At 39.2% G+C, this 144,179-nt stretch overlaps 1 long non-coding RNA gene across 1 annotated transcript; it reads right to left on the bottom strand.

Moving 5' to 3' along the window:
* Positions 1-77,827: 77,827 nt before the first annotated feature.
* Positions 77,828-127,361, bottom strand: LOC133207036 (uncharacterized). The gene is made up of 2 exons (XR_009723928.1): positions 127,237-127,361; positions 77,828-78,263 (listed from the first exon to the last, which is right to left on the bottom strand). It is a non-coding gene; the product is annotated as an uncharacterized LOC133207036 (long non-coding RNA).
* Between the last annotated feature and the right edge of the window lie 16,818 nt (positions 127,362-144,179).

Here is a 144,179-nt window from a genome sequence, read left to right as displayed (position 1 = left end):
AGGGACACCTTCCACTAGAGGAGGTTGCTCCAAGCCCCTGTGTCCAACCTGGCCTTGAACACTGCCAGGGATGGGGCAGCCACAGCTTCTCTGGGCAGCCTGTGCTGTAACTTTTCCACAACTGTTTTCATGCTCATAAATCAGAGTTTTGCTGTACACCCAACCCTTCAATTCCCTTCTCTCCCATAGCAGATTTTTCATGTCAGTGCTGAGCTTACCTTGCAGACTTCCTCCCTTCGCTCATTTGTTAACCCTTATTAGAATGAATCTGTCCTAGCAGACCTGTGGCCAATGTATTCATGATTGCTTCAACCAATCTCAGGTCTGCTTTAATTACTGTGCTTCTGGTACTGTCTCTCTTCACGCTCTTTTATTCTGCTTTCCCACTTTGCTGATTTAAGCCTTTGAAAAGAGGCTTTGTAATTTTGCAACATCAGATAGAAGTCTGTTGATCAACTAATATTGTTTCAGCTCCTTGGTGAATTGCAGCTTCTCTCTTCAGCTATCAAGGAAAGCAAGAAAACTTCATATTTTTTATTACAACAAAAGTGTCTGACATTTCCCTTCACGGGAAGGAGTATCCATCACTTCTACCTATTTACAAAAGTTAGGCTTTTGTCATTTTGATAGGGAACAATAAGAAAGAGCAGATAGCAAGGATGTCTCTGAAGAAATTCATTCTCAAAATTAAAGTCTAAATGATGTGGAAGTATTTGTCTTACACTTTCACAGCCACTTGAATCCTTAAAAAAACCCAATAAACCCTCAAACAATCTCCCAACCTCCCCATGCCCTGTAAGATTGCTTTACCACGAATGCATAGGAAAATCAGAACGTTTTAAGTTTAATTTAAGGCTGTCATTATCTGTTCAGCTAAAAGCTAAAAATAGCCTTAAAAAGGTGGATGTTTGATGTTTAGATTTAATTTCATTTCAAGCTGAATCAAACAAGACTGGGTAGATTATTGGACAGACTGGCAGAACGGAAAAGGGTGGTGTAGATTCCATAAATAACTCAACTTCTACTGCCTCTCTTTGTGTGGTGTGAATTGTATATAAACTATTACAACGTGCTTGTGAGAGTTAATGATGCAGCCAGAATGATGTCTAGGCATCTAGATGCTACTTGAGGCAGTTTTATGGTTAAGAAGAGAGAAACTCTGGTTTGTTGTGTGCAGATTTTGGTTAAAATGAATAAATGTTCGCAGGAATGGCCCTTATGTGATGCATGTGGAAGATGCTAATAGCATTTTCAGTTTCTTGCAGAACTGGAGCTTCAGCAACTGTAATAACAGATGTGCTATAAATCATTTTCATTAGAGTATTGTATTTGCTTGATGATACTCTTGTCTATGACCTACTCTTAGTGTTTCTTATAGGAGCCTAAATTAAAAATATCAGTTCAGGAAAGATAAAAAAAAACCTGTTTAGCCTATTGAGCTGGGAATTTTATTGCTGTATCCATAATGTATTGTAATTTAAAAGAAAAGAGTATATTTGGGAGTAGTACAGGGAAGGCAGAAGTCTTGATTCATACTTATGATTCCACTGCTGTCATTGCTAATTATCAACCAGTGACACCCTGAGGCTGGTAGCTAGTCTAAACCTGTTCTTCAGTGTTAGGTAGGCTGATACTTGCATCAGGGACAGATAATCTTATATCTGGTTACTAAAGTTATTCAATATTTTTCACGTTCCTTCTTAAGCATTTGGTGTTGCTGCCTGTCAGCTTTAGAATACTGAGCTAGAGAAACCAAAAGCTTGAATCAGGTACAGCAAATAATGGCTAACATGTTTTTGCTTGATCAGTACTGCTCCCTGCTTTGTATTACTCTCTATATAGTTGCATCCATTTCATGTTCTTTGGAGCCTCTGAACAGAGGGGGAATTCATCTTATCCTCAATGGTTTGCCTTTTTTATAATTCTTTTAATTTAATTTGGGCATAAGTTTCTGATGAAATGTTTATCCCAATGGTACTGCTACAAGGTCTTTCTAGTTAGCACAGATTTTCACTCCAATTAATTTTACTCCTGTATCTAGTGCATTGTAGATGCGAGCAGCCACTCCGATTGTACTATTCCACTCTTGTCCATGCTGCATCCTCTTTAAAGACCAGCCTTTTCTCTGGGTTATATACTATTTCAGATTCTAGTACTGCAATATTTGTGCTGGTCTTTTTGGTATCTTCAAAAGACTTTCTGTAATCTTGCTCCCTCCTGCTCTAATGATATAATTTGACAGTTGTCTCAAAAGCTTTGGGTTTTTTCCACCAAGGAAGGCTAAATTTGCTCGCTCTTTGCATCTTGCATATGTATCTTGTAAACAGTATCTCCAGAGGGCTAATACCTGATCACAACTTGCTAAGCAAATAGGGGTGACTTTGGGTTTTGCCCATCTGACGTGCAGGTTTTGGATGTTAGTAAATGTCACAGTGAATGGTATTTTCTCTGCTATTCATTTGTTTTGGAAATGTCTGCAGATTGTGGTGTTTCTTTCCACAGTTTTTTGTTGTGAATAATGTTTTGTGTGTGGGTCCTTCAGTAATGGAATTTTTCTGGCAGTCACTCCCCTACAAGCCATCATTCAGGTGCCTGAAAGAGTTTCTATTGAAACATCTCTGGAAATCAGTATAATCCCAGTGGTATTTATAACAACTAATGTCTGTTAAATGGGATTGCAAAGAAGAGCCACTGTTCATAAAACTCTGCAGTCCAAAATCCATTTAGTACTTCCTTTTAAGAGCCCCAGCTGAGAAAACACTGAGTTTTGCTAAGCTTGACAAAGTAACTTCTCGCTCCCCAGCCAAATGCATCTAACTGGATGTGGCTTTGCAGTGTTGTTGGAAAGGGTATTTTGATATGCTTACCAGTTGCTAGTTTAAGTGCACATTTTCTTCAGAGTATGCAGAAATCTATAGTCTGCCCTACTGCCTGCCGGATTTGTATGACTGGTCTGTACTTTTTGACCTCTACAGGGAACGTAAGTTATGCACACTTAAAAAGAACCACGCTGCTGTATCCCATTCCCTTTGGGCTATCTGCTTAGCTGACAGGAGTTAAAATAGAAAATCACAAGGAAAGGCACAGCAAAGCTCTAGAAAACAACAGGAGAAGTATTGATTAGGAACAGCTTTTCCTGACTCTGCATCATTTCTGCACCAAACCCCAGGTTGGAGAGATCCTAGTGACTGCAAATGCTGACTGAACAAGAAAGGGAACAAACAGGTTGTGAGCAAATTGAAGGTAATAAAGAAATATAGGAACAGCAAGTGTCTGTCACTCAAGCCAAAGATGTCAGTCAGCTGATCTTACCCAAATTCTCAGTAGAGACAGCTTTTGTAAGAAACTTTGTGTAAAGATCTGTTGTGTTAAGCCAATATTCAGAATTTACGGATCCTTTGGATCATTGAATAAACCCTGTCTTTGAAGGAAAGCAGAATTCTTGTGTAGTTAAGATTATGGATCGCCATAGAAAGAAGTCTGAAAAATGGTGCATGTATTATCTTGCTGGCCTTACCGTGATTGACAAATGCAGTAAGACCATACTGCCTGGCAAGGGAGGAACAGGGACTTGTTGGCTAATGGGTGTGTTTGAGACAGACTGAAGGGGTTACAGTTAGATCTGTAGCATCCTTCCTGTTTTGATTATCTTCCACATGGTTGCTGGAGTGCTCACATTTCTTGCACTTTCATCCACATGATTTTTTCCTCCCTTTTCTTTATATAAAGCTTACCCATTGAACACAATGGCATGTGCTGCTTACAGGCTTTCTGTGATATGCTAAGTATTATTTCCAAGAACATATATTGGTCTCTTTATGCTTTTTCTGTTCAGTTGGACATGTTTGTTTTTTGTTGTTGGATTTTTTTTAAAGGCAGAATGATCTACATAACATTTAGTGGGGATAGACCTCATCACAGGTTTGTCACATCCACGGACAGTTAAAAATATATGAATGATGAGTTCCTGCCAGTATTCATAAAATTGTGGTTGTACTTAATTTTACTGGCTCTTGATCCACTGAGACTAATTTAATCCTTTTTGTTGTTTCTTCCATTTGGAACTGCAGTATTAATCAAATATTACAGTTGTCTCATCTGCACCTGTCTGTTCTGCTGCTTTCCCCATTGTGAGCACTCGGATGTACAATGATCTTACTTTTAACCAGAGAACAAAATCTTGTTTGCTTCACATTGCTTTTTCTTTTCTGAGTTTCTTCATTCAACACAGAAACAGAAATCTTTATTACTCATGGAAGATTTTATTGCTATGGCACCGTAGTCATGATCAAACCTATGTTTTTCTATTGATTAAAATGTCAAGGTTTTGAGAAAAACACGTACCGCTCCCATCTGAGATTGAAGGACAGCAATATCACAGGACAAAGAAGTTTGATTCGTGGGAAGGCTAAGTGCTTTGGACAGACCTCAGCAGGCTTCCCACCTCTGCAGAACGTAGAGAGAATAAAGCATTTCTAGTGCTGCCACTCTGGACCCTAAAACAGCTTTTGTTGAATTAGAATTTAGAGCCATATATGAGAATTCATTCACTCAGTAAATTAAATGCTTTTATGTGAGCCTGGGTATATTTAGAGCTTGGTAAGAAGGCTTGCACAGTAGTTTGAGTACTTTCCTTCTGCCCTCATCCTATTTCTATTGTCACTAGTATCTATAAATCTTAATTGGAATTACAGAGCTGACAAAATGGGCTAGTCTGTATGAGATGAGAAGTGACTCTCTGGTCCTGGGCCAGCAAAGGAATCAACGCTATTTAACCATTTCTAATTGCACAGGGCTGATACTTGAAGGTTTGAAACAAGACTGACACATCACAAAGTCAAATACAAGATGGGGGGGAGGTAATCAGGCAGGAGAAGCTCACTGTTCAGGGCTATGTATGCCTCATGTGGGGCTCTGAATACTAACCCATTAATAGACAAGGTGCTTTTTATTTCAATGTTTATTTCTTATGCCTGCATATTACTGAAGGAACTCATTTCAAGAGTTAACCCTCAGAGAAGGATCTATCTAAAATGAGGATCTCTCTGTTTAATCACAATTTAAACTAGATGCCAGGGAACTGCAGAGAACACTTGGTACCTAGTGAATCACTGTAATCTTATGGTGTAGAATGATGTTTTGTTTAAGTTTTTGTGGACAAGTTTGGTGACTGAGGTGCCATGGCCAAGACAAGTTGTAAAAGGAACGATTAGGACTTTGTGCAGGAATTAAACTGGTTTATTCTAATGTAGAAGGAAAAATTCTGACCAACCCGTATGTGGAATTCTGACCTATTTAATTGCAATTTCAGCTGTGCCTGTGTAAACACTTCCTCTCATCCCTGAGCATTCCCATTATACTGAGTGTATCCATGTGGCTGCCATAGGAGTGTGGGATATATTCATCCTTATCTGGTTCTGAAATTCCCCTCTTAATTTTTCATTGCATAAATCAGATTTCTCTACAGGTGTGTGTTGGGAGGTGGGGGGATAGCAGGGTCTTGTGAAGAATTATTCTGCCCTAATATATTTCTGTGTTAGATAACATTTTTGGAATGTTAAAAATGCCTCTTGGACTAATTCTCCTATCTGCTGAAGCTCAATTTAACTTTTCCAGCAGCTACCAGATCTGCTGTGCCTCCTGCTCTGAGGTGTTTGCATCTCAGTGAAATGAGGTTTGTTTCTTGTGTTACTCCCTTGTTTGATTTCTTTGTGGGATGCTCTGCTGGCTCCACTGACAGAAAGTGTCCTCCTCTTGCTCCTGGCTTTATCACGCACTGGGTATATTTAACCTCCCTCTTCTAATGTGGTCTAAGGGCTTTAGAAAACTGTTACCATCTTTCTGAGAAGAAAGGGCTGTAGGGACAGGCGTGCAAGACTGATGGCAAGAGAGAGGAGGCTTTTAGATGCTCTGTGTGTTGCCTGTCAAAGACACCATGAAGTTAGAGAAGAGTCTCCATAGACTTGACAGCTGAACTTTCAAATGAGCTGTAAAGTGCTTTTTAGATTTCCCATGCTTTGGCTTTTAAGATGGCAACTGCTCTTGAAGATGAGCGCTTTCTGCAGTGTAGTGACTTCTAGTGTTCACTCAGAACATTAAGGAAGGTATGAGGAAAATGCAGTTCTGGGGCTTTTATAAAACCTCTTTTATAAAGGGATATAATGACAAACTTAGATACTCACTATAAAAAAATTATACCCAGTTTACTTTTACCAGTAATCACCTGGGGTGATAATTTTATAAAGACATGGGATTAATTCCTCACCATTTCTTCTTGCAGGACATGTTTAAATGCATTAGTGGACAACTGTATGAAAAATGTAGTTTAAGAATGGTAGTGATGTTCCTAAAGCCATATGGTATTTATGAGGTCATGCTTGTTGAATTCTCATCTGGTGGCAGCTACAGGACATGTGTAGAAAATGAACTTGAATGGTATAGTCAGACAATTGACTCTGCTCTCATCCCAAATTCTTATTTGCCCAAAACAGTTTTGCTTGAAGACAGTGAAGATTTCCATTTGTGTTCCTCCTCCAAGTCTATGCTCTTATGGGAGCAAATTTCTCCTATTCTGTGAGGTTTTTGGATGAGGGAGGGGTGCCTGCTTGTTCTTTGTTTCCATGTTCAGGAATCTTAACTACTTGCTCAAAGCACCTTTCAACCCTTGGTGGTTCCTAAAGAATTTTAGGTACCATTTTGTAACATTTTCCTCTGATTTTACTTTCTGCTGCTTTACAAAAAATTAGTTGCCCTCCAGATGGCAAATCTACAAATGTAACCACTCCGTGCCTTCTCTGTCACTGTAGTCAGGATCTTTCACTTTGTTGTTTGTCTTACAATAATACACCTTATGCTTTATCTGGGCTTGATAGGCTTTCCTTTTTTGCCTTTTTATTGGGAAATGGATTTGTGCATAATCCACACACCAGTCCTGCAAAAGTGAGTACAGTTTATTGTGAAAATGCACAGATTATCCTGTTCAGCTACAAGAGAAAGAAGGATTTCTTTAACTGGAATCCTTTCTTTACACCCTCCATTTCTTTTCTTTTTTCATTCAGAAAGAAATCCAGAGTTCTGTTTGTCAGGAGCCTTTGCAATAATGGAAAACCATAATTTATTATATGATCCAGCAACCAGCTCCTTTCAGTAGTGATATGAATGCAAGCAAAGACCACCCTAACAGTGTAAGATTGCTATTATTTTTAACACCTTTTTATAATTTAAAAGGCCTTTATAATTTAAGGCCTTTATAATTTAAAATTTTTGGTCTCACTGGCTTGTACATAATCACTCTTTTGGTGTCCCTTTACCCACTTATAAACACAGCAAACCTAGTTATTTGTTTAGAATATGGGGAGTGTTTTACACAGCACATTACTGAAATATGAGGATTTTGGATATGAAGAAGGCTTAGAATTTCAATAGGGTTCGATTTTCATTAAATCTGTCCTAGATGAAATCTAATGTGATGAATGCTTTTATGATTTTGCATCCTAAACCAAGAGTTACTCATGCTGAAATCTGAAACTTTAAATCATCTGTCAAAGGTGACAGTATATATATAGATAGATAGATTTAGCCGGTAGTTTCACAAATATTAGAAGTGCTCCTAGAACAAGACCTATGAGTCTGAGAGTGGCAGTTGTATTACTCAGACTCAATGAGGTTAAGGAAGCTGAAGGAACTTTTTGACTCCTTCTTTTTGTAAGTGATTTTGTAAAAAGAACTTTTTCCTCTGCCATTGCTGTGCTTGATAGATCCTTATGGAAGTTAAAACATTCATCAAAACTGCCGCCAATCCTACGACCCGTAGAAGAAGGACTATCAGACCTTAATTGCAATAGCTGTGTAATTTCAGAACTTCCCTTCCCTTGTTCACCTACTCTCTGACCTTTAAGTCAGCTTCTAATTTCCTTCTGTAATTGACTCCTTCTAGTACAGGAAACTATGTCAGCAGATGCATTTTCTTAATGCAGTGGAAGATCCAAACGGGGCTGCTGAATGCATAGCAGATTTACTTGTAAGTATTATAAAGTCAGGTTTGTTTTTGAGGGGGAGAGGAAAAAAACCAACTTTTTTGAACAAGTTTCAGATGAACAGGGAATAAATTTTCCTAAATCTTGAGGTTGGGGGTGTTTTGGTTTTAGTACATAAACCTCAGTGAGAAATTAAACCACTGTGTTCAAATTTACGCTGAAGACAGCTATTTTGTTTCCCCCATTGAAAAGTTTTCTAGAACTTGCTCCTCCACAGCCACAGATTGACCATGGTGCTACAAAATGAAGAATGCATGTGTGTAGGGAAAAGCACAGACCTATCAGAACTATGTAGTCCTATGGCACCCTCTAAATGCAGTACTCCTTACTTTACCTCAGTTCTCTCTGTGTTAAAAAACAACCTCATGATAACTGACAGACAGCTCTTTGCACTGAGGAAAGGATCAACTGCTTTTCAGAGTTTAGAAGGCAGATATATACTTCATATCTCTATCCCCTTCTCAAGTTTTACCAGTTTGGTTCCATTCAGAGACTGTCAGAACAAGCATGGGCCTTCACTTTCATGTCATTAATATCTTCTGTATGTCATGATATTTTAACCAATTTGGGATGGGTGGGGATGTGCATCCATCTAGGAAGAAGTCTACTTACATCCTGTGTCTTGATTTCCCTTCCTTTCCAGAGGTTATTCAAAACATCAGCTAGTACTATCCTTGCTGAAATCAACTGTGGCTTGAAGAGCAGCTATCTCTGGAGATCAAGTATCAATCATCAGTTTCTTTCTCATCAACTCATCTTTCTCATCTCTTCAAGATACTCCCCGAACTGTTAAGGTAAGTGAAAAGTACAAGTTTACAGAATTTTCTGAAATTTCACAAGTCAGTGAACATTTCACACTCTTCTGTGCCAGGCAAGACAGAGTTACTGTTTCTTGGAGAGTGTTTTAAGGAACAACCATGTCCAAACAGGACTGAAAGAAGTGCCATCCACATGACTTATCAATACAGTAACCTGCAGAATGAAAACTTAGATGGTGCTATTACACCTACCAAAGAGTACAGGAAGTTGTTGCGGCTTAAAGAGAAAAAAAGCTGTGAGCAACTGCTGGGCTAAAGCTGTCACACACAAGAAACTTCCATGCACAATTTTCACTTTCCTTTGATCAAACCATTCTAACACTCCAGAAACACTGTGTAATAATTGAGTTTAGTAAAAGTTTGCTAGAAAACATTTACAACATCTTTTTTTTTGGTCAGAGGGGTGGTATATTTCTTTACCTAAAAGTGTTCATCTTTGATACCAACTTCATACAGGAAAGCATCAAGCATTCTGGGAGTATGGTCCATAGCTATGTCACTTAGCGCAAGTACAGAGTATTTTGAGACTGTACAGAATTTAAGACTTAAGAACTCACCTCCAGGGCTGAGACACTTGTTTAAGGAGTCTGCCTCTCTTCATGAAGGGAGGCTACAGGACATAGCATAGACCAGATATTTAGATTAAGAAGGTGAAGTTGTGCAACATGACTTTGCACGTAGGAGTCTTAATTAAGTCTGCGTGTTTTCCTAAGATCAAGAAGTCTCCTAGTGTATATGGCACCAAGTGTCATTGTTAAAGTAATTCATTGTTCAGATTCACAATCCATGAAAACTTCACAAAAATAATAAATAGCTGTTTCTAAAATTATAAGCTAGATATGGAAGATGCAGCTTAATAGACTTCATGCTGACTCTTTAGTTGCTTACAGCCCTTTCAAGTACTAAGACAATGCAGAGATCTCTTACAGTTGAAACTTACAGTGCTTAACTAAATGAAACTCTTAATTCCTTGAAAAGGCCAGAAGGTATCTTCCATCTTTTGGGAGATGCCAGACTGGCTTTAGGAAAAGAAGGCTCATAGCCTGAAAATATCATCATATGCAGGCTTAATTCCTTTTAATTTTTCAGAAAACACTGGATATGGAGAAGGAAGGAGATATTTCAGTATGGGAGATCATCTGCTTTTATTATATGTTATGGACCTACCTGCTTTTATTATATGTTATGGTAGTAACTCAGAGCAGAATCTTTCCAGGGCCAGTGACTCTTTGAAATCCTAAAATTACTTTAATTCCAGTCTCTTCTTGATCCTCCTCACTGACATTTTCCTCCTAAATACAGCTAAAAACAGGACATTGAAGGTACTTCTGGAATTCAAAAAGAGAAGATTAATACCCATTCCTTTCAATGACAATGACAGAGCTTTGTATGCCTGTCTTTAATGTGACGTATTTCAGATTTGCCCACTCTGAATTCACAATGATGAAAGGTGACCTAGGCCCAGTGCCAGAATGATTCAAGGCAGTTGACGTGCAAAGAGGTGTTCTCTCTCATCTATTTTTTTCTATCACAGGAAATAACTGTAGGTTTGTATAGGATATAGATAGGATAGCTTTGGCAGTTCAAGACCTCAAAATGCAGTTATCCTAGTCTCGCGCTGTCCTCCACATCAACTAGTTCTCAAACAAGTATCTTTGAAAGAACAGGTATACTGTTTTGTAAAATGGATAGGTTTAGCAACTAGAGGATAACCAGAAAAATAAAGTGATTGAAGGAGCGTGACCAGCAGGTCAAAGGAGGTGATCCTGCCCCTTTATTCTGCTCTCGTGAGACCTCACTTGGAGTATTGTGTGCAATTCTGGTGTCCTCAACATAAAAAGGACATGGAAGTGTTGGAACAAGTCCAGAGGAGGGCCACAAGGATGATCAGGGGACTGGAGCACCTCCCATATGAAGATAGGCTGAGAAAGTTGGGGCTGTTCAGCCTGGAGAAGAGAAGGCTGCATGGAGACCTCAGAGCAGCCTTCCAGTATCTGAAGGGGGCCTATAGGGATGCTGGGGAGGGACTCTTCATTAGGGACTGTAGTGATAGGACAAGGGGTAATGGGTTAAAACTTAAACAGGGGAAGTTTAGATTGGATGTAAGGAGGAAATTCTTTCCTGTTAGGGTGGTGAGGCACTGAAATAGGTTGCCCAAGGAGGTTGTGAATGCTCCATCCCTGGCAGTGTTCAAGGCCAGGTTGGACGAGGCTTTGGGTGAGATGGTTTAGAGCGAGGTGTCCCTGCTCGTGGCAGGGGGGTTAGAACTTGATGATGTTAAGGTCCTTTCCAACACTAACTATTCTATGATTCCATCTACTCAGCATATTTCCTTTTTCATAAATGCTGCTGTTTGTGTACATCTATACAGGCCACACTTAAAAAGCATAGTTAAATAGCAAGAGAAATTAGTAAATTCAAGTTTTCATGTCTACAATGTCTCTAAACCAGTGACAGGGTGAGGAAGAAAACCAGAGAAAACAGAAAGTAGTAATAAAATAATAGAAATTCAAATAGTAAACATGTTTTACAAGTTGTAAGAAAGCACTAGGACACACCAGAAGCTACTTCACTGAGCTGAAAATGTGTATTCACATGCAAAGCTGTGAGTCAAGTGAGATACAGCTGAAGGATCAGATTTGGTAAGAGCTCAGATGGAAAGGGAAGAAGTAATACATGACCAACGCAAATAGGATGTATGTTTTGTCTGATATAACAGTGCCTCTTTTTTGACTGAATGAGAGTTAGAAATGGTAATTGGATATGGCTTGAGACATGCTGGGTAAGCTGAGCAATGGGAAGTAGCAGAAGAGATTAGTTTCTCCAGGGAACACACAGTGTGCATCAGTCTAGCTGAACAGCCTTGTTCCTGTGCCCTTTGTTTATAGTGCAGCTGCTCCCAGCTGTCAAAGAAATTCCTGTATGATAATCTCTAGTCATATTACTATTATGACTTTACAATTATTGAGGAAAGTAGGAACTGACAACCTACTCCCTTTCTTAAGGTTCCTTAAGCAGAGAAAAGGTTTTGTATTCAGCCTAAAAAGTGTTTTTGCTGCTGCAAAAAAATCCAGTCCAGAATTAGTATGTTGCTACTTTAATAGCATTTTCTCTGCATGTAAAGTGAGTACTTGTCACATCACATTATCTGAAGATAAGCAGTGATCCAAAAGTACCAATAATGTTTACCTTTTATGTAGTTATATCCTGTAGCTTCATATACAGCTAAACATTGAATCTATCCCTTTTGTAGGAATGAAAAGCCATTGATGTGTGAGGATGGAGAGCAAATTGATCCAATACCCATGGAACCTGCAATGATTTTAACTATAACACTGTGTGTGTTACTGTTTTGTACTGCAGATAAAAAGGTTAAGGAAAAAGACTAAAACTCCAGTTTTAGTTAGATGCAAGTTGTCTTTTTAGCCAATTATTCAGTTCTCTCAGTCAGAGATCCTTCACAAGGATTCCTTTATTTCTTAAATCACCACTATAATTGACAGGGACTGACGGTTCTGATAGCAGACTGTTATAATTAAATTCCCATTCTACACAATCTAGAGAGCCCCTGCAGGAAACAGAGATACTTGGTAGGCAAAAGAGCAAAAGAGGTCCTTGGCCAAGGGAAAACAAGTAGACAACTTCTAGTTAAATAACTGTCACTTTTTTTTCTTTTACAAAGTGCTAAATTCATAAGAAAATTTCCTTAAACCCTTGAACCCTGTTCTCTTCTTTATTTCGTTAAGAATTTTAAAGAACTCCCTTGGGATTATAATGTTTGAACTCTTTTTATTTTAAAAGCTTTTGTTTAAATAAACTTTCCCCTTTTTCATTAAAATCACTTTGCTCTTGTTAATTAAAACCAACCTTTGGAGTGTAGTAGTGATTATGACCTGATCATCTGCTCTGCATACTGAACTGGGACACCCGCTCTAGTTCAGACTGCTATAAATGATGTGCTGCTTTAACTACCATTTCAATATGATCTTAAATCTCTTGAAATGGGGAGAACTAAACATGCTGATTTTCAAGCACAACTTGCTAAACATTGTGCAGTCATTTCCATGAAGTGTCTGAGTTAACATGCCCCAAAGAACTTGAATCAAATGTGGAACTGTTTGTAAGATCAGTAAGATGGCATTGAAGGAAAATATATTCTGTTTACTGATGCAATTGCCAAACAAATACATTAATTCCTCAGTCAAGAGGTTAAGTGTTTTCTAGCTAATATTATTTCTACCCAAAACCAAGCTGCATGATCCTTGTGAAATAAGAATACTTCTAGTCAGAAAACCCCATGTTTTATGTAACAGACAGCTCAGTTATCCAGCTATACTAGAAACTCCTCTTCGTAAACATGAAAACAAGATATCTTAAATACTGTAACTCAGGCTTCACACAAAACCTTGCTCCTGACTTTCATGAGTGTGTGCTTGAGGCACATGTGTCAGCAAGTTTTACAATGCATGAAGAAGGCGGAAAAAAACACCACAAATCCCACCCATGCTAAAAATGAAGCCCTTATTTGTACTGAACCAAATTACAGAATTGCCTTTTTTGTTTCAGCTGTATGTTCAGACACATCCTGCATATAATCAGACTCACCCTAACCCTAACTGAGGTCTAGGGATCCTTAGAAGTGCAAGAAAAAGTTTCCAAGTGGAAGGTTGATTTCAAACACTTAATATTGGAGCATGGAGAAAGACACTTGTCTTAAGGATAAGGCTACACAACCAGGCTATTTCTTATTTGGAGAGTATCCAAATAATGTAGATCATCAGCTGGTAGTGTAAGTCTAGTCAGTGGAGCCACTGCCAATTTAGATAAATTAATGATTCTGCATATAATTCCATATTTTTTTACCCACCTGCCTTTCTAGAGGGCCTGGAGCAATTGTCTGCTTTGGAAATTAGAAGTGCAGTGCAAGCCCTGTATCTCACTGCCAAACTGAGCAGCCTTGAGCACATGGCCTTGAGAAGTCTCCAAAATGGGATCATACTGTGCTTCTCACTCTCATTTAATGCAAATGGTATAGACAAAGCACTAGCTTTCCAAGGTAGCAAAGCTCAAAAAAACATAGCAAAATGAGCTGGGCTGTGGCCTGCAAGTGTTAACTTTAAACCATTGTATTCTAAGGTGAGGAAAAGACTTCTGTATTCTGCTCTGTATTCACTGAAAGGAGTTTTTAAGGAAGATAACAGCAGAAGGAAAACAAGTCATGGATGTGAAGGTCAGAAGTCAAAAGGAAAAGCAGTCTAAGGTGAAGTGGCTATTTCGTTTCCCTCCAAGCTCTGTTAAGCAACACCAAAACAAACCATTAAACCAAAAATCCTCAATGAAAACAGAACAACCCTCCAAACCTCAGCCTAAACCCCACCAAACAGAAAGAAAGAAAACCCCAAACCAACCGAACACCCCATGCCTTGTGACTACCTAGTCTATCACATAGTGACTGTGTTGCTCTGGTTTAGGAGTAAGGAGACAGGTGCTACTGTAGTGAAGTCAAGCCTTGCACTGTACTCACATTTACAGTAGATGCCAAATGCTGCACAAGGTCCTGAACAAAACCAGTTCTGATAGTTTCCATCCTATCAAGGTCACTAAAGAGTAGAAAGCCTGATTGACACTACAGCTGCTTAATGCACTCAAGTAACTTGCCCCTGCCATCCTCTTCCAGTTCATTACAGTTGAATTATACACCTCAAAAGCAGTGATGAGTTTAAGAGTCACGATTTCTAAATGATAGGAGCTGGCCTTATCGCTGTACCTCTTGCCATGAGCTTGGAGTAAGTGTCTTACTGGAATTCTTCTTACAGTTCAAACTACCTCTCAGGACTAACATTATGTGACCTGTTTAAAATGCCTACATTGTAATTTTCCATTCAAATTGCCCTCTACCTCCCTTTTTTTTTAATTAGCTGCATCTTCAGAAATAGCCATGTATGCAACTAAATAATTCATTATTTTTTTAGCGATAAAAATATCAATAAGAGAACTTAAAATACAGATAGGCACAGCAGTTGTAGTATACTTTGCACCTGGAAATCATAGCAATAGGACAAGGGCTGACACGTTTAAACTTAAACAGGGGAAGTTCAGGTTAGATATAAGGAGGAAGTTCTTTACTGTGAGGGTGGTGAGGCACTGGAATGGGTTGCCCAAAGAAGTGGTAAATGCTCCATCAGTGGCAGTGTTCAAGGCCAGATTGGACAGAGCCTTGGGTGACATGGTCTAGTGTGAGGTGTCCCTGCCCATGCAGGAGGCTGGAACTGAATGATCTTAAGATTCTTTCCAACCCAAACCATTCTGATTCTATGAGATGTGTTTGCAGATTCTTCACTGGGACTTACCAGAAAGTGTAAATATAGACTTATTTATCTCAGTATTAAAATCTAGATGTTTCTTTAAATGGTGATATTTTGCAAAGGCTTTAATTCCCCATATGGAGGCACTAAGCATCAGCCCATTTTGATCCTGGCAAAACTGGAAGAAAAGCTTATTTCAAATTTCTAATTAGAATTCTTTCTTGCTGCGTAAGGAGCCCTGATGGGATTCCTCAGGGTACTTGGATGGGTTTCTGAGTGAATTACAACTGGTCCAACTGCGTGAATATTTCATTTAAATGTTGTGAACTGAAAACAGCAATTAACAATAACCTGAATAATAAAAAGCACTACTTTACCTTCAGTCCTCTCTTCTCCCACAGCTGATTCAAATTAGATGCTTAGTCACTGTGGAAAAAAAGAAGCAACACACCAACCCAGAAGCAAAAAGCCAAGCAGGAGTCACTATATGGGAAGAGGAGACAACTCTAGTTATCACCCTTAAAGTCAGAAATGCTTTGCCTGGAGATGTGATATTGCTGCAGAACTGCCCTCGATGAAGTATGAATGTGCACCTGATCTGTCGTTTATTCAATATCCTACAGTAGCTTTGGTTTCTGCCCAATTTCACCTCGGGTAATTTCACTTTAGCTTCTCATCTTGTATTTAATATCATCATCACCATGGTGTTTTTTTACTAGAGAACCACACCGCCCATAGGATCACTGGACAATACTTGTAATCTGCTTTAAAAATCTGTAACAGATTGGCCTTGCCCCTAATTGTGGGCTTTTAGGTGAATTTCAAACCCTACAGATTAACGTCTTGGCAAGGGCAGATAGGAGTGATCCAGTTGTGTCTGGTTCCATTACTGGATTATAGGTGTCTCCTAGAGTATACAGTCACATGAGCTATTACTTGTGGTGAAAATACAAGAGTCTGGGAAGCCTTTCAGCAAAACTAAATGCTTGGAGTTGATAAGGACATGCAGCTTCTTCTGACTTGTTCTGGAAAGCCACTATTGACAACTGTGGTAGGTTCTGTATTCATTCTACCTTTAAAGACTCTCCTTGTAACTTCGTCAAAGTCTTAAAATTATAAAGTATGTGAGAATTGGTCTAAATCTGACCCAAGTTCTACTGTTTCAAAAGTATTCTTGGTAACTGACAGGACCTTGACAATTGGAAGAAAATAATTTTACTAATGATAACCTTTACCGCTAATTATTAGTGATCTGCAGTGTTAACCACAAGTTTAAATTGTCAGCTTGATTATCATAATTGTAACAGCACAGTCACTACATCAGGATGAATTATTACTAAGACTAATGTGTTCCTATTATAGAGTTTTCAATGTCTGTATTAATATCCACAGTTCAGAATAAAAGCCCTCCTTGTGTTCCCACATCAATCAGGAACAACTCAAATTAAGTTAGTAGAGCTATACTGGGAAAAACAAACCCAACAAAACCAGAGCCAGTGAAAAGGACAGGAAATAAACCCACAACTTAATTAGCCTTCTGCAGCAGCATGGTGATTTCATACGTAAAATGTAGTCATCACAAAGCATTTAATGAGGATAGATGTTACAAGGATCTGGGCTTGTTCTGGCAGCCGTGAACGGTTCTGGTGCTGTCTGTCCCTTGTCAGCCACAGTGGAATGTCTTTTGCTTTGTCTCATTAGTGTTGTACCATCTCATGGGCTTATTCTTCCACAGAAAAATAAGCTCCTCTTCTTAACTTCATTATTCCTCAAATGGATTTCATTTGGAAATACACCAAAATTGCATTTAATTATTTAATGATACCATTCTTCTAGATTTTTGGGCTTCCTTCTTAATAGCAAAATAGTGTAGGTTAGAGCAAATTGTAGTACTATATTTTAATACCTATATATAGCTGTAATTATAAACATAATTTAGTAAACAACATGATGCATATTTGTGTATGACTTATGAGATTTGCAGTTCATTCTATTTCTACAGCATAAACTTTACATTTAAAGGGTATTTATAAAGCATTTTTTCCTTTGTTTCTGAGCTTCTATCCTCACACTGTGAGCAGCTTTCTAAAATCTGTTGTGCCTGAACTTCTCATTCTAGTTTTGGTTCCAAAGAAATCCAAATCTGAAAGCAAACCTCAGTGGAAAACAATATGGTTTGGATTTAAAAACAAGTCCTCACAATGAGCCATATGATGGTTTTGGTGCAAGTCTGAGTTGATCTCAGTACTGCTGGGAGTAAATCACAAGTGTAGTCTTATGTGCTGGGAAAAAATATTGAATTTGGAAACTGTAATTCAGACCCAAATCTCACACAAGTTAGTTCTATGCACCAGTGGGTGAAACTACATTTCAAATCACCCTTCAGCTTTAACACTACATCAAACTTCCACCAACCTCGAAATCATTCAGGCTGGATTTGGGTTCTATATGTACAGACATCTTTAGAACATCCTTTAAAGAAGTGCTTAGCCATGGATCCAGTTTTAGTTCAGGTGGTTTGCATTCTAAAAGCATATCTGAGACTCAGTTTGGGTCAAGCCCTTTTTCTAGGGAAAAAGGGGAAATACAAGTGGGCAGGCAGGAGCTCAAGTTATAATTCTAGAGCCAATCACTACAAATTGGTTCTCTCTCTGTTCTGAAATACAAGAAATAAGCAAAATGTCTGGTTTTAAAGTCTGTTAAAAATGTGTAGGCACAAATTTGATGTTAAACTTAGTATTTGAGCTGTCTGTGATAATTGGTGGCTCAGTCTATTCAAGGGAAGATTTGATGACAAGTTATTGTCTCTGCAGGAACTGGTATCAGTCAAAATTCTGTTTTGACTGCATTTAGATTATGTGATTGGTAGGTAATGTGATTTTTTTTTGGGGGGGGGAGAAGTGAGGGGTGTTTATTTCAAACTTCCAAGAAGTACTGACTTTTTAACAGATATTTTAATAGGACTAAAAGAATCATTACTTTAAGGCTGATTCTGTTTAAATACAATTACCCCAGCCAAGATAATAAATTCTTGTAATAAGAAAACAGCCTTTCAAGGAGAGTTGTTGCTTTGCTGACAAAGGATTTTTATCTCCATGCCACAGTGGAGATCAACGAGATAACACCGGTCAGTGCTGGATTGAATGATGTCGTGTCTGGAGAAGAGAAGGCTCCAGGGAGACCATGTTGTGGCCTTTCAATATTTAAAGGGGGTTTATAAGACAGATGGGGATGGGTTTCTTAGTAGGGCTTGTTGTCACAGGACAAGGAGCAATGGTTTTAAATTAAACAAGTGTTCAGGCTAGATATAAGGAAGAATTTGCTTACAATGAGGGTGGCAAAACATTGGAACAGGTTGACTGGACGGGTGGTAGATGTCCCCATCCCTGGAAACATTCAGTATCAGGTTGGACGGGACTCTGAGCATCCTCATCTGGTTGAGGATGTCCCTGCTTATTGCAGGGAATTGGAACTAGATAACCTTTAAAAATCCCTCCATAATTCTATTACAGGTTGTCCTGAGACTGAGTCATCCCCATCCTCAGAGATACTCAAAACCCACAGACACAGGATCCTAGGCAATCTGTTCTAGCTGTCCCTGCTTAATCCACTAGTAGTTGAACTAGACCTCCAGAGGTTGCTTCCATCCTCCATGATTCTGTGATACCTGTCAAGAGGGACACATGCTGTGGATTACAAGGAAGGGAATAGGCAAGGCAAGAGGGCAGAGAGATGCTTACCTCCCATTCCTGGAGATTACTCTGCCATCAATACCAAACTGAAGTTTGCTAGCCTGTAGATGGGCTCATATGGAAAAAGTTATTTTTCGCCTAGGTGATGAAAAGCCTTGAACAAACATTCTCACACATTATGAAATGTTCTTTGAACTATACTATGCATTTTGGTTGTGCTGCGGAACTGTTTCACTGAGTTTGAATCCCCCACCGCTACATTATGGTTTTGTTCCCTGTAGTTTTATGACCTTAAAAACCATGCCAAAATAACAGTGTAAGACTAAAATTTTCTGGAGAGAACTGGTTGAAAGATTTGACAGCTTTGCCTTTCATATGGAAAATTTTTTCATCAGTCTTTATATTTAAGCTATTTCAAAGAAGTTTCATTTTGGAAATACAAGATAGATGAACATTCAAAGCATCCTATTTGACATTTTTGAGTAGAACATTTTGAGTTTAGTCCAAAGCAACATGCCTAAATTAAATTAATTTTTAAAGTTCCATAAAATCCATAAGAGGTCATACCGGGTTGACAAGTTTTGATTTTAATCTAAACTCAAAGAATTTAAGTTGCCCAACACCTCAGAACTTCCCTACATGAATTTCAGTTTACAGCAAACCTGCAACACCTTCTGTTTGAAAATGTAAGAAAACATATTCTTTAGAAGTCATAAAACTTCCTACTAAGAAAAGCCTGTAGTTCCTTCCCATTCCTTTGATTTACAAAAGCTGCATGTTTATGGCATTAGATAGCTGTTCCAAAAAACTATAATCACAAATATAAACTCATACAAATCATCATTTTAACAGTTTACTGTTATCAAATGTATCCTGAAAATGAGTATATAAAGGTACATGTTTTTTAAACCTGTACTTCTACAGTAAGCTTTTGTTTGCTTTCTACAAATAAAGAGAAAAAAGAGGAGGTAATTAAAGAAAAAGACAACACACATTCTTTATTTCTCCTCTTCCCTTATATAAGGAAATATATATAGAAAATAAGATATACTTCCTATGTAGTAAATTTACATAGGAAACTAGTTCAGTTAGAAGGTGTCAAATGCTATGTTCTTGAGGCTGTAATGTAAACATTATCAAAGTTTCTAGTGTACCATCAGCTAGATTCACACTGGGAGTCAACAAATTAAGTACCCCTTTAAACACATAAACCCACAATTTAGATCCTCATCACCCCTGCTCAGCTGCCACTCAGAGATAACTAAACTTGTGTGGCACTTTGTGTTTTTCACTAGACAGGCACAGTACAGCACTGCCAGGGCCCTGGTGGTGGTAAAGAGGCCTGGTGTCTAATGCTGGGGCATTCTCCACCCTTCTGAGCTTGAAGGATGACATTCCTGGTTCAAATACTCCAGCTGCCTTTGACCTCCCAGAAAATACATGCTGGCTGTGTTATTCTCCTTTTCTCTATTATCTCTGTCACCAACATACTCATGTACACAATTTGGAGAACTAGTCACCTTTCACTAAAGGGAACTTACTATTCATTATTCTCCAGCTATCAAAATCAGTGTGCTTCACTTTTGTCCCATTCTCAAGATAACTGTGATTCATACTCTCTTCCTAATCAGCCCTCCTCAAGGCACACAGCCCTGTACCAATATGCAAGATCAATCCTGCCCCTAGAGGCACATTGGACAGCACCTAAACTGGGGTGCCAATAAGGGCTCTTTTGCAACTGCACCCCACATCTCTTCTGTCCCATGGTCTTTGATTTACTGATTTTGCACACAGAACAGCATTTTACAGGATGGACACACTGGATGGAAAAAGGTGAATCTCCTGCTTCTCAGTCACGTCTACCTCAAAGCCCACTGAATTCAATCTTCCATCTGCAAAACACTCCTGGGCAGCCTAACAACTTATAGAAGGCTAAAAGCCAGAAAACAAAGTTGAGTCACAACCAGCATCAGTTTCTAGTCACATGCAATAAGCAGTGAATTAGGTGACAATGTCCAGATATTAGTGTCTAATATCAAGGGACAACCACTACCTGTTAGAATGCAAATCACTAAGCAAGCTTGGCAAAATTTTGTTTATCCCTATTTTCAAATATGGACATTATGACCTTCTATTTAATGTGTCACATCAGACATTGTAGCTGTATTGCATTTGAGAACTTTTATTATAAATTAACATTTTCAGTTTCCCCAAGTAGGGTTTCATAGTTAATATAGGAATCATTTTTACAGGTTAAATTGCACTTAAATGGATTTCATTGTTTAATAAAGTGAAACCTTTAAATTTCTACTTCCATAAAGACACTTAATTTTATGGATTCTTGCTTAAAACTGTAAGAACTGAAAAGAAAATAAAACATGTTTACGTGCTAGAGTGCCTTTCCCAAAACTACAGATTTTATAATGTTTTCAGAGAAGAGTAGTGAAGTCATATCCCAAGGGCATACAAACTGTTTTTCCGTGTTTTCTTGACTTTCAGAAGAGACAGAAAATAGCAGATCCCATTGCACAACACTTTCCTGCATTATTGTAATGTTTAGATTATGCGCATTCTGTATGAACATCTGTCATGTACCATACATGCTTCAACTCAACTGCTGTGTGAACAGTGAGTATTTCAATTGCAATAGCCTACAACCTGAAGTCATAGAATCATAGAATGGTTTGGGTTGGAAAAGACCTTAAGATCATCCAGTTCCAAACCCCTGCCATGGGTAGGGACACCTCACAATAAACCATCTCACCAAAGGCTCTGTCCAACTTGGCCTTGATCACTGCCAGGGATGGAGCATTCACAACCTCCCTGGGCAACCCATTCCAGTGCCTCACCACTCTTACAGTAATAAACTTCTTCCTTACATCAAATCTAAACTTCCCCTGTTTAGGTTTTAACCCATTACCCCTTGTCCTATCACTACAGTCCCTAATGAAAAGTCCATCCCCAGCATCCTTATAGGTCCCCTTCAGATACTGGAAGGCTGCTCTGAGGTCTCCACGCAGCCTTCTCCTCTTGAGGCTGAACAGCCCCAACTTTCTCAGCCTATCTTCATACGGGAGGTGCTCCAGTCCCCTGATCATCCTCGTGGCCTCCTCTGGACTTGTTCCAACAGTTCCATGTCCTTTTTATGTTGAGGACACCAGAACTGCACACAATACTCCAGGTGAGGTCTCACGAGAGCAGAGTAGAGGGGCAGGATCACCTCCTTCTACCTGCTGGTCATGCTCCTTTTGATGCAGCCCAGGATACAGTTGGCTTTCTGGGCTGCAACCACACACTGAAGCTGGCTCATGTTCATTTTCTCATCGACCAGCACCCCCAAGTCCTTCTCTGCAGGGCTGCTCTGAATCTCTTCTCTGCCCAGCCGGTAGCTGTGCCTGGGATTGCTCCGACCCAGCTGTAGGACCTTGCACTTGGCATGGTTGAACTTCATGAGGTTGGCATCAGCCCACCTCACAAACGTGTCAAGGTCCCTCTGGATGGCATTCCTTCCCTCCAGCGTATCAACCGAACCACACAGCTTGGTGTCATCGGCAAACTTGCTGAGGGAGCACTCAATCCCACTGTCCATGTCAGCGACGAAGATGTTAAACAAGACCGGTGCCAACACCGATCCCTGAGGGGCACCACTTGTTACTGGTCCACAGCTGGACATTGAGCCACTGACCACAACTCTTTGTGTGCGGCCATCCAGCCAGTTCTTTATCCACCGAGTGGTCCATCCATCAAATTGATGTCTCTCCAATTTAGAGACAAGGATGTCGTGTGGGACAGTGTCGAACGCTTTGCACAAGTCCAGGTAGATGACATCAACTGCTCTACCGTTGTCCATCAGTTCTGTAGCCCCATCATAGGAGGCCACCAGATTGGTCAGGCAGGATTTCCCCTTAATGAAGCCATGCTGGCTGTCACCAAGCACCTTGTTGATTTTCACATGCCTTAGCATGCCTTCCAGGAGAATCTGTTCCAAGATTTTGCCAGGCACAGAGGTAAGACTGACTGGTCTGTTAAGCTACTGCTTAACCCAGGGCACATATTTGTCAAATATGATGGACAGTGGCTTAGCAACTTCATTTCCCAGCTACTTCAGGATCCGTGGATGGATTTCATCAGGTCCCATGTACTTCTGCACCTTCTGGTTCTTAAGATGGTCTTGAACCAGATCCTCTCCTACAGGATCCATTAAAAACAAGTGCCAATCAACTCCCCAGTCCTAATCAAAAAGACCCAAACCTACTGAAACCACACTGACAGTCTGAAACAGAGTGACCTACCCCTCCGACTTTAATAAATTGCCTTCTTAGTATGCTGTTCTGCAGTTTTCACTTGGAAAAAAAAGAAAGATTGGAGTGTTCCCAAATAACATTTCAATTATAACAGAATTCTTAGTCTAGTGGTTTAGAGACTGTAGATTAAGAAAATGCATTTATTACAGAAGAACGGAGGATACAGTAATTAAGTGACACAACTGAATCATAGCTAGATGAAATCTCAAATCAGGTTGCATGCACACAACTGTATTCCCCCTCCCATGCACACAATACACACATCTGCTATAACTAAGCAAATCTGATCCATGCCACAGCAGCTCTTGGCAAGAGTACTTTCAGAGAGATTGTGTGGGAAACCAATATCCTAGCATACACTAATCACAGATGCATTTGTTTCCCACTTACAAGATGCATATTTTGTTGAGCGTGCCCATGAAGTCCATCAGCCATGATGCACTGATATAACTGGGAAAAGACTATGAACATCTGATTAGTAAAGCGGTCTCAGGAGTCCAGACCTCTGCTGTTTGGTCTTTTATTATCATTCATTTTATTTATTAAAGTAGTTGTCTCAGTGCTGACAAGAAACACGGCACCCTGTTTTGTTGAGCACTTTACTACAGAATAAGTGAGATGATTTTTGCATGAGGAAACTCCGCAGAGAACCAAGCTGAACTTCCAAAGCTTTACATTTAGTACATACTGGACCCTGCTATAGACAATAATTCAGAAATAAGCTTCTTTTTGTTCAGTTACATTCACTCAGCCTAAGTGTAATATTGAAGTATCTGCCAGTGTGTTATAGCCCCCAAAATCTCAAATGGAAATACAGCATGTATACTTAAGTCCCTTCCAAACACACCCTTTAGTTACAGCCTTGGGATTGTTACCACATTTCAAGTGAACTACTGCTCGTGGTCTATTTTATGTTTCCCAAATCAGAAGCAGAAGCATTAGGGTTTGTAGCCAACATGGCTCTCAGTTGCATACCACATTGCCAGTTTTCAACCAAGAAAACACTGAGCTAGCAATAGTTTACAGTACAAACTGGGTCTTGTTACTTAAAATTCGACCCGAGCGTCCCTTTTTAGGTACGCTTAGACAATAAGAAAACAAAGGAAAAGCACAAAAGACTAGGGTTGCAAATGGGTCAGTCTACTCGAGTTTCTTTTTCACTAATTCTGTCCCTATGTCCTCTGTTTTCATTCTTTTGGTTAGTGAACACACAGTAACGCAAATTGAGGGGCTTTCATCTTGCTGCAACTGTCTGGCAGGAATGCATGTTGTATCACACTTCTCTGCAATGTTTGTCATTTCCAGAACACATCTTCCTCACAGGTAGCATAGCAAAATAAGGCATCCCACCTTAAACTTAGTACTGAAATAGAGAGAATGTTCTCCATCTCCATATAGGAGACAAGTTAAAACTTAAGTAAAGATGTGTAAAGATCCCATTTCTTCTCCCAGCATACTCTAAACTTCAGGATATTCAGTGGAATCCCACCACCACTGTAGAAGTTCTTTCACTTGCCAGAACATACTGAAATGTGGATTGACAAACAATTACTCTTTTAAACAAGTCTTTCAAACAAACATACTATAGAGTAATACTCTTGTTGCATCTTGTGAAATCAAACTAGGGAGGCAGAGGCTTAGCCAGTGACTACATGACATTTTGGAGCAGGATTCTCTCTCCTGAGCAATACATCTATCACTGTCTGAAGTTAAACAAAGAAAATTTAATTTTGGTCTCTCACCAACCGTATGTATATTTTAGTTATTTGCTATTAAATCTAAGTGAGGCACTGGTGCCCATCTCTCTTTTTATAATGAACCTGATTTCAGGAGAAAGCTCACAGTTATGAAGTTGGATGGGATAGTTCCTGAGCTAGGAGGTTAGGTGCCTGGGTCTGGAAAGAACAGTTCAAAAAAACATGCTTAGAAAGTTTCCTGGTGAATTTTCGGCGTAATCCCATCAGTGTGCAGTCTTCCCATATGATAACCTGAAAAGTTACCCTGAGCTCTTAATAGGCTTGCATTAACAAATGAAGCTCCCATAGTCACTGTAAAATGACATACAAGTTACCAATTCTTATTGTTCAAGTTAGTTTTGTTGTTCTTATTTGACCTGAAAAACTGAACATAACATCTGATTGAGAATATTCTACGTAAATCCTCAGTAAGTGCAAGGCATAGCAGCCCCTCTGCAGTGAATGCTCATTTGTGCCAACTGAGATTACAGAGCTTTGTACTTCACTGCTAGCCACATTGTACCTCCCCACTTTCTATCATGAAGGCTGCACTGCTACAAATGTCAGTTAAGACCCCATGAGATATTAGATGTCTCAGTATGTTTAAAATCCAGTTTAATCTTAGAATGTAGATGGAGGATAAACCCAAAGCTTTGTTTGCTTCTTTTAAATTCACTAGGGGACGGCATAATTCTACCAACATTTGAACAGTGATAATCTATAGAAAGGACAGGGGGAAAAAACCATTTTGCTTTAATTCCTCTACTTTTGAGCACTGTGTTTAGAGAAGCTTAAAGAAAGAAATACACATCCAGATTTATTTGAATTTAAACCACACTGTATCTTTACCATCTCAAACCTGACAAAGCTGAGGGCATGTGAGGAACAGTGTTTCACAGAAAAACAGTGTCACACAGAACCCTCAGAGCTTCCGAAATTTACAAACATCCCTTAGGAATTCTAAATGGCTAAACCTTGTTTAGCCCATGGAGAAACAAACTCAACAATTTTGCTCTCATATATACTAGATATTTTTGCCTCCGCAAAGAGACAGAATTTAATCAGATCGCTTCTCCCTTCCCAAAGAGAAGATTTTTGTTGCCTCTTGGATATGCAGCTAATACATATTCTGTGTCCCCTTCCCCTCTTAAAAGCGATATTAATCCTTTGTCTCAAGGAAACTATTAAATCAAACTGTATTCTAACAAGCAAATAGAATAGCAGAAGCTTTACTTTCAAACTAATTTGCACTAACAAAGCCAAACATTCTTTTTTCTGGTTTCTTTAATTAAAAGTCTTAATCCCTCTGAATTTACTAGAAAAATGAAGAATACAGCAGTGGGACATGAGCATATTTATTTTATATGCACATGATTCAGAATGTCAATTTTACACACAGTGTCACTGTTAGTAGCATATGTTCTTGCTAATAGTAATTCCAGCCTTTTGCTGGAAACCAACATATTGGTTTGGGCTTTGATCTGGATCTGTAGTCCAATTTCATACCTGAAAACAGACTGTTGATACTTTAACCATTTTAACAAATCCATACATGGTAGTACTGAGCTGCACATAATCATCTGCTACTGGTAGGCTTCCATAATCATCTCCCTTAAAGAGAAGGTTTCCCAACATGAGCCAGAAGAGAAATTTTGTAAGTACCTTTCAACAGAGTAATGCTGTTTATCTGCATCATATTGTCTATTATAACATGATTAAAGTTATTTTAGATCCAGTATTTGAGAGGTTTTCTGAATGGTTTTTATCTCATTACTAAATATTTCAACCCTAGGTAGAGAGACATTCAGGTAATGGCCCTGAGTGAAAAAACTTTGTATTCTTCTGCAGGATTACATCCATTAGAGTCTGTTAATCTAGACCTGAACCTATAATTACAGTTCTGCAGAGTAGGGAGCAGATGCTTCTGCCCCAGCAAAATCCTGTTCAACCTTTAGAACATGCTAATGTACACCAATTTAGAGACAGATCAAAATGTGTTACATAGCATCACCAGACAATTAGTTCACAGCATGAAATAAGTGTAAGAGTGTTAAAAAAAGTGTTTGGAAGTGGTTTTGCCTATAAAAGAAGTACCTAAATTGGTCATCTCAAATGAAGAAAACAAAATATATTTGTAAATTTAAGAACATTTATACATAAAAAAACAGAATACCATGAGAATCAGAAGACATACTGTAAAAACCACTTCAATTCTGACTTGGCTTCTCCAGTCACTGCAGCTACCAGAGAGAAAACTCCACTTAACATGGACTTCTGCTGTAGGGCACATGACACTATCTGGTAGGCATTTTTAGGATTATGAGATAAAGCACACAGCAGCACCACCTCCAACAGCTTTTGGCAAGTTTAACATATTCCATTGTACAAGACATACAGGTGACCACCCTGCCTTCTTATTTATATGTGGAAGCTAGCGCTAGGACCAGGAAGGCCTCCTCCATCACTTTGCTAAGGGTAGTCAGTATTTACAAGGCATATATCCATTTCCAGAATTTGCTCATTAAGGCCATTTCATGCCTGAATTCAAAGATTAAGAGCTACTCCAAACTTATTAACTGATGAAACAATTGAATGGTACTCAAGAGCTTATATAGGTGTATGCTATTAAAAAATAAAGAACAGAGTTAAATGAAGAGTAGAGAAGATAGAAATTTGGCTCATTCAGCAACAAAGTGCTGAAAACATACCTATTAAAGCAGCTAAGTAATGCAAATGCCTACAAAGTAGAATATCAGACACCCTCATCATTGACTTTACTTTTCCTGGAAGTCCATTATGTCAGAAATCATCTTACCTTTGTCAAGTCAGAAGTTCCTGTTTAAATTAAACACTGCATAAGAAACATCACCAATATCTTTTCAATACAGAAGGCAAGGGAAACATATTGCTTCTTAGGGTGAGAGGTGAGGAGGAAAAGAGACTGTGTGTGGACTGTGTAGGAATCTATAAGAGGCTTAAACAGCATTATATATCTTCAGTAGTTCCAGTTACACTTCCTGTAAGAAAACTTACGGCACTTAGAAGCCCATCCAGTATCCAATATCGCTGTCAGAGACAATTTGTAGAAGATTTAATGATGCTGCTGTAGCAATCAAGGTCTAGTAAAAGCAGTTCTTTCTGGTTGTAAAGACCAAAACTTCCATAGGGTAAATGTAAACTTTACCAACAGTTCAAAGCAGGAGGAGATGACTGCCACTAACTTCCACCATGTGTTTTTAGAACAATTAACTCATAAACTCTCAGCTGAATGATTTTGGGAATATATTTATTAAGAAATCTCAACTTTCCTGTGTCACTTTGGCAAGAAGTTGGGAAATGTTGCCCAACTCACTTTTGCTGGTGGTATCTTGGACTTTCTGATCCCAGAAAGAAGCTGGGTTGGCATTCTGTAGGTGTAAGTGAAACAAAGTAATGGTTTCTGGCACAGCAGGCATGGGATGGAACCATGAATCTCAAAAACAAGTTAATTCAGGGTTTGTTTTGCAAAATCGAGCAAGAGGTGGAGCTCTTTACCCAAAATGGTTACTCAGGTTCAACTGATTCTGCAATAAAAACCTGAATTTCCCCAGAAAAGCCTGTTTTCCTAACTGGTTCATGATTACACCAAAGAAAAAGTTGTATAAACCCACAAACAAAGGCTGCTCAACCTGCTTGGCTTTTTGTTTGATATGGAAAAATATAAGCATGCCTCAATAGTTGTATGCAATCAATGAGCAGGATTTATATGGACTTTTGAACTACCAAAGTGAGGCAAGCAGCCAGCAAAATACAGCACTCTGAAGGTGGAAGGTGCTTTAATTTGCCAATTAATAGGAAAACTGAAAGGTGAGACCAATTTCAACTTCTCCAAACGTGTTTGCAACTATTTAAAGTAAAAAGGCAGGTGAAACAGAGATAGGTTATAAAAGTTACAGCTGTATTAAAGTCCCTCATCCAATTAAGCACATCGACTGGTGCTGCAGTTTTCGTCTTCAAAAGTTAGGGGGTTTAGTATAGAGAGATCAAGTGGAATGTTATTGGTGAAGCAAGTCTCTCCACCCCACCAATGAAACCCCTAAATACTGAAATGTTATGATCTCTCTGCAAAATTGGGGCATCTTGTCCAGATTTCTTCACCGTCATTTTGGCTTGCAAGGGACAAGCTTGCTCTCTCCCCTCTGACACTCCTCCTAGTCTCAGCTATTCAGGCTTATGAAAAGCAACCAGATTAAATGAACCTAAGCACATAAGAAGTGCAAAGAAAACACTGCACCCATTCCTCCTTAGTCATATAAAGCAGTACACACCAGGATTCATCATCCCAAATATTTGCCCTACATACTTTCTCCAGAATCCACTTAATATTGCACATCATCCAAAGCCACAGACAAATCCTTCAAAAACTTGTTCTGCTTGACCTCTTTGAATCAGCTCTTGTATTATCTACTGCCTCTTGCAGTATTATTTGTCCTAAGCTCTTGCACTGGCCACTTAATATTTTCTCCTTATGGTATTTTTGATAAAGATTTAATATCTCAGTCTTGAAAATTAATTAATAAAGCTGTGTCAAGTTCCATTCCTAATCTATTAAATCCTTCCTTCCAGGGAGTTTGGATACAGGCAGAAACTGTAGTCTGCCCTGAGCTTAACACTTACATATACTCCCTGACATAGATTCTATTTTTCACTTCCAGTTCAAAGATGTATTCAACTCTTCCAACATCAGTTTTAATTCGGATTGACAATAACAGTCTTTCCTGAGTTCTTTGACCTTTCCCTCCAGGAACTTACCTCAGTTACCCCCTAGGGAATACAAGGGACAGGCCATTACAGAGCTGGGACAAAGTGCTCTGTTAGAGTTCAGTGCCTGAATCAGCAGTATGCCAGCTTAACGAGCTGACACATATTATTGTGCCTTTCTGGAAACAAGTGGCCTTCTTGTCTCAGGAGACCAATGTGAAGTGACATATTGAGGCAATACTGGCATTTCCATCATCAGTGTTGCCAGGGTTTGAGCTTAAGGACAAGGGTACCACTGATCTAAACAGCATGCAGCATCGGTACATAAAACCATGAGAAAATTGCCAAGTCGCAGCAATGAGACATCACTTTGACTCTCTGCGAGCCGTGGGTCAAAGTGACTGAAGGAAGCTTTAAACATCACATTTGTTATATAAACCTTTGTATGGGGCTCTGTGTCTTCTCTCTTTACAGGGCTGGCAACAGGAATAAAACCTGGGAAACAGAGCAAGAAACAAGAAAGGAAAACCAATCATTTACCCAATTTTCACCCCTGTTCACCTTTATCCTACCCCCCTCCACCACTTACTTCTATACTTCTGGTCCAAGTAGAGCTGTGGTGACAGAGACATTACATATTTTTTATTAATAACCCTGCCCCCCACCAGAGTCTTTCATCATTTCAATCCAGTATCCGTGTCTGATACTTACTAACCTACACGAGGTTGAGCACTTGGTACAACATCCTGTGGTTATCCTGTAGAACACAAGCTGTTGCAGTATCAGAACTAACACATAAAAGGAGTTTACTTCACTGTGATAGCAATAGGAGGTATCAATAAACTGCAGATATTTAGATTAACTTCAGGTCCTTATGGGCAAGAGGCAGCCTTCTTGTGTTTACTTTTCAAAGTAAAATGCTTTACATACAAATAGATAAACCTCAGTTTGAGCCACTTTGTGCCAGTGTGCCTCCACTACTAGGACAGAACACAGGAGAAAGAGAAGGAAAACATATCAACACATGACCAACCCCCAAAGAGTTTTAAGGTTATTCCTTCTTTGTCTACCCCTGTTCTCCCACCTTACTTCACACAGAGAAATACTCAAGACCAGAACACAAGGGTTCTGCCAGACGGCTCACTGTGCAAAGCCAGATGTTTGGCACCATGACATAACAAAAAAACCCACCCCAACAAAAACATCCCTAGAGTCCAACAAACACTGTTAATTAAGATGACTGGAACAGAGAAGCTCTCTTGCTGCAAAGAGATAGACATTAGTACTAGCTTAAGTAATGTCTCTGTGGCCCCCAACAACCATAGTCCCCACTGTGCAACACTTAGACCCCATATAGTGTCTTCAGTCTCTTGCCTTCCTCATTTCTGGTCGTTTGGTGAGATATGAGAAATGGGAGAACTGAACAATTTTTGTTCATCAGCTCCCTCTTTGGCCATATCAGCTCTCAATAGATGCTGCCAGAAGACAAGAAGGGAATTAGAAAAGTGAGATGCAGCCAGTCTTAGGTAAATACAGGCAAGTAATGCTACATTTTAAGAGTCCAGCCTGAATGCAGCTCACAGCAAAAATGTATTTCACTGCAGTCTACTGCAGCTTGTTCTGACACCACAAACCCTTCTGAAAATGGCCACTCTACTACTGGTGTACTCCAATACTCCAAGGACCTGGTGCTGCCAGGTACATTGGCATGGCTTTTGTTTAGTACCTCATAGCAGATCAGTCTTTTGCTATTTGTTAAATAGAAGAATCATTTTGTGCTGTTTGGCTTTGTCCCTGCTGCCTGCTAGGTGGGGGGATCCCAGCACTTCTCTCAAAGCATTAGACAGCGATTCTGCAGTAAGTATTGTGTTTATGCCAATTTGTTAAGCATGGTTGTTACTGTACTGCAACTATACATAATACTTTCCAGAACAGGGAAAGAGAAGGCTCTGTTCTGTCTGGCATATATCAAGAAATTCAAGGTGTGCTAAACAGCATACCTATTGAAAGAAGGGAGCCAGAACCCTACTTGATTTCAGCTCAAATTTTCCTCATACCTGCAGCCATACAAAGCTGTGATTCAGCTGTGTCCCACTGTACAAAGAAAGGATGCACTGTCACAGAACAAGTGAGTATTCAATACCTGCACATCACCTGCGGTATCAGAAACAGCCTACCTCTGTTAACTTGGCACACTGCACAAACCAGTGTACTCTGCTCAGAAAGCAGAGCACAGCACTAACACAGCTGTGCTGGTACTGTAACTGCAGCAAGTAGCTCTGCTTGACCCCTCACTGTGTTATATCAATGCACTTAACATTCTTCAGCCACAGATCTTGATGCAAAATGGAAATAAGTAGGCATACGTGAGGCTAATATAGTTATACTGGTCCAGGACAACCATCACAGGAGGAAGTAAGAACAGCTAAAATATGCTGGTCACAAAGTGTTCCCATAAAATGCTTCATGGGAATTCACTGATTTGCAGAGAGGTTTTTTGGTGGGGAAGGCTGAGTTTTCATCTTGAAAGCATTTCAAAGTCATCTAAATACTTTGTTTTGACATTTTTAAAAAATGAAGAACTCTTTCCTTCATTTAAAGCGATTGCTTTAAAATTGAAACAGTTACATTTTAAATAAAACTTTTGGCTTCAGCTGATACTTTGCTTTAGATTTTTCATTCAGAAACTTCAAACAAATCTCCGTTTGGTACAGGATTATCAGATACAGTAATATCACAAATCGTTGGCTTTCTCATCTATAATATCCAACCCAGTTCTTCTTGTCAGTAGAGAAATCAGATGCAGAAACTTTGCTGAATTGCTGGGTTCATTTACTCATTTATAGTTCTTAGTCATCTGGATACACTTCCTCTTTCATTTGCATTTATGCATAGATACCTTCCAACTTGTTTGCTTCTACACGTAACCTGACCATTCATATGTGTCAGAAATTGTAGAAATGGGGACATAATTTTACTGGGCCTAATACAAATCTCTGTCTGCGATGCCTTCTAGATGCTTCATATTCCATGAAGCCTACCCTGGAAACACATGCTAAAACCAGGCTCTTTCCACTCAAAGAATTTCTGCATTAATCTTGCTGTGCCTTGGTTCCCTAGATAAGCAGAGGAGCACTATCTCATTTTTACAGATGGGGTTTATGGGAATAAATATCCCATTATTTAAAAAACTACTTTCATTCTGTAGTAATCAGAGGATGCTAAATGTACATAGCCTAAATCAAACCAGTGCACAAATACATTTAATTCCCCATCTCTTCCCTTCTTGGTTCTTTACAAAACTTTATTCTGGATTTATGGTGGCAACATTGACATACAAATCCATCACAATATGCTACTGGGGGCCCAAGTGCCTATAAGAAGTAGGAGTTTGAGCAGTAAATATCCTGGAAGTACAGTTTTGAGCAAAGCTCCCTCTCTCCCTCCTCCAAGCAGGTAATAACCGGCAGTGGCTACAGTGCAGACAGTCAAGTTTGTGGAGAATAGCAAAAAACAAAATAGCTTTTAGTCCCCACATTCCTTCATCACTTGCACATGACTTATGTTTTCAAGAAGTACCTTAAAAAACCCCAAACAGGCAGTAGATGGAAATTAAGCTCAGTGTTACCAGAGATCTGACTTCCAGAGTGCATCAATCAGTACTACTCTACATGGGCAGAGAACCTCACACCAACGTTTCAGCTGTGATTGGCCATCCTGAACTTTTAACAAGGTTTAAGGAAAGTTCATGCCCTCCTCTCATGAACAGACTTTTAGATTCTGCTTGTCAGACCATGAACTTCATAGGCTTGCCATCACTGGACTACAATTTCTCCCCCTTATTTGATCAGCGTGTAGGACAGGAGGATCTTAAAGCAGAACCTATAGCAGAATCACTGAGGTCACTCAGTGACCAAAGTTATATGCTACATCGCATACTTCTCATTCCATTGTAAGTCTTTTATGCCTATGTCTCACCTCAGCTTCAGATCACACACCATGAAGTGAATTTAGTTCTTTGATCATTTGCTGTACATGGGAAAAATCTTCCATTCTTAGCCTGATACCATCATCAAGAACTTTACCTAGACAGCATACCACAATTCTGTGAGGCTTTTATCTTTTGGTGTTTTTACCACAATAAGCTCAATCCTCGCACTAGAGCACAGAACCTGTCTTCTAATGGAGCACAACAATAGGAGATTGTGAAACAGTTCTGTCACTGACTGACTGAATATTCACAGGGGAATTAAAGGCAGTCATTAAGAACCTATGACAGGAAAAAGGTAGCATGAAGAGCTCACATAAGTTTGTCTGTTTTTTTTTTTTACATAGAATTTGAAATAGATCTTATTTCTTATTCCCAGTTAAGAATACTGCCATACTGCCAAAGAATATTGTCTTTTCCTGTAGGTACTTTCTACCCCTTCTGTGATTTTGTCATATATTTTTTTCTGTTAAGCCATGTCAGCTAATGTCAGTGCTTTGATAACAGGCTTAGGAGGGTGGGGGGAAAGGAGGTTAGAAGACATCTATGCACATATCAGTGACATATCTCTTCCTTAGTCCTGAAGGAACACCCAACAGCTTTATGCAAAGAATTTACTAAGATCTTGCATTGTTAAAGGTCCTATGACACATGAAAAGCTTGAACACTTGCAGTTTTTCACCCTGAGCTGTTGGAAGCACCGGATCTAACAATGCTGTGCAGCATCTTCACAGGAAGTTTTAATCCCAGTTTGCACCTAAACTTGTGTGATGCTGCTATACACTATTTAAATTGGATGTACTCTCTAACTGCTGTATTTTAGTGGCTACAGAAGCGATCTCTCTGGAGCTGTTGCAGGAGAAGTACTGTATTTATCATATTTAGCCAACTCTCCCAAATCATGACACTCGAGTGCCTCACTACCTTTGGTGCATTTTTCCCTTCATATTACTGCTTTGATTAGGGAGCTGTTACTGTGCAGATGTACAGATTGGGACCCAAGATACAGAAAATAATCAATTACCTGTAGCCACACAGACAGGGAGCTTGAATCAATATTTTTAGTTCCCAGCAAAGCACCTCAACAGTTCTTCAATGATTCCGTAACAGCCAAATAAGGATTTTATAATGATGTTGACAGCTAAAGCACTTGCATTCTGTTTTCAGCTGCAGGGAATCTCGAGATCTCTGCTGCATTTATTTGTATGAAACAAGCCAGCGTGTGTTCTGAAGAATTATTATTTCTTTCCAGAACTGTTCAGGGTGTCTAGGCTTTGCAAATAAAACTGAATTAACGGGTTGCTCTTGGGATTAACAAAAAGTAATAATATGGTAAGCTCACTCATATAAACTCATATTGATGGACAGATAAGTTTAGTGTACTGTATTCTTGTGCTGGGCTTGGTGTCCGAATTTCAGAGAAGAACAAGCAGCAGCAAACCTTCTACTTGAAGGCCCTAATTGAGGCTACTGATTGTAAGGAGGTAACAACCAGAGAGTAGGCAGCCTGAATTATTTCTCGGGGTCTGGATTTTAGATATCACTAAAGGTGGGACTGAAGGAAAGGAAAGTTTGGCAGAGAAATAACTTGTGTTGGTAATAACCACATTTCTGTGTTCCAGTTTTGCACTGACAACCTTTGAGAATGGCCTTGCATGACTGTACAATACAGTGGTTTGAATGCCTGGGTTTTTTTTGTTAGCAATGTTTAGGTTGTAGCCTGCACACACAGAGTATTTCCACATCAGGTGTCCAAGTTTTTATACAGTTATACACGGGTACCATCCCTACCATGTTTAGGGTAAGCTACACAGACTGAATTATTTGAGAACGAGGGTGCTGTGACACACATTTTCCAACAAAGGCAGGGGCCACAACTAGTCTCAGGACACAGCTGAGCCCATTCTCTGCAGTGCAGTGTAGTAGACTAGATTTGTTAGACCAGGAGAATTGTACTATCCCTTTGCCATGCTGACTGTAAGTCCCCCGTCTCTAACATTCCTCTGTTTCCATCACAGTGGAACAGAAATGAAGTTAATGTGTGGATCCTAAAAAGATTTACAGAACTTGTTTTAGACATAGTATGTCATCTCCAGGTGAAGGGAATAATGTGGAGAATACATCATCTGTTCTTCCCCAGACAAAAGATAGAGGCAAACTATGAAGATACAAAAGGAAGAGCAGACAGAGCAAACTGGAGCTTACAAGCAAAACAGACTGTATCTGAATCTCTTCATAATTCTGAAAGCAAGCATCTACTGCAGGCTTCTGGCACAAGCTGGATACCTGCTAGGAGTGGGCATGTTGAATTATTCATGCATTTGGTTATAAATAACGCACTGTCTGCATACATCTAATTTAAATAGACCCATAAAGCCCAGTGGATTAGTCACTGCATGCTGCCTAAAAGTAACAGATCATATAGCCACAGTCTCTTGGCTATTACCTGCCCTCAGCAAGGCTCTTCTATAGGCTAACATTTTAAAGATATTTTCTTTGATATTTCTGTTAATACAGTGATAATATTTTGTATGTAAGAGTTTAAGACATTCAAATAGGAATGCTGCACCATACCAGGGCACTCTCGGCTTGGAACTGCTACAGCATAATTTTCCTGTATGATCATCCTGTAATGACGCACTGTTCTCACTAACAAGGAGGCTGCATATCCCATACTGCAGACAATAGAAGAGTTGGTAACCCTACCAAGGATGCAAATTGTACTTCAGGACAATTGTTCTTAGGTATTATTTAAACAACAAAAATAAATCATGAACTCAAACCTGAAATACCACGATTCAATAAAAAACAGACTATATCCCTTCTTTCTCTGTACTTTAATTTTGTACATCAGTGTCTATATTCTGAATCTTCACTGTGACTAGCAGGTGTAATGGGATAGTACTAGCCCAACAACCCTCTATTCCTTGTCTCTGTAGGCTAGAATCAAGGGAAGTTAGTGTGGTTTCCATTTTGTGGTATCCCACAAGGAATCCAAGGAGAATTTGACTTCTGACGTAACAAAGACTTCATAGTGTGAATGCTAGTTTTACCCAAGTCCACATGCCCAGTTCTAACATGACAATGCTCAAATGCAGCACATTTTCACAGAACACCCAAAACGCAAGCCATTCCCACCCCTGCTTTTTAAAGTATGCAGCAAGTGCACATCTCCTCAGCTAGTGAGCCAGGTCTGGATAATCATAGATGTGACTCTTGGTTTCTAAACTACAAGTGCAGAAGGTCTGACCTGGTGTTCTGCCTATCAGACAGAAGAGGAAGATTCTGATGAAATCAGTGGTCTATTTTTACTGAAATCAAACACATTTAGACATGTATTTACTCCCTTCTGCAAGTAATTTTTTGTTCAACTGCCACAAAGAGAGAAAATTAGTATCTTGGGTTGCATTAGGAAAAGCATTGCCAGCAGGTTGAGGAAGGTAATTCCATCTCTGCTTGGCATGCATGAGGCCTCATTGAGACTGCTATCTCTAATTCTGGGTGCCCAACACAAGACATGGACTTCCTAGGATGAGTCCAACAAAAGGCCACCAAGATGTAAAGGGACTGGAGCATCTCTTACAAAGAAAGCCTGAGAGAGCTTGGACTCTTCTGCCTGAAGAAGAGAAACTTCAGGGGAGTAAAAGAAGGGAAGGGAAGGTGCATAAATTACCAATATGAGATGTTAAAAAGAAAGAGCCAGACTTGTGTCAGTGGTGCCACGTGAGAGTACAAGAGGCAATGGGCACAAATTGAAGCACAGGAAATTCCATGTGAACACAGAAGTCAGACACTGAAACTGATTGCCCATAGAGATTGTAATGTCTTGAATGGCTTGGATATACTCCTAACTTAACTTCACACTGTCCTGGGCAACCTGCTCCAACTGATTATGTGTGAGCGGGGGAGGCTACATTAGACAGTCTCAAGAGGTTTGTTCCAATCTCAACTATTCTGTGATACTATGGAAAGAGAGAATGGTTACTAAATACCCCACATGAGTAAAGCTGTCATCAGCTTTAGCCATCAAAGATATGCTAAATGTATGATTTAGCAGTTTAAAGGAAAACCTCAGATTTCAATTTAAAACAAGCCCAACAGCATCACAAACACAACAATTCCTTGTAAAGTTAACCTATAAAATGAAAGCTAAGGAAAGCCAATAGCCAGGTATTTTATTTCCTGTCCTGCGCAGCATCATTATTAATGCCTCTTGAGGGTTCCCAAGGCTGCTTCTGGGGACAGGCAGAAGCTTGTCTTGTCAGAAAGGCCCCAGATGGATTTATGGCTAAAAGAACAGGACCAGCCAACTCTCCTCCATCAATATCAGCTGAATAGGATTCTTGCCTCTGCAGATTGACTTTTAGCCATGATTTCAGCTATGTTAAAAGCCACATAACCTACCTCAAGAGGCCTGGAGACCTATTCCAAACAGAAAGTTAAGCATTAATCTTTGAAACAGCTTTTCCATTTCCCAAGAAGTAGCAATGCCCCTCCACGCTTTCACAGCAAATTAGAGACATGGAACAGTCAATGTACATACAACTATTGTGTTCATTAACACTGAATGCTATGCATTCACAGCAATCTGATACTTGGAGACATAGCGGCATCAAGAGCACCAGGGATCAATTTTTCCCTGAAGAAAAAGGATGAGGTAAACCTTATCAGCAGACAGTGGATTAATTTCTCATTGAACCACCATTAGCTATGTCTGTTCCTTTTGCTTCAGTCCTGAGAATTCTCATCTGGCCGTTATCTGACTTGTCACACAGCACACCACGGGCCAGTGTTTAGGAAACAGAGGGGAGAAAATCTTCTGTGGGCCTCCCCAAAGGCTAAGATCAAGCTTTAGAAGGCAACGCCAGCTAGAAAGTGGTATTATGCCACAGAATTCTACTAAAGACATTTCTATCCTCTAAAGAAACCCAAAAGGAACATCCCAACAGTAAAGTAATAGAGTTTTGGGGGGGTGGGGGGTGGGGGTGGGGGTGGAATAAAAGGTCAGTGCAGGCTTTAGGAATTAAAATATCCTTCAATAAGTGCAGGAATAGTCCTCCCAAACAGAATTATTAAAGCATCATAATGAGAAGCCATATAACTACCAATAACCAATATCAAAGGTGTGGCTGCAGAAGGGAGTACTGGGTCAGGGATGAATGGATGAATATTATCAAGCAAGCTGTTCCCATTCCAGCAATGTACGTAAGTACATTTAAATTTAAACAACAAATTAGGTGCTGTAGAACAGCACAATGTACCACAGCCAATGCAAAGGAAATTACTCAAATGGAAAATCATGTGGCAATGGAATAATTAGGCAGTACGGCCTTACCTCTGTGGTGGCAAGGGGTTGAAGGGAGAAAATCATGCCAGTTACTGCTTTCTTCATAGCTAAACATTTGTTTGATATCCATTGCTTATGGATATGTAGTGCTTCAAAGGTAAACCACTGGGAAGCCAAAGAAAAGCTCTCATAGTGACATGTTGTTGTTATCTCACTTCTCACCTTACTATTTTTCTTGATGGCTTTTGGAGGCAGAGTTCTTATCTTCCCCTTCCACATTCTCACAGACAAAACCTAAAACCAGTCAGGATGCTGACAGAAGTTGCAGTCTGCCGCTTGTGGCTTCCCAGCAATCCCAATATACAGATTTCCAGCTTTGATTTATTACTAAATTTTATTTCACATGTTTTCCAACTACCATCTGCTAATACAAATTTAAACACTTGCATATGCCCAGTCAATACGCTCTAATATAAAAAACTAATCACACTGAATTTAGAATCAAACACTGCAGGTGGGAGCTATAGATTCAATCCAGACACCATGATCAAAAATATTTCCAAAGATTTATACTGGTTCTGCAAAACTTTGAGGGCTCTCTAGGATAATGTGGCTGCCCAGCAGGATGTGTGCTTTTTTTGCAAGCAGACAGACATCACCACCCACTCCAACCCAGTGATTTCAGCATGACTTTTGTTCATGAAGGAAACATAGCACTGAATAAGGATATTAAGAGTTTATTCACACGTTGGATTGGAGTGCTAATAAGTTCACTCATTCAGATGTTCTAAACCATACTGTTACCTCTTCTTGATTAAATGGTGGAGTCTCTTACTCAATCTGGTAAAAAAACCTCAGAAGCATCAGGAGGGAAGGCCATGCACAGTTTGGAAGTTATTTCCAAGAAAGGCTATACCATACGCACTGCATATGTGCATCATCCAGCCTGCAGGAGAGCAGGTGGCACACTGAGAAAAGAGCTGACACAGAGATGGAGTAGGAAGGGAAAGAAAAACTTGCCTGAGGCAAGATCATCATACCACCCTCCCAAAAACATTGTCTAGTCTCCAAAACATTCCTCTCTCTATCCTAAGGGCAGCAGATGACACCATTATGGGAAATCTATTTTATAAGAGATGAAAGGCTCCTCCAGGGCTACTGTGTGGGGAATTTGGAAGAAATGTTTTTCTGCTGGACTCCTCCCACAGCCCTCATGGACTGCAGTATCTTTTATACATCACTGTTTTGTCATTGTTCTCACCATCATATTCAATATTACTACATATGCCTCTGAAATGTTTAGGTATAAATTGACACATGGCTTCCCAGATCAACAAGCTCCTCTGGATTGTATTTGTATAGATTAATGAAATTTCATAATCTCAACACTGTAAAACTGGCTTTATTTTAGTTTCTTTACTAAAAAATAACCCCAAAAACCAAAAACCCCAAATGAAAGAACACCACCACCACCACCCCCCTCCCAAAAAAAAAAAAAAATCAGGAAACTGGAAAACTGACAAGTTTCCCTAGCAAAAACCTACTCTGTTAATCCCATTGCTTTCTAGCATACACCATCTATGTTCTCATTTTGCCAGAGGATTTCAGCACTCTATGTGAACTCAGCCAGGTTCTAGGGTGCAAAATGCTCCCCTCACAAAATACTCTTCTGTTACCTTCAGTTCTTCATAACTGAAGTTCCTGCAAACCAGGAATTATCACCTTGATCAACAAGACATTCGTGGGTGACCATTAGACAGCAGAAGCCACCGTCTCCAAAAGCAGCAACAGATGTCCTACCTACCACTTCTACCGACCACAATACCACCTCACTTCACCCTCAACAAAACTCAACCAATCCCCCACCTCCAAAAGAAATCTTGCTAAGAGATACTGATCTTTCCCTCCCTTTCTTTTTGCCTCAAATTTTCTCCCATTAGTACAAATGGAGTTAGTTTATCCTATTCTTCACCCAGAGTGCAAACATTAATAACACAGAATAAGATTCTCACTTGCCTAAAGCAATTTTATTTTCTACTAGCTGCCCACTAAATAGCAGTTAGAAGCTATTCCAGCAAATGGAGTGCTCCATGGCCTAGGGGGATGACACACCACATTCTCCTTCACAGTCATTGCTTTAGTTCCCCTGCAGATTATCTAAATTATCCATAATACCGCCTTTGTCATTATAGCTATATGAACAGAGCAGGACTATACGAAGTTTCAACATTTCTACAATGCATCACCAACCCCCATCATCAGCTCAATATATTCATTAATATTTGAAAAATTCAGAAGCAGAAGCTGGATAAATTTGTTGATCCGTTATAATCTTATTATTGAAAAATATAAAAATTAAAAAGAAAGAAATCTCATGTTTCTACAAACAAATCAATATAGAATTGGGGATGTTTTTTGCTGTATGAGACCTCTTCAACAAAGCACTAAGCACAAAACCCAATCTCAAATGTTTTCAACTGTGACAACTCGTCTCTTCTTCACGTTAAAGCAAAAGTCAATTTTTTGTGATTAAAGTGTGTCTTTTCCTAGGACATTTCTATTTGATATAGATGGAACGTGAAGCCAGTACAAATTTATCTGAAGCATGAAACTCTGAGAGGTTGTTTTCTTCAATTTATAAAGCTACCTAGGTACACATCTGGAAGAAGCCTGCACAAGAGAGTTGAACTTCATCAGAGCTGTAAGGGGGACAAGCTGCTTGTACTTTAAACAAAGGCTACGAGTGAACTTACAAACTGATAGATGAGAAAAAGCCAAAGGAGTGCAGAAGACGCACACTTTGTAAGTCTTTCTTACCATGCAAAAGTAAAAGCTCTTTACCTTAGGTAAATGATAGGTCAGAGGATGAAAATCAAATCAGAAACTGAAAGCAATTTCCACTAGGTAGAATTAGTGGGAAACTACAAAAATAAAACCTCCTTAGATCTATGTATCAGACATAAATACCAGCACATACTCTATAGAGGGTAGTCTTGTCATTCTGATTATTTGAAGTATTTAAAGAAATCATAGAATGGTTAGAGTCAGAAGGGACCTTAAACATCATCTAATTCCAATGCCCCAATCAGCAAGAACAGAAAAAACGGTTGATATAACAAAAAGGTTTTTTTTACTAACTCCCTAGGCATGAGCTCTTAAGAAAACTAAGCAGCAGTGGAGTAATTGGGAAGGGCCAGGAATGAGGAAGCAATTGGCTAAAAGATGGAAGGCAGAGGAGATAGGGTATTGATAACGCGTCAGTTTTTGCAGTGAAGGGAATTAGTGGAATCTATTGGATTTGTGCTGTTCATTTTAGTAATACATAACCTTGAAAAATGTATGCCAGTGATAAAAAGTGCATACAGAGGAGTAGAGATGAGACTGGACTGAAGGACTGCACAAACCTGTCCAATAATACAGGTGGCAGGTGAAAACCAATAGAAATAAGCGTAAAGCAGTGCATACAAGGAAAATGGATTTCAGCTTTATACATGGAATGATGGTTCTGAGCTGGCCATTACTACAGCCAGAATTGGAGGCCTCAATAATTGGTTCCACAACGTAACAAGCCAGTGCTCAATAGCAGTGAAAAAACTAGAGAAACAATTGGAATTAAGAAAACACTAAAGAATAGGTCACTATGCTGCTGCTTAAACTGACAGGTCACTTTGCTGAACATATGTGTGTATATATATATGAACAGCATGTGCATTGCTGAACCCCTTGGCTTTGAAACCTAATAATCTATCATTATAAAAACAAAAGTATTCAGAAAGAAGGCAACAGGAATTGTCAAAAGCATGAAGTGGCTTCCATGAGTGACAACAGGTAGGCAAAACTTTCCAGTCTGTTGCAGGAATTTAGGCAGGATATGACGGGTGTGCAAAATCATGAGTGACATAGGAAGGATGGATAGGGATGGACAGTCTTTTCAAGAAGTCCAGTAAATGAAGCTGGAGGAAGCCATGTTCAAAATAACCTGGAAGGCACAGGGTAGCATAATCCTGAAATACCTTGTGAATGCAAGAATGTTTACAGGGGTTCAAGAAAAGATGGGACAAATGCTTTGAGGGATGAGATGTATTGGGTGTTAACAGACACACAAACCACAGCAGAACCAGGAAATCCCCTGAACAGAATAAAGCCAGAGGTTTGGAGAGGAGGCACATGTGTATCAAGCCTTGTACATGCTTACCCATTTTTACTCTTTCTTCGATCTTTATATATGTGCACTGCTCATTTTTTCTGTTTTAGTGATTAACTGCTTCACTTCAGAAAAGTGCTTTTAAACACCCTGACCCCAGCAAACACCCTATCTCCCCCAGGGAAAGCTGGAACCTAATTTACCTCATAGGCTTCACTATCTGTGCTTTCAAGCTAGACTTCCACTAAACAAAACCCTGTGTTATCATACTTCCAATTTCATATTTAGCCTTACTTAAAACATAACTCCCCATCCTCAAGACAAATCAAAGCTCTTTTTGTAAGTATTTTTATCTCTATATTATGAATATGCACTCTCAAGGGAACCATATTATAAATATGCACTCCCAAGGGAGCCACCCCCAAAACATCAGGAGTTCTGCTATCCGGAAGTTACCATTCCACTGAGGGAACTAGTTAAACTAGTATAAAATTAATGAAATGTGTAGTCTGGGCTAAGCTTCTTCTCCATGAATTATTTCATCCACCACAGTGAATTTATAATGCAGCCCTGCAGTTTAATAGTGAAGAGGAGAACAACTACAGAGTTTATAAAAAGGGCATTAGAGGAAGCAGAACAGTTGCCTAAGCTGAAATTTGGCTGCAAACACTACACATAAAAACCTGTGCTCTTGCGAGAACAGCAGTGATGCTCTTCTCTTGTTCAAGACATTGACACTGCTTGAGTAGCTCCGTCAGCTCTGTTGGATCACTTTTATATATATATATATATATAATAAATACATAAAGCACTTTAATATCCTAATAATGTAAATAGAGATAAAAAATCCTTTTAAAAACAAAACAAGCAAATAAAAAGAATCAACAAAACAAAAAGAATCAAACAAATCAAACCAAAATGCTCTTTTCCTATCACTTAAAAACTAATGATAGAAGTGCAAGAGGAGGGGAGAAAAGGAAAAAGAATGATTTCCAGGGACAAAAAGGATAATGTAACCTTTGAAAATTTGCTAAGGCTTAAGACTTGTCTACTCATTGCTTTCTACCTCCATTTAATTAGATTTTAATTTTCTTTTTACATCCTTTTCCTCTACAGATTCTGAGAAGTAATTATTTCAATATCAATTGATTTGAAGGAACAGTCCCAATTCAGAATTAAGCAGCTTATGGAAGTTTGTCTTCTTCTGGTTAAACATTCCTGCTATGCAGCTGGGTAAGCTGCTTCCAGTAATAAAATCCAGCTGAAATAATGGAATTGCACTGATGCTCCCAAACTTGGCCTGGCTAAGGGGAACTTCTCATATGGCTCTCATCAGTGTCAGAGATTTAGAGAAAGCCTCCCCAAATAATCAAGCAATGGCAGAGAAACAAAGTAAAAGCTCAATCCCTTCCCTCCAGTGTGCCTTTCATCAAAACAATATCCCATTTTCACATGTTTCATAAAGAGCATATAACAAACTGCTCATTTTCTGCTTGTGTTGTAATAGGCTATTAGGGTCACAAACAAATGTGATCTTTACATTCCATATACAATATGCCAATCGTCCATAAAGAGAACTTCAAATAGGCAGGTCTAAGTTCAGAAAACTTCACAAACCAGAACTAAATAATAATAATAATAATAATATATAATAATAATAAACACCACAAAGCAAATACCCACACACAAAACCATGGATATTTTTGAGGGGCTTATAAATTATTTGCAAGAGCCAAAGGGAGACAGAGAACTTGGAAATTCCAGAAACTTTTTTACTTACAGCAGACAAAGAACAGTAGGAAAAAAAGCATGAGAGTGTAAATCTTAAAAACATTTGATAATAAATGAAGTCCAAGTGTAAATGGCTGCTCAGAATAGGAAATGCACAGCATACCTCAGGATTTGTAATCATGGGCTTCACAAGATGTATCTTAGAATCAGTTCTATAATATATACATTAAATATGCACAGAAAGCTACTTTTAAATTAGAAGGCAGCATTGCACAAATGAAACTCAGAAGCAGTATTTCTACAGCCCTAGTGGGCACCCAGCTGGGATGCTTACCATGCTTCAGCAAGAATCTCTCTTCTCTGTATATCTTGTGCCCTTAAACTGCAGGAAGTAAGGAGATTCCAGTGGTGTCACACAAGCTCTGCACTTCTGATCATGCTTTTGGGGATTCAGATGGTCTCACTTTTGCTCTTTTCTGAAAACTAGGACTCTACAGTCCGACAGCCCACAGTGACATAAAAGTGTTATTCTTGAGACCCTTTTCAGGAGCAACTGCACACTTCCCCACATCCTGGATTTTCGGGCTTAGCTTCTCACCAATTAAAAATAATGACTTGGAGGATATTCCCAACGGGATTCCTAAAATAAATCATGCTTCACACATGGGCACCACACACAGTATAATCATATCTGTGTAAATAAACAGCCAAACACAACCACCTTTCCCTGTCTTTACTGTAGTCAGTCCTTTCATTCCTTTAGGTCCTCCCTTATTTTCCTGTGCAAGCCTCCTCATTCCTCTGAAACACCTATTACTGAAGTTCCCCTTCAGTGATGCTCTTAGTGACCTTTTCTCCCACTCCCAGCACAAGACAATCAATATTTTTGTTTGGCTGCAGCCCACCTACGTCCCAACTATCCCCCATAGGCTGCTGCTAACTCACTGGTCAAGGACAGCAAAGCAGAATCTGCATTTCAAGCTACCACTGCACAATCCAGAAGGAAGAAACGCCCAGACAGAACCCATGATACACTGCTGCTTATAAATCAAATCAACATTCACAGCCACAAGTGGAGCTTGAAGACCGATATATAGCCATAGAGTGTTTCAGCCTAATTTCTTAACCACCTGAGATATACAAACTGACCTTTAAACAGTTCCAAAAATAGGACAGGATAAATCTCATGTCTGTCACATTAAAAGCATTGTGCAAAGAAAACCATTTACAACACATAAGAGGTTATTTCCTTGATCTTTCAAAAATTTGAGCGCCTCACATATTCTTTGCTACTTCGTGCTTTCTTCTGAACTATATTTAGAACTGTGTAGTTCTAAGCACAAATATTGATTATTTAAACCCCATCCTTACTGTTGGCTGTACTAGACTTTGCTGGGACCACAGCAGACATGGGGGAAGGGTGCCAGGAAAGCCACAACCATAGTACATATGCTCTTCTAACTAGATTCCTCCTTAGCCGAATTTCTCATCAAAAGTCTGTGGAATCACAGACTTTTGCTGTTGATTTAGAAACAGCTTCTGCTCAGAAGACCTTGAACGACCGGGTCATCCCCACTGCTCACTGGGCACTTTATTCATTTTTAGATTATTCGGTATTGGGGAAGAAAGCGATGGCAAGATGAAACAGATGATCTTCTGGTAGAGAGCTCTGGTCTTGGAGTAGCACTTATGTCAATTTATATAGTTATTAAGAGATATAAGTAATTAAGATATATAGCTAAAGGACACCAGCATGTTAGCTGGGAATGGTTGCAGATATGGTTTTGTTTGCTTTTCTAACGGGCTGAACACAGGCTGTATTTGTTCATTGTGTACTTAACAAGAAACTTTTGCCCTCAGCCCTTTTTCTCTTTTATTTAAATCCACTCATTCTCTTATCACAGACTGCAATTTCTTCAGGCAGGGAACAGTACTTTGTTTTAGAGCTGGTCAGTGATTAGTGGAACAATAGATTTTATTAGAGCTTTTAGGTATTACAACAATACAAGCACAGGACAAGAGCATTCAAACTCCCACCAGAGGAGCCACACACAAGTCTTTTTTTCAGGGAAAAAATGCAGGCATTTTTAGCTAATGTCTAATCATTTCAAATACAGTGCAACCACCAGGTAGGTCCTATAGTAAGGGTAATCATAATGTGTGTATTGGATAATAGTCCAGTTGGTGAACATTTTATGACAGAGTTTTCTGACTGAAACTATACTTTTTCTGTGCAATTGCCAGTACAACAAGAGAGGCAACAGGCAGCTCGCAGTATAGAATCACTCTGAATTACCCATAACCTACATGCTCTAAATTGGATTGTTGCTGAGCCATCTTTGTTGGGCAAGAGAAAGTAATGAAAAAACAACTCACAATTTTAGGCTCCAGGCCTGGCTTCCAAAAGCTTCCTTCATCCACAGCTCAAAAACCAGGGAAAACCAAAAAAACCTGTAACAATATTCCACTTTCCTGCTCCAAACTGAAAAGCTGGTTTCACTGAGCACCACAGAAGCTCAGTGTAAAAGCTGTTTCTACTTCATGACCAAAGCCGATTAGGCAATAAGCTACATATGTGCCCATCACTGTGCTGAGGCATCACCTGTCCCTTTTGCTGCTCCTGGGACAGTCTGGTAACCCCTGCTTGCCCATGAAGTAAAAACCATTCTGCTTTCAATCTCTGTATAGTTGCCCACAGTGCAATACTGTTCAAGCAGGGTGAGCTGGGTTTAGGCTTCACAACAGCTCTGACTGGTTGCAGTCCCTGAGCTGAGACCTGTTGTACTTGTAGTCCAGTGTGTCACTGTGAGGTTCTCCTTTTCAGTGGTAAGTACACCACTATTGAGGCAACACAAAACACTGCTTGACACATACCTACAGATAACAGTTTTAGTCTATTTTCCCTCGTGCAATCAAGCTGAGGGACCTTCCTGCAATCACTTGGCTGATTTCAACCACATTTAAGAGAAGATTAGGTAGCACAAATGTAATTAGGCACCTAAAAATGTCATGAAACCATTAATGCTCTGCAAAGAATTGCTGCAAAGTGACCTTTTATTAAACACCAGGCAACCCACGTTGGAGAGACGCTTCATTAACACCTCTAGTAGTAGCTGCTCACAAACTTTTAGAGAGCAGACTTAATTTACCACAAGGTATTAATCTAGAGGAAGTATAGCTTCCTTAGTTCTGGGATACCATGATCTAGGGGTTTCCAAAAAACTTTTATTAAAGACTTCTGAGCTTCATAATCAGAATAAATATGTTTTTCTATATTTAACTAGTTAAGGCAACAGTTTCTTAGGTAAACAGTCAAAACCCCAAATAAATATAAGAAAGATATCTTGTGCTGGCTTTTGGAGCTGCCAGTTAAACAGAAACAATTGCTTTCATTATCTCTTCTTAGGATAAACAGGACAAATCTCAAATGAATAGTGATTCAGTTAACCCAGTGGGTTATCTGTTGGTTGTCTACTGCCAGATACCTCCTGGAGAGCTATGTAAACTCTTAAATTCTTTTCCTTTTTTACACCTGCGTGTAACAGTATTGGTTAAATATGTGACAGTGAAAAAGCCCAAGTGCACTCCTTTTGCTGGGGTTGTGATTGATAGTAGCCATTCTGGCATGGAAGCTGCTGAGTAATCCCCATTCCTGGATGTGGAAGAGATACCTCATTTTCCTAGTTCTCTCTTTTTGCTTGTTAATTCTGAATAAGTCAGGTAAAGCTGAGTTACATCTATTTATCAATATTTAATGCTGAATATCACTGCACTACCCCATTTACAGTGCTCTCGTGGTTTTGCTCTCTGATATACAAGAATGCAATTTCTCCACAAGATACATCAACTCACGACGACAGCAATGTGAAGTGGTATATACATAATGTTTGTAATCACTGTGCTGGCAAACAAAGGTTACACACTGGGTGTTTGAGGAAAGAACATGATAGACATTACAAACTGTTGTGGAAGAAACAGCAGTAGTTGAATGTAGGATTAAATACCAAGCTGTACAAGAGCTGGGAAATATCTGAGACATTCCACATGAAGTGACATACTTCTGTGTCTTGTTCCTAGCTTGAAACAAAACCCTTTTAGTTCAGTACAAGAATATGGTTCACCTTAAAAACTGGTTTGCGCATGTTTTCTTCAACCCTGCTTTGGGCGTTAACTGAAAGCAGGACAAAGACAGTCTATAACCGCACGGGTGATTATATATGAATAACCACAAAATGAACAACTTGACCCCGAGTGCCATTTTTTCTGACCTCATACGAGCAACAGTGCATTTAAACACTATTACAGAAGTTTTGTTGTAGTACTGGTCAGCTCCTGCAGATAAAGACTGAACATCAGTGCTAGAGAAGCAGCTAATAATGGTCCTAAGAGGTTCTGCCCTGCTCATCCTCTTCTGTCTCTGAGATTGATTTAAGAGGAGTAGGTCAATCTAACCCTTTCATTGTGAGGAAAAGTCATAAAACCATGAGTAATACAAAACTAATAACACAGTTGAGTGACAGGGCTGTTTGTTGGATAAAGCCCTGACAATCTTTGATGCATTGTCAGAAAGCAGTGCTGGAATACTCACTGAAGATGATGACATAAGCAAATTAGATTAGTTGTACCTCTACGAGCTCATAAACAGAAATTCAGCTTGAAGGTTATAAATCAGAAGATGTCAATAATTAAAAATAATAAACGGTTAGAAGAACCTTAAAAACATTAGACATCACTTATGGATTTGGTACCCCAAATTGAAGTTTTACTTAAAACCTACATTATTGAAAAATAATGGAAAAAGGCAGATATTTGGGATTCCTGTTTGATTTAATAAATAAATTAATAAAAGTAGTACTGTATATTTCTCACAGCACAGAAATAGGGGTTTGGAAGGTGGATGCCTTTAATAAAATGCTGAAATATAATGTTCCCAACTTAAGATTTTTGTCAATCACAAGGCTATAATGATGGGTGAAGCTCCCAGCCTCTCTAGCTCTAATGCAACCAACTCTCAGACTGTTGCTTGCCTTCTGGAAGAACCTTCCACCCAGGACTTGGTTGGAAGTGCAACCCACATCTTTATAACTCTGCACTTTGGATTTTGTTGACTGCTCATAAATTTAGTATCCTGGAAGTACAGGACTCCTCTGCCTCCAATTGGCTTGTATGCAGACTCTGGAAAGTTCTTGCAACACTTGCAGGCTTCAAGCGTTAGAGCACTCAAAGGGAATTTAGAAGCTGAGTCCCAGCGCACACAGTATATGCTCATTGTGATCTCAGCAGCCTACTAAGAATCCAGGGGTGTTTCCATGCTAGAAGCATTAGTCAATATGTTTTATTGGAAACATTTTATATCCAATAAAGATTTCCGTGAAATGCTGCTGAAGATTTGCCGATCAATTGTGTTCCTGAACTCTCCTGTCAGGCTGCTAAAATAAAAAGTGAAAGGAGAATGTTCTGCCTACCTCTTGATTCTCATGCTCCCACCATAAGTATGTTCAACAGCCTCATCTCTTGAGCACTTCTCTATAGTATGAAATATCCCATTCTGTGGATAAATTAGTTCAGATACAGAATAATTAAATGGTTTTCCCAAGCTGATAGCATTTCTTCAGAAAACTGAAAAAAGAAGTAAATAAAATTATCAGACACAGCTGGTCTGTTCTGCAATCAGAGATGAGAAAATCTTGGGGGAGAAAATTTGTCTGCCTCTTCAAAAATCAAACGGACTCAGAAAAGCTAGAATAAGATTGTAGTTGTATTTCATAACTAGCAATAAAGTCTAATGAACATAAAAATAATGAAGGGGAAAAGTGCTTTTATCTGATATGTTCCTAGATAGCCCCATCCAAATTTGCTGAAAGCAATGAATGATTCTTTTAGTGTACATCTATCATCTGTAGGATCTGAGTTATAGATGGTGACATCCTGAACACGGAATCTGTGCTACACTCATCGGAGATGATGCAACATAAGGAAATGGAGCTAGAAAGATACACTCTGAAACTCAGTGTGTTTTAACAATTACTTTCAGACCTAAAATGCTTGGATAAAACACTGAAATTGCATCTCAGAGCTCCCTCTGGTAGCCCTGAAGATTTACCAAAACTTATCAAAGGAAAACATTATTAGGTAGTACTGTGTTCTCTGAAATAGAGGTAGACTAAAAAATATACTTTCTGACCACTTGAAGTACCATTGTGAAATATACTGAATATACTGATTTCTCGAGATAGAACAGTAGCTGGTTGTCAAAACCAACAAGAAAATCATTTATTGGTAAGAAATAAATCAACATGCTGCTTACACTTCACAAATACCAGACTTGTACACATTTGTCTTTTTATCTAAACAATAATACTTCATTTTAGATTATCTTGTTAATTTTTCATGAGTGGCAAATAGTTTACTCTCTTGTAACCATTTTAAGATGCTCCCATTCCCTTCTTCACCCCTTTTACCTCATGTACTGCAATGAATTGGCATTTGTATAAATGCAGGAGGAGGACCCTCCATGGAGAAGGCAAGAAGTCACTTTGGGGAGGAGGAGAGCAGAGGGTGAGTGGGCAGGAAGGAAGAAGCAGGAGCTAACTGAATAGAACCTTTTTCTGATGGGGAAACTCATGTGTCTCTTCCCACGTTCCTGCTATGGGTTTCTGCCCCTTACCTCTGATGAATAGCAAGTCAACTGGTGTGAGGCTGGGGTTTAGGAGTGGAATATAGGAAAACAATTACATATATAGGGGTGTGTGTGCTATTTTCACATCCCTATCACTGGTTAATCACCTAAAGTAAAACGAAAGAAAAGCATTTCTAAATTAAAGAGAGTATGGGTCAAAGCATGAAGAAAAAATGCATTTTTTTCTTAAGTTGCTTCATTTCCAATGCTCAGAAATAAATGTTAATTCTGTAAGCTGCCAGGAATGTGTAATGTAGGTATAGATCTTCTGCTGAAGCTGCAAGACCTGTACAGCACAGTGTAGACATATGTCTCTTGGAAACATTCCCAGGTGAATCTGAAGTCAGGTAAAGGGGCTAAGGCAACAGGGAAAACGCTCTAATCAACTAGCTGGTCAAACTAATGAATCCAGGACTGTGCACTCAACTCTATGCAAATGTTTAAGATAAACAGAATGCTGAGAAACATCAATTCAGCCAAATATGTAAGCAAATGAATGACCTTAATCATGTGAATGTTCCCATTGGGATCAATAAACTGGCCTGTGCTATTGCCACGAGGCATACTAGAATAAATATCCTTGCTGAAAACAAGAAGCTGATAATCCAAAGAGCCCAGCATAACTAAAGAAGTTCAGAGTAAAGCTACAGAGACAAAAATAAGAAAGACTAAAAGTGTAAATAATAACAATCTTACGGCTGAGACTCTCAACATGGTACAGACAGTCAAAACAGTGCTTGCCAATGATGCAGGATGAGGCAGACAAGAACATCCTTGACAAGTCAAAGCAGACAGCACAGGGTACAGACACATTCAAGCAGTGAGATTCCAGTGGTCTGCACAATAGCTGGGATGAATAATTCCTGTTCCTTTATTACAAGGCTGCTGATTAACCTGAAAGCACGGTGCTCTTTAATAAATAGGAAGGATGATAAGTTTATTCAAGGGATGTGCTTAGCAGTTCCTTGGTAGCCTTGGATCTTATGCCTAACCACCTCCTTGCAGCTGGCAGAGAATGCAGGTGACATGTCAGGGACATGTATTACATGAGTCTGGAGTGTCACAGTGGTCTGTGTTGCAGAGCTGCCCATTTAATATAGGGACATGGCTGTTCTAAACTGGGTTTGGAGATGAGATCAGAACAGGCTACTGTCCAAATCAGCACCCAGCTTTTAGCTGCCCTGACCATTTCCCAGCTGACTGAGGATCAGTGGCATCATTTGGAGCAACATGATAAAAACCTTGCAAGTGCCCTTTCTAAAATGTCAAATTCCCACTTTATTTTTTGCATTTTTAAGTACTATAAGGTAAAATTGCCCTTGGTATCATTTTCAGAGAATCAGTTTCTCTGGGAATAGAGTTGGAGGTTTTTTGTTCTTTTGATCTTTACTTTTATTGCTAAAGAACACATTTTTCTTCCTGACACTTGCTGGGATAAGGTTTACAAAATCTGTCTCTTTCCACAGTTACACTGCACATCCTCCTCCAGTGATCCCTGCAGCTACACATGTCTCCTTCGGTGGGGTAAGTGCTGACATACACTACTGACTCTTCCCCTAGAAGTGGAGCTACAGCATTGACTCCGGACCGCGTGATGGGAGTGGGAAAAAATGTAGGAGCAGACATTGCCATCTTACGGTGGAAATCTGAACTGCGAATGCGGTCTGGGAAGGAAAACAGGACGGTTGTTTCCCTGGATAGGTAAAATCAGTGCATTCAATGCTTAAGGATGCAGGTGTGTGTGTATGAATAATTATTAACCTCTAGCCATTTTGAAGTGCTTAACAACAACTGGATTGATTTATATGCTAAGGCTGAAGGCTTTGTGATGAGAAGTGGATATAGGAAAGTACAATGAAAAAGGGGAGAGAAATGCTCTTACACTCTTCTCATTGACTTGCTTTCTATTTCTCTTCCCACTTTGTTAGCTCCCTTAGCATGGAAATAGAATTCACTTAACATTGCAAATGGCCGATATATACCAACTTCCTCACCAACTTAGTTTAAGCAGCAAACTTTAGACTATCGATTATGTCATTGTTAGATGCATACTGTCCATTACAAACAAGACTAAAAGGAGGACATACAGACTACTTCAGTGTTGGGCTTTCTTCACCATGCACAAAACATCTCCACACATATGTGTAGCAGCAGTTTGTCCTGGAATTTGGGCTACCTAGCAGTTAGGACTGGAGCTGTTAAATGCCCAGAGGTCCAGAAGATCATGATTCAAAATAACAGGGCACAAGGACCACTATAGTCAGTAATGTGCATCCATACTGGAGAGAAAGTCTGTGAATGCACCTTGTAATTTTCTATGGGAGCCACATGGATTTTTATTGTTGGAGTATCAGTACACTGGAGCTGTGATCATAACAACTGGTTCCCAAAGCGCTCCCAAAGCATTCCCAGAGGAATGCCAAGGCAAAACAAAGGGAATTACTAGTCAAAATGAATAGAAACATTTTGGTTTTCAAACAGTGAGATGCATAGCACAGTTGAGGTTCCTCTCTTCCATGTGAAGGCAGCCCAGGGCCTTGTGTATAATCATGTTGTTAACAGAACTTGGGGGTAACCCTGATACAACTGTGGCCTCAGTGCTATGCCACCTTCACCACATCTGCTCTTGGAGATGAGAAGCTGGATTCCAGCAGGACCACATCATTGGAGTCATGACAGCTGCCAATGGGGAAGCATCCTTACGCACGGGAGACTGTAGTTTCACTGTTGGTTTTGGGTTTTCTTAGTGTTAGTATTGGGTTCTTATTCTTTATGTCTGATTTATTTCTTAAAACACAATGACAGTTCCTGCATTAAAACAACATCCTCGGAATTTCAGACAAAGTTTGAATTGTGACAGCAAAAGCATTGTGAAGTTAACCTGTCCTTGGTGAATAATTGTTAAGTGAACCCTGTTAAGCCTTTGGCTGTGAAAATGTGGGAATCTGCATTTTTGGAGCCATTAAGATAATTTCTACTTTCTTTTTTTTTTCCTTTTCCTTTTTATTTTTTAGTTGAGAAATTGAACTCCAGCCAGTGCCCTGAAACAGAGAGAAAACTGGCCTGGGAGGAACTGCACACATACTGAATATTTACACTGAATGACAATGACATTTGACTTCAGATTTTCTATGACAGAAATCACTTCCATTCAGCTATGACCCATATCTCTTTGTCTTGACAAGCTGAGGAAAACTAACACTTGGACCAAAATTGAATGAGGTCTGAATTCTTCATTCTTTTCACAAAAAACGGACTTAAATTTAATACAGTTTAGAGGGTGAATAGGTTTTAAAGGTGAATTTGTAAACATTATAAATGTTGTTGTTCCTGTTTGCATATTCCCATAACACAATATATGAAGTCCTGTTCAAACACATGAATAAATTCGGTTTTTTATTATCATCATTATTATTATTATTTAAAGAATATTATTCCAGGAAAGTGATAATGAAACAATCAAATAGAATGAGGATAAGAAGGGTATGGTATAGAAGAAAAGTAGTTGATATGTTCATTGCACTCATTTTGGTAAGGCTACGTTTAATAATAGTGCTTTCCTCATGATAGCAAAACTTGCCCTACTTTCCCAAAACATTCCAGCATATCTCTGAGTACTACAGCTCTGCTAGAATCACAGCCTATTAGGGCTTGGCCCCATCATTCATGTGATTAGGAGAAGACTCGCAGAAAACCGAGATAGTATGGAGAATAATATCGATGACCTGACACATCATGGTCATAGAATCACAGAATGATCTCTAGAGACAAATCTTAACGAGTCCCTCTGGAGGCAGCACCTGAAATAACCTCTTTGGAACGAAAGGGAAAGCCACTGTCCTGAACATAAAAAAAGCTCACTGTGCTTTGCAAGTCTAGGAATATTAACTTAAGTGTTCCTTAGTTCTGCTGTAAAACTCTTTAGTTTTCCCTGTGACTTCATAGCCTGATTCCTTTGTGTAACGATTTAAATACCACATTAAGACAATATTGATGCTGAATACTCAAGATGCCATGCTTGTCACAATTAGAGTAGCTTGTTCAACTTTCCCTCACCACTTCATGTATAACTGTTAAGTTGACACAAACCAAATCTTATAATGCAATACTTGCAATTGATGCATTTAAATAGTCATTTGCTTAGAACAGTAAATACAAATATCATAATTTATTTATACATACTAGCGTCAAAGGCAAAATCCACAGAATACATTTTATGAAGCATCTGCAGTAAATATCACAGCAAGAATGTCTTTTGCCATCCTGCTCACTAAAAAGTTTATGTATTTCATATTAAAGAGTCACCAGCTTAAAAATTCAAACCAAAATCTCAGCCTTAGCTCAGGAATTTGAACCTGACCATCCCCTGCTCCTGAGCAGTCCACGCTACCCACTATGCCACACAGCTGTGTGACTGTTTCTCTTGCTCTCCTTTAGTGATGAATCTAAGCAGGCTGCATGTTAGCTGCAGTCACCAGGGTCACATCGATATCTGCAAGGTGGGCAGACAATGATGCTTCTGGATTTTCTGAAAAAGAAACAACAGAATATAAACCAACCCATCTGGAACCTAAATCAAGGGTTGTTTTCCTTTAGCACACACACACACACAAACCTTGAAGGGGAACATTCTATCATTCTTGCTCTTTGTGTAATACCTCTGGGTCCTTTCAGAACGTGCAACTATCAGAAGCTGAGATTCCCAACTCACACAGATTATTATTGCAGTGCTTGGAAAGTTATTCCAATGAATAAGAGACAAACACTGAAAAAAAATAAGGAGCAAGATGGCCCTGTTCATTCGAAAGCTGTCCCACAGCTGCTTAAGGTTATAGGCTGATTCACTTGGCTTCTCTTGGTTTTTCACAGCTAGCAGAGACCTTGGATGCTCTGAGACCCTTGTATGCCAATCAAAACAAATTCTTAATAAACAAAGAAATCTTGCCTTTGAAATCCAGAGAGAATCATGCTGGAGAGCAGCAGCTATGCAATATTTTCTTTTCTGACAAAGCAGCAGTAACTCTCTTAAAAGAATTCAGGAAATGTCAAAAATATCCTTTTCTCGCCCTCCAAACTGGATATTTTCCCCCCATTATCTTCACAGGATGAGCTGTTTGTGAATAGCAGGAAAAAAATCTGTTTGATTTTAGCAGTGAGGAGCCGAGCAACATTTTGCATCAAGACTATTCCAGCACCTGCCTCAGCAGATGTTGTAGCAGGGCTTCAAAGAACACTTGCTTCAGTTTTCACTCCTTTTAAGGTCTGAGGACACTCCATTTCTCATCATAGTGTAGCTTTAGAAATCTTGATAGTAAGCTGAGAGCAGTAAGTTTAGTTTTCCTTTGGAAAAGTTAATTTCACTGCTAAGGCTCAAGTTTTGAAACACAAACCGAAAACTGGTGATTTAGGCTCTTGGAGTGCAAGGATACTCACAGGGTTTTCAAAAACTATTGGTAGAAGGTGAACCTTGGGAGCCCAGATGCAACCAGAGTGAAGGAGTTAGGAGAATGAGCAATCTATCTCATCTTAAATTTCTCTTTGCTTGCCTATTGCAGTAATGTGAGGTTGCTGTTGATGGCTTCCATTACAAAGTCTCTAGCAAACATTATAAAATCTCCTCATTTCAGATTTCCAATTGCCCGGGCCAGAAGTCTATATGTTGCCTGAACAGCTATTATGATTCTCACAGTCTAAGGGATACAGATGGCTCAGCTAGGGAAGACATTATGCTCAATTTACAGCTATCCATTGAATGAGATCTATATAAAGTCTGAGACCTTGCTGCACTTTGGTTATAAGAAGTTCCATGTGTCCTGGAAAAAAATGAACAGCACAAAGAGGCTGGGGTTTAAGGAAAAGCACAGAGAGGAAGGGGAGATAGAATCCAAAATGATGAGGAATAGCGCATCCTTTGGGTAAGAATGAGGAAATTGTGTTAAAGAACAATTGTAGACTGGCTGTGACAGAGGTGCCAGTAGAAAGAAACGTATTTGAAGGCAAAGCTTTTGGAAAGTCAAGAGGTTCAGTCACAGTACAAACATCTTTTCTCCTTCTTATCTCCTTTTTTGTCTCTCTTAAAACGTGACCTCTCTCCAGGAGATTTGCTGGAAAGCAGATGTAAGGATTGGAAGGCGGTGCAGGAGAGTTAACAGGGAGCAGAGAGTTAACTCCTCCACACCACACATTGGCCAGGATTTTGTGAATACCTGTTTTGATCCTGGAGAAAGGAATTACCCAGTATCCAGGCTCTAGCACCTCTGTGGCACTTTGCTTTAAAGGGGACATGTTCTGATTCATCAAACGAGTCCTATGGACCAACTGGCCAAACAACATCAGCTGTCCCTCATTCTTTGCTTTTATCTTGCCTGCTTAATCACTGTCTTAAAGAACAAATCAAACAAAAGTAAAAAGGAAAACAAAAGGGAAACAAAGCTTCATCTTATTTTTGTAGAGCATACCATTTCAGATCCCACACTTAGGCATTTCTGAAGCAATTCCAGCAGAAGGTAAAAGATATCAATGTTCCTAGTTACTTCTTTCTCTAGTTTGGTGACTGCTCAGTCTTTCAGTTAGTCATGCCTTTTGTGTTATCAACTACCAAGGGATCTGTGAGGACTCTGCTGAGTTGTGAATCCTATACAAGAGCTGCAGAGGGAAACATCATTTGGTTTTGGTGTGATGCTGACTAGGAAGCTGAAAGGAAGGGTATTTTCTACAATGTGTCCATGTATGCGCATCAACAGTTGATATATTTAAACTGGTCATTAAGGAATGCATGGACAAATTTACATAGTGCTGCTCTGTGAAGTACCTGATGAGTTTGTCCTGAAAATGTTGGGTATACATGGTAGCATACGGGTTTACACTGTTAGCACATTGGTGACACATCCTTGAACACCTCACCCTTCTATACCCATGCTGCACATAGAAGAGCCACAGAGAAGAATGCAGATGTGCTGACTCAGCAAGCATGCACCAAGAATCCCTCCATTGTAAAAATGTGCTCCAGGACTTGCCCCTGATCTACTGCATTTGATCCAGTGTTCTGCCTTCATTCTGCATCTACCACTGAACCCCAAGGCCAGGATTTGTGCCTGGTGCCATGTTACCTTTTTACTGTGGAGAATGATGCCTGAGAAAGAAACATGCATTTAACTTCTGTTATCTACAACAATGCCCACGGGTTGTCCTTCTTTGGTAACAGAACCAGGTAAATGTTTATGTGTGACTTCCATGTGGCTCATTTATTTCACTTAGCATGTAATATAAAGTATGAACAACTATAGTTCAGCATATGGGTATATAAATGCTTGTCCCAGTGGATTCTAATGTGCACAGAGCTGTGAATTGTGCACTGCTATGAGCACTGCGGGAGATGAACGTTCACACTTGACCCTTAGCTGTCTCTTGTAAATTTGCAGTATAAGCAGTGGAGTCAAAACAAATCATTCATTTCTTCAACAGCTCCTCTGTCCCTCATGTGAAATTTCCTTTTAAGTGGTTGGTGATAAGTGCTGCCTGCAGGATGCCTGGTGATTTAAACAGGTTTGTGCCAGTTTTCGATAGCCTTGCATTTGAGCCAAAGGGCATGGTAATGTACGTGGGCAAAACCTGCCTGGAGAGTGGGAATAGGCAGATCTAAGAGTCTGAATGTCCACAATTGCCATTTCCCCTTTGAGCAAGCAATCAGCTGAGTCCTCGAACTGCAGTTTTCTTCTGTTTTCTTCACATTTAACCTCAAATCACTACTCGAATATAAAAAGAAACACGATCTGACAGTGGAACTCATACTTTTCAAATCTAGAAAGTGGCCACATGGGAGGTGAGTAACATTCACACTGTAGTCCTGAATTCCACTTTTTTGGTAGACAAACTTTAGCACCCATAGTGTTTATGGGAAAACATTTAGGTTCAGTTTCAGAAGAAAAGCCTAACAGAAAATGTTTCTTTTCTGCATGACCTCCACTGTGCCTCCCTGCTCTTCTCTGTATGCTACAGAAACAGGGAGAACTGGGCCCAGACGGGCACAGCCCAAATGAGAACAAGGCAAAAGAAAAATGGTGTGTGGATAGATTAATTCAGACAGCAATCAAACTGGCCTGGCATGTTGTTTGCCCCCCTTTTCGTATTTAATTGAATGGTTTAAAATAGCCTCCTTAACTTTAGGAGGAAATCTGCTTGTTTGTGAATGTTTGATCTGGTGTTGACTCTGTCTGTATTTCGAAGCCCATTACCATGGGGAGATCCTGGGGTTCTTTAAGAAGAGAAGAGATGATGAAATAGGATGTAATATTTGGGAGCCTGGCAAAAAGTGCTGAATAGAATTGGTCAATAGCCAAATGCATTAATTTCTAGCAGGAAGACATTGAGTGAGACTGGCTGCACTTAATTGGGCATCTTTCTGATTAAATAAATAGATTAAGAAACCTCTGTGTATGTGCATGTGCATTAAGTATTTACACATATATTTTGCCATTCTTAAATACTTTCCTCATTCCCAGCATACTGTAGATTGCTTAAAGGTTATAATAAGGTTGGAAACACCCAAAGAATGAAAGAGGAGAAGATTCATGTCAAGATTATGTTTCTTTTCTTGTTCTGTGCCATCTGGAGCCAAATCTACTGCCTGGTTGCACTTGAGGAATGAACCTGGCCCAGTGTTTTGCAGGTCTTGGACAAGCACTGCTTCAAAAAGAAGGCAAAGATGCACAGAAATCTGGTCTTTCTTCTGTGGATGTTTTGCAGCCATTCACTCATTAGTCATTCCTCTGGATGACTCATAAGTACAAGATTAGTTAGTAGGTTAATAGAGGTAGAGCAAAAGTGCTGTCTTGCATAAAGGTTAGCTAATTCTCTCTACTGTGACACTCTTTCTTCAGCTGCATATAACTTAAGTAAATGTTAACCATTCAAATATGTGATTTCTGTTTTATCTCTTTCTAAAGTTGATTTATGCATGTATTAAAAGTGAAGATAACTCTGTGGCAGCTCACTTGCTTTGAACATATATACTGTAGAATCAAGCAGTAGATCTTCAAGTCCTTCTACCTCTTCACAGGTTCAAGGTTTATTTTATTTGGTGCAATTTGTGTTCTTTTTTCTGACATTGTCTTCTATATATTGAAACTGGTATTCTCTGGCTATATTATCTGCTGACACAATTCCTGTGCAGTCATTTCCATTTCTGCAAAATTCAAGCAAAGCATAAAAGGCTGTCAATTTAGAATGATGGCATTCACATTGATTTGCTTCAGTTAGAAATTACTGTCTAAGCTGCAGAGCAGGAAAGAATCATATCCAAAGATTCTCAAGTCACTATGTTCAAGTGACCCATGACTGCACTGTACTTCATAGTACTTCACTGGCTTTGGGCAGCAATTTCTGCAGAATTCCTAATACCCTAATCCCACTGTATTCTCCAAAGCTGATTTAATGAACCCCCACTGCCTACAGGGAGACTAGCACCAACACTTATTTACAGTGATATTTAACATATGTAGGTTCATGTGTATATAAATATATCTGCATGTGTGTGTGTGTATCTGTATGATCTAAGTAAAAATTAGGCTGGTTTCAACTGGAAAGTCTAATAAGTAGAAAAATGATGGGGTTTTAGTTTTACCCAATGGACTGCTGTTGTAAAACGCTTGAGGCTTTTAGATGATAAACCAGCAGTTTTTTAGAGATAAAAATAATACTAATAGCAGAGGTTTGCTGAGATCAGAAGCAAAGTCTCTGACTGCACCTAACTGGGCACAGCATCTCGCTTCAAAGAGCTGAAGGAGATGGAGGTTATGAGGCATTAGGCTGGCAAAAAGTAGCAGCTTAGTTCTGTGGAAGCAAATCAGATCAGTTGAGCTGATTTCAAAACAACTGGAAATCTACTTTAACATCTTCATTCTCGTATCAAAGAACTGAGACTGAGGGTACTTTTAGATGATTCCTAATGGGGTATAGCGGTTTTAATTCTCTCATCATTCGCGTGTTTGTACATTAGTTTTAATTTAGGATTTACTATTAGATGAGCTAAATATTCCCTGAGCTGAGAACTTTCTTCTAGGGTAGGAGATATCTCCTGCTGGCACTAGCACTTGGGAAATCAAACTTCCCATTTATGGCCAGTCAATATTTGGTGAGGAATTGAAAAGAATTAAAAGGCAGCATCCCTTTGGGGCCAGACTTGTGTTTCCACAATGCTTATGTGGTATATCTATGGTCCTAACCTCTATCGTGTTGTGGACCATCCTAAAGAGTGTGTTATTCCATGAAGCACCATTTCATGGTCTGATCTGTCACCTGTATCAGTAACACAGCATTAGTAGCACAAAGCAAGACTTGGTAGTTATTGCAAAGGAGAACATGAGCCATGGTGTTTGGGATTTTACACAGAGCACACTGGAGCAGTTATGGTTTGTGTGTGAGATGGACAGACTGGAGTGGGTTGCAGCTCTAAGAAGCATGTGTTGCTGAAGTGCAAAGGGTTGTGGACAGCTCTACTGCTATGGTGTGCCCATATGCATAACATGGATGAAACATTTAGACCTCATAGCAGCCTTCCAGTATCTGAAGGGGGCATATAAGGATGCTGGGGATGGACTCTTCATTAGGGACTGTAGTGGTAGGACAAGGGGTAATGGGTTAAAACTTAAACAGGGGAAGTTTAGATTGGATATAAGGAGGAAATTCTTTCCTGTTAGGGTGGTGAGGCACTGGAATGGGTTGCCCAGGGAGGTTGTGAAGGCTTCATCCCTGGCAGTGTTCAAGGCCAGGTTGGATGAGGCCTTGGGTAATATGGTTTAGAGCGAGGTGTCCCTGCCCATGGCAGGGGGGTTGGAACTTGATGATCTTAATGTCCTTTCCAACCCTAACTATTCTATGATTCTGTGATTCTATTTCCTAACATAAAGCTCAAGAGACTTACTTTAACAGCAAAGATGTAAGCCTGATCCTGTCTCTTGGCTGGTAATTGTAGAATACTTGCCCACATTTATTCTTCTTTGCTTATTCTTTCCTTTTCAAATAACTCCACTTGGGTGAAGAATACTCCTACAAAGTGGGAGGCCAATATAAGTAACACATAGAACAATAAAAGGAAACAACAAAGAGTTACATCCCCACCAGTTTTACTACAAGTGTGAGGTGGGGTTTTTGAAGTGCAGGGTTTTTGTCATTATGTTTTTTCTAGATTATTTCCAGAGGTCTTTATTTTCCCATAAAGTATCCATTTCGCATTCTCCATTGCTCCGTTACATGCTGTTATTATAAAAGCTTTTGGCTTTTCTCATGTAAATCCTTTGCACATGAATAGTTCAAACATTTGTAGACAGTAGGTTATCCTACCTTCCTCTGAAGTTTGGAAAGGTTTGGCTCTACATTTGTAATTTCAATGGCAGTCCCACAAATATCTGAATTTTAGATTGGGGTCAAGTTTGCCTACGGGGATGAGTCAGTGTTTAAAAGAATTATAAAGCAGTTGCTCCCATCTTAGCCCAGTTCACTCATTTCATTTCATACTTTACCTGCGATGTTTGCACAAACCCTTTCATCTCTAGCTTTCCAGTGAATACTTAAAAGTGCTCACATTCTGTATGACAAGGAATTGATTCTGAAATACTGTAGCCATGCAGCAAATCAGTATTGATCACTTCCCCAGACAGAAAGGGTGAAATTACACAAGTATTAAATACTTTCATTTTTCATATGTATCTAGTTCCTATTCTGCTTTATACAAACACCAGGTTATGCCAGGGGTGAGTAGTTGGAATGAAGTTGCTGTTATTCCTTCCAATTAAAACTCTTATTTTTTAAACTGTAAAACTGAAGTAAGATAAATATGGTGTAGCCTAAAACTTGACAAGTGTCATCTGACCAAAAATTTAAGGAAGAATAAGTAAAGAACAGATAGTAAAATAACCCATAAAAACTTTATTTTTCCATCTTTCATGCACACTGGCAACCTCAAATGACTGTAGAATCTTGAAGTACATAAACACCAGTAAGACAAAGAGGCACAAGCAAAGAAAATAATAATTGGTTGTGCCAATGTACTCACAATAAAGCCACAAGAAGAGAGACTCAATTAACTATATTACTCTTATTTCCTTAAATCTTTAAACCCACCAGTGGTCCTCAGACTATTTGTGACAACGTGAAGCAGCTCTTATCACATCTCACTAACCACAGTGCCTGCATTTCTCATGCATCACATTTTTAATTGTATGGAATTAATTTCTTAGGGTGTGAGGAAGTGTTCTTTGCAATGTTTCACAGTCTGTAGCCATTAAGAAAGAAGATTTAACTATTAAATCTGTTGGTCATAATGAGCCAAAAAAGGCTATTCTAAAGGTAATAGAGGAAAGCTTTAGAAGTTTCCAGTTTCTTTAAGTGTACAGAATGTCAACAAGACTTTCTAAATTGCCTCTGCCCTTTTCATACAAACCCACTTACTTCTTATTGCAGCATTTACTGTGTCTTTCTCACCCAGCTGTGCACCAATCTAATGCTGTCGCTTTATCATTTCTCTCCAGCCTGTTCACCTCACCAGAGAAGCATTGTTCTTTGCAGAGCATCCCCTGATGCTTTGCCAAAGCCTACATTTGAACAGCTCCAATGCCTCCCCTAAGAGGTTGATAACACTGTAATTAGTCTTTCTATTTGGCAAATAATTCTAGCTTTTCAGCCTTAGTTTCCCCTTTCTTTGTTTAATAGATACTTTCTTTCCTGTATTCACAAGCAGTACTTTTCATCTCTTTAATATTGCCCTTCTGGGCAGATTTCCTACTTCTGCTTCCTCTGTTTGGAGTTATTTTATGCACACTTAATTCTTTTAACCTTTTTCCTCCTGCTCTTCCATAGCTTTTGGTATGCCTTTAAAGTAGCTGAAAACATTAGCTTTTCAGCCAAGATGCATGTGCATCGCTGATCATGGTGACTTTATTAAGACTACATAAAGGGCATTCCACTGAAGACATATTTTGCTGAATAATTAAATGTTACTGAAAAAGCAGCTCCTTTCAACAGTCTTCTGCAACAGCCTCACCAAGCAATCCCCTGTTCCTGCAGAATTCTCCAAGTGCACTTACAAGAGGAAAATTGCATTGAGTTAGGGATTAAAAGCCCTGTACTGTCCTCATGAGTTTAGAAAAAGCAGCAGTAGCATGACATTTCTGACACACATGACATTTCTGACACACATGACATTTCTGACACACATGACATTTATGTAGAGTTTTCTTGCAGTATGGAAGTGTTGAGTTACACAGAAAAAAGAATATCTAAAAACACAGGTTTTAATTTAAAAGTTAACATAGAGATCAGAGGAAAAAAATAGTTAAGCCACTTTAGGGCATGTATTATTATATTACTTTAAATGGGCTTTGTTATAGGAATTTTTCATCTAGAAGACTACTCAGATAGTTCAAATGTCTACTGGGGAGTTATTGTGCCATATTTTAAGATATAATTAATTTTAAGTCAATTTTCTGAAAGTATGGAATGGAGGAATTCAAATCTTGTTGAAGTGGAAATCTCAGTATAGCCTTAACTATAAAGTTATTGCTCACATTTTCATACTCAAAAAAATAATTTTCCATGTGATTTATTAGGTAAGTGAAATATTTAAACTTAGTTTTCCCTTGGTACAATTGTGTGTGCATGCCTAGGCATGTGAGTTCCTGAACAACAACAAATAGTCAGACCTTTGCTGCATTGAACAGCCATCTGTATAAGACTGACTAATTTATTTCATTAGTCATCAGTACCCACAGAATAAAAGTAGCCAAAGCAAAAGAACATAGACTTTATCTTCCAGACTGACTTTAAACTCCAAACAGACACAGTGGAACAATAGTCAAACCAGCATCTTCACCTGGCAAATGATTGTTCACAAATCAGAAATAGTCCGTTTTGTCCATCTTAGCTAAACTCAGAGTTGTGCTTTGTGTCCTAAGGATAAATCCCTGTCACCTAACAAAATGTTGATGTAGATGATGGCATTGAAGAGCAGTATTCAAAACCCATTTCCCTGGGAGTTTGTGCTACATGATTCCAAGTTGCAGGAGATGGGTGACACTGCTGCAAGGGACCCCATTTCTTCTGAAGAAGGAAAGTGTGAGATAAGGTTATTCAACAGTGCCACATAGACAGAGGCAGCAGGCAGGGCACGCTTCTCATTACTCTCCCACTGAACAAGGGGCTAGAGTCAAAATATGAGCACCACACTTGTTTCAACAGGATCTGTTATGACATGAGAGGTTACACGAAAGAGCAAGAGGTGTTGCTTTCTGAAGCAGCAGAGCTATCAGCAAACGGAGAGGCTCCTCTTCAGCTCCTCTCTACACACTGCAAACATTTTGCTTTGCTGTACCTTGTTTCTCTTTGTGAGACTCCTTATAGTCAGTTCCCAGCTTCCTAGAAAGAGATATGAAAGGAGAGAGACACTTCTCTCATGCCATTTGTTGATTTTCAGAGAAAGAAAGTGAGAAAATCTTGCAGCTCTGAATGGAGGAGAATGAACATCACCATCCTGATCAGTATCATGGATTAGTTTCCAGCTTTATTCCTCTGGCAGTTTCTGTGCTGAAAGAAGCTCTACCTATCTCCTAGTCAAGAAACACTCACAGCTACCTCTCCTGCTTGTCATCTCCTGGTTTTTAACCCTCTCCCTGCCCCAACATATTAAACAACCTTCTCATCCTGTAATAATAGAATACCTGGCAAAGTTACTTCACTTTTGACCATGTCCCTGGCACTGTGCTGAAGCTTGTCTCCCTCTAAAAAGAGGTTTAATTGTTTTTAATTGAAATTAAGGCACTTTAAATCCATTTTCTTTACACAAATCTAAGACTGCCATGGATCAAAGCTCACCCTGATAGCAGTCATGAGAATCTGAGTGTGCTATGTGCAGTATCACACCAGTCACAGCTGAGTCAGCTCAGTTTCTGAGCACTGACAGCACAGATTGTAAAACAGCCAAATAAACAAAGCCATAAAATATAAAATTGAACTCTATCCCTAAAGTAAAGATAACCCTAAGGATTGCAGGTTCTAAATGCTATTGCACATGCATGATTATCCTTCTAATGAATCCTTCCAGTGGATTTTATACCTTGGCTACCTTCAGTTGAAATACAAATACAATAAAATACTCAGAAGAACAAAACCAACCATATTAACACTGCTTTTGAGACCTCTCTGTATATTCTCATTTCTTCATTATCACTGTATAAGACTAATAACACATTATTATTGCCTTTTTTTACTTGACTGAATGAAATGTATTACTTCAGTCTGAGGAGAAATAAATGCTGTACCAGGAATTAAGACAAAGCTAGCATCTATGTAAAACAACAAAAATCTTACTTTGGAAAATTCTAATGTGTTGCAATGCCAATACACATTCTTCTTAAAGAGATGAATCACCTCTAGCAAAGAACTGAGATATTTATTCCATTCTGTCATTATTCATAGAGGATCTGTAAGCCAAAATGCAAATGACTTATGCTATATCATGTAAAATATCACTTTCTTTATACCCAATTCATCTTGCCCCCCTTTTGACAAAATGGCATTCATTAACTGGAATTGATCTGCTTAATAAAGAATGAGGGAAGAATGGATGCACTCTCCTTACACTAGGGGAACTGATGTGTTTCAGAAGCCTTACTGATTCACAAAGCACTTAATCTTTGAACATGTAAAAGTTGTTTTGTAGCAAATATGAGTAAATACATGAATAATATATTCTTTGGCTCAGTGCTGAGAGCACTTTAGTGGCTGATAGTGAATAAAGAGAAGTATGCTAGTCACACTCAGATTGTGACAGAAACTGCTCACCATTGTGCTGGTTTTGGCTGGGATAGAGTTAATTTTCATCATAGCAGCTAGGATAGGTCTGTATTTTGCATTTGTGCTGGAACAGTGTTGATAATAGAGGCATGTTTTAGTTACTGCTGGACAATGCTTACAGAGAGTCGAGGCCTTTTCTGCTTCTCACATCTCCCCACTGCTCAGGGACTGGCTGGGTGTTAGTGGTTGGTGGCAAGCGATCGTTTTCATGCGCATCACTTGTATTTTCGGAGGTTTATTTTCATCATCACCATCATCATTATTATTATTGTTGTTATATTATTGTTATATTATTATTATTATTATTTAGTTAAACTGTCTTCATCTCAACCCATGAGTTTTTCTCACTTTCACACTTTCTTTTTCTCCCCCATCCCATTGGAGAAGGGAGTGAGTGAGGGGCTCTGTGGTGCTTAATTGCCAGCTGGGCTTAAACCACACCAATCATAAAATGTAAAAAGGCTCAGGTTGATAGCTATGCCTGCCATGAACCAACTCAGAAGTGAGAACTGGACTGTACCACATCCCACACCCAACAAGAATATGCAGGGCCAACACTAACAAGGACAGAGGGCAGTTATTCCAGCCAGGTGGATTACATGAATTATCCTAATACACCAGGGGAGGGCTGTCTGCAGTGTGAGCTTTCCAGCAAGGACATCTCATGCACAGGGATAGGAGCAGCCTGTGTTCAGGCACCATCTTTCTTTAGGGTTCTGTGAAGCTAAGATAAGCATTGTGAAGACTGAGCTACTGGCCAAAGTAGTTTTTCTGGTACGCCATGGAATGGACATTCCTGTCTAACACGCTTAGTGCCTGATTCATATTGATTGTATATGCACATCTACACATACATGATAATGGAATTTTACCAGAGCTTAAAAAAGTAGACTTTTCCCTTGCAGTTACTGTAGTGTCCTCTAGAGCATTGTGCAAGTGCAAAAGCAAGTTTGGAAAATAGATAACAATTACCCTATGTGGGTATAAGAAGGAAAAGAAGTGGAAGAGAGAGGAAGGGAGATTATGCTAGGAAAAAAACCCTACCTTAAATTACTTATTTTATTGAAAACAGAAACATATACTTCTAGCAGAGGCATCTTCCTCAGCATGTCCCACCATAGATTTACACAATTATTACAGACAAATTCTCTGCATTCTGTCTTTGGAACAGGTCCAGCTTCTGATTAAGTCACTGGATATACAGCCATTAACTTCTTAAATTTAGAATCAAACTTGTGCCTAGGTATGCATTTTAGTGGTGGCATACATCATATCACTTACAGCTTGTTATTGTACCTGTTTGTGAAATATAGTACATACTAACCTTGGAAGAAATCACAGCTTGTAGAGACAAATCTTTTCTAGCAGTAACCTTGCTTTGCCTTAGCTAGTAATTCCACTATTGTCTTGTTAATTGTTCAGTTCAACACATAGCATAAGCTATATCAGTAGTGTATAAAATAAAGACCAAACATCTAATCTTATATGTATTTAATGTACAAAGGCTGTGCTTTTCCAAATTGACAACCACAGAATCATAGAATCATTCAGATTGGAGAATACCTTTAAGATCATCGAGTCCAATTGTTAATCTAGCATCATGTCTGGATGTCTGCATTCATTACCCCCCAAAAGAAAACACCCAACATTAAAGGACTCCAACTGAAAAATCTTTTGAGATGTCTTTGTAAATTAGGAGCCTAAGTTCTATTTTCCAGTGTAATTAGAAGCATTTTGGTTGTCCATGGCATTTGGGAATTTAAATGACCAAGTCTAATTTTAAAACGGGACATAGATACTTTTGTAAATTTAACTTCTCATCTAGTTGTTTGTAGCCTGTTACATACATGGTATTGTCAAGACGGGAAATCTGAACCTACTGAATGTACTGCTATTGCAGATTTCTTCTTCTCCAGTTTCTCATTCATATCACAACCTTTGACAGACATCTGGAAATACTTTTCATCATCCTTCAGGTCTTTGCAAATCTCTTTTGAGGAGGAAGGGATTCAGGAGGCATTTTTATGAGCATTTTAGGTTTCCTTGTATGCCAAGCAATAAATGTGTAAAATAAAGGACTGCTATCCATAAGCAGATTAATTATACATTCAACCCATGGTGTGGATCAGTTCTAAGACAAATACCCAGTCATGTGACAAAACCCAGAGTCAATGGACTCCAATGGTTTCTGATATATTACCAGCCAGAAACCAGAGGGCATTATTTTCCCCTGGAAGACGATGTTTCAGTTCCAGTAAATATTCATTGACTGTTAATTTTCTGAGTAGCTGCGGTGCTGTTATAAATCTTGCCAGTTTGGGTAAGTCAGCAAAAAGCCATGAAAGCTGTTAATATCACACATGCAAAGCTTAAACCAGCACTGCAGTGACCACTACAGGAGACCAAAGTGACACGGAATAAGCTAAGCTAAATTCTTCAGGAAGTTTAAGAGCAAGAAAAGAAAAAAGCTTTTCCTACACTGACATGCTTGCCCTGTTATTTCATTATGTCTTGTTCTCTGGACACTAGAGCTCTTCACCATCTGGCCTTCAGGGATGTAACTGATTTCAACAGAACTGATGCAAACTACTTTTGGGAATTGAGCCTGGAACTTTTTGGATTAGGCACAGTGATTTAAAACAAAACCCCAAACCGAACATGTTTTTTAACGTCTGGCTCCTCTAGACAGCTGAGGCTTCCAGACACCATAATTTTCAATTTTAAATACATTGTTATAGTTAATCACAAGAAGAGGAAAACCAAGACAAAAGTAGCAAAATGAAAAAAAGGAAAAGTAATTTAGTGCAGATGCTGTTGATATAACTGCTTTAGAAGCACTCCACTTCATTGTGTGTGCCCTTTCTAATTTGTCATTTCCTTCATCTGCTCTAGGCACTTATTTCCAACACAGAATACTGCAGAATACAGTATGAGCTGGGTATTAAGAATCATGATTATCATGTTTTAATAAGAGTTCTCCCTCTGACTTCCTGAGTGAATTGGGTAAAACACTCTATATACTCAGTTTGTCCATTTGTATAATGGATTGTAGCTATACCTGGACCACAACTTCATCACCTGATAGCATCACTTAGGCAGCTTGGTACCCATTTAACATATACTTAAGAGCTGCAGCTGTGATTCCTGTCAAATCTATATGGGAGCATTTTTCTTCTACATCTTTCTGCTATTTCTAAAGATCTTGAGGAGGGTGAAATATGTGGACCATAAATTTTATACTAAAGAGAGAAAAAAACATAATGAGCCAGCGTTCTGGGAATGATCAGGATTGTAGCTGGCCACTCTGCTGCCTATAAAAAGAGATGCTGACAGCAAGTTGCCAAAGCACATTCATCAGGGCATTTGGCAGTCACCAATGGCTGCAATTTGGTGTGTTCTACATTTATTCCTTGGGATCACTTGGTGTCCATGGGAACACTATGACACAGGTCAGCGGACGATAGATCAGATTGGATCAATGATCGATTCTAGTTACTATTCCACTTTCTACTCAGCATGATATTACACTTATAGAATTTTACATTCAGTGACATCGATAATTTGCAGGCACTAATGAAGTAATTTGTCACAAGGGTACAATATTTCTGTCACCACTTTTTAAGGAAGATATAACTCATACTGACAGTCGCTGCAGTTCAGCAATAGAGCAAGGTGAAACTTTTGGACCAAATACGTTTAATAACTCAAAACAAGTAGATTTGGGTCAACTGTTCTGCAAATGAACTCTGATCAAGGAAGTCTCTTTTCTAGCTTGGACTTTCTCTGCTGTCAGTAGCACAGCAAATAATCTGGAGCTGACAAAGACTGGAATGCTATTAAGAATGAAAAACAAACAAACCCAAACACAACTAAGTGCTCACAGAAATGTTATGTTTCTTTCAGGAATGAATAAAAATGTAAATTGAGTATTTGCAAGAAAGGTCTTTGAATTTTAATGGGAAGATCAATAAGAAGGTGACAGACTTCACCCATCACTGTTCCCCTTTCTGGAGAGAAAATTCTTCACCGACTTCAGTCTACATTTACCTGGTTAGCAAAATCTTGATCTTCTCCCATCTGTTTTTTGATTCATGATTGTCTTGGATGCAAGACTTATCTCCAGGGCCCTGTTTGGTTAACATGAAAGAGTATTATCCTATGAAAGCATCCTCCAAGGTCATTCAAGTAGTAAAACAAAAATAATCCTGTGACATTTCTAGTGAACAAATTAAGCAGTCTGAAGCTGCAGAATACCAAAGTCTCAATGCACTTTCATAATAGCAGATTTTCACTTCAGAGAATAACTCAGTGCTGACCACTGAGAAGGATAATGGTAGATCAGTGTATACCGCCTTTAAACTTGCTTGTTAAAACTCTTTCAGTGAGAATGGCAGACATAGGTTATATTTACTGTTGATTAAAATATTCATTGTCACTTTATAGTACAATGGAAAAGAAAATATTACTTTTTTTTTTTTCTAGTAGGAAGCTGCTGCTTTGGTTTTACTAACTTTAGGACTCATTTAGTGAATCTGGGACTTAAAGTATTTGAGTCAATATGACCCTCCAAAAAAAAATATTTACTGCTGCATTAGGAGAAGCATATTTCTTTAAATCATCATAGATTTAGTCCAATATTTCAGACAAATTAGAGCATCAAAGACAGGCTGCAAGGAAACCTATACAATCAAACACCATCTTGGAAGGATGTCTAGGATGACCTAGGACGATTAAAGTTTTTAATGTCTGTAGTGCCATGAGAATATCACACATGATTCTGTTGGCAAGAAGAATAAAATTGAACCTAAAAATGAAGAGAACAAAAAGTGAATGTTAAAAAGGTTTGTGATAGCCGTGGTAATTCTAAATTGTGAGTGGTCATTTTGAGTGAGGCTTCTTACTTTGTCCAAAGGAACATTCCCATTATCGAAATAGGTTCCTTTCTTACGCAGTGATTCCTACTGTGTTCTGGTTTATCAGTTCCTTCTCCTCATTATGAAGTAAGTCAAGAAAATAAATAACAATCATTGTATAATAGAAGCCACATTAAATGATATGCCACGTGGTGTCTGATAATTAACTAAATAAGATTCCCTCAAACAAGCAAATCTAACTTGGTTTTATGGCTGCATTAAAATGTGAATCTTAAGCAAAACAAGAACATAAATCTCACTAGAAGAAGCTATAGTAAAAATCAAACTGGATTGTGAGTGAAGAGAAGGCTTTATTGAAAGCCATAAAACTTCTTCAGATGTCACTGGAAAAAATTACGATAATAAAATCAGCTCCAGTTTAATGGCTTGGTAAATGAAGAGAATATTATGAGAAGTCCTGCAGGGTGGTTACCGTCTAGCCCATTATCACCTCCTCTCTACAATCACAAAGCGCTTTCTCTAAATGCCTCACTTTGAACTGTTTACCCTTGGGGGGCACTCCTCTCTCCCCACTGACAGAGCTTTTGCTGGGCAGGGCATCCTTTCAAGGAAGTACAACTCTGGTGAGTCAAAACCTAGTGCAGTCAAAGGATGCATCGCCGTCACTCCAGGGAGATGCCTCGGGAGACTACATATGGGAGACTTGATCTGTCAGTGAAATGAATAAACAAAATTTAGTGGTAATGGTAATTATGGTAATTTGTATATGGAGGAAGTGCCCATTAACAGAACAATAATATCCTAAACTAGGATTAAATCTCACATGCTGTATTCAAGAGTTTCTTTTTTTCCCTTAAGGAAAAAAACAGATCAGCATATAACAGCCTGCAGACCTCTCACCATAAAGTGGGGGAAAGCCCATGGCTAAAAATGAAAATAACATGGTGTATTTTCTTCCTTATATCTAACATGAACTTACCCTCTTCTAGTTTAAAACAACATCCTATCACAACAGGCTCTTCTAAAACACCTGTCCCCATCTCTCTTATAAGGCCCGTTTAAGTATTGAAAGGCCACAGCAAGTTCTCCCTGGAGCTTTCTCTTCTCCAGGTTGAACCCCAGCTCTCTCAGCCTTTCTTAATAGGAAAGGCACTTGTCCTGGGTTTAGCAGTAGCAGTCATTTTTCTCCTTCTTAGTAGCTGGTACAGTGCTGTGTTTTGACTTTTAGCCTGGGAACAGCGCTGATAACACCGATGTTTTTTAGTGGCTGCTCAGTAATGTTTAGTCTGACCAAGGACTTTGTGAATCTCATGCTCTGCCAGGGAGGAGAGGAAGCTGGGAGGAAGCAGAGACAGGACACCTGACCCAAACTAACCAAAGAGGTATTCCATATCACAGCACATCATGCCCAGTATATAAACTGAGGGCAGTAGCCCAGAAGGGCTAGATCACTGCTAGGTCAGGCTGGGTATTCATTGGTGGGTGGTGAGTGGTTGTATTCTCTCCCCTTGTTATTTCCCTTATCATTATTATCACTGGTGGCAGCAGTAGTGATTTGTGTTATACCTTAGTTACTGGACTGTTCTTATCTCAACTCGTGAGAGTTACATTCTTTCAGTTCTCCTCCCCATCCGTCCGGGAGCAGGGGGAGGAAGGGGGTGAGTGAGCGAGGGCTGCGTAGTTCTGGATTGCTGGCTGGGTTTGAACCACGACAGCAGTCCATCCTTCTGATCACTTTTGTGACCCTTCTCTTGACCCTCTCCAACAGGTTCATATATTTCCTGTGCTGAGGGCTCCAGAGCTGGATGTCGTGCTCCAGGTGAGGTCTCATCAGTGTGGAGTAGAGGGGCAGAATCACCTCTCTCAACCCTCTGGTCACACTTCTTTTGATGCACCCCAGAATATGGTTGGTTTTCTGGGCTGCAAGCACACACTGCTAGGTCATGGCAGTGTTCAAGACCAGGCTGGACGAAGCCTTGGGTGATATGGTTTAGTGTGAGGTGTCCCTGCCCATGGCAGGGGGGGTTGGAACTTGATCTTAAGGTCCTTTCCAACCCTAACTATTCTATGATTCTATGTCCATTGGCAGCTCATGATAGAGGGGTGGGGAAGTTTCATATCCCATCATTCATGGATCTTCAAAAGTTACATTTAAAGCAAGGAACAGAAATGCAATTTTCACATCACTGTGCTCAGATTAGCAGTGAGTCTGTATTAGTAGACTATGAAACTGCAGGCTTCCTCCAGCTCTTCTTTATTTAAGTGAGCTGATAGGAGTTGTGAAGCACATAAGCATGAATATATCTTTCTAAAACAGATATATGAATATAGCCTAGAACCAACAAGATACCACAAGTCAACCCTATTAAAAATCTTATACATCCTTGTATGGGCAAAGCTGTGGATCGTGTTCATTTGAGGCACTGATGCATTAAATGAAGTGTTGCCCTTACGTGCTATCAGCAACATCCCTCTATATGGTGTGAATTCCACATGAAGTAGGCAAATAGCTTTATGCCCACTATTTTCTTGTTTCTGTGCTACTTTCTCACTGAGAAATTAATGATGGTGGTGTTTGTTCAGCAGCCCAGAATGAGAGCTAAACTGACAGCCTGTGTCACAACAGCAGTTTGTAACGGAATTCTTAAAGAGAGGGACAGATCTAAAGGGTAAGCTTCAAATATTAGAGGTTGAGAGGAAGAGAAAGGGCAGATAACAGATTACTATGCTTTGAAGCAATGTGAGAAATGGGGAGGTAAAAAATGCCTTGAAACAGGAAGAGAAAGCAGAGTCAGATTCTGATTTTGCAGGGGTTTACATGAAATACTGGAAAATGGTCTTTCTGGCTATCTCCACACCAAACTGTGTTGCTCTACACACAAATTATGCCCCCAGTCTTGTGCTTGTTGAAGGATTTGTTCCTAACTCTACAGCAAGGCAGCCCAAAAGTGAATGAATAGTTAGAAAGTTATTCCATACCATGATCTGCTAGCAATAGGGCTAAATATATCCACATGGTGAATCAGCAGGGGATACAGGAATGAGAGGTCAATACCATGTGTAGGTTTTAGTGCAAGCTTGCAGGGCCACAGATTACTGACAATGAGCATATTACTAATGCCTGCATTAATTTGCATATCTGCAGGGGGTCCTGCCCATTCTTGAGTTTCTTCTCTAATTGGAAACAAGCAAATTGGAACCAGAATTATTCATAGCACATCAAGTGTACTTGTACATCAAGTTAGCCAGCACTGTCAGCAGCATCTTTCAGAGTTCTTTGAACCTTCTGTTTCCAAACTGTAGCAACAGAATAATGCAAGATAATCTTTATATTTCATTTTAGAGAAGGCTGCATCTCAGCCTGCCAAGGAAACACAGAAGCAAAAGCTAAGGTGAGGAACAGGTTGGTTGAATGTTAATGGGTACTGAATGCACTATAATGAAACAAGAAACTGGGAATAAGTCAAATTCCATAATGTAATGGAATTATACCAGTGTGAGATCTAGAGATGGACAGCACCATATGACACATGAAACCACCTTGAGGTATGTTATTCAAAAGATAAGCAGTTTTCAATTGCCCCAATTTATTCCAAAACAAAACTAATTTCACCTTCATCAAGGTGAAAGAGAGAGTATCTCATGCATGTAGCCGACATCCCCACTATAAATCAGAAGAGGATGTTTAAAATCAGCTTCTCTATGTCTTAAGGGTAATTAAAGGAGCATAACTGCAAAATGCACTGTGATTTACACAACTTTTCTGGATGATTTATTAATCCCAGCTATAGTGGGTAAACAGGACAAATAAGAACCTAAAAGCAATGTTTTCAGCTAACATGTAGGTACCTACACATATTTTTTAAGATAACCCTTATTTCCTTTATTAATCAACATGAAAATTGAAAGAATAATTTGGGGTATATTAGAATGTTTTGATTTCTTTTGGAATTTTTGGTGGGTTTTTTAGTATTATTTTCTTCCTTCTGCCTCAACAGTTCACTGTATGTGACCTTTTCCTAGGGGTATGTCAAATTTTATGCTCTGCAAAGAATTCCAGGGTTGTTAGTTAGTGTGTCTGAAGGAATAACCGGTTTACAAAGCATTACCTCATTTTGGCATCCTGTTCCATAAAAAGAGAACTAAATATGTTTCATAAAAAGTAAAAGGGAGTCTACTTGAAACCAGCACCAGCAAATCATCCAGCAGTTTAATTTCAGCCTGTAGCACTCTGTATTATTTAGGATCATATATTTAAATATCAGCCTGGCACAAGGTTACATTTCTATTTGTTAAGCAGCAGAATCTGTGTTCAACAATACAGATGTTAAAGACTCAGAGCACTGGCAGCTCAGAACAACTATAAAATGAAGCACAGTGCAGGTGAAGCTGGGAAGGGAGGGCACTTGATAAATCCTATATATCTTCTGCTTAATTTAATATACTACATTTTTATTTACTTATTCTAGAAGAAGAATGAAATCAATGGAAGAGAATGGAGAAGAATGACACAATGAACATGCACAGTTTATTCAGTTTGGTGTAGTGATATTCATCAGGTATAAGCTGATCATCATAGATGCTGAAGAGATCAAAATTCACCCTAAGTCATTTTTCTTCCATGTATAGTGCCATAAATCAGGCAAGAATATTTTTACCAAGGACTGACTGTCTGGAACACCAGGATTTGGCTACTGCTAGAGCCAAGAACAGAGATAAAACTGAACTGTGGCTTGATCTTCTATGGCTATTCCTATACAGAATCAGTGGTGAGAGCACTCATCAGACATTACAGGACAGCACTAATGAGCAGGATGTTGTCAATGTCCTTGGCAAGGCATAGGCAGGAAGGAAACTTGCACACAGTGATACTTTAGGCCATAAAAACTGAGAAGGAATGAACTGAGTAAAGAGAGCTTTCCAAATTGTCAAGCACTCATCCAAATATATCATCTACAGCACTGTACCACCAGGAACTGTTTCTGATTTCTGGAAACATGAAAAATGTTGTCCAGAGCATCTTTGATCAACTATTTGATTAATATTGATCTATTTTTCACATTTCTGCTTGTTCTACCGCCACTAGGAATACATTACATGGCATTTCATTCTAAATTTCAGTCATCTTTAATAAAAAATATAAAAAATGTTGAACTTCTTTTGTAACAGCCTAGAAAGAATATAAAAGAAGGTCTGGAAGTTGGTTCTATAGATTTAGTGAAATATTCTTGTCTGAAAACTTTAATTCTTTAAAAGAAACTTTTCAATGTTACACGTGAGTTTTAATGAATCCTTCAATAAAGGAAGCTCCAGTTTGGGATTTGGAGTCTGAGAAACAGACAGAGCCCGCTCAGTTCTCTAAGTAATTTCTTACATAATTCAGAACCCTCACATCCGTAGTGAATGTCCTGATCAATCCCTTCCTGGCTCTTCTGGAAAAAGCACTTTCTTCTTTGATTAAACAATCAAAATATTATTTTTTGTGAACAACTTGGAAAATATCTCAAGAACTCCATTTCACAGGCAGAAAGACAAAACCTTTCACAGATATCCTTTATCGACACTTTTGATAAGTTGAAAATGTGAGGGCTTTGGGGAAGGGCAGGGAGGGCACTGGGACAGAAATCATGGTCTCTCAATGACAGTGTTACCTTATGTTTTACACCAGTTTAATTCCAAAAGTAAGAAGCTCCTTTGGCCACTAAGTCCTAGATGACTGTATGTATAATTCTCATGAATTTTAGGTTGTGGTTATGCTTGTATTACAGTTATTAGCTCATAAATTATGGGCCTTATAGACTATCATCAATTTTTTTGTCTGCCTCACCAGATACAAATGAAAATTTTATCATTGTTGTACCAGGGTTCACTGTTATAAAAAAAATACATTAAGGCTGAAGAAATATTTATAAAACCAGTGAAAGAACACATTCCTGCTCCAGCATACAGAAATTCTTGTCAGCTTTGTAACATATAACCTTTCTCTGACAACAGGACTCTTTAGATTGCAGTACTGATGTTGTCTTGCTAGAGAAGTGTGCATAAACATGTTTCAGTGTGCTGGGAGATGTTCCATAGTTTTCCTCTCTGTGGAGGAAAACATTCAGTGAGATATTTCTTTCATGACATCCAAGGAAGGATGCCTTCTCAGGCTGTGCTTTAACAATGAGAGACAAAATCTAAACTAAGCTCTGGAAACTAGTAGTAACTGTCTTTAAATGACTGGTGTTTACACTGATGTTAAATGCGATACATGTGCCAGAAATCTGATTAAACTCACTTAGGTAAAAAAGCATTAATTACTGATAATGGAGACAAAGAGAAGCACAAGGAAAGGAGTGAGAGGAGCAATTTCACTTGGGGACAAGACAGACCTCTCCACCAAGATCTTATTAACTTAAAGTAATGTTTCAAAACAAACAAAACTAGATGGAAAAAAAACATTAAGAATGAATGTAATAAATCAGAAACTAGCTCTTGTAGACTAAGTGCCTGTTTTCTAAGAGACAACTAGAAAGTAAGAAATAAATAGTGCTGACATGATGTCCTCTATATCATGGTTAATAAAGCTACAACTGAGCTGCCTATAGTATAGAAAGAACTCAACAGAAGCTGCAATCTCTGCTTTAAGACTTTTTGAACACAGGAAAATCTGGTACCCAACCCCTGTTTTCAAGCTGTGACAGTTTAGCAGAATAGTTGTGAGAATTATGAAGTTTTGGGAAAACAGTTCTGATATCCAGAGTGTTTCCAGCACCTTGATTCTGGTTGGCCATATAAGGGAGCAGGGGTATTTAAAATCCCATTTCCAATAAAAGCTAAGTTCTGTGTCCAGATCTTTAGAAAACTTCAAATCAGACATAGTGGAATGAAGCTTTCTTCTTTTTGTCTGTTTGCTCTTTTCTCTTCCTGACACAATCCAAAAGCTTCTCATGCTTCCAGAAGAAGCATTTACCATGGGGAAGCAGTGGTTCCAAAGAATACTAACAAGACAGTGGGAACTCATTCAAACAAAAACATACTAAGGGGATGTAATCAGTCTTTTGAGTGTCCAAACTTTCAAGCACACTTTCCATACATAAATACTGAACACTCAGTACTATAGTCTATCTAGAAATCCATTTTGTGCCAAAATCTGGAGTCCAGAGAGACCATTCCTTCATATTGGAATAATATGAAACTATACACAAAAAGGAACAAAAAGTTCATTACATATCAACACTGAAAACTGATATTCAGGACTCTTCTTTGTTAAGTCACAAAGCATGATTTCAGTTTGAAAATATCAAAACACTTCATCTGGGTAACTGGAAAACTGTATTTCAAGTGTTTCAAGAAATTTCAAGAGCACCTTTTGGTAAATGTGCTCTTCAGGAAAAAGTTCTTCTGTTAAAAGATTTCCAGCAGTGTGACAGTTAGTTCAGCTGCAAAATTGCCCCATATTCCTCTACTGTCTTGAACTTGCAGCATTTTTCCAGGTAGATTTCAAAATTAAGGTCAGCGTATGAAAAGGAACACATATGAAAAGGTTGGAGGAAAGGAATGTTGTTCAGTTCCCCTTCTGAAACATTTGGTTTCTGTTGCTAGAAAAGAATATAGTTAGATCTTGATGTAAGTGGCCACTTATTTCTTGATTTTAGCCAGTATACTTCTGAACGTGAAAGACTCACACCTAAAGCCAATTTTGATACATACTTATAACTGATGAGCTTGTATTAATATCTCATCAGAAACAGGCACTTGAACTGATGAGAATTTAGGTATAACTTCTAATTGCATTTTTTTCTTGTATTTGAATGAGTTCCATTATTATGCATTTACAGGGCAGAGGATGCTCACACGATAAATAAAACTTGTTTCTATTCAGAAGGATCCCTGAAGAGGATGACGAAGAATGTAATTTATATATAAATATGTATATGGTTCGCTGGTTGGGATATTTTCATTCCTGTTTACATAATCTTGTGCTTCATTATGGTTTCATGGTGCTTATGGCAAGCCTGTGATTGGCAGCTGGGCCACACAAGGCTTAGTCAGAGCAAAAGCCTATGCACATTATTAGTAGTCAACCCATAGAAGGAAACTTGAAGCCCATTCTGTTTGAGAAGATAGTTTGGGAATAGCACAAAATGCAATTAGTATTACTATTAGTACGTCTTGTATAAAAAGTTGAGTATAAAACCCTCATTATTGAACAGTGCTTTAAATAACTAAGATGAAAACTGCTCTCTGGGAAATACTTACAAAATGAAGTATCTCAAATCACATTATTTTGATTAAAAACAGATCAGTAATTATAGAATCCAGAGTTCATGTACATTTAGGAAAGCAAGTAGCAATGCTCCTCCTGTGTTTATCACATTAGTGCAACTATCTCACTGTGATTAACTTTCATCAATAGTGCTTGCAGAGCACCAATTAGAAAACACCTCCATACTAACTTACTTCAGCACAAACACCACATCACATGCTGTGCATTGGCAGGCTCCTATCTGATACTGTGTGACTTAAAAGAGAACTCTTAGGGGTACTGAGAGTGTTGAAATTTATTAGGTATGGTATGGAAAACCTCAGAGTTATCTCTGTTTACATAGAATTAGTAAACAACCTAGTGAGTAAAACACAGGGAATCCTGCCCGGTTAGGAATGTGACTCAGCCTGAGTATTTTAATGGTCAGAAAATACCTGAAACATGGAGAATGAAAGAGAAATTAACAATTTCTGCTACAAAAGCCGGTGTAAGCATGAATTAGTACTACACTAACCACTAACCTGAGCTGAAGCACAACCTGAGCCCCCTGAGTACTTCAATGGTCTAAAGAGACCACTTGGATCTGTTAGAAAGTTTCACTCCACGGAGTCTTCCAGACACATCAGTCCCACACATGTAATTAAACTCAAGGACACAGTTAACAAACTAATTCACCACTGTCTTTTAGTTAAAAACAGTGCTCAGAGAACACAGAATAAGGAGAATACAAAAAGAAGCTAAAAGTAAAGAATCTGCATTTTCAGATTCCTACCTAAATCTTTTTTTCCCACACTATTAAGCTACCAAAGTGTTTGCTCGCAGGCATTTGTAGAGTTCTTGAAACAGTTATAACTCTATTCTGTTTGTAGCAATTTCTTGAATATAGTAGTTCATATCAAACCCTGAACACTGAAAATTCACTGGAATACTACCTGTTTTCTGATATGACAAAGAAACAGACTCTGTCCATACATGCAAGGAGTCCAGTGAAAGGAGTCTTGCTCTTTCTTGCCGATATCCCTTTAGAATGTGTGGTGCTGTCTTATTCAGCTCTATATGAAGCCTCAAAGATACACAGCGTGGTGAGGAAATGACCGCTGACATATTGAACTCAGACTATCTCCACTGGATAGTTATTGATCATTTTCTCCTTTAGACAATTACTAATTTCTAGGTCAGGAATCATTTAGGGCTGACAGATTAGTCACGGTTATGGAAACTTAACAGTGTTTTTATTCCTCATTTCCCTTTGGAAGAATGATTTGAAGACAGAAAGAGATGGACAAAAAATTTGGGCAAAGATGAGAACTCATAAAATTCTTTAATCAAGCAGAGAAATATTTCATTGCTGAAAGCCAGTCACTGGCAATGAAACTAGAAAAAGACAGGATGGAAAGAAGGCAGCATGTGCTGACATGGTTCAGTTCAGGTTGTGACTATTTCCTGTAGCTGAATTGGAATCTGTATTTCCAAGAGCGAATCACTAGCTCAAACCAGAAGTTTCAGGGATTTAATTAAGGAGATAAACAGCATGATTTTATGGTTGAAGGAGACACTATACATTGTGGTGATTTCCTGCTTCAAAAATCTGACACATTTCCCTAAAAGTTGGATGAATGTTGTTTCCATCAAAATCCACAGGTAATGTTCCATTATCTTAAAGAATACCTAAACCAGTCCTTGAAATACCTTTGGTTAGTGTCTAGAGTAGCACAAAGCAAATTTGGAAGTAATTTAGTTGTCCACTTTTTTCTGATCCTGCATCCCCCTGTATTCCAGTATCCCTGATACCAGTCTTAAAACCTTTCCTGATCATAAAGTTCACCATTGCATTCAGTATAAACCGAATAAGTTCGTAAGGCTTAAAGGCCTGCTTTTTAGCTGACAAGGGAACAACTCAAGATGTTCTTAAGATGATAAGGCATTTTATCTTTGGAATAAGCTTGGTGAAGTATCCAATAGGAGCTGCTAAAAGGATGTAGATGATCATCTCATCAAGTAAAGAAAGGATAATAAACTGAAATTTATGTCATTTTCTATTTGAATAAGCTTCAAATTACATCAAGACATCTGACATTATTTGTAGTCTCAGATCTAAAGTTATTTTAAGATGAAAGCTACCTGGAGCGGTCAGAGAGACACCTTATCTGCTGTGTGCAAAATTTTAGCAAATCTGGGCCATGTTTTTGCATTAACCTGAAGGTGAATTATAAGTAACCTTTCCTGAATTTATGAATTTGAATGAAACCCACTTGGAACCCATTGGGGTCTAATGACTTCAACTTCAAACCAGAAAATATCAGTAGAGACAAAATTCCTGGACCTGAGATACCATTCCTTATATTAATTTCCACCCTTAGATTTATGCTCTGACATTTATCAAGTGCCTGTTACCTACTAATGCTAAAAAAACAGGGCAACTCTGGTACTGTGGAATGCAAGACATTTTATATGCTGGGATGAAGTTTTCATGTGCTTATTTTGAGCAGTCCTACTTCCTCATACAGGCTTGCTGTCCTCTCAAAATGACACTGACACTCCTACATCACCTTGAATGTTGAGAATACCTGGCTCAATCATGTTTTCCTGCTCAGATATCAAGTGCCAGCAAGGCATATTAGTCCTTGGTTAACATCCTACCTCAATTCAAATCTCAAATGCTTAAGTAACCTTGTCATTTAAGGACACTTTACCCGGGCCACCACTGTTGGTTAATGATAGCAAATGGAATGTGGCCATACAAAACACCCACAACAATCAGAAATAAAGGTCTTGAAATGGGATTCACTATATTCCTTTTGATGCACGGTTCATACATTCAAGATGTATGCAAGGTCTTTTTCCTTCCAGCTTTAACAAATATGACAGTTACACACATGAGCAGATGTGATATAATCCCGTTAAGAAATACTTCGGCTCATGGAAGAAAGGGTAGAGGCTTTACACATCAGTTGTCAAGAGTATAGGCACATCTGTCTCAGTCCAGAAGAGGGCAAATCACTGTCAACTACATTTGAAAGGCCATGATACAGTGTTGAAGAAGAGAGATCCACAGTGCCTGTTCAATATGCATCATGAGTCTAACGATAGGTTTGCCCCAAATGGGAAAGGTCTCTGAGGCAAGAATACCATTTCTTACTTTACACCTGAGAATGAGATGACTCAAGGCAGATGCTTCTTCTGTCTCTGTTATCTCCACTTCCATTCAAGTTGCTTTTGGAATGAATGTGCTCTGCTCAGACCTTTGTATTACCCTTGGGATAGTTCTGAAGTACGGAGTAAGAATAGACTCTCTTGTTTGTAGTTTAGTCTTTCATTTGCATTTCCATTAGTAAGAGGGAAGGAAGTTCATAGAAAAGAACTAGCTCTAGAACAGTTAATTGTGTTTGTGCAGAAAAGAGGGCATCAAATCAGTGAGTTATATGTCTTCTCCTAAATGTCTAACTGATACAGAGGCCAAGAGGACACCAATGAATCAGATCCACTGTACCTGAAACGCACTTTCTGAACTCTCAGCAAGGACATGCTGGTTTTAGGCCAAAGCACCATTGGCCATTCATGATTTATGGACAACCAAAAGCTTAGTCAAAGAAGGAGCAAGAATTAAATGGTGCATATACAGCAAGTTTGCCTTTCCCAGAAAGTCTAAATCTGGTCTGCAGAGTAGCTGCCTGTGCAGTACAGGTATTTCTGCATTTGCTGTCTTCTTCATTTGTCTTTGATAGAAAACATAGAAACTGCAGCCAGCCTCTTGTTTTCTCCTTCCCGTTCACATCCGCACTGAGTAGCAGCTATTTCCCAAAAGGCAGCAGAGATTGCAGTTCTTACTGGTCAGTGCATGGATGAGAACAAGGACGGAGCGATACCCCCTCTGCCTTGGCAGCTTTTTACAGCTGTGTGGGGCCATGCATAGGAGGAAGCATGACGTTCAGGAATTAATAGCTATCTATAGATGCTGGTAAGCACTGAGGGGGAGCTTGGCCCTTCTAGCTTGTCCTGAAGTTCCACCAATACAAATTCATGTTAAAAACCATCAGAGATTATCAAAGAGAACGACATGTTTTTTCCCAAAGCTCATGTGACAGGCTATCTGTCCACCTGCACCCCTGATCAGGTAAAACAGGCCATAAAGAGCAAGTGACTGATGCTCCCAGAGCAATAAGCTATTGTTTCTTCAGTAGCTATCTGCCCATATACCCATACCACAACTTCTGCCTCAGGTTTGCTGCAGCAGATTTGCACTGCAGGCTTCTAGACACAGATCCTAGGGCATAACCAGAACGGAAAGTTCTAACTTTCATAGAGCTCTGGCTAGTTAGTGCTAGATCCTGCCCATCACATGGCAGGAAAAACACCACAGAGGCTGGATTGAGGAAAGGGCTAAATTGAAGGCTAAGGACATTGTCTATTTCAGTACACTCAGATGATACTCTTAAGCAGTGAAGACCCCACAGCAATTGCTACCACACTAATTAAACACAAATAAATGTGTGACTGAAACCCCGCTTATATTTCCAAGTCAGTTGACCAAAAATGACAATTTCTGCTCAGAAAACTTGGATTTTGTCTGCAGGTCATGTGGTGGCTATAGACAGTGCTGCCACGCTGAAATAATTTATGCCATCCTTGTTTTCAAAGTACTTCTGCAATAGAAACACACCATCCAGACCAAAGCTCCTCCAGGGAAACCAGTGCAGCCACACTTCCATTCCCCTTAGTTCATACCCTTATCTCTCCAGCAGCAGCTTGCAGGGAATTGTAACCTCTGACCCAGCGAGCCTAATACTGACGCTTGCACTTGGATGTCTGGAGAATATTAACAGTGAAATAACAGGTTGCATGTGGAACAGGCACAAGATGAATAGTACTCCAGAGCTGGCTTTGCTCCCATATCACAGCCACACTAAAGCTCTGCAGAGCTTTCATAAATGCCTGCAGAGATAGCTTTTTTCCTCATTCGCAACATGAGGCTGTTTATTTGCAGATTTCCACTATTTGCAAAGTAGAAACATCATTGGGTTTATTTTTAGCTTTGATATCATTATAGATGGACACCTCTGGCACTTAAGTAACATAATTTAACTTTTAATTTGGCCGGCCTGCCTAAAAAAATATACTTCAAATGCTTGTGCTGTTTGTTCAACTGACGATTAAGCCATTAGCTTCCTCATATTATATTTTTTCCCCCTAGTCACTAATTTCAGCCACATTTGCCAGAGTATAACTAAATAAAGGAGAAAGACTAATCTCTGTCCTATAGTGGGAAGTGGAATTAAAGCTTTTTCCATCTTGAGGCAGTGGTCTAACAGTATGTGTCCCTGCCCATGTGTTGGGGGTGGAACTGAATGATCTTTAAGGTCCCTTCCAACCCAAACCCTTCTATGATTATACACATGTATAGGTTCAAGGTACCCACAGAACATACTGCCTCTCTCAGGCAAAGATGCAGGAGTGTTCAGAGAACACGAAAGGAATTCAGTACATGGTTAAGGTGCGCATCAGGAATGCAACACACCCATCTGCAGGTAACCAACCTTCATTAGCTCTGCAGATCAAGGAACAACTTTCTCCTCCACACTTCATTGTCTCTTAACCTTACAGGTTAAAGTGTAAGCCATCTCTCCTCTCTAGGCCCAGAGGGGTGACTTTGGCGTAGGACTCCTTCCCTCCACTTTGTAATTTAGCTAGCTCCTGTTGCTAGCACCTGACTCTGGTTTGGAAAAGTGTTCAAAGAACACAGCACATGCGTTCACCACTTTTCCAATAACTGCTGACACATGGGGCATTAATAATTGGCTTGAAAGAGCCGATGGCCTGAGGCACAGCTCCAGTAATCAATAATCCCTGGAACAACCTGTGCCGAGGTTATTTCTGCCCACAGAAATGAAATAGGGCTCAGGGAGATAACTTATTTACCCTATTCATAAAAACATTTATGTGTCTAAGCACAAAGCAATAAAAACTAAAATCATGATGTAAAAAAAAAAAAGATAACATGATATGACTTTTAAAAATGGAAGCAAATCTAGCAAACAAGTACATCCATTGGCTGTTAGGTACTGTTCTCCAAATAAAAGACTGGAAAGAACAACCAAGAGCAGATAAACATGCAATGGAAGAGCCCAGACTATTATGAATAAAATTTATCTGCCCCTAAGCAACTTTCTGCATACTCTAAAATCAGCCAGCAACAGATACTCATGAAACTCATCTTGGAGGCAATTTCACACCTGAAAGTTTGCAGTTGAGAAGGGTAAAGTAGGTAAAGATCAGATATCCTTAGATAACCTTCAAAATCACAGCAGATCCAACACAAGCCTAATTCAAAACAGGACAGGTACGAGACATGAAATGTTGAAATATCATGAGTTATTCACTTGGTGTTATTTGCTTCTATGGTGTTGCAGGATATGTGGAGAGCTGCAGCTACTTCAATGTAATACTAATACATCCTTCCCAGTGTTGTGCAGTTCTAAAGGAAAGTGAAGTGCAGCATATTTATAACTGGGAGGTGTTATTTATTTCCTGACTATCTAAGAGTTCAGAAAGTGTCACACACATGACATAAGCTAATTAATGTCTGATGTCAGTACTTGCCACTATAGGCATTAGCAATACTACAGCCAGGTGCTTACTTGTGCTGTTTAATCCCTCAGTTTCTTCTGTACAGCCTTTGAATGATACTACCACAGGGCTATTGTGAGGGTGTTGGAGACTTTGGACATTATGCATCCTTGCACAATGCTGTGCATGTGCAGATCACTACAGAGTTGTGACAACTGTGAGCAATCAGGTTGAAGTGTCCAGAATCAGATTGGTTGTGGTTTGGCTACAGGATGCTTTTCAAACACTGTCCAGGACCTGGAACTGCGGCCTTTAAAAGGAAACCATCTGTTTGTATTACTGGCTATGTGAAAGGATAGTGTTCCACTAGGTCAGGATGCGGTGTTGCAGGGATATATTTGCAAAGGTTAAAAGATTTTCATCTCTTGTGAAATTATTAGAGGTTTCTCACCTACTTTTCTACTTGTTCTATCATTTCACGAGTCATCTTGATCATGAATATACATTCTTTCATGGTCTGGAGGCTTTAATGAAAGAGTCACAGGAATTACTTTGTGCTCCTGTGATTCTAGCAGTATACTAATGTACCCTTTTCAAAAGATAGATGCTCTTCATAGGTCCCAGACCTGTATCACAACTGCCTGCCAACAGTCCGAAGGACAACCTGTGCTTCTCCTGTTCCAGCTGGCACAAAAGCAACGCCTCAGATAGACAACCACCTTAGGTCAAAAGGGTGTAGTAATAATTAAATTGCAGTTCTGTGCTGCAGAGTGGCAGCGTAAAAGTGCCTCTGTAGGCTTCTGTGTTTATTATGCTTCCTTGATTTCAGATGCACTCAGTTTGCAGCTAAAAGAATGTCTTTCTTAACCTGCTTCTTTTGCTAATCCAATAGTCAGGACAAGGTCCTTTCTTCATTCCCTGCATTACTACTAGCAATAAAGGGCACAACTGGCCAAAACAGGCCTTCAACAACACCTATATCAACCTGCCACATGAGAATTTAAGCTCAGGTCTGTCTGACCAGCCCAAACCCAGTGCTTCCAGAACTGTGCATTGTAGAAGGTTCTCCTTATTGCCATGGGTGATGGCTCTGCAGTGATAATATGCAGGAACATATGCCTATTACTCACATCAACATATGAAACTGATAGAGGAAGGTAGCAGCTTTGCTGGGCAAGAAGGTGCCATTTCAACATAGCCATTTTTCTGCCCAGGATGGCACTTTCTATGATCTGAGCCCCTAGGGCAAATCACTTTATGATGATGGTAAGTGAGCTGAAAGCCAATCTCAGTCAGCAATAAAATGACAGGATAGGATTAAGAAAGAAATAAGTGGTGATCTATCAAAAATATGTAGTATTTTTGACAGAAGATGTGAAGTGGAAGCCAGAGGCTAGAGAGAAGGAAGTAATGAGGATGAAAAACTGGAAAACCACAAGACTGACAAAGAAAGATGAGGGCATCTAAAAGGGCTATGTTGAGGAGAGCAAAAATAACAACTGGAAACTGAACTGTAAAACCAAGGAATAGTAAGTTACCTATAGAAGGTAGAGATCATTAGAAACCAAGAGGATGAAGGAGACAACAGTGATAAAAGGGATCATAGTGACAAAAAAGGAAGGGAAAACAAAAAAGGGGAAAACTGGTATATGTTAGTCTTTGACACTTATCTTTCCATCACATATAATAATTATTCTAATTCATGCTCATAATCCATCTTCCCATTTATCTGAGCTCAGTCCTCCCCCATGACTTTACACTTCAGCCATCCCATCTGAAAGAATTAAACAAAGCAAGCTCTGACCTTTTGTACAATCTCCCAGAGGTGTATTTGCATTGTACCAGAATAGATTTAACTGGCTGCTGCTGTCACTACTGTCATTATATCATGGTGATAACTTCCTAAAGATTAGATGTAGAACACATTCTGCCTGGACTTATCCAGAAAATGTATAAGTACAGTTCCACTCTATCTGGAAAGAGTTTTGACCTGCTTGCATCTAAAGCTCCTCGTGGCTGGTGTATAATACTCCAAACTGCTGGCTGGATTGTAGTTGTAGGCAATGCACAACACTAAACTACAGTGGCACCATTTGGATGTTTCATGAGCAGATGAACGTCGTAAGCCAATAATACTTCAATTGCTTCAATAAATTGCTTCAAAAACGCTTCAATACTTCAGTAACAGGCAGCAGACAGCTGGGTATATGTGTGGGGGGGTGAATGTCTGAAAATGAAGTTTCAAACTCTCAAGCAGAAGCATAACACTTACTTGCTGCAACTGTTACAGGTTTGTTGTAGATTCTGTTAGCAGTGGAATAAAGAAATGGCACATCTTGAATCCTCTAAAACAGACACTTGAGAGAACCATCACTTAGGAGGCTGATCGCACACTGTGCTTCTGCATAACAAGGTATTTAGATTGTGTTCCCAGACAGGAATGGTCTCAAAGTAGCAGGCCTGGAAAGAAGATGAAGATCCTGGCTGGAGGAATCATAAAATCATAGAATAGTTAGGATTGGAAAGGACCTTAAGATCATCAAGTTCCAACCCCCCTGCCATGGGCAGGGACACCTTGCTCTAAACTATATCAGCCAAGGCCTTGTCCAACCCGGCCTTGAACACTGCCAGGGATGGAGCATTCACAATCTCCCTGGGCAACCCATTCCAGTGCCTCAGCATACTCACAGTAAAGAACTTCTTGCTTATATCCAGTCTAAACTTCCCCTGTTTAAGTTTTAACCCATTACCCCTTGTCCTATCACTACAGTCCCTAATGAAGAGTCCATCCCCAGCATCCCTATAGGCCCCCTTCAGATACTGGAAGGCTGCTCTGAGGTCTCCACGCAGCCTTCTCTTCTCCAGGCTGAACAGCCCCAACTTTCTCAGCCTACTTTCATATGGGAGGTGCTTCAGTCCCCTGGTCATCCTCGTGGCCCTTCTCTGGACTTGTTCCAACAGTTCCATGTCCTTTTTATGCTGAAACATGCTTAGAAGTGGGGAAAAACCCTGCAGACCAGGGAGCGTATGAAGGCAAATGCTGGGAGATGCTAACCAATAATACCTAAGTCTGGTAACTGTGAGCAGCTGCACTGCACAAACTGACACAACTTTCCGCCCAGCCTTCCTGGATTGGCTGTGATCTCCCTGCTAGGAACAGGGAAGTGAAGCCCTTGGGAAATTAATGCTGGGATGGGAGTGAGCGAGTGATATAATCAAATAGATTAAAAGCACTAAACTTACTGGTTCTTAAACAAACACCAGTCTCCAGATCTGCTACAGGTTCTGGTTTACTCTGCCTCCCTTGTGACAGGGAATAAGGTGGATGCTTTCATAACGTATCGTTATTTGAGAACACAATTTCCTACTACATATTCTCAGATTTTTAGTAAACTTCCCAAGCATTACTAATTTGCAATGTACCTTAAATATAACATAAAAAATAACATAATAATCCTAATTCTACCTCATTGTAGAATTTATGGTCCTCTAAAGAGGACACAAATGACCAGTGCAGAATAAATCTATTACAAGTTGAGGTACATTTACATCCCCTTGTACCATCCTCTTTGCTTAATAATATAAGCTGGTAGACAAAAGGAAGTTAAGAATTTCTATTCAATGGCAGTTGTGTTCTTGTATCTTTTACAAAAGAGATTCAACTGTCAGTAAATTAAATGTTACGTGCAAAATCGCCCACTTTGTCTGTCTCCACATCCTTATTCCTTTTGTTAAAGATACTGCGGATTGTGATTCTCAGGAAACAGAACTCCTGAGTAGAATAGTAAGACAGAGTAACTCTTGAACTATACTGAAAAATAAGTGCTCTAACTGTAGCTAAAACTTCAGTGAGAGGGCCTCAGATGAATGGTGCCGTGGTTAAAACTGTAAACTTGTTATAACTCTATCCCAGCTGAAACCAGGACAAGTGGAAAAAAAGACTTACCCTTACGCTATTAAATGAAAAACCCTATAATAAAACTGCAAAGGTTATGAAGGAAGAGCAAAAAGTAGGGACCCGAGATAGTTTGAAAACTACCTCAATGTTGGAAGTATACAATGGGTTGACATATGTAAATGGTGTACATACAAATATATCCACCCCTTTAATAAATGTAAATAATTATGGATGTAAGCTGAATACAAGAAACAACTTTTGTACTGTAAAGGAGGTTACTAGGACATCTTTCTGAGAACACACATATATACAATAGTGGTTTTGAATTAACTGGTGAGCCATGTCCTGATGTTTATATGTCTGTCTCTTTAAGTCCATCAATTCTGTACACAATCTCTTATTCCAAGAAAAGACAGAAGTAATCAGAAAGGATATAGTGTTTTACTGCTATAGTTGCAACATGGGATACAGAAGAGCCCACTGTTTATGAATTCTTAGTCCTAGTCGAATTATGACCAGCCAGGTCAGAGTGTAGGGGAAAATATAAAATTAACAGATCAGTGGAGGTTCACCAACCTCTGAAAGAAGAAAAGTGTTGCCAGTGAATGTCACCTGGATTAGAGCAGGGAAAAGGAGGAGAAACTTCCTCCTACTCCTGCCATTCTAGTCCTCTGCCACAATTAGGAAAATCATGTTATTTTAATAGTGTATGCAGCTGTAACTATAGACAGGATCTAAAGCCTACAGAATAATTAAAGCCAAATCTACTTTTGATTTGTTGGACAAGAACTGAGTTGGAAAAATATAAACTGGGAGACTGGAGTACATTGTGTTGTAGCTCTGCTTTAGCGAAAACCACCTGCTATTCCATATTCCCTTTTCCAATTAAATATATTTGGTAATATTAGCACCTCTTAGGCTCTGCTGCAGTGCTGGGTAATTGTATTTCTATATATCAGGCTCCCTTTCCTCTTGTTTCAGTTGTTCTGCAGAGCTTGGACACATCCTTATCCCAGTTTTCATACACTATCTTTTTAAGATAATCCCATAAGAATTTCATCAGTGATACAAATGTCTTCCCAGAACACATGTCAGTCTCACAGATCTTTTGCTAGGAGAGGCTATAAGGTCAACCCAAAGCAGTATGTCAAGCACCAAGTGAAAAAAAACCCCTCAGGTTACTGGAGGGAAGATAACAAGAGAAAGCCGACACACACATTAAAGGAGGAAACAAAGAGGGGTAGAAAGAAACTGAAGGAGGACAGAGTGCATGAGACCAATATGAAATATTGATCGTAAAAGTTAAATATTTAAAGCCTCATCTGTTTGAAAAAAAAGCCCACAGAAGTACAGCAATGCCCCTTGATATCCTGGCAGGAATGGGCAAGAGCATGTGTCTTAGTCTCCCTTCTCTCGCAAGAGTTTTTAGGAGATGTAATGCTAATGAAATCAGTAGTTACTCCTTCAGTCACTGTCTATTTCCAAACTAAAAGGCAAAGCCAAGTGAGAACATCACGCAGTCCTTGAAGCAGGTTTAGGCAGTTTATACAAGTATAAATACATCAGATGTGTTGATACAAACTACACTTTTCATACCACTTTAACTAGTATGGTTTATGTAAATTCATTACCACAAATATCATAAACTCAGCAAACCAAATAAGAGGTAGATAATTACTATCTCTATTACAGAGGTGCAAAGAAAAAGAAAGAATAACCTGGTGAAGGCTTTACAGTGAGTTAGAAAGATCAAGGAACAGAATTTGGCAGACTGGCTTTCTTCCCTTTGGCACTACAGAACGAAGAACTGCTTACCATTCAAATCTAAAACACCACACAGGACCTTTCACGTTCACAAAATCACAGACTGGTTTGGGTTGGAAAGGACCTTGAGATTATCCAGTTCCAACCCCCTGCCATGGGCAGAGACACCTCACACTAGACCACGTCACCCAAGGCTCTGTCCAACCTGCTCTTGGACACCGCCAGGAATGAAGCATTTACCACTTCTTTGGGCAACCCCTTCCAGTGCTTCACCACCCTAACAGGGAAGAACTTCCTTATCTCTAATCTGAACTTCCCCTGTTTCAGTCTGAGCCCATTCCCCCTTGTTGTATTGCTCCAGTGCCTGATGAAGAGTCCCTCCCCAGCATCCTTGTAGGCCCTCCTCATGTACTGGAAGGTTGCTCTGAGGTCATCATGCATCTTCTCTTATCCAGGCTGAACAGCCCCAAATTTCTTAGCTGGTATTCTGCTGATATTCCACATTTAAAGGTAATGGGGAAGCTTTCAAAATTTTAGAAAATACCTGAATTAGTTTTCATTTCATGGTAACGCCTTTTATCAAGAGTACCACTGAGGCATTACATGTAAAATGATTATTTACCTTTAGGCTTTCTAATGCTTTGTTGTGCATACATTTGAATCTTCTTTAAAATGTCCTGTTTTCACTGGGGTATTTGCTCAGAAGTCTGCTTTTAAAAATCCTTCCACATATTATTTTACATTTTAGGATTTCTTGCAGCATGTGGATAAATATAGCAAAATCACTTATAGTGGGATGCTCAGGGAATGAAGCACGACAAGCCAGCCCTAAGACAAAAATGGGAAACTCCTTTTTAGTGACAGACAGAAGGATCAGGACTAAAGTAACAAGCCCCAAAAATGCCTGGCTGTCAGGGAAGCATTTCAGTTCCTATATGTCTGTCTTTTCATTTGTCGTCATTTTATTTGTTGCATAATTTAAACTTACTGAACAATAAATTATAATTCATAGAAAACATGCAAAATTTAAACATAAACCTTTAAAAAATATGAGGCATTAATACTTGATGTTATTTTTTAAAATGGAAGGAAAAAGTATTTCCCTTCTCAGTCCTGTCTTTAAATCAGGAATAGAATAATGTGAGAAAAGTAGCAGATTTAGTAGTTCTACTTAGAGATCTACCTGCTCAGTCTTGTTTTTTGGAGAGCAAGACAGCAAAGCTCTGATGTTTTTCCATTTAGGAACAAAGTAGGCTGACCACAGTTAAGGTCTTTAAATACCTGCAGGGATAAACCCCATTCAGAATTGATGATGCAATGTTCTTTGGCCATGTTATATGACCTTTCACTAGGAAATGACCTCAAAGACTGGACAAAATAACCCAGAAGCCAGGGGCTGGCAGCCTTTGGCATGTCCTTCATCCTCCCCGTGACCAGATGTGATCTCCTCCTCTCAGTGAGACTGAGGCATATTGGCAAAGGCTGAAACTGTCAAGCTGTCAAGCCCTATAATACCCGTTCAGGAGATAAACAGAGAGTTTCTGTATCCAAGGCTGCCAGTGTAGCACCAACCACATTTTCAAATACAAGATTAAAAATTAAAAGAAACACTTTGCAAGCATGTTTTGACTGTAAAATTCAGGATTCCCCACTCTTTAAGTCCAATACAAACTGCATTTCATCTCATTCCAAGATCTACACATGGGATGGTTTGTATCTTTTGCCACAACTGATATATGGATGAACTCAGAACTAATTAAAGAAGTTTCAGAAAAAGCACAGACATAAAAGTCATTCTAGAACTGATTATTCCTAATTGACAAATTACCCTGCCACCTCTGCAGCATGGGCAATGTATCTATTTCCTGTAACTCTGCAACTTTAAATGAAGGGTCCAGAAATCCTCTTGCTCAGGGGCAAGATCAATAGTAATTCTTCACTAGGAAAAGACCATAATAAATAGGACAGCATCTACTATGTATCATTTCTTACTCTAATTAAATCCAAATGGTCACTACCGTTCACAACCATGTTGTATGAGTGGAGAGTAGCAACACAGATATGCTGGATCTTCATTTCTGGGCAGGAGTGGCCTTGAGTTTGGTCAAAGACAATAGCGCTGCACTATACATTTGCTGGAACACTCTGTAGCTGCTTGGTAATTCTCAGTGATTACCTCTGAGTGCTAGCTTTTCTTTATAAATTACCCAAGTTTCAGTTACTCCGATATGGAGACAGGTTGAGAAAGTTGGGGCTGTCAGCTTGGAGAAGAGAAGCTATGTGGAGACCTCATAGCAGCCTTCCAGTATCTGAAGGGGGCTACAAGCATGCTGGAGAGGGACTCTTCATCAGGCACTGTAGCAATAGGACAAGGGGTGATGGATTCAAACTTAAACAGGGGAAGTGCAGGTTAGATATAAGGAAGAAGTTCGTTACTGTGAGGGTGGTGAGGCACTGGAATGGGTTGCCCAGGGAAGCTGTGAATGCTCCATCCACAGCAGTGTCCAAAAGCAGGCTGGACAGAGCCTTGGGTGACATGATCTAGTGTGAGGTGTCCCTGCCCATGGTAGGGGGTTGGAAATAGGTGACCTTAAGGTCCTTTCCAAACCAAACCATTCTATGATTTTATGATTTTACTTGCTTTCTGAATGGAGCCAACTGCAGGTACTTTGCACTCCATTTTGCCATCTGTCTTTAATCCCATGATGAATATGAGGGAGACAAGATAGATCACCTCTGCCTGCCTCAAGGGTAGATGAGATTTTTGTGCACTTTGAAGTCAGCTTTCCTGAGTTTTCTGTAGTCCAAGTGTTTGGACATGTTACTAGAAGCATAAAAAAGCATGCAAGTAGAAAGCATCTAGAATCGATTCTGTAATATACCCTCAGAATATCTTGCTGTGTAATTTGGAACTACCTATTGATATCTATTTTGCTGACAGTTATACTTCCAGGCCTCATAATAACCGGAGGTAAGTGCATCTGGAGAACCTGAAGGTATTGTTGCCATCTCATCACACTGTACCATTTCACAATTTAGGATGTGCTCAGGAAGCCTGCAAAAGCAGAGAAACAAAACCATTTGATAAGACTGGTGAAAGAGAAGAGCATAATTTATTATCAAATGGGAAGATTTTCTTATCCCCATAGTGAGAGCCAAGGACTGTTTGACTATAAAATTCATCACACCATTATGGTATTAATGATGAAGAAATGGCAATTATATAATACCATTAATCCAATAGTCCCAAAGTAAAGGGCAAACAATTAGTAACGTGCCCTGGGGATGGTTCCAGAGGAAGACTGTAAAGAGAAGGACAGATCAATGAAAACTGCTTAATGCACAGCTGCTGAGCTTCATCCTCCGTCCATACTGTGCAGGCAAGAGCCAAAGCAATAAAAGGCTGAGGATAAGACCTGACAAATAGCCAAAAGCAAGGGTTCTCTAGGAAGTTCTGTGTTCTGCTTAGCCTAAGGAATGTTTTCTGTATGGTATGTTTGAAGTAAAACCTCCTTTCTAGCTGTGACAAGACAGCTCCATGGTCATTAGCTTGAGCCCTCTAATAGCAACCAAATTTAATGCACATTTAGCCAAGAGCTATCAGTGAGAACATGATGTCTAGAGAGGGTGCTATTTCTCTACCCTTCCCTATGTGTGAAATGAGCTACATTTGCTTAGTTATCCTTCCACCTGCCTACTTCTTTGGCTTCTAACTGTGGCTTACAACCTTTGCATGCTTTTATGCCTTTGCTTTAAACTTGTCACTTACACATAAAGTACTGTTAAATCGCTGGGCCAGGTGGTGCTTTTAAGCATACTGGGAAAGGTATAACATCCAATATCAGGAAAGGGGAACCAGATGAAGTCTTGAAATGAGACAGCTTTTTTTAGCAAGGAGAGTAATTAAAAGCTGGAGTAATTTATCAGGGGATGAGGATTTGCAGCTTCATGGTATGTCTAAAGTCAGATTCAATGCAGTTTTTAGAAAAGCAGCTTAATTCCTACTTTTGAAAAAGTTCTACAGCTTTTATATCCTCAAGATCTGGCTAGAGAAAAAGAAAACATTCCCTTCTGGCCTCAGAATTTACATATTTATCTGGCCTCCTGGGCAGCTAAAATTGGAACCTTTGTTTTCGAACTCCATGGAAAGATAACATTCACAACAACATATTTCCATGTGCTCCCTTATACTCTCAGTGTTGCCTAAGAAATAACTCAGTCCTCAGTGTAAGTTTTATTGTCATTATCATTGAATGTCTCAAATAAAGCCTTAGAAGTTTTGAAACTTTAAAGTCATGCAATACATAGAAAAATAAAATATAGATTTACTTTGAAGTTTTTTGATGGGCTTTTTTGTTTGGTATTTGAGATACAGATTTCCAAACATTTCTTTACAAGGCTGGAAACATACTTTCAGATAATGAAGCCCAACAGTCTTCCTGGAATTGCAGGATATCAGATGCTATGAATTTATGATAAATAAAAATACTACCAGGCTCCAATTCTGCTTGTGATAGAGCAGAAAATGTTGGGACTCTTCCCTTGCTAATGTTATATAGACTTCATAAGGTGGTTTCACTTCCAGTTATTGCACTGATTTTTTTTTTAACCAAGCTTACTTAAAAATGCACTGGCAGAAAGATAAACATTTTCAGTTCAATATCATCAAGCAATTGGTTTTTAGTGTGGAATTGACTTATCTTTATTTCAGTTAATCCACTTCAGTTCAAATCATACAATAAAAACTTCTGACAGAAAGCACTGAGTTACATTTGTGTAGTAAAATAAGCATTTAGCAAAACTCCTCACGTTTTTCTGGAGTGGTTATTTTACTGTTCCAGAAAGTATGGGAAGGCAATAAAATATTTGCTTTAGTCAAATAAGGCAAATCTCCTTAAGAGAAATGTGTTTCTAACATTATGTCAGAAAAGCATTTGTTTTAATGGTATACTTATGTAGCAGAATTTAAGTGTGGTGATGAGAAAATCAGAAGCAGGTAAAAGGAGGCTCACAGTGGTCATTAAAATGTTTTAAGTATTTCCCTATTATAGAGATTGCAGGCCTCAAGTGGCAAAGAAAAATGGTTGCAGTATTAGTCTGTCAAATTTCTCTCTTATCTGAAAGACATTTGGTGAATATGCTTTGAAATCTCGTGCAAGCAGGAGTTGGTGCATCCTCTAAGAAACCTATTCTCACAGATAAGAAGCCAAGTGCACATCAAAAGTGATTAATGGGAAATGTATAATCTCTTCCAGTAGTGAAGAGGGAAGGTAGAGGACAGCGAGGCAAAAATTTAGGGAAAAATAGTCATGGCATCTCTGTGCATGGTATCCTGCATTTGCTAGTGCCACAGCCAGCACGATTGTAATGTCTGACACTGCTAACACCCTCCATGAACTTGCTACTGCCATCACCATTCTGGTGTGGTCATCAGCCCGGCTCTCCCAGTACCAGAGCAATCAGCACTCCTTGAACTGGTTATCTGCTTCAAAGCTTCCTTGTTCCTCAGCTTATAGCCATTCTTGGACAGGATCCTTGTGCAATCTGTTCTACTGCATGCACAAACAGTATTGCTGTTGTAACTGTAATCAGAAGTAATTATTATTAACAGCAACACTGCCATGACCACCCTGGCAAGTACTGTAGCTATTAATACCACTTACCTTCACATCCACTAACACCTACAGACTCTAGAGCTGTTACTCTCAACTGGAATCCTTTTTACTGCATTTCCACTGGCCTACAGTCTAACCACACAGAGTTATGCATGGGTTAATTTACTGAGTTCTGATGCGCTGCAGTTTGTTTCCAATATCTAGGCTAGCTCATTAAAGACAGGATGCCCTACAGTGAAGTGTGCAATGCAGACAGCTTAAAAAATGAAACTCCAACACTGCAATGTGGCATAAACACCTACCTGCTGGATTTCCTGCAGCAATAATAAAAATTATTGTATTAAGTGTATGAAACAGCCACTAAAAAAATCCTAACTATGAAGTTTTATAGCTATACTCTGAGGTTAAAAATGAAGTCATTGCTATCAGTGTCAAGGTGTTATGTTCTCGAAGAATTACATTCCACAGGCATATATAAAATCTACCCAGCAGTATATACATTTGAGAGCATGTTCTGTCCACAGCTATTGAATGGTATTGAAAAAGCTGAGGTGCAGAAGAAAACCAACATTTTCCTTTAAAATGTTAAACTTGCAGCTGGTTAGCAAGCTCTATATATATTTGGTATCCAAGCTGATAACATAGTGAAGCTTCCTTTTCAGAAGGATGCTGTGGAAAACAATAAAAACAATCTCCCCAGTATTCAGACGTGTCAATCCCCATTCACTTTAGACAACTGAGATTATTATTTTCTACATTTGTGTCATTTTTCTGTGTTCTCCAAAAGTATAGTCTGGGAAATAATCAAAGATGTTTGAAAAATGGTTTGGGTCCTTCCCCCCATTTCAGGGGAATTTCTTTGTAACTAGCTGGCATTTTTATAATGATAATAATAAAAAATATTTTCAAACCCATTCTTTTCCAAATCAAAAAATCAGCTTGAAAAATGAAACTAAGAAGTTTTGCGAGAAAAAGACAGGGAGTTTAATTTATTTCCCTCGGGGTATGAAGAGGAAACAATAAAAACCAAAATCAACAACTCTTTCAAGCTAAGCAATATCTTTATGAAAAGATGTGCTTTAAATGTCTTTTTCATCTTAGAAATTATGTTGAAAATGTCCAGTAACTAACAATGTATTCGCATAGGTTGTAAATGCTCCATCTTTGGCAGTGCTCAAGGCCAGGCTGGACAGAGACTTGGGCAACATCATCTAGTGTGAGGCATCCCTGCCCATGGCAGAGGATTGGAACTACATGATCTTAAGGTCCTTTCTAACCCAGACCATTCTGTGCTTCTATAATCCTCCACTTTTCTTTATTTCTGTTCTATTGCTCCGTTTTGAAATATATCAGAGAACTCCTAAAATAACTTATTTAAGAGCAAAACCATGTCTCAGCTGTCTGCAAGGTTGCATGGATATGGAAAGAAACACCCCTCCATCAGGCATCTTCCCCTACATATATACATCTGCTCAAAAGCCATGCTTCTCCTTACACTGTTCTCCTATCACACATCCCATTCTTCTGAACTCTAACTCCACGTTCCCACTCACTCCGTATACTTAGATGTCCAAAGGATAGACATACTGGATAGGACCATAATTACTGGTTTAGTATAGACCTTAAACCACTATCACTACAATGGATCCCTTCCTAATTCAGTTAAAATTAAGGAATGAAGTTTTTCTGCAGACTAACTCATGTAGACATGATCAAATATCTCCTTCTCTGAAAGGATCTTGATCACAACGGGTAAAGCCTCCAGTAAACTGGGAAATCAAATGATGTCATACTGTTTGGGGCATTTTTATAGCACATTTGTTTCATGTAACGAATATTTCCTGGCATATTGTTTATGCCCATTAAAGGTGGGACAAATTGACCACAAAGTTCTAAGTAAATTGCGTTTTGTCTGAGATCTAGAGCCATGGCTCATATAATAGCAGTACAAGAATTCCTCAAATCTTATTCTCCTGCAGGCTATGAAAAATGTCCTAGCTTCTCGTTGTCATTGTGAAACATCTTCCAAGTCTGAAGGAGAAAAATCTGCAGTGTGCTCATCTTGACAATGCTACTTACACAGATTGCCAGAGTACTTTCCTTTCCCTTGCTATTTCAGGTCTTTTTTTAGGGAAGTAAAACCAAGAATAAATGCTGGAAGACTATTTTGTAATTCCATAGTTCCAGCATTTATCATAATTTTGGATTCAAAGACATATTCAGAGTTAGAGCAGACAACTGCTAATCCCATAATACGATACCTATTCCCATCATTGCCATTGATTTCTATGAGATCCTGAGCAGGTCACTTTGCTTTGAGTCTTTTGCATCATTTCTAAATAGAATCATTAAGGTAAATTAAAAACTATTATTGTCCTTTACATCAGAGGTATCGACCTTAATGTAGTGACCTATCAGTAAAGAACCCAAATACTGAAAAAGATTCTTGGAGAAGGAAAATCTGACAGGATTTATCTTAGACTGCTAAATCTCCCATTGCCTTTGGAAGGAATCAAATTCCTGTTCTGAAAGCAGCTTGTCTGATCCCAATACACCATTTCTTTTCTGCTTTTAATTGCCTAATTATGTTTTTTGAAGGACTCCAGCAGATGTTTTGGTACTGGAGTAGCATTTCCACAGAGTAACATTTCATCTGGTACACTGTGAATGATAAGATTTCCAAGTGTTTATATTTTAATTCTTACAACATTTCAATTTGCATGCTCCCCCCTCTAACTTCCATATTGCCATCAGGGCAGAATTGCTCTAATAATTCACACTGACATTACAGATACCATTAAGTCTACATACTTCAAAGAAATTGCCTCTTTGCTGTCTCCTTTATGGCTTGTAAAGATTCCTCATGGCTCACAAAATCCTATTTTGTTATGGAATCTGTTGCATTGTCCTCCGCAAACCATATCCAAACCTAAAGTGATTTTTTCCATGTATCTTCATGCTGATACCCACTAAGTGTTACACAGAACAATGAATGGGTTTTATTTCCTAAGGTCTGGCCTCACATGTAGTTCACTCTTACACATCACTGAAATTCAGTGCTGATTTTCAGTAGTGAGCATAAATACAAGTAAAGAGTACTTGTACAATGTAGCCATATGGAAATATTCATGAACAACCGATTCTGCAAGAACAAACATTCATGGCCATCTGTATGAATCCTTTAACACACAGAAGCACTCTGCATGGAAAATAAAAGGAAAGTGCAGCTTTTTCAGCATTCACCAAGATCATGCATTTTTGCTTCTTTCTTTACCCCCTTCTGCAGGATCAGGATGACCTTATAACGTATTCACCGAAAAGGAGAAGCAATCAATCTGGGATAGTTCTGATCTCCTTAACCACTAGTGCAAAGCAAATGAGAACGAAGGAACAGCAGATGCTCTTTCACAAGTGCAACACAAAGTGACAGGGTACTGCACTTAATGAAAGGTCTTTCCTACTCTGCTACTAAATAAGATAGAGGTCACTTCAGAAATATAACTCAGAGGATACTCAGAAATGTAATTCCCAGAGAACTGGAGTCAGGTCTGCCCTGGGCACCTCAGAACCTGGAAACTACAACACTGATGTGAGTTTGGGAAAGAGAAATAGATGCATTAAGAGAATTTGTCTTCTGGATAGTCACAACAGCAAGAAAAACAGATCACTGCCATGCATTCTGATAAGGGAAATATTTTATTCACTGCTTAAGATATGGTGGCTTTTTATCAACGCTAGTTACAGTAAACAATCATTTTATTCATACGCTATAAGGAAGTTCGTTTTACTTGGGGATTTGGTTTTCTTTTTTCTTTTCCTTGCTTTGTTGCTTTGGTTTGGGGTTTTTTTAGTGTAAAGAAATATTATTTTTTTTAATCCCTTCTTAATTTACCTCATCGGTGGATCACAACCTCATTTTCTGTTCACAGTGATAAAGAGGCCTGAAAATGTTGATTGCTCAAATCAGCCTGTATACCTAGTTTATTACAAGACTCATATTTGGAGGTATGCTCACTATAGGTTACAATCCATACTTGAAGATCAATCATTAAATGCTTTAAAGCTGCATAAAGGAAATATGTTCTTCTTTTAGATTAGAAAGTTTAAATTTAAACAGTTATTAAAAAACTATTTGCACAGTCTGCTGTTCTCAAAATGAAACAGAGGAGAACAGCTATCTCAAAACCAGAGAGAGCAGCAGGATAAATCAGATTTCTGAGCAGTGTTCCGTTTTAATAGTTCCATATGTTTTTAGTAACATAGATACGTATTTTTTTGCAATGTCACTTTTTTCTTAACAATTCTCCTTTAATCTATTCAGTTCTGTCTCTCTAGCCCTGGCCTTTTTCCTCCCACTCCACTTTCATAATGCTTTTTCAGCCATTATCTTTTCACCTAAATAATCCCTCATTTTCCGATTCTCAGAAGCAGCTTCTCAGCTGAAAGTCTAATCCTGGCTACCGCCTATAATAGCTCCCCAGGATAAGTAATCATCTGAGCTATTTGACATCCACTTACGTTGACCTTACTGGGACAGCAGAAGGAGAGCATTTTGCACCTCCTAAATTTCCCTACCAGCTGTGTCTTCCTACACAAAATCCTGCAGACTTGAATGGTACAGGCAGCACTGGCTCCCAGAAATCAAATCAGAGTCTTTAAAGGAGTCTTTGGGCTCCTAAACCAAAAATGTCATTCAACATGGAAAAAAATATTCAGCGCTGTCTTCCCACTCGGAACGCATGAAATCTATCTGAACATTTTATTAATCAGTATATATTATCATTCTGCTAGTCTGTGATCAGGCATGGCACCTACTTCAGGTTCCTTTCCAGTAGCACCTATACAGAAGAGGCTGGCAAAGATCCAATATCCTTTTATTCTAATGCAGAAAAGATCCTAATTATCCCTTAGCGCAGAACTCCACACTAATGGTTCAGTAACCACAAAAACTAACTTTTAACAAATAAAACTTATCCTCTCAAAAATCCTTCTACAATTTTCTTCTCCATTGTCCTTCCTGGATACCTTCCAGTATCTAATTTTCTCAAGTGTTTTCCTTGCAGAAACCCAAGAGTTTCTAGCATTCCACCTATAGCTTCTGCAGCAGCTGTCTCCTAGACCCTGGCAACCATCCGTGATTAGTTGTTGCTACAGCACTGGCCCTGCAATTTATATATACTGGACTTTGGAATACGCCTGCTCTGAAACAAAGTGAGGGTCTTGCTGTGTCTGGTTCTATCTATAGCATGTCAGAACACAGCTACAATTCCTTTATGTTCCAAAATATGATGAGAAAGGTTTATTATGCATATGATTCTTTGGTAAATGGCTGCTTGCAGAAGGGCAAGGGGGTTACACATTCAGAAACACGAGCATTCGTTATGACTGTCACTTATTTTAATCCTCTCCCTTTTCCTGCTTTTAAAATTTCAGCTTTCTAACAAGGCCTTCCTTTTTAGAAAGGAGAGAAACAACACTGCAGCTGACTGAAGTGATCTGTTGTACATCATTAGCAGCTGAAACAAGTACCCTGAAGACCTTTGTCAGAAGCAGAAACTGTGCAGATTGCTGGACATACATGTGTGAAAACCAAAAAAATTTAGTGAAGTCAGGAGCATCTAATGAGCAGCCATGACTGGGAGAAAAGGAACACATTAATAAAATGTCAAATAGCAAATAATTCCATCAACTCTTATTACATGTTTTGAAATATACCGTAAAAAGAAATCTACCTAAAGTTATGTACCAGATCCTCAGCTATATATCAGAACATCTTTAGCTGAAGAGTTGAAACTGTTCATTGGCATTTACTAACATTCTTTTGATAGTCAAAGGCACCGCTTAAAATCTGGACCTTGTTAATCTGAGTTGATTTTATATATCAAATAAGAACCAAACCCCAAAAAGCTTTTTCACAGGGCAGTCATGACACTAAGAGATGCTCATTATCTCCTAGGATCAGCAAACAGAGAAGCAGAAATACCAATAGTAAAAAGAAAGGGAAAGCAAAGTAATGAAGAAGAGGAAATGTCTGGAAGGGTAAAGAAGGAATTGCAACTGAGAGAGGCATGTTGAAGAAGGAACAGTAAATGCAAGAAGGAGTAGAAGAGTGACTCCCAGGGAAATGGAGACAAAGGGCTAGTTATGGGTGAACAAATCAAGCACATTATAATACATCAGTTAACACATCAGTTATCAGGATAATACATCAGTTTAGTAAACATAGCAATATGAAGTATTATCAAATCTAGAAATTGCTAAGAATGGTTTACAGTGAAGTAAAAACAGGGCCCTAGGCTTCCAGTTGGTTGAGTGCTACAATGCCTCACATTGATGTGCCTGAACTCTACACTTCTGAACCTAAACCAGTATACTACAGCCTTCACTATGCAGAAATTGGGAAATAAGAGGTGTCTTGTGATGAGGAGCCCAAAGCAGCCAGCAACCCAAGCAGATGGCTACTAAAGCTTCTATCCCTTCAGTTACAGCTGCGTTACTCTGAAGAAATGAGAGCTAGGGCCCAGAGAGAAACAGAATGAGTGCTAGAAGAATGAACATGATTATGGTCTAATTGCTAAGACATCAACTTTAGAAGAGAGATCAATATCCAGCCTGTTTCCAGAACTTCATTTACTGCAGATCATACACACATGAGCAAAAAAAATAGCACAAACTGAATCCCTGTTGCCTGCTATTCAATTTCTGGACAAAATTCTAGATTTGCTAGAGTCTTTCAATTAGACAAATATCATTTGGAGTGATTTTAATGAAGGAGAGCTGAAGTCCCACCAGAAAGAGGTGACAAGTGAGCAAGTGTAAATGTTGGTGAACACATCATGCTGCAAGAGTCTGTATTATCATGTACTCAGTCCTGCCAGTGTTTAGGTAAGCAGTTAGACTGTGCCTATGGAATGCCCAGTAGCTGGAGCTGAGCTCATAGCTCGACAGCCATGACTGAAGGATGCTGAAACTGCTGTAACTTGATGATGTTATCAGCTGTCAGAAGAGGTTTGTATGGGAGTGAAGGATTACCAGTGAAAAGCAGTGGAGCTCTTCTATACCTACTAACACTCAAGTCACCTTTGCTCCATAAAAGATAGCAGGGATGCCTATTTAATTCTCTTTTTCCTCTTTTGATTTATTCCATTTAGTAAATGGATGGGCTATACTCCTTTCTCAGTGAACATTATGTCAACTTTGACATGTCATGTATTTTATGAGATGATACCTGTTCTTAATGGGCACAGTGAATTTCATTCTGGCTTGATCTGATTTCCCCAGGTGATTTATGTGGTGATAATCCAACATCTGAATGATGGATCTGACAGGAAATCTATCCAACTGGGGCAAACATGGACTGACTGGTAGACACAGGTGAAAATCTGGATTATTACCACATGCACTGACAAGCAGTGAAGCACTCAAAAATTTTGGATGCATTAGCTCAATACCAGTACACTCACAGTAAAGCACTGAGCAGAATGGGTATTTTCCACAGTCTTACCTGTAACAAAACTGCAAGTCAACAGCAATATGGGAGTTATTTCCTAACAAATTAATATAACTAAATGCTCAGGAAGCCTTGACCCTACAAAATAGGCTTGAAGTCTCACTTGAATAATCCTCTTAAGAACTTTCCCTCTCGCAGTCTACTCAAAGTTACCATTAAAGCAACGTCTTCTCAGCTTTTTCAACCATGCACAGTTTGATGATACCAAGAACTAATGAAAAGGATTTGGCCGTACCATGATTACTACTACAAAGAGAAAACAACTTTATTAATAACACCTTTACTGCTCCTTTGTTATCAGAACCTTACTAACCTGAAACGCAAAATTCAGGGGTTTAATTATGGAATCCTGTGCAAAGGTAGAGGTTTCAAAAGTCTTTGTTTTAAGACAATTTTTAAGCAGAGTTGCTCCTCCTTTTAAACAGAGGTGTCTTTGTGTTTAGTACTCTCTTTTCTTGTCTGCTTTCTTCTAAAGCTTGCTGAGCTATTTGAATCCATTTATCTCTGTAACACCCATTATGTTCAGAAAATTAAACAGCTTGCAACTAGCTCTTAGATTTCAAAATCCATTCAGTGGGGAAAAGGCTGAATGCTATAAAGAATGGAGAAGTCATACATGATCCATTTTTCTCCTGCTGGACATCACATCTGCAGCAGCAGCACTCTGCTTTTCTTTCTCTCCATCTTCATATGACACTGTGCAATTTTGTTATGTCACATTGCAGTCAGGTTACTAGTTCCTAGTGATCTGTGGGAAATATTCTGTCCTATGAGAGAAAGTAATGTGGGATTTGCTGAGAATGAAAGGAGATATTTTTTTGTTCCTTCAATTTCACTACATACCTTTTATTTATGAAGGTATGTCCATGACCGATAGTTCTTGAGTACTGTCCCATGTCAGAGAATAATTCAGGTTAGAAGAAATCTGTGGAGGCCATCTGGTAAACTGCTCAAAACAGGGATATTTAAAACTCTCAAAGAAGAGCGAACACAGTCCTTTGGGGCAGAAACTGCTATTCTGACAGAAAAGATCTTTTCCATTGTAGAAGACATCCTAAACTTAGGGGTAAGACCCCATTCAGGCAAAATTAAACGGATATTTGAGAATCCCTTTGCTCTTTTCCCACTAACTTCTCCCTATTACTTTCTTCTCAGCCTTCCACTTTCATCAAGGCTAACCTCCAAGAAGTGCTTCTGAGGGAACAAATATTAGTCATCACCAAGCCACATGTGGCTTACTGCACAGGTTTCTGCTGTCAAAAGGCCTAATTGTTCATGCATTTTTAAACTGAAATTAATAAGCTTCAGGAAAGTGAACTCCTCATCCCTCCCTATGCTCCAGCTTTAGACAAACAGTTCAGGTTCATTAATATATCTATTTCAGTTCACCAAGAAATAGCTTATTTATAAACAAGGCAAAATGTGAAAATATGAATATTAAATGAAATCACAGAATCCCAGAATCTTTTGGGTTGGAAGGGACCTTAAAGCTCATTCAGTTCCAAACCCCTGCCACGAGCAGGGATACCTTCCATTAGACCAGGTTGCTCCAAGCCCCTGTGTCCAACCTGGCCTTGAACACTGCCAGGGATGGGGCAGCCACAGCTTCTCTGGGCACCCTGTGCCAGCGCCTCAGCACCCTAACTTTAAAATAGTTGCTTCTTTATGTCCAATCTAAGTCTACCCCATGTCAGTTTAGAACTGTTGCCCCTTGTCTTGTCACTACAAGCCTTGGTTAAAGTCTTTTTTCTAAGCCCCCTCTGTGTATTGAAAGGCAGCAATAAAGTCTCCTTAAAACCTTCTCCTCTCCAGGCTGAACAGAATTATTCTGTCCAATTTCTAAAGACAACTGCAAGCAGTAGGATTCAAACAAAATAGGAAAGTCAGGATAAATTTCAACAATATAGATTTTATTTTACCTGTGTAAAGCTGCATCAAAACTTTGCAGGGGCAAGTTCTGCCCATAGATACACTTTAAACAAGACTGGCTAGAATTGCTTTCTGAAGACTGAAGTTAATGAAAACTCAGCTTCTAAAATGAATCCTTAAAAAAAAAAAGTGATGATCCAAAACACAGTAGGAACCAAAAAACATTAGGAACATTATTTCATACTATAGAGAGCAGAAAAATAGAATCTAAATGACAGGTCTGAATTCGATGGAGAACTGCCATGCTCCATATTGTCCCTGCTTCTTCAAGTGAATTTTAACAAGTAACAGGCACTGCTCTCCTCAGTTTTCTGCTCCCATCAGTCACTGTACATCCAAGCAAGTGACTTAAGACAGGCTGTCGTAGCATATGGGTTCTATACTGCTGATACGAAATCACTGCCTTTTATTGAAATGGGCTTCAGCAGCAGACAAACAGCTTCGAGATCAGTTTGGTTTCAAAACCATAAATGCCAGGAAATAAATCTTGTGGAAAAAAAAAGGGAAGCTCTGAAAGTTTTGACATGGAATGTTTATTAGTCTTTTAATTTCAGCAACAAGGCTGCATAGACAGAGGGGATGGCTCCTGCTAGTTCATTGTATTTCCATAAGACAGGAGAGGAGAAGAAAATAATCTACAGTGCAACAGCATCCTCATGAAGACTCCAGTAGAGAGAGATAAGGAGCTCCCAAACTCCCAGCATATTTGGAGAACTGGCCCTAGAGAAAAGCATTGTTTCTACTGGCCTGGGAAATCATGGGCTGATACACCAGGCAGAGGAACACTGAAACACAATGTAAATTCAACTGAGTAAATGAGAATCTCAGCGTCTTCACTGAGATTTGTTAAAAATCAGTACCAAAAACCAGAGTGCCTCATCTTCATACACCTACTAAAAGCTAGAAGGAAAAAAATCTGTTCAGTTTGATGCTTAAATACAGAGTCTAAGTTTCCCTACATAGTTCTCAGAAATACGTGTGAGTGAGTGAGGAATATGGAGGTTACTTTGCTAATTAAAGCAGAGCAATGGTACATGCAGTGAAACTGAAATGCAGCAAGCGCCAAATAAAATGAACTTCATAAAATACTCTATTTTTTAATCACACTGCATAGTTAAGCTATAGAACTCCCTGCCACAAGAAATCACTGATGCCAAAAGCTTAGGACTCTAAGTAGAGCTTTACACTTATGTGAAAACTTAAGACATCCACAGTTATCTCAGGTAGGAAGAAAAAATCCCCTAAAACTTAAAAGGTTTATAAGCTTTCATGTGACAGGAAAAGAACTAATCTTTAACTGTTGAGAATTAGGAAGAAGTCTTCTGCTTGGGCAAGTTATTCCATAATTGCCCACCTTGGGGTTTCTTACACTTCTTTCTGAAGCATCTGGTACTGGCTATTAGCCAAGGCAGATGGACAACAGGCCTGATTCATAATGGTAGTTCTTACTCTAAAATATAGCGTAATCCTTTTTACTGTGTTGAGAACATTCTAAATTAAGGATACAGGAACTGGTATCACAGATGTTTTACTTGTATAAATGGAGTGCTACTGCTGGCTAATCTCAGCTCTCCAAGGCAGTGTCAGTAGTGTAGAATAGAACAGAATCATAGAATATTTAGGGTTGGAAGGGACCTTGAGATATCAAGGTCCAACCCCCCTGCCATGGGCAGGGACACCTCGCTGTAAACCATATCACCCATGTATTAGCTATCCCTTTGGTCAGGGTTAATTACCTTAACAGTATTGTGAGTAATACCACTTTCAGCAATCTAATGTTATTTTTTAGTCCTGCATTATGGTATTTCTATTACTTACAACAGGCTTTGGAAAACCACAGGCTTTGCAAGCTTGCACGACCTCAGGACTATGGCTTGTTAGGCTTGTTTTGTCTGAACTCTTTCTGACTTACCTGCAGCTTTGATTTACTTGATTTAGCTGTAACAGCAGCACAGCTATGTGCTGTAACTGGCACAGCTATGAACAGCTCACCAGTGCATACAGTAGTTAAAGAAAGGCAGACCAAAACTGGTGTTAGGGCTAACAGAGAAGAACTAGTACCTAATCCACATAAAGTGTATCATACATAATAAATTCAGATGTATTATGGAGCTGCAGAACAATGAAGAGAAAGCAAGAGTGCAAAAGTGTGTTAACAAATGGAAGTGACTCATAGCACATCCTGGTTAGAAGAAGAAAACTTCAACATGAGTATCTTCTATCTCCCTGTAGAGGACTCCACATACTAGTGACTCCATTACACACCAGAACGAGACCATTGATATTAGGACTCAAATGAGCAGAGGAAGGGTCAGCACAACAGCAGGAAAAAGGGGTAGAAAATAAGCATGCATGTAACAAGTTTAACTGAATTATTCTGTCTAGTCTTTTTTCCTGTCATAAGGAAACAATGAGTCTTTGATTAGATGACCAAGATTCGCATTTTTTATATATATGTCAATCATTTATTGCACAATATGTACACACAACATACACTTATTGTGTATATACACACATTTTTAATATAAAATATTTAATAGCCCACATGGGTCTCCTCTGCTCAAGAAAGAAGATTATCAGCTGTGACACAGGGGTTTTATCCCCTTTGTATATCAGTCCTGGAGAGTGCCTTGCAAAGCCATCACAAGGGAGGGAGGAGAAGCAGAAAGTTAAAAAGAGAGAGATGGGAGGAAGGCAGGAAGCGATAAAGTGGGTACCAGTCCATCACATAATTTTCTCAGGCTCCTTAAGCTGTCATCTTTTTTCCTCATAGTCTCCAAATATTAATGTTACATGGGAGGAGAGGTAATATACATTTATCTGAGGATGTAATATGAAACATTCACAGATTTTTACTATTGCTGTTCTTTGGAGGTATGAAAATAAAACTCCCTTATGGCATATCTCCAACGTTTATGAGACTTGAACTGACAAGCCATTGATGTAATTGACAACTCTTATTTAGATGTCTTTCTCACCTAGCAGTGTTTCCTTTTACAACAGGATTCAAAACCTGTGATTATAGAATTATAAAATCATAGAACAGTTTGGGTTGGAAAGGCCCTTAAGATCATCTAGTTCCAACCGCCTGCCATGAGCAATACTTTCCACTTAGTTATAGTTATGATCTCCTGCAGATTTTCATAGAGTGTTAATACCATAGTTATGTTTTATCTTAAAATTTTCAGTCTCCTACACTACCATTAACATTACAAATCTTAGTTCACTTTATTTACTCAGAGTCTCAAATACAGTGACAGTCACATTTTGCTGAACGTGATGAGTCCTGAAAAGAAAGTCCTTTGTTGAGAAGTAGAAATGCTTAATGGAGAAGAGGAGCATCAGAAGAAAAATGATAGATTAGAAAAAGTTCAGTAAAAAGATTAGATTGCATGAGAAGAAAGAGCAGTTTCAAGTTTAAGCCAGTTGTATGATCAGATCCTAGAAAACCGGGATCTTCACCTGTCTCTGATACAGAATGCTTGGGCACTAACAAGCAAGTCACTCAAACTGAGCTTTTCATAGCTGAGCACTTACTACTTTCTTTCCTTTATTTTTTGAGTACCTGCCTTGCAGTTCTGGTCTGCTCAGTGCAACAGCTGAGCATTTCCAGTTGGAATTGAATTGTGCTTTGAACATATAATAGGCTATATAATGCAGAGAGCTCTTAAAAACTAGATCATTGATGTATCACAGTGGACACCTACAAGTACATGGCACTCTTAACCTTCATCTCTGTGAAAAGGCTCTCCATCTGTCAACTGGAAGTAACCTGAATGGAAACTCTTCACATATGATACTAAGTGCATTACCATTTATGATGCATTTAGATACACTCTGTCATGATTACAAAGGTGTGTGTGTGGGGGGAAATGGATAACTATCTTCACTAGAAGGGGTTGAATAGCATGCAGCATGTAAGGCCTGTAGTACACACCAAATGATAAAGACTGATATTGAGTATTTGTTCACTAAGTGAGCACAAGTCTTACAGTAGGTAACAGATACAGAGATCTTATGGCAAGGAAGTTAGGTAGCCAAGTCAAAGCAGTAATGCAGTATACATTTCTAAAGAAGAAAATTAAGTTTCAATTGTAAACTACGAAAACATTTTAAACTCTGGAGTACCTTTAATATCTTGCATTTTTAAAGTAAGTAGAAAAATATGAAATGTTGTCTGTACATCAGCTGGTATCTCTGGGGGTGGACTCAGAGCCACCACACAGACCTCAGGATTTTGAGTAATAGTGATAACAGCAGCTTCCTATCCTGTTTGTAAGGCTGAAGTTGATTTTTTCCCTTGGTAATCACAGATATTTTACAGGACTCTGTTGCCTTTTTAATTTCATTAATTAAACAAAAATAAAGAAATCCTTCTCCAAAAAAGAGACAACAACAAACTCTTTCTGGTTGTGGTTAACATCCTACCATTGTGAGGCTAAGTTCCCCTCTCACAGCTCTTTTGTTTGTCTCCTTCTATCAGGTGGTTTCTTACAAACTGCAAACTCCTACTTTGTCTCCTCACCATATCACTTTGTCCATGTTATTCCATTCAGGTTCCTCCCCACTCTTTCTTTGCCCAGTCAGTATCAATTAACTGAAGAGACCTTCAACTTATTCCCTATTATAACTGATGTAGAACCATTTTCCCCAGCTAGACATGTTTCGCCTACCATATTTCTCTCAAGGATGCTGTCACATCTTCCTCACTCCAAACTAGGTACAGGCTCCTTCCTCTACACACCTATTTTATCTGCCGACTTCCAGTATGTTTACTCTCATTCCTTTAGTTTGAAGGGTTCTTTTTCCCCTCAAAAAGCACCCAGCCTAGGAGATTTTCTCCTCATTTTCAGTGCTTCACTGTAATTTAGTCTAAGCAGAAGGTGACTGCATGACTCCACATGCACACTCCAGTCCTGTAACAGAGATGTCAGGGAATGAGTCATAGACATTCTTTCTTTTCTCCAATAAGCATGTGGTTTGGACACGAGTGGGAGCTATGAAAGGATTAAATATACTGAAGATCATAGCTGCAAAACTGCTAGAAGTTTATATTATTTAGTTTGGCCAGATTTGGGTGCTTTTCAATATGAATCTGACAGCAGATACACCTGTTATTAAGGTTGTCTTTCTTCCAAATTGGATTATTTAACATTGCAAAAAGAATTTAATTCTAGAAATTAACAAAACATTCTAATGATGAATAGAACCCGAGTCCAGAGTTGCCTGATGCCTATTGCATTTTGTCAATACTTAATTCTTTAAGTATGGCTATCAGAAAAATAAACAGAAATTGGGCTACCAGAAATCTTAGGTTCTAATCCTTAAATCTGTGTTCTTCAATCTCTACTCATTTCAGGAGCATTTCTGCACACAAGGAAAGCAATTGCATATGCATTATCATGTGAATATATGACTCTGAGGCAGAGGGTTAAAACCCACAGTATGCACATACTCATCTTCATTGGCATGAAAGAGCTTTTCACTTGACATTTACCTAATTTTGCTGCCACGCTTACCAGGATATATTTACATATATTGTTTCCATTTAATATACATCATATAGCTATCCCATTGCAGAGACACATTATAAGCTAGAGTTATCTAAATTGATGTGAAGCAAAACTGACACAATGCCAACCAAATTCCCAGAATGACAATTCAGTCTGTCACTGAATCACCCCTCAGGAAGAGGCCTGAGTAAGAAAAAAAACCACTGTCTCCCTTAAAAGTCAATCAGCACAGGTTCAGCTAGACCTCAAGAGGGGAAGAAAATACAGGGAGTGTTTTTCAGTATCTGTTGACCTCTGGGGCAGTGCATGGAAATTGTGACTTCAACTTGAGACTTAGTCCTTGATCTAATAGGTAACTGTTCAAGTCTTCAAGCTTTGTTCAAAAGTACACCTGAAAGAGCTCTATTTTTCAGGCATACTGAGGAGCCATAGGTTATTACTGAAATATCCTTCCATAAATTTCCAAATACAACAATATAGTTCAGAGGCGTGCTTAACGAACCCATTGTTATCACCTTTTACCTCATTTATGTACTATCAGGTTGTTCCCTCTAGCTGAAAAGCTATTTTTACAGAGGACAGTCTTACAAAAGAATCAGTTATCTGGTGTTTCAGACCAATATTCCTGGATATCAAGGGGGTGGGTTTAGATGTCCATCGTGCTGTCACACAACATGAAGAGCAAGGACATAGCCGGGAATGTGGTATCAGAGCATTTTGTTGCTACTGTAAGCTGAACATCCAACATGCACTCTTTTATATGATGTACCTCAGGTTTTGGTTACTTCTGAAGTTACTCAGTACCTGTGTAGGTGTACTATAGGGATGCTGGGGAGGGACTCTTCATTAGGGACTGTAGTGGTAGGACAAGGGGTAATGGGTTAAAACTTAAACAGGGGAAGTTTAGATTGGATAGAAGGAGGAAATTCTTTCCTGTTAGGGTGGTGAGGCACTGGAATGGGTTGCCCAGGGAGGTTGTGAATGCTCCATCCCTGGCAGTGTTCAAGGCCAGGTTGGACGAGGCCTTGGGTGAGATGGTTTAGTGTGAGGTGTCCCTGCCCATGGCAGGGGGGGCTGGAACTTCATAATCTTAAGGTCCTTTCCAACCCTAACTATTCTATGATTCTATGATTCTACTTGGTATATTGGAATATGCAGCAGCACAAACCTGGCAAACGTGAACTATTACAGGAACTTTTCCCTTACAAATTGATGTACCCTTAACCCTAGCCTTAGCCCTAACTGTAGCTGTAATTACATGGGAAACAAATACTACACCTACTACAGTGACCTAAAGAGCTGGTCACACAAAGTCTGAGGGTGAAGGTCTGCCCAAGTTCCCTGTATGCTTTACATTCCCCATACCTTAAGCGTGTACATGAACACTGATCACTGCCACGCTCTAGTTTTCTGCTTTCCAACTGTGAGAAAAAAAAATATTTAGGATTTCAGTGTCATTGAGACCATTTTCAATGGGGGATAGATGGATGGTGTTACTGGGCTTGAGTTGTTCATGGCTGTATTCAACCAGTACTTCAGTCTGCTGACAAATATAGAACTGCTAAATAGTGATGTCTCTATTACCTGGAAACCTGATGCACTGTCCCTTGTTTTGCACTTCTTTGATTTTCACCAGAAAGAGTTCACTAAAATGCTAAGATTAAGTTTATCACATTAAATCTTTACTTACAGACTAGAAGCGATTGCTCACACCAGGAACTACCAGTAGCTGAAACCTGAAATACCTATTGAGAGTGATAGATTGGAGGAAGATACATGCTGGCTGTCAGGAGAAAAAATGTTTGATGTACTGGAAGCCTGGTTCAAATCCAGTCTTGGATCAGATGAGTGTAATCTTGAAAAGAATACCAGCACAGCCACAGAAGGGAGCTACAAGTAACAAAAGATAAAATGGCCTGGGTGAGTAGTCACTAATTACTTCTAGATGGTGGCTTCCAGCACTAGGTATGACAAATAAAATGATACAGAGCAACAGAGCAGACAAGTCAGCCAGTTACAAGATAAGAGACTCTCAGTGGGACATGAAAACCACAGACCACTGCAGTAGTGCTATTGTCTTTTGTCTAACATCTCAGAGCTCTGTGACAATAGGCTGCCAGAAGAGATGAAAACTTCTTCCAAGAGAAAGCAGTCTGTTTAAAGAGACAGTCTGCTAATTTAATACAAACACACTTGAAGCCGATTCATTGCACTGTGCAGAAATGTAAGAGACAGAAAAAAGCAGAAAGCTTGTTTTTACAAATTGGTAATAAGACAGTGTTATCAAACAATAATACCCTGCAATAGAGCTCTAAATGGGACAGTTACTGTAAAAGCCTTCAGACAGTTAAATGAAATAAAGTATAATTGAATTTAAATTACAGCAAGCAGTGATGTAAAAACATTAGCAAACCACATACAGATATCCATTTATGAAGCTCATTAACATCAAAGAGAAAGAAATAAACCTGTGTTTGAGATTAAAATTTAAAATAAGGGGAAGAGTCAAAGTGGAGAGCTGTACAAAGTGGGATGGAACACCAGGTGCTGCTCAGCTGAATAACAGCTGGATTACACAAGTGTGAATCATTAAAGAAAAGGCGGGCACTAGAAGGGACAAGGAAATAAAGGAGTGATGTGAAATCATCTACAGCAATTCTATGAAGACCCACCCTGGATTAAATCTTGACAGAAGTGGTGAACAATCAAAGTACTTAGGGAAGTGGTCATAAGGTTGAATCTTCCGGTCACTATAAAAATACTAACTCTGTATGTCCTGAAGATGTCCTGAAGGTCCATGAATTTTCCCCTGACAGTCGCTAAGACACCATGGACCTTATCTTAACACCAATCAGCCACAGACAGAAAAGCAGGCTCATTAACTGCACAAATCATGCAGCTGCTGGTTTTTCTAATACAGTGACTGGCATCCTAGAGCTGCAGGTAGAAGAGGACAAACAATACAACAGATTTTGATAAAGCTTGAATTTGCTATACAAAAAACATCTGCCATGTAATTGTCCTCCTACAGTCTAATCACCAAAGTCTGGCCCTACAGCAAGTGTTTCTCTGTTGTATGCAGCCTAAGAAAGAGTTCTGTATCTGCAAGGGAAGGAGCTTTTCTCTTCAATCCTAGTTCCCCAGCAAGAAGCCCTTCAATTTAGCCTGAGGAGGTTACTATAATCAAGAAGCCAGACAGAGAAATTACATTTATACCCCATGCTGGAACAGGAAATTGTCTTGGTTTTTTAAATGGGATTGTTCTCCAACTGGTCCATGATTACTGAGAACACAAAAGGGCAGAGGGATACTTGCAATAATGGAAAAAATATTCCTCTCTTCTTGATATACTGCAAACACTGTCCAAATTCCTAACAGAAGTTTATCCTCCTTGCATTTAAAAGTAGGAACACGACTTGACTGTTACATCTAATAAGAAAGTATGCTGTATAACTCATTTCTTACAAACTCCTGGAATGGACTTCAAAAACTCTATTCCCTCTCCTCCTTCTTAGATGAATACATCCACTGCAAGGCAGAATAATATTACTCATCCCTTTTTCTATATACAGAAGGTAAACCAAACAGGGAGGTGGACATTTGTTAAGTGACAGATATATAATAAAAATGAGAATAGAGAGAAGGATTTGGAAACAAAGACACATTTGTGTATTTTTTAAAATGAAGGACAGGTATAGGATATGGTGAAGAAAGCAGAAAGAAAAACAGCAACAAATTAATGAGGTTCAGAACTAATGTCACGGTGGGACAAGTGCAAGATAGGAGAAGGACTGGATGGGGCCAGTGTAGAGGATATTTCTGGAAGGCAGAACTATTGCTCTCCTCCAACCCGGGCTTTGCAAAGAAACACCTTAATTTTCAAATTCTTAAAAGTAATAGGAAAGGAAAAGATGTCTTTTTTTCCCCTACCAGACTCCTTCTTTTTTCAGCAAAATGCTTCCTTCCAGCAAAAGCTGCCCTTTATTTCACTTTAAAATGTAATGATTTTTCAGACAGAAGGGTGAGGTATGTCAGTTATCACGGTGTTACCATGTGTGCTCTTGACTTGTCAGTAACAAAACTGCTGTTTCCATCCATGCTTAAGAAACTCGGTGTTAAGTGTATTTAAATGAATAAGACATTAAACTCAAAATAAAAGTTGATTACTATGGAAAAATAGCTGGTGGTCACAGTCTACTTGCCATTGATAAGCACCAACCAACTGTTCTAGAGTAGGGCTTATCTGACATTTTTAAAGGTGGACAAATAGATTTCATTGTCATGTCCCACTTTCTTAAACAAAAGAAGTTTATCTAGACCCATCTGTAGTTGAGTTGGGACAGAGGCTCCTTAAAATATAACTGACATAGGAAACAAAATATGAATGACAAAGTCACATTAATATGTAGCATGAAACAGCAGTTGAGGCCCCCATTACCAGCACCATGAAACGGAATAACCAGCAGGAAGGATAAAAGAATTTTTCTACCCTAATAATGAAATAATGAACATTTTGTCTGGATATGTAGATCTGTTGTAGCAGCTCTGATGCTACCCTTCCACTGCAAACTCCTACTGACCTTCGAATAATGACTGAGCATCCTGTTCGCAAGATCCAATTCCCCACATCTTTACCCTATGGAAAATAATGCAATGGGGCGGGGGGGCAAGGTGATGGTTTTTAAACAAACACTTGGACTGTAAGTGCCTCCACAACACAACCAACTGGTTTCTCAACTAAAACATTCCATTAGTCTCCAATACCTGCTTAAATGTAAGCCCAGAGGGAAATGATCTGACTCATCTTTTTTGTTAGCTTGTTTTTTTATTTTCCACAGTAACAAGAGACAGTCCATTTGCCATCTAAAAGGCCAGCAAAGGAGTAGAACACAAAGCACATCGCATACTCAGTACCACTTTAACTTGCAAGGCTGACAATCTTTTAAATATCAGCTCGTATTTGTGGCTTGAACCTTGGGTAGAAAACTAATGCTGCATTCTAGGGTGATTGGATTAGGCAGAGGTGTCCCCAGACACCTGCATCTCCAGATGCAAACCACAGACCTCTTGTTAAGAAGTTTATCCAGTGAAATATTACTTCAAAATAATCAGGGAGAAATTTCAGATTCAAGTGCATTTTGGATGCTACAGAGTCTCTTATTTATACTAGCAGATTGTCAGACCATCACCTACAAACTATAGGATAATTTTACCTTGAATTTTGCTTCTGCATTCAAACACTCCCACCTTCTATTCAGATTCATTCCTGGAATACAAGGATGTGGAACACTGCCAGTATGTTAACTGCTTTCTTCATTCAACAATGGGATGGCAGAGGGGAAGGAGTGGGAGCCACAACATTAAAAAACATCCGTGTTTCAAGCTAATCTTAAGCAGATTCAAATATGCTCCTTCACACAAACATCCTGGAGAAAAGAGGCACTCGGGCCTTTCAGCACACCTGCAATTGGAACAGCAGCACTGGATTGCCTGTACCTTGTCTGAGAGACAATGAAATGCTTGTGTGAATAGAGCATATTATGTATGTCTGTACTAAACACGAACACCCAGTTTTAAAGGATTTCTACTGTGACCTAGGTATAAAGGACTTTTATCACTCATCAGAGAGTGCCTGCTGGTTCCACTGCACTCTTTTCTGATTTTTTGGACAATACTATGAGGAGATTAACACCTCCTTCCAGTGTTTGAATTTAGGAATACTAACACTTGCTATGTAAACAATATCTCTCTCAGCAGCACTAATGTCTCCCTCTGTGCCTCCCCTCCCTGTTCTGTTGATAGATGGGAGCAAAGCCACGTTACAAGCATGCTACAGTAACTCCAGAGCTTAAATTATACAAAGATTTTCCAAGTAAACTTCACTTATTGATCATAACACTTCATATCATTCCAAAGCATGCAGTGGCTTATTCAAATTCCTTATTAAATATAAAATGTTTCAAATGTCACTGCTTAGAACGTGAGTTGGAAATAATTAAAATTCTATCTAGAAAGTGAGGAGAAGCTACACTCTTATTTAATCCTTCTGCATGATAAATATTGAGCGCTGGTTTGGTGGAAGATTTTAACCTTAGCCTGAGACCTACAGCATTTTTAGAAGTACATTGGAAGGCAAAATATCTGCTTAACTTCCCATCCTGAACAAGCCAATTTTCATGCCTAAATTTCTTTTGCCTTTAAAAATGGAACAATGAGGGCAACCTTCTAGAAAAAATGTAAAGGCCAGCACACCACAGTAACACAGTGCCATTGCTGGAAGTGTGGCCAGTTTAGTATTCAAAAGGCTGTTGGGTAAATGGATTATTCATCAAGAAATCATAACAAATTAATAGCTTAGTTTGTCATTAATTCCCCCTGAACTTAAATCTGCCTACCCCTACTAGTCTTGCTGCAGTCAGCACTGACTACATAGAAACATAGAATGGTTTGGTTTGGAGAGGACCTTAAGATCATCCAGTTCCAGCACCCATGCCATGGACAGGCGCACCTCACACTAGACCATGTCACCCAAGGCTCTGTCCAACCTGGTCTTGAACACTGCCAGGGATGAAGCATTCACAACTTCTTTGGGTAACCCATTCAAGTGCCTTACCAACCTCACAGTAAGGAACTTCTTCCTTATATGTAATCTGAACTTCCCCTGTTCAAGTTTTAACCCATCACCCGTTGTCCTATCACTACAGTCCCTGGTGAGGAGTCCCTCCCCAGCATCTTTATAGGCCCCCTTCAGATACTGGAAGGCTGCTATGTGGTCTCCACGCAGCTTCTCTTTGTGCAGGCTGAACAACCCCAACTTTCTTAGCCTGTAAATATATATACAAAATATATAGAGCTAAGCATTGTGTATCTCCTACAGTACTGCTATCCGGAACCAAATTCTGCTGAAACAGAATGTACACCTACTGTTTTATCTCTTGACAGCAGGAGAATGTAATAATCCTAGGTGCCACATAGAGTGCTCTGTTAGTTTGTTTTTAAGGGTGCCCACATTGAGATCACTGCATGGAGGCATGCACTGGCCACATCCATGAACCATGGACTGTTCTTAGCTTGGAAATTTAGCCAATAAATCTTGCATGCTGAGATGCCACCTACACAGCACTGGGAAGACTCTTAAGTTCCAAGTGTTCTTCTGTCTTCTGAGCCAAAGGCACTAAGGGTGATTAGAAAACACAGCTTTCACAAACAGTGTGTGAGTGAGCCAAGGGAGGAAGAGGTGAGGTTAGAGCACAGTATGATGTAAGGGAGTATTTACAGACCTGCATGCATTTGAACACAAAAAGGTTACAAACTAAATCCCTCAAATCTCAGTCTCGCTTTTACGGAAAATCTGTGTCATTATCTTATGATGAACCTGTCCAAGTTAGGGCAAATGGTAGAAAGGATTTTGAATAAATGAATAAATAACACCAATTAGCCCTTGTATGTTCTGCCTGTAAGCAGTCTTTCAGGCTAATGTCAAGAATAGCATTTGAAAAGAGCATCAGTGAGAACCACAGAATAATCAACATTAGTAAATGACTTTGGAGGTCATCCACTCCAGCCTACCACTCAAAGCAGGGTGTACTAGAGCAGGCTGCTGAGGACCTTATCCAGCTGGGCCTTGAATATCTCCAAAGATGGAAATATATAGAAATTTATACTAGAAATACAAGTGGATAATTAAAATAAGAAATAAGTAAACCTTTCCTGTGAAGACTGAGAGAGCTGGGCTTGTTCAGCCTGGAGCAAACAGAGCTTCAGGGAGACCTTCATAATAGTCTTCAAACAGCTAAAAGGGGCCTACAAGAAACTGTAGAGGGGCTTTTTACAAGGGCCTGTAGGGACAGGACAAGGGGAATCGCTTCAAACTGAAAGAGGGGAGATTTAGATTAGAGGTAAGGAAAAAATTCTTCCCTGTGAGGGTGCTGAGGGGCTGGCACAGGGTGCCCAGAGAAGCTGTGGCTGCCCCATCCCTGTCAATGTTCAAGATCAGGTTTGATGGGGCTTGGAGCAACCTGGTCTAGTAGAAGGTGTCCCTGCCCATGGCAGAGGGTTGGAACTGGATGATCTTAAGGTCCTTCCAACCCAAACCATTCCACGATCCTATGATTTAATTAGAAGTAGTTCTCCCTAATATTCACTCAAAGCATAAATCTAAAATACTGGATTATCTGAAGGTCTTCAGAATGATGGGAAGCTTTGAAAATAAATTCTTAATGGTGTACTCTTTCTAGGCAGCCTCAAAGGCCAAGAAGTCCCAAAGGATATAAGAACATCTGACCTCCCAGTGTTACTTGCCAACTAGGAGTTCAAACTTGTCCTATAATTCTCACACTAAATAGTTATACTGAGGCCAGAACCCATTTAAGAATGAAATACTGGAAAAATAGCCTTTTACAAGAAGTTTCTATGCAGATTTATGACTGGGTTAGAAAGTATGATTTCTGAAAAACATGTCAAGAGGAATCCAACCCACCTCAACCCTATCTCCCCTTGCCCCCCATCAGCATATTTATTTGGAACTGTAAATCCTAACAGAGAAAAATGTGCACGATCACTGTGTTTTATATAAGAGTTACTGTTCTTTCAGTTCTTTGCCTCCAGTTCTACTCAGAACCTGAAGGTAAAGAAGCAGCTGCAAAAAATAATGAAAACAAGAGTTAATTAAAAAAATACTCAAAGAACATTTGGGACCTAATTTTGCTTTTTGTTAATTTGATTTTAACTTGATTGCCTGGATTAAAATGAGGACACATCACAGTTCTTAAATCAAATCTATTCCACAGGGTATTTCCCGTTCTGTGGGCTGGTTAGGGGATTTTTTTCAGAGATAAGGAAAGCAAGGGTAGGATAGTTAAATCCACACTATTTCCCTCTGTCCCTATCTGCTGATAACGAGATTATAGCAATTTAATGGCTTTGCTTGTGAAACACATCAGACTGTTGTTTGTACAAACATCCAATTAATGCACACAATGTCTTTTAAGGGTAGCTGGTGACAGTGTTTGTAGCCACACTCTTTGGCTGACACGAACTCTGTGTATTCCTGCCACGGGATTCCACTGTGACATGTAATTGCTCACTTTTTAAAGGGAGGATTAAGGCAGTGACTGAAAGGGGACATAATTATTATTTCTTATACTCTATTCAGTTTGGATTTAGATAGAAAGAGCACAAACTTCAGGGGATTTATTATACAAAGTAACATTTCTCCGTTGTACAACACTCATAGACAAAAACCCCATAATCCCCTATGTAAATAAGCCTGTATACAGCTCCTTTAACTTTGTCAGCTCAGCAACAGACTTCTATATATACAGTATGCATGTATAGGATGCAACAGTCTATCAAGAGAAATCCAAACTAAGATCTCAAAGTTCTGTTCCTGCCTGTGCCACTCTTTCTGTGTTCTTACAGAGCGATTTAAAGTTATCCATAGAGGACCGATGATGAAAACACTTGTTTTTACTGACAATGTAAAAGCCAATGTGATAACTATTGACTGGAAGTAATTGTTCAGTCAGCTTCATTGCTTTCTTGAATAGTACTTCTGAGGTACAACAGATGCTTGTCATCACAGTTCCAGGTGAATACTATAGACCATCAATATCTGACAGTCATAAGGCTTCTTAATCCAACTCTGCCTAACAATCAAAGCACAATTTTTCTCTCTTATTATAATGTAACTATTATGATGAGTCTAACTTTAGGTGCTTCCCACAATTGTATTCCCATTATTTTCCTTAAGAGGTGGTTTTATTATATGACGATTGGAAAGCCTTTATTCTTCTTTTCTCCCTGGAATAGTCAGGGCAAGTGGGATAAGAATAATTTCCAGATGCTTTTCCTAGGAAAACTTAAGTTCATGTAGCTGCAGATCTTATTGATGACTAACTGAAACAGAGACAAGCTCAGATTATGTGTCTTGTGATTCCTTTCCATATTGAGGAATGGGAGGATGTGTGGAGGGGGTAAGGGAAGGGGGAGACAGCTGCTTTGATCTGCACATAATAAAATGTGTTCCTGTTTGGCTACATTATCCCGTGTTCTTAAACATGTGTTTCTGATGAATCACAAGGCCTATTTAATTTTTAAAAAATGAAATAAACATTAAGTCTTAAGCATTTACACGTAGATCATGAAAAGCTCTACAAAATAAATACCACTATTTCCTCTTTATAGAAGCTAAAGCAAAGAAGAATGATTTGGATCTTATCAATCAGCTAATGACCTACTGGAACAGCACCCAAACTTTCTACTCCCAGTTGTGAGCCCTCTTTCATGCCTCTCCTGCAACTATGCCTTTGTTTATGCATCTTTCCCATTGCACAACATTCATCTCTGTATTGCTGATAGCTTTCTCCTAGAGCAGCTGTTCCTTGCTTGTAAAGAAATAAGACCCATGGCTGATATCGCACCATTATGAATTTTCTTCCTGATGATACTCAGGAAAACAAAATTAAATGATTGGTTCAGGAAAGCACTAATAGAAGTGTAGGCAATCTCTGAAGCAAGATAGAATTTTAAGAAGCTTCTTTTAATCAGAGCTGGAGAGCTGACATCTGCTGCCCATTTGTGGAATTGATTATAATACATTTGTCCAGGAGAGGCTCCATGAGGAACCTCAGCGCATGTGTTACAGCCCCACCTTGTGTTGATGTTTTGTGATATAACAGGGAGCTTGATCACGCTGCTAACAAAGTTTTAGAAAATGCCATTGAAATGAAGTATGAGAACAGTAGGTGAGACAGAGCAAACCCAGTCACATTAAAACACATGTTCTTTCATTTTAAAGGTTAAGGCACTACAGTATCTCTCATATGAGGCAAACCTGAGAGAGCTGGGGCTGTTTAGTGTAGAGGACAGAAGGCTTCAGGGAAGTCTTGTCAATGTGTTCAGCTGTTTAGCTGAAAGGAAGGTGCAAAGAGGATGGAGCCAGGCTCCTTTCAGTGGACCCCGGTGACAGGACAAGAGGCCATGGGCACAAACTGAAACACAGGAGCTTCCATCAGATCATAAAGGCACATAACTGAAATAATCACTTTCTGTTGGATGTCTCCCCTTGAGCCAGATCACCCCAATAAAAACTAAATGGAAAATGTCCTTCCTTCAATTGATCACTATGTGCAATTTTTACCTGAGGAGGAGGGGGGGAGAGCATCTCTCTGAAAACAAAAACACTGAGATGCTTAAGGAAGTTTAAGCATCATCTTACTCTAAGTTTGGGTTGGAAACACCTTAAAGCTCATCCAGTTCCAGCCCCCTGCCTGGGCAGGGACACCTTCCACTAGACCAGGTTGCTCAAAGTCCCATCCAGCCTGGCCTGTCCAGGTACTGCAATTCACAACCACTTAGCCTGCTGACATGTTGACCAGTTAAAGAGTGCACATTGTTTCCTTGTATTTAGTATCTTAGAATCAGTAGATTAAAGGCACACTCTTCTTGTGTCCATTTGTAAGCTACAAATGCAGTGCCCAGTAATTGCCCTGCTGTAGGAATGGAGTTAAGTAATTAGCCACATTATTGCTTATCTTTTAAAAAAGCTGTAAACCCCATTATACGCTTAAATTGTAAGACTTAACTTATGATTTTATGTAAAACTTTACTTATGTTAAAAAACAATCCACCAGTGAAAGCTGTCACTTAGTACCAAAGGCATTAAACTCCCTGGTGCCTCTGGCTTCACAGACATGTATATGTGATTGGCTCCTTAACCTAGTTCTGGCAGAGCAAAGGGGACTATGATAATCCTTTACTATTAGAAGTGTATATTTTATAATCCTTTACTATTAGAAGTGTATATTTTAATAGTAATTAATGAGGATCATTTTTGCAGAACTAGGTTGAGAAGCGAATAGGTCATTGGCAACTAGATTGAGTAAGGAATTGCCATGAGCAAGAGGAACGTGCAGTGATGAGCACAGTTAATGGCAACTTCTTTGTCTGGCTCAGCTTTAGTCTTGCTGGTAGCTTGCACACAGAACTGATCAACCTGCTGCCTAGCACACAACTATGGCCAATTAAGGGAAAGGAAACTAGGTCTTTCTCTGCCTAATTACAGTAAATGTTCCAACTACAGCTGTTGTACTGTGAGAAGACTCATGGCAAGTACATTTTGTAACCATGGCTTGCTATCTCCTAAGATCTATCAAATGAAGAAGGAGATGGCAGCTGCACCTCATGCAATAGCCTGACAATCAGCAGGAGTTGGCAGGTACAAAGGTTTTGTTTTGAAGGGGTTAAAATCCACGTGTCCTATCTCCTGATGCACCAATTGATCAGCAGACTCTTAGCTACTCATGGTAGTAGTGCTGCCACCATGCTTTTGGGCAGATGTCACAAAACATAACAGAATTCAAGATTATCAAGTATTCATCGTAGAATGGTTTGGGTTGGAAGGGACCTTCAAGCTCACTCAGTTGAAACCCCCTGCCACAGTCAGGGACATCTTCCACTAGATCAGGTGGTACAGCCTGCCTTCAGCCCCATCAAGAGTCTTTAGTACAACGGGTAGGGCACTTTCCGAAGTCATGGGTTTAGACTCCCTGATGTAAGGGAGAAGATCAGGCCTGGTGCATTGGGTCCACTGCAGATACATTCCTCCTCAACACAAAAAAGACATGGAACTGTTGGAACAAGTCCACAGGAAGACATGAGGATGATCAGGGGACTGGAGCACCTCTCATATGAAGATAGGCTGAGAAAGTTGGGGCTGTTCAGCTTGGAGAAGAGAAGGCTGCGTGGAGACCACATAGCAGCCTTCCAGTGTCTGAAGGGGGCCTATAGGGATGCTGGGGAGGGACTCTTCGTTATGGACTGTAGTGATAGGACAAGGGGTAATGGGTTCAAACTTAAACAGGGGAAGTTTAGATTAGATATAAGGAGGAAATTCTGTCCTGTTAGGGTGGTGAGGCACTGGAATGGGTTGCCCAGGGAGGTTGTGAATGCTCCATCCCTGGCAGTGTTCAAGGCCAAGTTGGACAAAGCCTTGGTTGACATGGTTTAGTGTGAGGTGTCCCTGCCCATGGCAGGGGGTTGGAACTGGATGATCTTAAGGTCCTTTCCAACCCAAACCATTCTGTTATTCTATAATTTTTCAGTTCTCAGCAAGGCTTGCAAAAAAATAAAAGGCACTCAGATCACAGACTATCTCTGCATGGACAGACACAGCTTCAAGTCCCTAGAGAGCTCAAAAGCTTCCCCATTCTAACGGGGAAGCTCCTAAAGAACTGTAGGTTTCACAGGGTTAGGTAGCAACTAAACAAGAATTCCTGGATTTAAAAGAAAATTAGATTTAGGAACAGATCCAAAAATGATTGAAGTGAGCTTCAAGTATCTAAGATTCAATCTTTAACATTTTCTCTCTCTATTGACTTACCTATCAAATATATTAAAGCTGATAAATTTGTAGGCTGGACTATAATTAGGATGTACCATCTGAAACAGACTGAGAAACACTGGTGAATCCTTTCAAGGCGCTGTTACATGTGCAATTTCCCCAGTCTAATAGGGGACAGTATTATTAAATTATTTTTAACTGACCTTGTCAAATGGAGCAATTACTTTGGTGGTGGGAATTAAAGCAAATACTGATCTTGCCCAAATTATGTATGAGAGGGAGTGTGGTGAGTTCTGCTGTAATTATATCTTTAAAAATCTATTTATTCTTAGACTAACTTTTCTCATTTTCTCTCTTGGGAAGACTAAAGTGAAATTTAAAAGCCTTCTAATTTCATTAAAACAAACTAGCAGTGACTCACGTTCCTATTTTAAAGAACCTTCTCTTGATTTTTAGTAATTTGAATACTGCCTTTATGCTTTTTCATATGAAACAGCAGTAGAAAATGTTTCCTGTGGATCATAATTCCACAATAAGCCTATTATTAACTCAGCTCTGGTAACAGGAAAAATATAATTATGCTGGCTTTACAATCAGGTATGCTTCTAGTGTAGAAAAATCATACTCTGCTAGAAAGTAGTATTGATTCTTACTAGAACCAGAACAGGACTTATTGCCTTTGAGGGTCTGAAGGGACCACTTTTTGAACAATTCTGCTGGGGTCAGATTTAATAGGCTGTTATCCTCTATGAACCAACCATGAAAAATGGACAGCAAAAGGGTACATGAATAGGCAGTCCTGGAGAAAGCACAATAAAACAGACAGATTTGAGCAAGTCTTTCTGAAAAGCACTGCCACAAGTAAAACTGGTTCTTCCCAACAAATCTTATTCTTAGAAATCAGTTGCAACATTCCCCATTCCAGAGACTAAAACAAAGCTTTAAGTCTAATGCAAATTGATCATTAAGTGTTATGGTGGAAAGTGTTCAACAGTGCTGACCGTTGTGATACAACCATCTCATCAGATAACAGGTATTGATATTTTGTCCCTGAGATTTACATATATTCATCCCAACAGCAAAATGGCACCACTGAAATACAGCACAGGAGCACAGGTAAGACGACAGCATCAGGATGGCTAAATACATGCATGTAGTAGCCCACCCACAGTAACTTCTTTATGTTCTCAGCATACATACTTTGTGTGATAACCCAGTGCACCTATTGCTAGCTTGAGCTTTCAACATCCAAGCTACTGGTGTAGAGAATAGTCATAGAATCATAGAATAGTTCGGGTTGGAAAGGACCTTAAGATCACCAAGTTCCAAACCCCCTGCCATGGGCAGGGACACCTCACACTAAACCATATCACCCAAGGCCTCGTCCAACCTGGCCTTGAACACTGTCAGGGATGGAGCATTCACAGCCTCCCTGGGCAACCCATTCCAGTGCCTCACCACCCTCACAGAAAAGAATTTCCTCCTTATATCCAATCTAAACTTCCCCTTTTAAAGTTTGAACCCATTCCCCCTTGTCCTATCACTACAGTCCCTAATGAAGAGTCCCTCCCCAGCATCCCTATAGGCCCCCTTCAGATACTGGAAGGCTGCTCTGAGGCCTCCACGCAGCCTTCTCTTCTCCAGGCTGAACAGCCCCAACTTTCTCAGGCTATCAGTCTCTCTTTTCCTTCCCAGGTACTAGAATTCCCAACCATCTGTCCTCTGCGCAGTATAGAATTAAGAACTGTGTATATGATAGTTTATACATTACTTTAAGGATTTGTAAGAACTGTAATAAATATATAACAAAGGGCTTACTTTGCATGTCTAGACATAATTTAATTCCATAATAAACCTAATGAAATCAGTGGGACAGGCAGCCTTATTCACTTCATACAATACATTACATACCACTATTGGGATTAGATGAAGAGTATCAGAGACAGAAGTCCAGAATGTCAGATTTGGCCAAGCCTCTAATTACAGGGCAGTCTGAATTATCCCCCTTCAGAAGTGCCCCACACAGCACAGTCCCTGTTCAGTTAATCTGTTCCACAAGACTTCTGCCAATATAGCTGCACAACATGCCCAGCAATTCCCCACACATGCCATTGTACAAGCCACAAATAATAAGTCAACCACACGAGCATGCCAGCAGAGCTGTAGCACCCATGCTCTCCCTGTAGCTCACTGGCTTGCATCTGATGCTGTTTTTTCCTTAGGCAATCCCTGTCTGCAGATTTGGCTCCCTTCTACCACCAGCTGGGGAAGGTTACCAGCCAGCTGCCTGCTTCTGAACAGACATCAGAAGATCTGCACAGACACACAGGGGCATAGGTAGAAAAAATACAAACAGGAGCTGGTCTTTGGCTAGGAATCATTTCTTCTGACACATGGCTGCTCTTTCATAGTGCTCAATCCCATCCATCCTTTGCCCATCTGCTCCTCCCTCTGTGCTCTCACCCATGACATCTGCAAGGTCGACACCTTGCTGAGTGACAAGATGGAGAATGGGCTCATATAGAGGAAATTTTATACTCAGACCGGAGTCTGGTACATGCATAAATACAAATCAGAACAGATTGAATCACCCAAGGATGGCACAGTAATATTTCAGAAGCAAAACCCAGCTTCTGCTTATGATTCAGTTAATCAGCTGTGCCAGTCTTTCACAGCAAAGGAGGGCTTTTTGGACCAGGACCCAAAGTACATCTAGAAAGCTGGATAAGATGGAAATAGGTTCTCTTGGAGTATCTCAGGAAGGCATCTCTGTCTGCATCCTGCCCCGACTGAAATGCTTGTACTGATAGCATTCACACCTTGATTTCAAGGACAGTCCAGAAGCACATTGAGTGACTTCTCTTTTTTGATCAGGTTGGGTATAGTTTTATACCAAATGCTATTAGCACGTTTGCATAGTTAAACCAGGGGCTTCTAGAGAACTCTGGCTGGAGAGGCCCCACTAGTTGATTTATACATCTTCCTTTGTATAAAGCCCTGATAGTGAATGACTGGGGCCTGTCCAAATGTGTTTTGTCAGAATGCGTCACGATGGACAAATACACAGAATGAATTCCCCTACCTGTGCCCTGTGTGGCCAAGGAAGTGTTCTCTGGAAGCTGCCAGGACCTGTTCATTGCCTACAGACAACATGAAACTGAGACTGTGTGAACCCAAGAATGAGGAAAGGTGTTTTTACAACAGCAGCAAGTTTGAGCTTTTTCCATAATCAAGCTTTATCATGCATTTTGTCTCCTGACTCAATTGTATTCCACTTACACCCATACAAAATCCTAACTAGTGCCTTGTGACATCTTTCAATGACTATGACGCCTCAAGGGAAATAGCATCTGGACATTCAGTCAGCTGTGGGGAAATGATAGCAAAAAGCATGGCAATGCACTCAAACCTCAGCATTTGCAAAGCAGAAGAGCCATTCTACATTGTGAAGGCATTCAAGCAGGCCAAAGTCTGTCAGAATGGATACTGGCAACTGATCTTTGTGGGATACAGGCCCAGACAGAGCCTGAGGGAGCAGCACGGAGGGCTGCCACTAGTGCAGTCTTTGGTAACAAGCTGCTAGAGAGGAACAGACTCAGTAATTGAGATAATACACCTGGTGATGGAATAAGGTAGCACCTGCTGATTGCTTTGCAAATAGGACCAGTCTTAGAAGAAGGACAATATTACAGATGCAATGTGAGTTGGGGTGAAATCACTGGAAATGATGTGGGAAGGCATCATGGAAAAAATATTAAACAGGGACTTGAAGAAGAGTTTGTGTAGCAGTAAAGCTTATATACAGTTGTCCCCAGTCTAATAGATGCTATGGAAAGACACCCCACAAAGTTAAATAGGGAAAAGAGAAGCTCAAGCAAAAAAGATGTATGCTGTTATGGGAGAAAGAGAATATGTAGGTGGAAATGTGATCAGTGTTGCACACAGGGGCAGAGAAATGTTTAAATGAAACACATCCGGCTGGTTTATTCTGCTCCTGTTCTTATTAAGTGAAGTGAAACCATTGAGAGAGAAGCCCTATTCTATGTATTTAATCATTTCACAAGGGTAGGTTATTTGAAGCTTTGGGAAAATACATCAGAAAGAGATGTGAAAAGATTCAAGGAAACAGCATGAGATGGAAAGAGATTTAAACATTTTTCAGGGCAACAGAAGGCTGAGTATTTGGAGTGTGTTGTTGTCTTTGGAGATGGATGTCTCTTTAGTATGCTGTTACTCAGCTCTATCTTTCAAGCTTGATTAATACTTAATGTGATTGTCTTTAAAATCTGTCAGCATTTGGCACAGATCAGATAAGTGGCTGTGACAGAAGTGCAAATATTTGTACTGGAGTTTTGGAGGCTGCTGTGGTTATGATTATCAAGTTTTGCTTATGCACCTCCAGAGATTGTTTTGTAAATTATCTTGCTTGGTTTAGATTAAATCAAAATGCTCAAAAATATTTTGCTAGGGGTTTACTATTCTAAATAAATAGGTAGCAGCACTGCTTAGAGGATCCAGCTGGCCTATTTTAAGATACTTAAAAATCATGCTGAAGAAGTTGAACAGATATTAATTTGATCAGAAAAGGATTCAATCACAGGAGGTGTCCCTAATAAGGGCAGGAGATATGAGTAAAACAATTCTTAGCTGAGGAATCTTAGGAAAACAGAAGAGGTAAAAACCTTTTGAATCAAGAAAATGATAAATGTCAGATGCTGAAATATGTAAAATACACACAAGTCAAGCTGTAAAAATAAGTCAATTATTTGGAGGTAGAGCACAAAGGAAGAAAAATGTTAACTGAAGTGACATTGATCCATCAACTGTAGACAGACAGTTTAACACAATTACTGTCTACATCTCATTTCCTCCTGTAAGTCTGGAGATTTTTTTCCAGGGAAGGTACTTAAATGATGATACCTCAAAACAAATGTACTTGCTGATTTAGAATGCCTGAAAGGACAATCTTTCTTTACAAGTAGCACAATCATTTTGATAGATATGATTATGTGGATGTTTTGATTACCTTGGACCCTGCAAAGAGGTTCTGTTGTTTCTTTGAACCAAAGACTGTGAATGTTTACACATAAACACAACTTTGGGATGCAGTTACATCCTTCTGTATGTGCTGGTTGTGAAGTGAGAGATGCATTAAACTGCATCTTAAAAGTCCCAAATTCATAAATTGCTAACTACAGACTGTCACAAGTGATTATTTCTCCCTAATAGAATGACAGAAAAGTTACTGTCTGCATTTCAGTGTTCTGAACACTAATCATAGAATCATAGAATAGTTAGGGTTGGAAAGGACCTTAAGATCATCAAGTTCCAACCACCCTGCCATGGGCAGGGACACCTCGCTGTAAACCATTTCACCCAAGGCCTCGTCCAACCTGGCCTTGAACACTGCCAGGGATGGAGCATTCACAACCTCCTTGGGCAACCCATTCCAGTGCCTCACCACCCTAACAGGAAAGAATTTCCTCCTTCTATCCAATCTAAACTTCCCCTGTTTAAGTTTGAACCCATTACCCCTTGTCCTATCACTACAGTCCCTAATGAAGAGTCTATTCCCAGCATCCCTATAGGCCCCCTTCAGATACTGGAAGGCTGCTATGAGGTCTCCACGCAGCCTTCTCTTCTCCAGGCTTCACTGAGAAACAAAACAGAAGGTAGCCCCATTCTAGTCTTCCAAATCTGTGGGCAACAGACTGTGGGCTGTGAATAGTCAAATCTTTGTCTTGTTTTTGTGACTGAATCCTTACAAGTGCAATGTTCAGCTTCTGATGCTGCTGATGCACAAGTATCCTTCATCACATGTTCTACTAAGAAGTATCAAAGTAATGTAGTTAAAACCCTTTGAGGGCTCCCCTCCCCTCAAAAGGAAGTTCACAGGAGGTGTTCTCAATTCCAGATTGAAAATAGGATCTCTGAGCCACCATTTTGTTAAATCAAACTATTTGAAAAAAGCAACTTTACTGGTGAAAAATGAGAAATCATCAAGCTTTCAGGCACTTCAGCTGTTAGGTAGTGTCTGTAGATTCAGGCTTTTGGACTTAGATACCTAAATCCTATGTAAATTCTATTTTGAGTTCAGCACTTTGATATATTGTGTTCCATTTAAGAAGTGACGTAAGGTATATCTTCTCTACTGATCTTATTTTCAACTCTTCCTGGATTTCAGCCCAAGCCATCTGAATATTCAAGTCTGAAAGTACTTTAATCTCTAGATGGCTTGTCAGATATGCACAAGGATTAGAGAGTGGGTCTTTGTTGTTTATTTTTAACTTTTGCTGTTATCTACCTGCTCTGGAGTAAAGGAGCATAAGAAATACCCTTGAAATGCTGATATACTTTCAATGTCTTTCCAAGCATTTTCCCTGCTGACAGGCAAGTTCACAACAGCTGGGATGAAAAAAAGGTGCTCAAAAATCTCACAGAACTATGGGATATGCACTCAGGGAAACAAGGACAAAAAGAGAAATTTAAATGGTTCCTTGTCCCCAAATGCTGGTCAGTCAAGCGTATTTTGGCTGCTCAGATGGAGATAATAAGCAGTCACAATGAGACCGAAAACCTAAACCTTACTTTCACATTGCCTTGGGTGTCTTAGCTTTTATAATGGCAAGGGTCATCTCTTTGCAGCTGAGTAGCTTACCTTTCACTTGCAGCTCTAGAATCTTTCACCTCAGTTGCTGTGGCCATATTCGTTCTGGTATTATACTGCTATTCTCATGGCCTCACACCTGCAAGCGCTCATATCGCTGTCATGCTGAGTTTGCATTTGAAGTTTCACTAGTGTGAAGCTTCATCTCTCTTAAGCCCACCCCTTCTTACCTCTTGATTGTAGATTTTGGTTTATATTAGGGGATCCAGTAACATTCAGGCATGAAGTTTTAACTGCTAGTCAGCAGGCAGCACCTATCCCTCCATCGGTGGACTACAGATATCCTCCATCTGGACTTCTGTAAGGCCTTTGACATCTTCCACAACATTCTCTCTGTATTGGAGAGGTATGGATTTCATGGGTGGACTGTTTGGTGGGTAAAGAACTATCTGGATGTTTACATCCAGAGAGTAGAGGTCAATGGCTCAGCATCTGGATGGAGATCAGTGATGGGTGGTGTCTCTCAGGGGTCCAGTAGTGTTCCATATGTTGTGTTCCATTGATGAACATCAATGACATAGTGGGATCAAGTGCACCCTCAGCAGCTTTGTAGATGAAACCAAGTGTGAAGCCTGTGTGAAGTTCATGAGGTTCAACAGGCCCAAGTGCAAGGGAAGTGTTCCTGCCCATGGCAGGGGGATTGAAACTCGATGACCTTTACAGGTTCATTCCAAGCCAAACTATTCTATGAAATTATATCATGGAGATTCAGCTCAAGACTTTGTAGCAGCAGAGGAAAAATTGCAGTCTGGCATCCTGAAATGACCACATCAAAATAAGCAAAGGAAAGTGGCAGAAACTGGTCCTCCAAAAGTGAAGACTCAGCTGCTCTTATTGCCAACAGAAAATAGGATGTTTAGGGTGAAGGATTTTTGTTGAGTTTTTGGCTTTGTTTCTGATGATGATGCTTCCCTTCCACTCCCTCAGCAGTTGATGCCTCCCCATGTCATCCTGACTCCTATTCCTAATATCAGCAGGAAGCCTAACACTGCTTGACAGAGACCTCCACAAAGTAGACAGCTGGGCCACGGCTGCTTTTCTGCCATTTTGCAATGTGGTCTTCTAGCAAGCTGTTTACTTAAGCTTATTAACTGGTATTTTGCACAGCCTACCTTAAAAGTCAACAGCAATCACTGGTGATCCCTGTCAATGGGACATTGACACTCACTGGCAACCAATCAATGTGTGGCAACAACCATCTATCACTGAAACACACTCCTAGAATGCTCGCACAACTGATAATTTGTGAATCAGTTTCAAGCAATTAGGGACCACTGAAGAGCAGTAAGTCACAGATGAATCAATTGCCACAGGAAATTAATTGCTGATTGTTATTCATTATTAATTGCTGGCACCAAGAGCTCATAAGCCACTATTAATCACCAACAATCACTAGTATATAGCACTACAGGTCCTTTGCTTTTCCATTGTATTGAATTGCAAAAGCTGTGATGTTTTTGATTGATCAGTTCAATGAGTTTAGCACATCATATCTGTTACTTATTCCCAACAGGAAGGGACAGAAAGCTGCTATAGCTGTAGGATGTCCACAGGCACTCTATGCTTTTCCACTCAATGAAGAATCCCAAATCCTTAGGTTTCTTCAGAATGGCATTAACAACATGCACATTTGGTGTCAGTTTCCAAGTATAAATTGGAAGCAAACAGAAAAAGTATTACATATGAAGAGAGTTCTAGCAAGCACCTGAGTTTCATAACAATATTCACTATTTATTCTTTAAGCCTTTATTTGTTTATAACATAAATCATTGGTATGCAAGATAGCAACCAAAGGTTTTGGAAATAGTCAATGTACGAAAGACAATTCCAAATGTTAATGAGAGTGCTGTGTAAACTCTGGAGAAATTTATCAAGACAAATGAAAGAAGCATTGGTATGGAAAAATGAATGACAGTTCTAAATATTGCACAGGTTTTTTGAGCTACAGCAGAACGCCACCTTCCAGTTCACACTAAATCAGCTTCTTTAAAGCATGCAAGGAATGCCTAAACTGTCAGATGGGCATAAGAATTTCTCACCTAAATACTCTTGCAATATCAATCACCCTCCTGAGTGAGGAATATGTGTCAGAAAATTAACAACTTACCATGTTATAGCTGACATTTATGGATGCAATCAGATACCATTCTTCTCTGTATGGGTCACCACTGTCTCCAATTAGAGAGACAAAATTATTCCTCTTACTGAAAGAGTAGATCCTATTCCTATTATGTCCTTGACATAATCTCTTCTGATCGCTGAGGCACATTATGTACATGTGTGCTAAAACGCTTCTCTTTGCTAATTACATGTATTTATTCTTACAGGTTATTCTTATTTCCAATAAGAAGGGGGAAGCATATTGATGCCAAATGACACTCAGAAGGAATGCATCACCCAGGAGAGGGCATTTGGGAACTCCAAATGGTCCCAGATATTTTGTCCCCAGAGATTTTCAAAAAATGCTTTCACGTGGTAATGGGGGAATACTTTCACACAAATCACAGGTGCAAGTCCTTCAGTACTTCATGATTTAGGGCTTACTAAGGCCAATAACTCAAACTTAAATTCATGTGCTTTTAATCCTATACTACAATACAGCTCAGGCTTATAAGATATTGGCAGCACCATAAAGACAGATAAGGGAGACCATAAACGAGCCCAGAGTTCTTGAGTCCTGATTCAAAGTTACCCTGCAATGTCCAAATCACAGTAGGCAAGAGTTTTCTACTTCACAATTCATCTATTTAGTTCTAAGATTATCACACAGTAGATCTATAACCAGAACTGGAGCATATGGTTGCAGTAAAGTTGAGTGCTGACCAGAACTTTTCTTGTAATTAAAGCATTAGGAAGTAGTAAACACAATTTTCAGTTTTGGTTTAAAACACATCATCAAAATAGGTTGTGCAGCACATGACATGTCACCTTCTGTTTGGGGAAATAAACAGTAAGGTATCACAGCAGTGTTTTCAACTGTCCACAACGGGATCACACACTTGCTTATACCGGGCTAGCTGCAGCAGCTCTGCAGACATGGCACACAGGGTTAACTTCATCTGCTTCAAATTAAAACTATGTATTTTTTATGCCAGATTCTGAGTTGGTACATCAGGCATTTTGAGATCTGTGCAAATGTTTATGCCTGAATTATGTTTTTTATACCAAATGATGAAAAATGTTGGTTCATTCATCTTAACAATGAAACGGAACCTCAGCACCTTGGAGGAGTGTGATAGAGCTGCGAGGACAAAATGAAGCATGCCAACTAACAGCAGTGAAGCTAACAGCTTCCAATTTCTCCTTTTTCTTCCAGCAGAGCACAGTTAGATCCATTGTAAGTTCTACCTTGAATATCTTTGACTAATTAAGCTATTTCATCCATGTGCTGCTACTGTACTTCAAACAGAACTTTGGAAGGCAAATAAGATTTGCAGCACCACAATGAATCAGTCCTACAAGCTAAAGGGGAAATATGATAAACCATTGATTCGTTCTCAGTTAATTTATGCACTTTCCACAAATTATTGAGTACTGAATTACAGATGCAAAAGACACAAGTGGTAGATGAAAACTGAAAACAAACAACTTGTTTGTTTAGTCTCCTTAAAGGTTAGTCCAATTAGCAAATGAGATGGAATCAAGCTACTAGTTTGAGTTGCTCTTCTCCATATTAAAAGTGTTTGTAAAAACTTCTCCGTTAATGTAGAGAAAAGCTAAGACTGAATATCCAAAGAATACTTCCTGACAGTAAAAGCTTCTGAATGTGAAGTAATGTCGTAGAGAAAAGATGTCAGCCAACCACTGAGATTATGTAAGGAAGTACAAGATGATACATTGAACAATATGAATAATATTTTTTAATGATTTTCCCATTTCAATTCCTGTGCTATTCTGGTTACTAGACAGCATATGCAAGACTGATGTAATGGAATAGCCATAAGAAAACAATATGGAAAAAGGTTTTGTTTTTATAATGCTACTGATGTTTTCTGTGATTTTTTTTCCCACCTAAACTATGCTACAACATTTGGTGGTTTACTAAGTTCGCTGGTTTAATACTTGGGAGAGCCTGGGGTTAATGATCTTCAGAATCATTGTCATTCCCAGTTGTGTGATTATTTAACTGAAGTTTTCTCAAATTTTTGTTTTTGCATTTCATATTTCTGCACCTCATATTCAATATTGGGACAATATTCAACTGGGAAAAATATGTGTACCAAATCCATTTGCCTTTAGAAGCAAAGTTTTAGAACCAGAGCAAAAGGTCTCAAATCACAGTGCTACTCTAACCTCATATAGGTCTTCTTAGGTCATAGCACTGGATTTTGAATTAATAAAATTGTTAAGAACATTTAATGTATACTAAGAGGTTCTCTAGAATCAGTTAACAGCAAATCCCTTACTACTTGCTTCCAAACATTGCTTATCTAATAAATATTTCCTTATTAATAATTCAAAATCCCCTTGTTGTTATTTGTATCCACATGGGCCTTCAGATAAAACACAATATTAATTGGCTAGGTCATCATGTTCCAATTTTGTATTCCAAAGAATGTATTTTCTAACAGGTACTACATATTTTGTCTGAATACAAAATATACATCTGAATATATTAACATTGCCAAGATACAGTCTGAAAGATTTCAGTCTAAAAAGACATTGCTGACAATCAAGTCTACCATCAGGAGTATAAATTAATCAATCAATCAGAAAACACATCCCATAATAGGTTACAAGTTCTTCATTCATATAGCTAAGTAGCAGAAGTATATGATCTGAAGGTTGCAGCAAAAAAGAGGAAGAACAAGCTACAACAAAAAATCATAGCTTCTAATCAACTTTAGCCATCAGTACATTTAAATTGATGTCTGCTATCCAAGTGTATAGGATAGTAACATGCACTCACCCCTGTCAAGAAGCTGTTGCAATAGCTTGGGTGTTAGGTGAGCCCAGTACTTTCAGCTGAGAGATATTTGTGCAACTCCTTCAATATGTGCAGAGAAGCAAACTTAGAAAGAGCACATACAGGCTAACAGAGGAGGGAAGAAATGGAAACAAAAAGGTGTGTATGTAAGAGTCACATCCTGAAGTCTGGTTGCAGAGTATGTGGATAAACAAGGTTAGCACACTATGATTTGGTTATGAAGCATCATGAGGCCAATACTGTAGTGCAATGCCAACCTGTCACACTGTGATAAATCTGCGTAGCTCTCTACATTGACAAAGTGTCATCAGCTTTTCAAGGTTCAGCCTTGATAGCTTATACTAAGCAGGCTCTGCAAGGTCAGAGTCAGTAATCATAGCATGCTCCTTATTTTGTGAGTCCGGGCAGTGAAAAACACTGGCACTGGTTTCTGCAACAGAATAAGAATGTTTCAAGTAAATTCTAAAAGAAAGGTTTTTAAAATGTTGAGATCTTTTTTTTTGCAGGGGAAAAGAAAGGTGTCAGGCCTTTAGCCAAGGCTTCCTTGAGCAAAATATATGAAAATATATGAAAATAACTGACTTTAAATATACATATAGATCTACAGACAAATTTTATCTTTAAACGTTTGACTTCATGATGCTCAGCATTACAAAGGGTGCAGTGGTTGAACAGTAGATTGGCTGTGAATACTACCACATCTACAAAGACATTAAGCAGTATGTATGTACCAATTGTGTTATACCACACATGGTCTAATCTACATTTGTTGTTGCTTAAACATCAGAGAGCATAGCTTCAGCCTACTTATAGAAGTGAAATTTTTCAGGGCAGACATTATGGCGCTCCAGCTTCTTATCCAGCTCTCCTCTCACCCTCAGGCATAAAATTCTGCCATGGCTATATTATTATCTACCTATAAGGGACAAGCAGCCAGCGAAAACTCAGTAACATCCTTCAGTATATCAAGGGGAGCCAGATCTTCTCATTAGAGCAATGCAGAGGATCAATCAATGTGAACATAAAGTTCAAACATAACCCAGTTCTCCCCAAACCAAAAACTGTTTCACTACACTTCATAGCAGCTATGGAAATGCTTTCACAGAAGGGCTGAACTTGAGGGACATTACTACCTGATTGCTCCTCTCTGTCAGCGTAAGTTCCTCTGTTACTGCCACTGTATTTCCTAAGCCTTTCTCAGTCCCATCTCAGAATGTCATGTCCACTACTACTGACTACAAAAGGTAATAAATAGAATAGAAAGGGACAAGAAACTGGAATTCAGGATAATGCAAGATTTGCTAGTTTTCAGAAGAGGAGCAAGTAACAGCTGCAGGGTTAATTTGATACAAACTATATTGACTGAATAATAAAGTTAATGGAAAAAATACACAGTAAATAGCTCAACTTTCTGGTGTGGGTAGGACGTTAATTGCATTTTCATCTTTCTAATTTTACTCTTAGCAGGAAAGCCGTAGTAATTGAAGGATAAACAGCCCTGGGGCTTTTTCCTTTGATGCTTATTAGTTTGCTCAGGTTACTGAGGTGCACCTCTCCTAACCTTGATTGTAACAGGGGGTAGGGATGTAACTCGACATCTACACACCAAGATCTCCTCAGCACAATTTGGTGATGCTTTTGGAATCCCCTAATAATTTCTTTTTACCCTTGATCAATGGGTTCTTTTAGCACTAAAATTTGCCTTCTGCTAAGGTAGCTTTCTACTGTACATGAATGCACTAGAGAAGTTGGTAAATCCTGAAGAATTCTTCAGCTTCATCTGGGCACACTTTGCTACCTGCCCTAAACAGATCTCACTCCCCGCTTCCAGAGATTTTCTTTTAGTTTCTGGAAGTAGCTAATGAATGCAAAATACTTTTTGACCCTTAGGGAAGAAAACTACTTGCAAATTTCAATATATTTTATGATGTACCACATTAAAGAAGGGTTTATGAATAAACATGCTGTGCATTTGCTCTGTAGTGATCCTGTTACAACTCATTGCAGTCTTCTTCTGCTCTGCTGTTTCAGAATGCAGGGAAAATCAGCACATTTTGAATGTCTAGCCAATCTGTCACTTCATCTTTGGTTTCTGCACATGAAAGAGAGCAAAATCTGACATATACTTGTGAAGACACTATTTACCCTGAAGTCCATGTTTGTTCATTGGCTCCATCTGAGCCACTGGAAAACTGTGCCTGTCGGAGGAGTCATTCATTCCTCTTGCTTCACTGAGCCACAGCCACAAAACAAGAAAAGCCTCAAAGCAGAGAGGAAAGGCATCTGCCAATGCAATTGCAATCAACCATTCCTCTACTACCCTGAGGAAATTAAACACAGTGTCTGTCTAAAGTAGCAGAGAGAATGCTATTTCTCGCAGGATTTGTCTTCTGTACTAAGAGAATCTAAGCAAGTTACAGTAAGAAGCTGGAAGTACCCCTGCAGATTTCAATAACCTGAGCACTGGGGCTGTGTACAATGATGAAACTGGGATTAAACACCTGGAATTTCGGCTGGAGGACAGCAAGTCCTTTGAAGTAGTGGAATTACTAGGACAGAACTTCCCCTCAAAGATTAGCTCATGTAAATCAGTCAAGATTGAACCTGGCACATGATAATCCTGTCAGACAAGAACTCACTTGTCCCTGCATACACTGATTGTATGAATCAAGGTGCTTTTCAGTCTATACTTTCCATGATTAACAGCCGTGCTATTTGTCAACATGTAAGGACGCTTGTTATACAAACACACAAAGTGAAGAAAAACCCAACACTTTTGTTTCATGTTGTATTTGTTACTGCTACGAGGATCTGTGTGGTGTTTGGGATTGCTTGAGTTTAAATGCTCATCATGAGCTTCTGCACAACATGCTGGCTACCCATTAACCTTGGAACTTTGGTGTCTCTCTAGTGGCATCTGTCCAAATCTCACTCATGGTTGCTCATGATATCAACATAATATTGTTATTGATTAGCATTGAATTCTCAATCTATAAAAAAAGCCTCATAAGCAATGAAGTTCAGGTGGTACTTTGAATATCATATCCTATATAAACCTGCGGATTTTTGAATGGTGATTACAGATATAGCAAAGCAATTCATTTTAGTGAAGGCATGTCCTGCAGTTCAGCCATCTTGCATCCTTTGCATATACTTAATACTTTGACACTGTCTTCCATCAAATCATTGGACTGGAGATAATACAGATCAGCAGTAATAATTTATACATATATCTAATTGCAGAATGCTTAACTTCACTGCCAGCTAAATTATCACCCAACTGTAAAACATTACTGTTAGAGGTATATCATCTCTAGAGAAACTGGATATGCATAAGCACCTGTTTATCTGTAACACGTTCTGCAAAGGCTGCCTCACAGAAATTAAACTATCTTTTAGAAGATGTTCTGCTTCAAAGACCATAGTTTTCTTGTGTTATCAGTATGGAAATTTTGCTGGATTCTACTTCTGGTGACAGTCCTTCAGAGCTTCCTAAGTGTTGCTCTTCCGTTCACTTTTTAGTCCTCAGATGATCTTTGTGTAACTTTTTCATTGTTTCTGTGTAATGTTTTAATGATCCCATCCTAGTCCTGAAAATTCCCTGCCAAGCAAGTAAAGAAGGTCCAGAATGCTTTCCAAATCTCACGCTGCTAAAAACATCAGTCAAATCAAGCAAGCTCTCCATTCTCAGCATTAGTATTGACAATCTTATTTCACATCTTGTCCCAGACAGAATAGTGTTCTTTGACAGCAAAATCGAAAATCCTACAACCTAGCTTGGAACTTTGCTCTTCTCATCTTCTGTACTTCAGCTACAAAGTACGTCCCACATTTATATTCTATTTAGAGAACATATATATGCATTTAGAACTAATCTCTGTTTTTGTCAAGCCTTTCTCTTTCAGTGGCAAGAAGTGGTTTATGGACAGCTTCCAGGGACCTCTGTGAATAGACACTAAGCTTCTCATACTCATGGATTAAATGTAACATACTCAATTTACATAATATATTATAAATTATATATATAATTATATAAAATATAACAATAATATAGAATATAATACTAATCTCCAGTTCTTACCATCCTGCTGTCTGTGTTGAAACTAGCTTAGTATTAAACTTCCTAAGGATATCAAATTTAGTGTTTCTTGAATACCTTAATTTCATTTGGCTCTATTCAAATTTGCATCCTGTGAACATACTTCCACAACTCAGAGGCCTCTCTTTGAACATCTACAGACTTTGAACTATCTTAACTAATTTCCCTACCATTGTTCATGACCATGTCTAGGAATCATTAAAAAAAATCATAGGGATTGTATTTTATCTACAAGGACTAGAATGCTGGTAGAAGCCTTATTCTTATCTGATCTGCTTGAGCACCTTGCTTCTAGGAATTTTATTTCTCATGCAGATAATTTACATTTTTATTTGTTTTGCCAGCTTTTCAAAACTACATGAAGCCTGCAGTCGTGCTCTTCTACAGCATTTCCACAGATCAAAGCATCATCTGTGAAGACTTACCATCTATTCTATCAAAAATGTGTTTTATTTTCCAGTGAAAGAAATCATGTGCCCAGACAAAGCCCAGAAGCCAGTCTTCAGAAATAGCATTCCCTAATGTGAAAGTGTGTTCTGTTTCTTAAGGTTACTGGCCAAAATCTACTGATACCAAATATTTTTCCACAGTTAATGCATCCACTGTGAAAGCCATTTAAGAATGTCCTTGTTTAACTAGTCAAAAACATTCCTATCTATCTATCTATCTATTTATCTATCTATCTATCTTTAGTTTGATATTTGGAGTGAATAGGTAGAGAGAAAGTACTAATTCTTTTGTTCCCAGTGACTGATATGTAATGTCATTCCTCTTGGTTCTCTTGCTTGTTCTGTGACTCTGAGGCAAGTGGCTTTGCTCTTTTATTGCTTTTACCCTTGTTTTTGCAAGACTACATTTTTCCAAGGGGTTTGTCAATAGGTGTTTCCAGTTCTATTTGTTCTCTTTAAGAAGCTTCCCTAAATCCTGGAATACGTTTCTGGTATTTAGTTTTGTTGTTTGAGTTTTCTGCTTTCTGAGAAGTTACATGTTTTAATGAATTATACATTTTATTCTATGTAATCTTAGGGGCTGCAGCTTCAAACATTTATTATTTACTCATGCACTGATTTCATATGCTTCCTCAGGGGGGCTAACTGTAGTAAACCTGAATGTAATCAAAATCTTTGGTTTTGTCCACTTGCCTGATACTATCAGTGTCTCTCCTCAAATGCTAGTATTTTCTGTGATCATGCTGACATGAGTACTGACCTCCAGCTTTGTCCAAAACTGACCATTACTCTTCTGAGTTTCCTTATCTGCAGCGATATTGTTGTCATTCTTTGTTCGTGTTGTGGGAATTAATTATGACAACTTACTATGAGCTGTTGTTGCATTTGCTGCCTCACTTTTTCAAGTATGAGGCAGCTCTTCTGTTTGTGGCATTTGTCACAAGAAATCTGCTGATTTCTGTCTTCAGCTTTTTTTTGCCTGTTTTAGCTTAGGGTTTTCCAATTCCTTATGTGATCTGTGCCTCAGTTGCCTCCCTAAAATGAACAAAATGTCTCACTAGATTTACTAATTTGAGTATTCATGTATGCTTTCAACTTCTTTCTGTATTTTTCCATAGGCATTCCTTATGCATCTTTAGAAGGCATGCAGTACTCTGTGCAGTTCGATAAGACAATCTCACAAAGGGATATTTTCTGAGAATTAAGGGAAAATTAATGGAAAAATCAGGCACTTCCAAGACAGCCATCATCAAAACTGTTTTCAGTCTGTTCTTTTTCATTTTTTGCAATAACAACTTTCATATCCACTTACTCTTTAGGGGTTAGCAAGTTCTAGGTAGGATGGTGATTATAGTTATTCTGCATACTTTGTGCAGAGACTTTTCTTAATCAATGATCACCAAAGACCTAAAGTTTGATAACATCCACTTTGTTCATTGTCTGTTGTGTCAATGTGCTTGCATTGCTTAAG

Source organism: Neopsephotus bourkii, unplaced genomic scaffold (genome assembly GCF_033783945.1).
Source record: "Neopsephotus bourkii isolate Nb327-2 ecotype Australia unplaced genomic scaffold, CSIRO-AGI_Nbou_v1 NB_1825, whole genome shotgun sequence".
NCBI lineage: Eukaryota > Metazoa > Chordata > Aves > Psittaciformes > Psittacidae > Neopsephotus > Neopsephotus bourkii.
Note: the sequence above shows the minus strand (reverse complement) of the source record. Positions and strands in the feature narration are given on the sequence as shown.